Source organism: Triturus cristatus, chromosome 12 (genome assembly GCF_964204655.1).
Source record: "Triturus cristatus chromosome 12, aTriCri1.1, whole genome shotgun sequence".
In the NCBI taxonomy this organism is placed as follows: Eukaryota; Metazoa; Chordata; class Amphibia; order Caudata; family Salamandridae; genus Triturus; species Triturus cristatus.
This window is the reverse complement of record NC_140595.1, coordinates 63423761-63540942: the sequence shown is the minus strand read 5'-3', so window position 1 is coordinate 63540942 and position 117182 is coordinate 63423761. Positions and strand designations below refer to the sequence as shown.

Sequence of the window (117182 nt, the reverse complement as noted above, 5' to 3'; positions counted from 1 at the left end):
TTATATAGTGTGGGCCACAACAGAATTGTGCCTTGAGGAAGCCCTGGGTGGGGCAAAACACGCATTGGCTGCTGCATTTCCAAAAGAGAAATAAAAGCGTTTTTTGAATGACCTACAGCTGATACTTTGGAAACTTCTTCATAATATGATTAAACGGATATGAATAAGTGTAAAGATACACATAGGATTATAGTGACTTGTATATGGTGGGCTTCTGTGTCTTTTGTTTGATAAGTTTGTTCTGGTACAGGGATAATTTTTTTAAAAAAAATTCTCTTTGTATATCCAGATTGTAACACTCTAGGTGGATGAGTGTGTGACATTAAGATTGCACCCAAGATTAAAAGTGTTGTTTTAGCACTATTTGGAGACATTATGATGTGCAGATCACCTAGAGCAAATCCACCACAGTTGTTTTTAAAAATCCGAAATATAATCGTGTCTGCCTAAGTTTCTTGGTATGTGCCATCCTGCTTTTACTTTATTGAAAATAAGGTTGGTATTATTGCCGTCAGTTTATTGTAAAGTTTCTTAAATAAAACTTAACAGATGACTCTCTAGGGATATAGGACCTTTTTAAAATGGCCGCCTTTGTGACCTAATCCTAGCTTCGAAGAAGTTCCTTTTCCATGACGACTGCCACTATTGCCCGGTCCGTATATAGTGCAGGTAAATACACATTTCAATGTGTATCTAACAACATCTGCCATGGTTTAGGTAACCCTTCTCGCCAATCTTTTGCCTCGATAACTATTCCGATGTTGATCTAAGAACGTTGGCCAGACCTTCCCAATCCAAGATGGCCGCCTCAGGAGGGTGGTAGTACGGGTGCTTTAGAGGTCCATATCCCGTGTCGGCAGTCCCCGGTTTGAGTGAAGCTTCATCCGGGTTCTTTTTTTTCCATTAACTTTATTGAGCGTCGCCTCACACTGACTCTGTGAGTCGGAAAGGGTGTGTTGTTAGTTTTAGAATGGAGACGGTGGAGCAGGGATAGCAGTGTTCTCGTCCGGCAGCCAGCGCCATGGGGCAGTAGTACAGCTCTGCGGCCAGCATGAAGTACAACGAGAAGGAGCTGCTGTCGTTGTCCAAGCAACCGGCAGAAAAGGCTGATGAACTACTCATGAAGGGGCCCAAGAAGGGCAGCGGTAGGTCAGCCGGCATATCTGCCTCTCGCAGCATTTGCTTGCATGACAAACACTTCAGGAGGGGTACTTTAAGATGCCATCAACACCTAATGAGTTATATGTGGTGGCTTATAATGTTGGGAGTATTTGGGCATAGCTGTCAAGTTTCCCAGGTCCATGAGTGATGTGCTGCTTCAATCCAGCTTTTTTCCCTTTCAGTTCTGGGACTTGTAGTCCTATTTTATCATGGAATAAACAAGACAAGTCCCAATATTCAAAGAAAAAACCTGGACCTGGGAAACTTGGCTGGGCTTTTTGGGGTACTGATGAATAAGTCACCAAGTGTACACCAGATGACAAGCATCACTGTGGTCCCCTGGTGATACTGGGTTCCGTCGCTTATACTGCTTTGAGGGAAAAAATCAGTTGACAATTGATGCGGTGGCATTGAAGGAGAGGGTTTATGAAATGATAGTGTGGGGTGGAAGTGTGGGCACCCCAAAAGAGACTGCGGCTTAAAAATGTCAAATGAGAAATGGGCAGCGTGATTTACAAAGGGATGACGAACATGCTACTGTGGCGGTACCAGATGCCGAGGCTGCACTCTATGAATCCGAAAGATGATAGACACTGATGGTATATCACATAAAGAGGAGGGTGTTCTATGGTGAGGGGCTCTGACGAACAATTATGGAGAATCACTGTTTGGGATATGGGTAGCATGTCGAGGGATTTCTGTGGAGGATTTGTATAATTAAGGGTTTCACTGATGTGTTTATAATAGGCACAGCCAGCAAACAAATGTGAGGGTACTGTGGGTTGCTGGATGTTTGGATCGTCCTGGATTACCTAGTGACCAGTCAGCACTGTGGGATGTCTAATAAAGATGAGATGGCACTGGGTGTACCAGATGAAGTAAAGAGTTGGTAGTAATGTTCATCACAAAGTTATGAGAGGCGTTGCTTGGGTTCTGCATGAGTGGTTCTCCATACCACTAAGTAAGGGTGACGCCACGGGGGCATGAAATGATTAGTGGGCGGTATGAGTCACCAAAGAATGAGGGGGGTTTGTGATTAAGGACAGTGGGGTCATTGTTGGGTGCCATTGTGAAGGGGAACTCTTGAGTACAAATAGGCAGGATGTGGCTAAAGTAGAGGCAGGACTGCAAATACAAATGGGTACAAAATGACGAAAGGGCATTCTAGGGTACCAAATAAGTAGGGTGTTGAATATTTGGTAAAAGTATTTTGTAGAAAATAATCTCCGGGTCAAGTAGGTACCAAATGATGAATGTGCCAGAAGGCTGTTTTATGATGTGTGCACTAGGGAGTGCAACATGTTGACCGGAACGCTGAGCTGCCAAGTGCTGATGTGGCACGGTGAAATATTAAAAGATGCTGAGACACTGTAGGATGCAAATTAGGAGGTATTACGGCCCGGTGCCAAATAATGTCTATGGCTGGCACTGTGGAAATAACTGAAGGTGGTCTGCTGGTATGAATTACATTGTGATTTGATTTTTAATTTAGAATTGGGGGAAAATAAACAAATTGCTTCCCCTCTACCACACTACAATGATTTGCTTTTAGCCCAGTTACTAGGAGACACAGTTTTCATGTTATTTTATGTGTATGTTATAACTTTTGAAAATCTAGGAAGTTGGAGTGACATCTGCATTAAACCCGTTCCTTGTGATATATCCCCAGAAATTCCTTTAATGGACCACAAAAGGAACTCTGAACTCTGTTTGTGCACTTAGGTAAATATCACACACATTAATGACATGTAACTGGCCCAGTGAAAGGAACCAGTACCCGTAAAACAACGTTGAGCCGGAGACAAATCGGCTATGGTGTGCTCTTTGATGAAGAGCACTGGTGTATAAATCTACCGGGGCACAGTCATGCAGTCAGGTTGCTTGATAGTGTACTAAGTGATGTGGGTAGTACTAAATGACATGGGACTTTAACCGTTAGCTAAGCAAAAGGGTCTTGTAGTGAACTAAATTAAAGGGCATTGTACTTTATTAAATGAGTTGCTGTGTTCAACTAAAGTTACAAAGGCCACTTTTGTGTACTAAATTATGGATGACACTGTAGTGTACAAACTGGTGGAGAACATGGTTATATACACAAAAGAACGAAACAATCTGCCTGATCAAAACAATTGGTGGAATATTTGGCCGTACTTTGGAAGATGCTAGTCAAGTTATCTAGGAGTCATAGTGTCTATGCATATGCTTTCAACAATACTTGAGACAAAGGATCATCATGACTGGGTGTTCATGACAACAGGTCCAGCATCTATAAATGTCGTACGGCGTCTCTGTGAATGAGCAAGCATGTGTTGATAGGACCTCGTGTCCAGTAGGTCAAAAGACGTGCAGGTCTTGGACCGTTGTGCAGTGTTAGTCACAATCAAGTTGTTTTTTTGTTTTTTTCACCGTTTGAAATGAGGTGTGGGGAGCCTCATGCTCTGGAGAGTTGCAAGACTTTCTTTGACCTCTCGCAGAGATACTATGACTGCTATTTTTTGTCTTTTTTCGTCTACAAGGGTGTTGGAGAGTTTAACAGGTTGTTGTTAGGTAAATATATAATCCAAACACATTTCAGATTGAGTGATAGTGAACGATTATCCGTGTATGATCGGAACGACGACTTTGTTTTTTTTGTAAGAAAGGGAGGTGTGTAGCATACTGTGTACCGAGTTCAAATAATACCTAAGCTGCTGTCTGGAATTCTGATGAGGATTGACGTTCTATAGAGAGTGTGACTGACTGTGTGTGTGTAAATAAAATGTAAGTAGTTGCAGTTTGCGGGAGGATAGAGCCATGACTAGAGCTGTGTACCCTACACTCCACCTAAGAGCGTAACATGTAAATTAAGAAAATGCCCTTTTCTACCTGACTGCCTTCCCACTAGTTTTTGAAGAACCTTCTTCAAGTCTTAGCAAAAATATACTTCAAACCCTCGGCCAGCAGCTGAGGAGTTGCTATTCAAAGTACTACTCGTTTCAACTACGTTTCCACAAAAACACAGAACTTCTCAGGATATAAATAATCTTTGCAAGTTTCCTACTTTCTATTTTCTTCTGAATGTTGGTCTTCATTCAGCTGAAAATAACCAAGCAAAAAGGAAGTGGCGTTACTTTCACCATCTCAAAAGTTGGGTCTATTCTATTGAACATTCGCCTACGTCATCAGTTAAAAAACTCCTCACCATTTTCATGATGTGAGCTAGAACTATCAGGCCTTCAGATCTTGTGGCCGAGTTTGCTCATGCTACTCTTTCCCAAGCTAGACCTGTACCAAAAGTTCTGATTCTGTCAGTCGATAAATACTTTTTAGCAAAACTCCTCCCTCCAGTATGAATACTTGATTTTCATAGTATTCAGTTTATGAACAACAGTATTGCTGCCTTACGCTCAGTGCTGCCGAATTATGCACCTCACATGGCCATGTTTTGAAGTTCCAATGAGTAAAAAAGCTGTAATTCGCTATCAGACATATTTGTAATTTAAGAGAGTCTAGGCAGGCAGATGCCTCTATGTGTTCAGTAGGGCTGGGACAGAGCCATTTCCATGGAAAATACACCTGAGTTTTGGTCTCGCAAGCCAAAGCTTACATAAATTATCCAAAACATTCTCAAGAGGGTCAGTATTGAGAGCTATTTTGTTTCTGTTGTTTTGCGTAAGAATTGCATTGACTATGCATTTTTGGGACCCTGCTCCCATATAGCAAAGTATATTTGTTTTACAGGACATGCGCTCTGCCTGAATCTTGTTTACGTTTTGATGGAAAGTTTCTGCTACCCAGAAGATATTTAGAGGATGTTGCTAGCATACAGCCATGAGGCATTGTTGGTGACAAACAATTTATTTATCTAAAATGATGTGCTGTATATGCACATACCAGAATAGTTTATTTGGAGATTAATCATGTATTTTTGGAGTTCCTGTGACCTCTCCTTCATTGTACAAAACGTCCTTTTTTTTTTTTTAAGAGTTTCTTAAAGTTTCTGAAGTGATCCAGATCGGCCAGGCAGCAGTTTACAATTAGGGAATGGCTGGAGAAAACACTGATAGCTGTTTTGTAAACCATGAAATGGTGAACTTAACATAGAAAAGTACAAGCAGGGTTTTCATTACTATGTGCTCCAGTTGCGGTTCACTGGGGCTTTGTTCAATGGGGATGCGCGAGAGAGGATACCTAGACACCGAACCGGTTGATGATAATTCTTCCACACCACACAACTCAACTCCGCACAGAATCGCCTTCAGTTGCACCCAGTTTCTGATAGTACTGAATTGAGAATGAAATAAAGTGCTTTGAGAAGGACCAAACAATTTCTTTTCACAGGGAATTGGAGATTCGAGCTCAGGTCTCTTGCTTTTGAAGACTGAAACTTTGATTCTCATACTATGACTACATCTCTATCCACAACCTTTATAAATGTGATTACTTATGTACTCATGAAGTTATTTACGTGGCGTTTATCCTAAAACACTGATATGGATTCCGCCCTCTTCGGCCTGTGTTGGATACCCTGCTGCGCTTTCCTTCTGGAGATGTCGACTCCTGAACTAGGCACCATATGTTGCTTGTTAAACCTCTCTCTTTCCCGTGCTCCTGCTTTCCCTGTCTACTTGTACAGAAGTCAACACATTTTTGGGGGGATTCTGGAAACAAGACCTAGGACCATATGCATGAACACATTTTCCCATAGACACAGAATGGGAAAAACCCTTTGATACTTCTGGCCCCTAAATCTTTACAATCCTATTTCAAAGGTGAAAATGTGAATCATGCCAAAAGTTTTTGTAACGACTATTTGATCAAACTTCCCATCTTGCTGTAAATTAGACAATAGTTATGGGCCGGTAGGAAGTCTTTGTGTTAGTGTTTATAAACAATGTAACATCACTTTTCGCTCCTACACCTAAGTGCGGGAAAAAATTCTAAGACAAAACCTTGGTAACAGTTTCTAAGTGCAAGAAGGTTCTCCTGGACTTACTAGATCCGAAAATCTTTGACAGTGGTTGACTATACCTCTTTCATGCTTTTTCATAAAAATATAAAAAACTAGAAATTGCATATTATTTTCAATAGAAACATCACATGAGAAAATAAGGGTGTTTAATAATTTACTTGCCATTTTGGCTATTGAAAGGTAGCAAATGAAATCCCAGAGAGGGGATTTAAGTTTCTTACTTTTAGATAGTCTGCAGTGCCCAGAAGTTCACATTTAAGTGCTTTAGACAACATCTTAATCCGTGAATATATAAATGGTCGGTGCAAGACAATTTAAAGCCATGTTTGTTCTTTCAACTTTAAGGCTTTATGTAATTGGGCAGATATAAACGTTTTACCTTTGTGCAGACGTTTTCAATTTTGCAAAACACAGAGATCATAATTTTCCCTTTTACAAAATGGTCATTTTATTTTGCCAAATATTTGCAATGTTTAAATCCCAGAAAGATTTTGTGAACCTGATTTTCAGAGTTGTTTTGCTTTTTCTGAAAGATTCTAAGAGTTATTTACATCTGTACAAAAAATATGGGAAAAGGTAAAAAAAAAAAGAATTCACCCAGGAATACTGCACTACTGCCAAAGATGTGGTTAAGTTAGATGAAAGGGAACTTGACAATAAAGTGGTATTGGGGCTTGGTAAGTTCACACAAGGAACGCAGAGGTCCGCTCCATTCCCAGTGGCACTGGAGCAAACATCACCTGTAAATTTCTGACATTATCAGATGTTCCAAAAATTTGGTGGACCTTTATCACTATGAACCCACTAGATCACTTAAAGTCACAGATCTGAGTCAGTGTGGTATGTTCTGGCTGTATGTACTCTTCCGTTTCTAATTATCTGTTCTGTGAAGCAGGAATTCTGGTGTGAAAGGGTTTTCCAAAGTGCTTGTAGCTACTGGATTCGGAGATGTAGCTAAAGTGTGCCGTTGGATGTTATGTGGTGACTTTTCATGACATGTTGGTCAGAGCCACATGATGGCCGACCAGACAGTATGTCTGTGATGCCTTGGATGAATGTGAAAGGTAGTTCTTAATTTGTGTTGGTGTTTGCTAGTGTTGGCCGCCCGGCCGGCCGGCCAGCGTTCAGTTTGCAGTACGTAATTATCACACAGACGAGCAACTGATTACTCGGAGATTCTTTAGGGAATACATCAGGTTCCCTATTCTTATCAGGAAGTCCAGAGTTCTTTCTGCTTAGTTCTTACTTTTTAGGGGATATCCAAGGATATTGGAGTAGACGCCTCACTCAATTATCTTGACATGCTTCATCATCTGTGCCTATTCACACCCTGGTTAGATGGTACTACCAGGGCGGACTCAACTATGGATGGAAATGGGAGTTCTTAGATAAAGCAAACTGGATAAGCAGGGACCCAGAAAAGTGATATATTAAAAATACCTCCAGGTATACCCAAAGGTTTTACTTTATTAGGAGGGTACTTGGGGTATGAATAAAAACGTGAAAGTGGAGGGTTCTATTAAACAATTATTCAATTGTACCCTTGTCTTGATGCCAACATGTTTCTGCCCCCGCTGTGAGCCCAATCGGGTCTGGGGCCTTCGTCAGGGCTGTCTCGTCGGTGTCCCTTCCCTTACTTGTGCACGTACACCATGCCCACTCTTGAGGCATAATGCTCTCACCTGTTTCTTTGTTTCCAGACGATTTTCTGCAACACAGAATAAACAACAATGAAAGGAGAGGGGACTCAATTGCAATCACCCACCTTGACTTCGTTACATATGTCCCAACGAATATATAAAGGTGGACCATATTCGTGGAATAAACAGATAGCATTAGGCATTATTTTATGATATTCCATATTACCTTCCCTGTTTGAATCCATATTGTTTAGTTTAGAAGGTCTTCTGCTCCCTGGTGAGCCTGAAGTTTTCTAGACATGGTTACATGCCCAAAAAAGTGTTCAGGGCTTGATGCTTTTTAGGTCTTGCGCATAGTGATGCAGTGCGCAGCACTGCTCGCGCAGCTTGAGTCCTTTTGTCTGGGGTTCCAAAATGGAGCCAGGAATCGCACATGCTTGTGCGTGCGCTTTTCCTTTTGTGCCCCGCTATTGGCCTTTGCGTGCGTGTTTTTTCCAAAGAGAGCACGCAATTGGCCAAAGGCGGGTGCATCGCTCCGCCCCTGGCCTATTGGTGTCTATTACGCGCACCAAAGGCCATGTGGTTTCAATTATCATACCCAGACACGGCGTGATAATTGAAAACATATGGCTTGCTGTGGCGCGCGCATTTTTATTTTTGTACAATAACGATCGCGAAACACTGCTGCTTGTTTTCTTTAGGAAAGATCTTATCTAAATGTGCTCACGGTCCTATGAATGGACTCAATTTAGTTTGGTCCGCTAATTGATTTACGACTGGTAGCAGTTCAGGGAAGAGACGTTTTCATCTACAAATTCACTTGCTGCAGTGTTAAGCTAAAGACGCTAAGGTGTGTTTTGTCTAGTGTCATGGCTTTAGTGCCGGTATATTCCAGAGCTAAAAGAGCACTCTAGTCATTTATTAGAGCTCTTGTGTACATCTCCGCGTTTGTGTTTCTGGGTCCCCTGCTGCATTATGGGATAACGGCGGTCTGCGCAGGCGTCGCAAAGGTGGCAGTGGTGTTCTCCAAGATGGCAACTTCCCTGGGTTCGAATACTTACAACCGCCCGGCAGAACTGGGAAGATGTGGTATGTTGGTTGATAGGGGCGCGGATTGCTTTTTGGGAAGGAGGGAAAGCGCCTGACGCTGTTGGCCTTGCTCTCTTTATAAAGCCATAGGCAACTACATGTATCCCATAGTGTAAATAAGGTGAAGATTGATGCAGTCCCTTTTATAGAGGATAGCTCGCCACTGGGCAGGGGTTCTGCCAATTGTTATGCTTTGATGCCATGATTAGGGTCTATCACTCTCCATGTCACTTTGCGGGGTTTGTACCTCTAATAACAACACTGCTTTATATGTGAGTTTCTAGTCACCGAACACCCTCCTGATTAAGTTCCATGTGCATTGTCAGCATCCTGTCATGTGGATGGTGGCATTTGATGTCTTCTAGGGGAGGGCTTGCTGACCTGTGGGGTTTACGTGGGTTGCCCTCCCTGTGGAGGTGCCTGCATAGGAGAGCACAGTTGTTGACAAGCTGATTTTCGTAGTATAACATGATATGATTCATTTAATTACAATGAAAATATTGCACCCATGTCCCATTGCCCACATCAAAGGTCTATCACTGAGACGATTCTAATGCTGTACTGAGTGTCGAAACAGAAAGTGAGCTATTTCGGTTAATAGAAGTACCCATGAAGAAATAGTCCAGGTCCATTCTTAAATCAATATCTTTATTGTGTCAGACTGTCTGAAGAAATTATAACATCTTTCGTGGGGTGGAAAGTTTGTGCATTTTCAAATCTATTTGAGGTTAGAATGAACGAATGCATAAAAAATCGAGGCTTTTAAAACCTTTTGTGTGTGTTTCAGAACATATTTCTGTTGGGCAGCTGAAATTGAAATAATCGTTCTTGGTGCTACACACTATTACAAGGTTGGTTTTTGGAAACATCGAGACAATAGAAGATACTCCTAATCTAGACCAGTGTGTGGTATTTGTACTTCGTGATACTGTCTTGACATTCTGACCTATCTTGCATACACATCTTGACCTGAATATCCTCAATATACATTTGCAATTCGGGGGTTGTGTGAATCTGTCGTCTTGGCAAATTGACACGCATGCATATTTTGAACACATTCAACAGGAGTGAGATGAGCCAAATCCATTTGATGAAATCTAAAGGCAAGAGGCAGCCTATTGGCAATAACAGTGTTAGACACTGTTTACATTCTTCAACGTCCTGAGACTGGAAATTGCATGGAGAAGATAGACTGGTTGGACTCTGAAGGAAAGTTAGATGTGTTTGTCCTTCAGTTTAGGTAGGTTGACGAGCATTAGGAATATAACATACAGATTTAGTGTATTGTTGTGGTAGTGTAGCTAAGAAAAAGAGGGTGAAGTGTGAGCAAAAGAGCAGCAGGGAGAGACCATCTATCCAGTTGGGAACTCCTCATCATCATTGGTCTTTAATGACGATGATGAATCCCAAACTGGATACATATGTAATATTTTTATATTAGTATTTCACAAAAGAGAAAAGGAGTGGAGGAGAGGTATACCTGAGATTCTTAAGTAATTATTTAGAGAGGTATCTCATACAAATAAAACCAATCCATGAATTGAAAAATAGTATGGGTTTAATGAGGGACCTATGTTAGTGCTGCAGCTTCCTGCCGCCACATACAAGTGCATTGCTAGTTGGGAACCTCTAAAACATGAGGTAGCCACCAAAAAGAGGCAGTATTTCATGCATAGGATTTCAACAATTCATTAATAATAATTAATTTATAATATATAAAACTGCTAAAAAGTATCCAGATGGAGCGTATTTGCAGACTTGTTGACAAGCTTGCTATGCTTTTGGAACCGAAATATCTTGCACTGTCTCACCTGCCTATTAACATGCACAAGTATGACCTTTGTACCTTGAATCGGCTTTCAAAGACACATTTCCACATTCACTTGAATCTTCAGCCAATCAGTTTGATATCTCATGCTGCATAAATATAGAGAAGTCAGTTTTCTGAATGCCAGAGTATACTCTGGTTGTGGCTAACATAGCACAACTGTACTTTAAAAAAAAATTCTCCCACACTTTTTTAGGTCTCGTGTTTTGCATTGGTGCACGTCGTTTTGCGTCACCAATCGTGCAAAACTGGGTGTTCTGATTGTCCAGGAGGGTTTTTAGTCCCTCCTGGTTACCACCCTGTCTCCTTTTGGCCCTATCCATCAGGATTGCATCTTTTACTAGCGACGGGACACAGTAGTTCCTAAATGGCCACTACGCACTTTTTTTGTTGTCACTTGGCTTTGCCAAAGGCAGCAGCGTGTTTATTTTTGCATTATAATTGCATCACCCTTTCACTGAAAGTGAAAGCGCGATGCAGTTATTACCAAGCGGCTGCCTTTGCCAAATCGGATCAGCGTGTATTAGCGCGCTTCTTGTGACAGCCTCCGTCTCCAATGTGCCTATAGCGCGCCTGCTCCACCACTGCGCCAACAATCGAAGATGACAGCCGCAGAAGAGGGGGGAAAAGCACAGCCACTCGATCCGGAAACTAATAACAGAAGAGATAGCCACATAAGTGCATGCAGGAATTCGGGCCAGCCTGAGACGATACCACTTTTCCTAATAGCGTGTAGGCGTTTGCAAAGCAGTAATGCCGGAGAGATGAAAAGAACCCACAATTGGACACAAATGTAGATTTCCTGACAGTTTTTCAGCTTTTACAGCATTGGAAAGAACATTTTTTTTTCTTTGGGGATTTCATATTAAAGAAGATGAACTTGGACGGGTATGTTGCAGTTTGAAATCTGTAGACCGTCTGAGACACGCATTCACTGGTGATCAAGAGCAGTGAAGGCTTCATAAATCTGGTTGCCTTGCGCCCACCCAAGCAGAAAAATGTTTTTATATCATGCATCACTTTGCTGGACATGTTTAAACTGTACAATGCCAATAGCTAAAACTCGCGTAAATGCGAGACCTATTGCATTGCAAATGCTTGTTCTATATGTCTAGGTCCAGATGTTAGTGATTCGATTGTGGAGTGGGTGGTCTACCTAGTGTGGTCATTCGCTGCCACCTGCATACCGTGTCTCTCATACTTGTCCTGTGTATGCTTACCCTCTAGTATGTCTCTTTGAGGGTCATACGGTACATGCGGAATGGTGCCGTCTTGTAGTCACACACTTTTAGAGAAAAAAGTCAAAATATGAGCGTTGGTAGTGAGGGGGTATATACTTAGATAAGCTAGCAGTCTGTACGGGGGTGTCATAATCGTGGAGAGACCACCTCCATTGGACCTTTTAAATTGTTATCTAGACCTGCAGGACGTAATTGTCATCGTCAGACTTTGACCCAGAGCAAGAAAGAATACGGAGGAAGGAGTAGGAAGACCAATGTAGGGAAACTGTGGCAAACTGAGGGCTGAAGAAGAACTTGCGAGAGTGAAATAAAGAGGTTGGAAGTGTAGGTAGGGTAGTTGAAGAAAGACTAATTCGGCAGAATCAAAACCAAGCAGCCTTGGCATTCGGCAGTCTGAGCATTTGGTAGTGCTGAAAGCAGGCTCCTATGGAAAACTTTGGGCGTGCACTCTCCACTTACGTTTTTCTTATTTTTAATGTATTTTTTTTTTTTTTACTAAATGTGCATGACGGGGTGGCCTAATGAGTAACATTTCATGCTTGTGCCCTGCAGTTCATAGTGGAGTCTTAAGATTTCCTGTGCACATAGCGCATCCTCACCAGTAGAGTCCTGTTGCCCTGCGCAAGTGTACAGCAAAAGTGTGTAAGGTCAGAGGCACCCAATCAATGAGGTAGATGAGTAGAACTTCTACAACACTGTAAAGTTAGGCATATTGCACAGAACCCTGTAAAGTTAGGTTTATAGCACAGAACACTGTAACGATAGGTATATAGCATACAACCCTGTAAAGTAAGGCATATTGCACACAACTCTGTAAAGTAAGGCATATTGCACACAACTCTGTAAAGTAAGGCATATTGCACACAATCCTGGAAAGTTAGGCATATTGGACACAGATCTGTAAAGTTAGACCTACTGTACACAATTATGTAATCAAGGTGTATTGCACACAACCCTGTAAAGTATGTTACATTGTAGCTACTGTTTACCCCTAAAGAGCAAGATAAGTTTTGAAACAAAAGTCAAAGTTGGTGGCAGAAGCAGTGTGAGAAGTTGGCCTGATGTATGATGTCACTAGTTATAGTGTACACCTTACCTCAGTCCAAATACCCTTATGGTGATTGGTTGTAAAGTCAACCTTATAGACCAGCTATCCTAGTGGTAGCATGGACAAGAGCAGTCTTAGGCTAAACTCTGAATGGCATGTGAAGCCAGCTGTGATACCATATATAATCCCTTGAATACCAAATGAAAGGACACCACAACAGATATATATATAAAATAAAGTGTATTTATTCTAAGCAAACCCTCAGCACTCTTTATGAGATTAGAGGTAAGTACAACACAGTCTTATTAATGCATACAGTAAGTCACACAGGTAAGTAATACAGTTAGGCCCTAGGGGCCACGCAAACCATATACTAAATAAGTGGTATAAGAACCACTGTCACGGAAATAGAATAGGCCTAGGCCTAGGGAATCGCTGGGGCTACACTACACTAGCGTTAGTTAGGAAGTGGGAGGCCCACGGGATTCGTGTGCAGAGTGGAAACACTCACGCGTAATGCGTAAAAGTCAATAGCAATAGTACAGTTTAGAAATAGATAGATTTAGGACACTTCCGGAGTAGCTAGGAAGTTGAGACTTGAAAACTAGACACTAGGATAGTCACTATCCTGATGAGCACCGGAGTACCCAAGTTACCTAGCCCACAGGCTGCGGGTGCATAGGGGTGAAGATGCGTCGTTTTCGTCGTCGACTCCTATGGATGCCTGAAGAAAGATGCTGACAGGCAGTCAGTGAAGAGTGTCCGGTGGATCCCATGGCTGGGATCAAGAAGAGAGGAAACCTGCAAGCAGAGGGGACAGAGTCAAGGTCACTAGCCAGTGACCACGTGGAACCAGGAAGGAACCAGGCGATGTCGTGAAGAGTTGCAGGTGAAGGTGAAGCTTGTCGCTGCAGCCAGGAGGACCAGGAAGCGTCGAGGACGACCAGGACCAGGAGGCGAGCTGTCCCACGAAGGCTCTTGCTGTCGGCGGCGTCGAAGTTGGACTAGGACTCACCAAGCCTTGGCAAGCGGAACCCACGAAGAACAAGGGACTTGCTTCTGGTGCAGACCAGGAAGGTCTGGGGTGCTTCTTCTTTGCAGAGAAGCGGGAGCCAGTCTGGAGGAGCCAAACCAGCGCAGAAGATTTCAGGGAGCGTCGTCACAAAGGCCACTAGCCAGCGGGCAAGCAACCGGACAGACGCGGCAAGCAGGAAAATGCTGAAGGGCCCCACGCAGGACTCGTGGAGTGTGGGGGGCTGGTCTTCGGTGCAGATGGTGCTTGGGGTTGGGGCTTCTCAATCCCCGGTGCACAACTTCGAGGGTACCTCAGAAGCTGCGCTGTAAGTTACTAGCCACTTTTCCCAGGTAGCCGGTCCCACGTCGCTCGTCGCCTCCACGGATCTCAGCTCTGCTGCAGATGTGGATGAGGGTCGGAGAAGTCTGGAAATCAAGGCTCTGGTCGGGCTCTGCAGTCGGTTCCTCGTCGAACGTTTCACAAAGCAAAGGGTAGTCACTTGATGGTGCCTGTTTGCACAGGGTAGCCACTCCTTGGCTACAAGGGAGATTCTTCAGTCTTCTTCTTTCGTCGAATGTCGAAGGTCCAGAGTTTCTGTTCAGTTTTGCAGGTTCAGGATAATCTAAAGTCTTGAGGCCCAACTCCCACTCTTATACTAATCTGGGGGGCTGGGATACCTGCTAGGTCACGCCTTATGGGTGGGACCTGGGAGGGGGTGGTTACACCCACTTCCCTTTGTCCAGTTTCGCGCCAGAGCTGGGGCTGGAGTGCCCCAGCGCCGGTTTGAACTGGACTATGCAAGGAACACCTTGTGTGCCCCAGGCATGTCTCATTCCTTTCAGCCCACCCTGCCCCAATACACTAAAGGCTGTCTGGGGAGGTGCTAGCACCTCCCCAAGCAGGAAACCTATTGTCCAGGCCTCCCTGGCTGGGATCACTCCCAGCAGCAGGAGGTCAGACTTGTGTCGTGGCAGCAGCATCCATTTTGTGATGCTGAGGCTTTGGTCAGAGGCTAACAGTTGAAGTATGATTTTAACATGTCTTTCCCTCTAGAAGGGGGGAATAATATTCTCATGTCCAGAAATGGCATGGGGGTATTATTCCCGAGTGTTAGACACCTTACACGACATGCTTTGATAAAGCCAAACCATAGTTACCATAACCGTCTAAGATTATAAGGCACTTTAAGAGTATATGGTAGGCTATATCATAGAACAGCTATAAGGACATGGTTCCGAAAGCTGCAGACAGGCTCAGCTCATGCTAGAGCACCATCTCACATGTTACCAAGCACTCTGCCTCCAGGATTGTCAAGGCCTGCCATAGGAGTGACTGATAGGTACACATGTGTCTATATGTAAGTTAGGCATAGGAATACTACACCTAAGGAAGGGGTGATTACACGACCTTGCCCCAGCTGAGTGATCAGCCAGTTGTGTCAAAATGGAAGGCCAGGCCAGGGGTGGCACAATACATGCTGCAGCCCCTGGTAGGCCTAGGGTACACCTATGCCCTGGGTACCTAGGGTACACTGTACAGGGGCCAATAAGGTGATCCTATCCAAATGGGTTATGCACCTAAAGTACATAGTGTTAATTTAGAGAGAGAACAGCAGGGCTGTGGGTCTGATTAGCAGGCCCACAGCCACATCTAAGTCGAAAACCAGTAAAGCAAAAGCAAAAAGTGGGGGTGAACATAGAAAGCAGACCCTACTCTCCTACACAACCCCCCCCCAAACTTAGGGACATTAAACTAACCTTGACCAGTTGAGTCTTCATGTTCTAAGTGGAAATATCTGGAGAGTCCATCTGCATTGGCATGGTCAGTCCCAGGTCTATGTTCCACTGTGAAGTCCATCCCCTGTAGGGAAATGGACCACCTAAGAAGTTTGGGATTTTCACCCTTCATCTGATTTAGCCACAAGAGGGGCTTATGGTCTGTCTGAATCTTGAAGTGAGTGCCAAACAAGTATGGCCTCAGCTTCTTCAGGGCCCAAACCACAGCAAAGGCCTCCCTCTCAATAGCTGACCAACGTTTCTCTCTAGGGGTCAGCCTTCTACTTATAAAAGCAATGGGCTGGTCTTGACCATCTACATTCAGTTGTGAAAGAACAGCTCCCACACCTAACTCAGAAGCATCTGTCTGGACAATGAACTCTTTGGAGTAGTCTGGACTTTTCAGAATAGGTGCACTGCACATGGCCTGCTTCAGGTCATCAAATGCTTTTTGACAGCTTGCTGTCCACTGAACTTTCTTTGGCATCTTCTTGGAGGTCAAGTCATTAAGTGGTGTCACTATGGACCCATAGTTCTTAACAAACTTTCTGTAGTACCCAGACAGGCCCAAGAAAGCTCTGACCTGAGTCTGGGTAGTTGGAGGAGCCCAGTCCTTTATGGTCTGGATCTTGCTCTCCAGTGGTTGAACCTGACCCCCACCAACTAGGTGGCCCAGGTATACAACCTTGCTCTGCCCTATCTGGCACTTAGTGGCCTTGATAGTGAGGCCTGCCTTTTGCAGGGCCTCTAAAACATTCCTCAGGTGGACCAGGTGATCCTCCCAGGTGGAGCTAAAGACAGCAATATCATCAAGATAAGCTGCACAATAATCATCCAACCCAGTAAGGACTTGATTCACCAGCCTTTGGAAAGTGGCAGGTGCATTCTTCAACCCAAAGGGCATTACCACAAATTGATAATGTCCTCCTGGGGTCGAGAAGGCAGTTTTGGCCTTTGCACTCTCAGCTAGTCTGATTTGCCAGTAGCCTGCTGTTAGGTCAAATGTGCTCAAAAACTTAGCAGCTGCCAGTCTGTCAATGAGCTCATCTGCCCTAGGTATTGGGTGGGCATCTGTCCTAGTGACAGCATTGAGACCTCTGTAATCCACGCAAAACCTCATCTCTCTCTTACCATCTTGGGTGTGAGGTTTTGGCACCAGGACTACAGGACTAGCCCAAGGGCTCTCTGAAGGTTCAATGACTCCCAGCTCCAACATCTTTTGTACCTCAACTTTTATGCAGTCCCTGACATGGTCAGGTTGCCTGTAGATTTTACTCTTCACAGGCAGACTGTCACCAGTGTCCACCTCATGGGTGCACCAGTTTGTCTGACTTGGGGTCAGAGAGAACATATGTCTGTAGGCCTGCAGAACTTGTCTGCAGTCCTGTTGCTGATGGACAGTGAGGCAGTCAGAAAAGACCACTCCATCAACTGAGCCATCATCAGGGTTCTGAGTCAACAGGTCTGGGAGAGGGTCACTCTCTTCCTCCTGCCCCTCATCTGTAGCCATGAGTAGCCCCATGTCTGCCCTGTCAACATATGCCTTCAATCTGTTGACATGAAGCACCCTGTGGGGGCTTCTGGGAGTCCCAAGGTCCACCAAGTAGGTGACTTCTCCCTTTTTCTCAACAATAGTGTGGGGTCCAGACCATTTGTCTTGGAGTGCTGCTGGGGCCACTGGCTCCAACACCCACACTTTCTGTCCTGGCTGGTAAACAGTCAGTACAGCCTTTTGGTCATGCCAAGCTTTTTGGAGTTCTTGGCTTGCCTCAAGGTTTTTAGAAGCCTTCTTCATATACTCTGCCATCCTGGAGCGGAGACCAAGCACATAATCCACTATGTCTAGTTTGGGTTGTCTGAGAGGTCTCTCCCATCCTTCCTTCACCAAACACAGGGGTCCTCTTACAGGATGCCCAAACAAAAGCTCAAAAGGGCTGTAGCCAACCCCCTTTTGTGGGACCTCTCTGTAAGCAAACAGAAGGCAGGGTAAAAGGATGTCCCATCTTCGCCTAAGCTTGTCTGGTAATCCTTTTATCATTCCCTTTAGGGTCTTGTTGAATCTCTCAACAAGCCCATTGCACTGTGGGTGATAGGGTGTGGTGAACTTATAGTTAACACCACACTCTTTCCACATTGCAGTCAGGTATCCTGACATAAAGTTGGCACCTCTGTCAGAAATGACCTCCTTTGGAAAGCCCACTCTGGAGAATACTCCAAGCAGGGCCCTTGCCACAACAGGAGCTGTTGTGGTCCTCAGGGGAATTGCTTCTGGGTACCTGGTGGCATGGTCCACTATCACCAGTATGAATCTGTGCCCAGATGCTGTTTGTGGGTCCATTGGTCCTACAATATCTATACCCACTCTTTCAAAGGGGACCCCCACCACAGGTAGTGGTATGAGGGGGGCCTTTGTGGTGCCACCTGATTTGCCACTGGCTTGGCAGAAGACACAGGAGCGACAAAACTCCTTAGTATCTTCTGACATATGGGGCCAGTGAAAGTGAGGGACAAGCCTGTCCCAAGTCTTGTTCTGGCCTAAATGTCCTGCAAGGGGAATATCATGGGCCAAGGTTAGAAGGAAGCCTCTGAACTTCAGTGGTATGACCAACCTCCTGGATGCACCAGGCTTGGGGTCTCTAGCCTCTGAGTACAGTAGCCCTTCATCCCAATACACTCTATGGGTACCTTGAGCATTCCCTGCAGCCTCAGCAGCAGCCAGCTGTCTGAGGGGTTCAAGAGAGGGGCAGTCTAATTGAGCCTGCCTCAGATCTGCCCTGGAAGGTCCCCCTGTCCCAAGAAACTCAACCTGATCAGGTTCAAGTTCTTCTAGGACAGTTCCTTCAGGGCTCTCAGAATCATCCTCCTGGGAGGGCTGATCCACCACCTGAGGCAGGGGGGAAGGCACAGCCTTAACCCTACTGCTCTTTCTCTTGGAGTGTGACTGGTCCATAGTTTCAGGATCCAGCACTTGTTCAGTGTTGCACTTTTTGGCCTGTGACCTGGTCACAGCAAGGACATGTGCATCTATCCCCAGCATTTCTGCATGGGTCCTATACTCCACTTCAGACCAAACTGAAGTTTCAAGATCATTGCCCAGTAAACACTCTACAGGAAGGTCTGAACTAACAACAACTTTCTTGAGGCCAGTTACCCCTCCCCAGGAGAAGTTAACAATAGCCACACTATGGGAGGTAGTGGCATTGCTAGCGTTGGTCACTAGGTAATTCTCACCTAGTATGATCTGTCCAGGGTCCACAAAAGCAGGTGTCACCATGGTGACACTAGCCCCAGTGTCCCTGTAGGCCTGAGCCATTCTTTGGTTGATAAAAGGTGTCTGTCTGTACTTGCCCAGGTTACTGGGGCCTACAGTAGAGGACAAAGCTAAGTCCCCATCACAGATCAGGACAGCCTGAGTAGGCACTCTGACTAGGCCAGAATCCTCCTCAGTTCCCAGGGTTAACCCTACTACACCCTTTTGCTGGGAACCACCACTTACAGCTGAACTAGGGGGTACAGTTGCCTTAGGGGCAATGGTGGCTGGGGGCTTATCCTTTTTGGTGCACTCACTAAACCAATGTGAGGTAGACTTACAATAGTTGCACCATGGTTTCTTTTGGCCTTCTTTCTTCTTATCCTTTTTGGAACCACCCTCCCCCTGAGCCTTTTGGGGGCCTGGTGAAGACTTCTGGTCTTTTTGTTTCTGCTCATTACCCTTCTGGTCTGCCTTTTTCTGATCACCGCCCTGGTTCTGGTTTTTCTGCTTGACTCTAGTCCTGACCCATCTATCTGCCTTCTTTCCCAATTCTTGGGGAGAAGTCAGATCAGAATCAATCAGGTGTTGATGCAATAGCTGGTTTTGACAGTTGTTAAGTATTTGTTCTCTCATGATCAAATTATACAATCCTGTATAGTCCTTAACCTTACTTCCCAATAGCCAGCCTTCCAGAGCCTTAGTGGCACAATCTACAAAGTCAGTCCAGTCCTGAGTCTGTGTCTTCTGGGTATCCCTGAACAACAACCTGTATTGTTCAGTGGTTAGGCCAAACCCATCAATCAGAGCACTCTTCAGGACAGTGTAATTATCTGCATCCTCATCACTAACTGTGAGGAGCTTGTCTCTTCCTTTCTCAGAGAAGGAGAGCCACAAGATAGCTGCCCACTGACTTTGGGGTACCTGCTGTACTTTGCAAGCTCTCTCCAAAGCAGTTATCCATTTGTGGATGTCATCCCCACACTTGTAGGGAGGGACAATCTTGCTCAGGTTTCTATTATCATAGTGCCTGTCTCTATCCCTAGGAATGTTGCTGCCACCAGTGGGTTCTAACCCACTTAACTTTTGTTCTCTAGCCAGAGCAAGCTTCTCTTTGGCAAGGGCAAGTTCTTCCCTCTGAATCCTCAGATTAGCCTCCCTCATTCTGGCTGCATGCTCCTTTCTCTCAGGTGAAGTCATTCCCCTGTGAGAGGAAGCATTAGAGGTGTTAGAGACATGGGAGTGGATGGATTCCCTTGAAGGGGATCTGTCCCTCCTGCTTCTCTGTGAATGTCTACTTGTGGGTCTGTATGGGGGGACCCCATGCAAACTCCCATGTAAACTTAAGTTAGCCTGGCTAAGTCTCCTTACTTGGCTCTGGCTGTCTACCTCCCCATCTGAAGGCCCATCTGACTCCTCTGTGGTGGGTAGACCCTCCTCTGTGCCTAGGGCACCTTCCTGTGATGCCCTCTGAGCATCATACTCCTCTAGGAGTTGTCTTAACTGAAGGAGGGTAGGGTTTGCACCCTGTTTTATTCCTCTGGAGGTACACAATTGTCTCATCTCCTGGAATGTTAAGGTATCATACCTAGAGGGGGTCTTCTGCAGACCTGCCCCTCCTGAGAGAGCATCTACTTGATCTCCTCCCAGAGGCATGATCTAGTGAGGGTGTGGTGTGTGCACCTACCTACACTAGTTGTATCTACTAAACCTTTCTAGTAGTTGTAGTCAGGGTGTGTTATTCCCTTCAACCTACAACTACAAAGTCCAGTAGGACTTAAGTATAATAATCTATGTTATATGTACCTAGACAATATCTGTGTGATCTTTCAATTTAGTATCTCAAGATTACAATGGTATTACAACAGCAAGCTCAGATCCCAACCGCTGCTCACCCATGTGAGAAGTTGGCCTGATGTATGATGTCACTAGTTATAGTGTACACCTTACCTCAGTCCAAATACCCTTATGGTGATTGGTTGTAAAGTCAACCTTATAGACCAGCTATCCTAGTGGTAGCATGGACAAGAGCAGTCTTAGGCTAAACTCTGAATGGCATGTGAAGCCAGCTGTGATACCATATATAATCCCTTGAATACCAAATGAAAGGACACCACAACAGATATATATATAAAATAAAGTGTATTTATTCTAAGCAAACCCTCAGCACTCTTTATGAGATTAGAGGTAAGTACAACACAGTCTTATTAATGCATACAGTAAGTCACACAGGTAAGTAATACAGTTAGGCCCTAGGGGCCACGCAAACCATATACTAAATAAGTGGTATAAGAACCACTGTCACGGAAATAGAATAGGCCTAGGCCTAGGGAATCGCTGGGGCTACACTACACTAGCGTTAGTTAGGAAGTGGGAGGCCCACGGGATTCGTGTGCAGAGTGGAAACACTCACGCGTAATGCGTAAAAGTCAATAGCAATAGTACAGTTTAGAAATAGATAGATTTAGGACACTTCCGGAGTAGCTAGGAAGTTGAGACTTGAAAACTAGACACTAGGATAGTCACTATCCTGATGAGCACCGGAGTACCCAAGTTACCTAGCCCACAGGCTGCGGGTGCATAGGGGTGAAGATGCGTCGTTTTCGTCGTCGACTCCTATGGATGCCTGAAGAAAGATGCTGACAGGCAGTCAGTGAAGAGTGTCCGGTGGATCCCAAGGCTGGGATCAAGAAGAGAGGAAACCTGCAAGCAGAGGGGACAGAGTCAAGGTCACTAGCCAGTGACCACGTGGAACCAGGAAGGAACCAGGCGATGTCGTGAAGAGTTGCAGGTGAAGGTGAAGCTTGTCGCTGCAGCCAGGAGGACCAGGAAGCGTCGAGGACGACCAGGACCAGGAGGCGAGCTGTCCCACGAAGGCTCTTGCTGTCGGCGGCGTCGAAGTTGGACTAGGACTCACCAAGCCTTGGCAAGCGGAACCCACGAAGAACAAGGGACTTGCTTCTGGTGCAGACCAGAAAGGTCTGGGGTGCTTCTTCTTTGTAGAGAAGCGGGAGCCAGTCTGGAGGAGCCAAACCAGCGCAGAAGATTTCAGGGAGCGTCGTCACAAAGGCCACTAGCCAGCGGGCAAGCAACCGGACAGACGCGGCAAGCAGGAAAATGCTGAAGGGCCCCACGCAGGACTCGTGGCGTGTGGGGGGCTGGTCTTCGGTGCAGATGGTGCTTGGGGTTGGGGCTTCTCAATCCCCGGTGCACAACTTCGAGGGTACCTCAGAAGCTGCGCTGTAAGTTACTAGCCACTTTTCCCAGGTAGCCGGTCCCACGTCGCTCGTCGCCTCCACGGATCTCAGCTCTGCTGCAGATGTGGATGAGGGTCGGAGAAGTCTGGAAATCAAGGCTCTGGTCGGGCTCTGCAGTCGGTTCCTCGTCGAACGTTTCACAAAGCAAAGGGTAGTCACTTGATGGTGCCTGTTTGCACAGGGTAGCCACTCCTTGGCTACAAGGGAGATTCTTCAGTCTTCTTCTTTCGTCGAATGTCGAAGGTCCAGAGTTTCTGTTCAGTTTTGCAGGTTCAGGATAATCTAAAGTCTTGAGGCCCAACTCCCACTCTTATACTAATCTGGGGGGCTGGGATACCTGCTAGGTCACGCCTTATGGGTGGGACCTGGGAGGGGGTGGTTACACCCACTTCCCTTTGTCCAGTTTCGCGCCAGAGCTGGGGCTGGAGTGCCCCAGCGCCGGTTTGAACTGGACTATGCAAGGAACACCTTGTGTGCCCCAGGCATGTCTCATTCCTTTCAGCCCACCCTGCCCCAATACACTAAAGGCTGTCTGGGGAGGTGCTAGCACCTCCCCAAGCAGGAAACCTATTGTCCAGGCCTCCCTGGCTGGGATCACTCCCAGCAGCAGGAGGTCAGACTTGTGTCGTGGCAGCAGCATCCATTTTGTGATGCTGAGGCTGTGGTCAGAGGCTAACAGTTGAAGTATGATTTTAACATGTCTTTCCCTCTAGAAGGGGGGAATAATATTCTCATGTCCAGAAATGGCATGGGGGTATTATTCCCGAGTGTTAGACACCTTACACGACATGCTTTGATAAAGCCAAACCATAGTTACCATAACCGTCTAAGATTATAAGGCACTTTAAGAGTATATGGTAGGCTATATCATAGAACAGCTATAAGGACATGGTTCCGAAAGCTGCAGACAGGCTCAGCTCATGCTAGAGCACCATCTCACATGTTACCAAGCACTCTGCCTCCAGGATTGTCAAGGCCTGCCATAGGAGTGACTGATAGGTACACATGTGTCTATATGTAAGTTAGGCATAGGAATACTACACCTAAGCAAGGGGTGATTACACGACCTTGCCCCAGCTGAGTGATCAGCCAGTTGTGTCAAAATGGAAGGCCAGGCCAGGGGTGGCACAATACATGCTGCAGCCCCTGGTAGGCCTAGGGTACACCTATGCCCTGGGTACCTAGGGTACACTGTACAGGGGCCATTAAGGTGATCCTATCCAAATGGGTTATGCACCTAAAGTACATAGTGTTAATTTAGAGAGAGAACAGCAGGGCTGTGGGTCTGATTAGCAGGCCCACAGCCACATCTAAGTCGAAAACCAGTAAAGCAAAAGCAAAAAGTGGGGGTGAACATAGAAAGCAGACCCTACTCTCCTACAAGCAGAGCAACATTTTAAAGGCTGCGGGTTTCGCTTACAAAGCTGGAATGAGATTGGAGTTTCTACCCAGACCACCTCTGACACACCGGGCAGGTCATAAAGGTGGATGATCTCCAATCAAATGAGCTCTAGCTAGGTCATGACAGAAATAGTATCTAGACTGACACCCTGCAGACGCCATTCTGTGCTTAATTTGTGCAGGTGGTGAGTACTGGCGCTAATTTTTTTGAGACCATGGCTTATTTTTCATCATCAGACGTTGACCCAGATCGAGGTTGAGAAAGGCATAAAAGGGAGCACGAAGGAGTAAAGGAAAGCAAGTCCTGGGCCGTCTCAGCCAGGGTATCTAAAGTAGTGGGAAGGAGCACTGCCTCTTTTGGCCTGTTAAGGACATTTTGGGGTTTTGGGCCAGTCCCTCTGTACAAGAATCATTCAACCCTACACCACTATCCTGGTCCCCAAATATACGGATCAGGGAAAAATGCACGAAACCAAGACTCAGGGTAGGTTCCAAATAGAAGTGTAAATGTTCTGTCAGCTATAGACTTGAATGTTCTCAGTTACTAGCACTTCATTCCTCTATTACGTACATTTTTCACCGCCATAAAAACGTGTTTTGCTCCATACTGCTTTGCGCCTAATGTTTTCACATTAACTCATCAAATTCGCAACTATCCTGTTCACCACAATATTACCACCTATATCATCCATTCGCCATCTGCAGCTTCCACATTAAAATTTTTGTTTGCTAAGTCTCCATCAATAGAAGAGTCTTACCTCTTGCTGTCGGTGCCTGCTGGGCCCTTACCTCTCGCTGTCGGTGCCGGCTGCTCGGCCCTTACCTCTCGCGGTCGGTGCCGGCTGCTCCCTTACCTCTCGCGGTCGGTGCTGGCTGCTCCCTTACCTCTCGCGTTCGGTGCCGGCTGCTCCCTTACCTCTCGCGTTCGGTGCCGGCTGCTCCCTTACCTCTCGCGTTCGGTGCCGGCTGCTCCCTTACCTCTCGCGTTCAGTGCCGGCTGCTCCCTTACCTCTCGCGTTCGGTGCCGGCTGCTCCCTTACCTCTCGTGTTCGGTGCCGGCTGCTCCCTTACCTCTCGCGTTCGGTGCCGGCTGCTCCCTTACCTCTCGCGTTCGGTGCCGGCTGCTCCCTTACCTCTCGCGTTCGGTGCCGGCTGCTCCCTTACCTCTCGCGTTCGGTGCCGGCTGCTCCCTTACCTCTCGCGTTCGGTGCCGGCTGCTCCCTTACCTCTCGCGTTCGGTGCCGGCTGCTCCCTTACCTCTCGCGTTCGGTGCCGGCTGCTCCCTTACCTCTCGCGTTCGGTGCCGGCTGCTCCCTTACCTCTCGCGTTCGGTGCCGGCTGCTCCCTTACCTCTCGCGTTCGGTGCCGGCTGCTCCCTTACCTCTCGCTGTCGGTGCCGGCTGGGCCCTTACCTCTCGCTGTCGGTGCCTGCTGGGCCCTTACCTGTCGGTGCCTGCTGGGCCCTTACCTCTCGCTGTCGGTGCCTGCTGGGCCCTTGCCTCTCGCTGTCGGTGCCTGCTGGGCCCTTGCCTCTCGCTGTCGGTGCCTGCTGGGCCCTTGCCTCTCGCTGTCGGTGCCTGCTGAGCCCTTGCCTCTCGCTGTCTGTGCCTGCTGGGCCCTTGCCTCTCGCTGTCGGTGCCTGCTGGGCCCTTGCCTCTCGCTGTCGGTGCCTGCTGGGCCCTTGCCTCTCGCTGTCGGTGCCTGCTGGGCCCTTGCCTCTTGCTGTCGGTGCCTTCGGCTCCCTTGCCTGCCGGTGTCTTCGGCGCCCTTGCCTCTCGCTGTCGGTGCCTTCGGCGCCCTTGCCTCTCGCTGCCTGCTGCGCCCTTTCCTCTCGCTGCCTGCTGCGCCCTTTCCTCTCGCTGTCGGTGCCTGCTGAGCCCTTTCCTCTCGCTGTCGGTGCCTGCTATGTTCTTGTGAGCTTTAAAAGTAGCCCAATGAACCAGCTCATCACATTGAAGCAGGAGAATACCTAAAGTTACAGACCATCACCAAAATATAAACAAGCCTAGCTTGGGACTATTCCATATATACTATTCTTGTATTCTGCTGACTGCTCAGATATGTAGATCTCTGCAAATGCTTTAGTTGTCCACTCGCGTTTGTAACCAAACACACCTAAATTTCATGCTAAGTACTGCGTCCACGCCTATGCATGACTTTTCTGACCAAAATGTCAATGTGTTCTTGTCATACAAATAAAAGAGAGAAGGCTGGGATGAAAAATGATCTGGTAAGAGTGAGACTATAAATCCAGGGCGGTAGAAGAAAGCCATGAGGTGGAAACGAGACTAGACAGCTTTGGTATTCGGCAACCCTACTATTTGCAGCACTGGCATCAGACCGGCAGGAAATAATTCCAGCCCCTGCACCTTATTTATTTTTTCCTTTTTTTTTTTTGGTAACTTTTGCACGGGTCGAGGGAATAACACCTGTACCCTTGTCGGACGGACGTAAAGGAGGACACCAGATGCTCATGATCAAACGGAATGTATTTGTAGCTATCAATGCTCCTTGGCCGGCCAAGGAAGAAGAACCACAGCAAGCGAACTGTGTGCTTACAGTGGCCCCCTTCTTCCTCTAATGGTCAAGTGTAAGAAGAGCCTTGTATACAGAAATAAGAAGGCACAGAGCCAAATATTACCATCCATACAGAAATACAGAAAAAGCATAAAAGGGAAGGGAAAACATTTCTTATCTAGAACATAACTCGTGCACAGAGAGAGGGCTGTCGAGGGGAAGGGAGTCGGGCTTCCTCTGCCTCGTTGTGAAGTTATAATTAGCTGGCCTAGCGTGGGAGAAGCAGAACAGACAGTCGAAGTTTCTATGGGATAATTGGGCCAAGCTGGACATGAGAGAGGGAGGCAGTCACCAGGAGTGAGAGCTCTGGTCCCGGCCTGGGAAATGAGCATGAATGGGGGGAGTGAGCTGCGGAGGGCTTGGAGCGGCAGCCCTTGTAGTGGGAGGCAAGAGAGCTCAGTGGATTGGGCAGGTGCGCATGACAACTGGAAATCGCTGCATACATATAGATGCATATATCTTTTTTTCCCATCAATTCATCCTCTTTGAGCGGGAAGCTCCCTCAGCAGTGTAATAATATATACGGTATGGAATATAATACTAAAAATAGAAAAGTAAAATGCACAGCTTTTCAGGGCATTACCCAACGATAATAAAATATATGCATACACATTAATATTTATTGATATATATATGCATGCATACACACACATCACAATCCAGCTCCCTCAGACGCAAATCCAACGAAGAAGGCACGGACGCAGGAGTGTAGGATTAAGGCTTCTTTTTAATGAATCAGGTCACCCTCAACCCAGGATTACGAGAGACGCGTTTCGACTCCGCAGGAGTCTTTCTCAATCGAAAAGGCGCCATTACAGCGTACGTATATATAGTCCATCCCACATTAGGTCGTAATAAATATGGAAGAAATACTTGCAAGCACTTTACAACAATGAATACCCTATGCAGAATGCTCCAATGTTACAAAGGTAAAAACATCAAGTCTTAATACTTGTATATTGCCTGCATGTTTTTTACCATACATTTTGAGAGCATGGGTGATGGAAAGTGCTCTTAAAAGTTGAAAATAACTTCCACTAAGTGGGAACATTTTGTAAATATGGCGCCCTTCACTCGTATGCATCGCCTATTCATCCAACACATAATATATAAAAAAAAAAACTGAAATTTAATACAAACGACCCTGCTGTATAAAACATTTTTTTCTCGACATGGCACCACTTTAAATTCAAATAGTTTTGCCGCACTTGCTGTTGACCTTCTGGTAAAAGGACCTTTGGACCTCTCTGACACATGTCCGTTGGTCCCTGCTTGCAATTGCTGAAAAAGTTGCACCTGGGTTCACCGAGGCCCAAATGCTCGCACTGAAGCACCGGGATGTAACTATAAATAGTTAGCGATATATAAGACATAAATGTCAACACACCCAGCGCGTGCCTATATGCAAACGGGACTACTGTTCCCATAATTCATCATGGCGAATAACAATAAAGCTAGGCCAAAATGTCCTCCGAGAGAAAGTCACTGTTTGTAAGTGCAAAATACCAGGGCCGTAAAGCGAAAACTAAATGTTCATATATATATATATATATATATATATATATATATATATATATATATATATATATCTCAACAGTTAGGCGTAGGCATAATGATATAACAGTTCAATCACAATCAATAACTTTAATGGTATGTTGCCGAATAAAGTAAAACGTCAATACAGTTAAGACATAAAAAAAATGAATTAATACAATTTGTCATAGATACATCATTAAAATCCATATTAAAAAGTATATAAAACAAAACATGCGGTGGGGACTTCTACTGATCTAATCTAAGTCACAAATAACACTAGGCAATAAATCGTTTCATATAAGATTGCCTGATTCTCTACATAGCCAACAGAAACCGTGAAACTTCAAATACTACATACTGACTGGAGTCACACTTCATGGTTCTCAGGGCTGCCCTACTCGTCCTGTACCTTAGGTTACAACACATTGGTCGGATATACACATTTCTGGGGCCTTGATACGCCGAATAGAAAAATAAAACGTGCTCTATTGTTTCATTCGTTAAGAGACAAAGAGCTCATTGTTGAGAAAAAAAGCCTCGATTCAGCTCCCCACCTGGCTGTAAAAGAGGAGGGGTAGGGACCCCACATTATGTTATTGGAACATCACTTTAGAAGAAGTAACGCTGTTGGCAACAACTGATGGTCTTTTATATGACCCACTAATAGCAAGAGAGCATGATTATGCTATTATACCACGTGTGATCTCTAAGATATTAGAATATCCCTTATGGTCAGCTTGCTGTTCTTACCTGGCACCAAAGGCAAATGATACCCAATCAAGCGTTCCAGGCAGGCGTCGGGACTGGGCAGGTCTACAGGAGCCGACACCCGAGCTAATATCCGGGTAAGGTGCGGGCACCCTACGCCAATAACCTATGGAGTACTTCTCCTTCCTCTATTAGGTCACGATCAGGATTGGACTCAACTATTTAGTTGCAGCCTTAACTATAAGACTCTTAAGTTTATGGCCCCTACTGATCGTCCAGAGGGTTAATTCTACCCCTCTTTTAGTATTATTTTTCACGTGCACCACACTACTTTCACAGTTTATTCTAGACCTAATGAAAGCCAGGGATCTTTAAGACCATAGAGGCGTGAAACATGTCGACCTCATAGTTACCTGGGCACATTACGCCTTCAGGGGTAACTCTCAACCTACGGGTTTTTTACTCTACCAAGGGTACCACCACATTAAAGTATCTTTTCTGGCAACCCTTAGACAGTTTTATCGCTTTGCACGCACTTTGCCACCCTCCACATAGGATTCACTCCACACACCCACATGCACCAAACGGCAGTTCTCAAAAGACCTCCGACAAAGTGACTCTTCGGGGGACCCGTAGGGCATTGCAGCGCCGGCCCGACGAGGAGCAACTGCCCGATGATGAAGCATGACATTCTTTGGGTTGTGTGAGAGCTACAAGAGACAAGACTTGCTCTTCCCCACCGAGTCCCAGACCTAGGAAACCTCCTTTTCTTATTCCTCTCTCCCTGGAGTAAGATAGTGAATACTTGCACTACTTACCTTGGAACAGTGTCCCCCTTTTGTTGAATACCATATCAACGCCACCTGGATTAATTGCAAATGGTTTGATGGATTTCAAAGCACTTTCCCTGGTGGGGTAGGCCTTTCTTCTAGCAAATATTACACATTAGCCACACAGTTACAGGGAGGTATTGATTTCATTTGTGGCACGGACGTACAAGGTGCTTCTCGTCATTGGGAAGGTATGCGTGCCATCACTTATCTTACCCCCAACATTTCAGTAGGACAGCATGTTGCAGCACATGAGCCATTACATGTGGGGAGTTTCGCTCATAGGTATAAGAGACATACACCTATTTTGGAGACGAGAAAATGTCTATTTTTTTTTTTAAAGCTAAAGTGTACATTTCTCCTTGGATATGGTGTATAGGACTTAGAGTCAGGCCTTATTAACATTTCTACTGAATTGGATATTGCATTTCATGCAACTGGGAATGCACTTCAAGAGTTGCAGATGGAAAATAATTCTGCTGTTAATATGTCAACAGAAGCAGCCACATTGCAATGGATGTTGCCCAAATAAAGCACGTAGTTAACGTATTTAATGGAGCAGAGAATGTCACAGACCCCATGGATTGGTCCTGGCTGTGGTCTTGGCTACCAACTGGATGGTTAAAAAGTTTCATTTCTTGCACTTCTTGGCATTGTTGTAGGTTTGTGTTGCCTTCAGTGTTATTGCTCCATGGTGCAACAATTGCGTAGAAAAGGCATCCTTTCATTTTCCAGTTAAGATTCTAGCTAGCACACTGATATCTTAGAGTACAACAGCAAGTAGAGGAAGCACACAAGGACATTTTTGATTTAATGGCCCTTGACATATAGCTTATCTGTGCCCCTTCCGACTTCCTCTCCTGCCGGCCTTCCAGCAGTACACTGTGGCTTCTGGCTAGGCTTCCCAGCCTTGAGTGGCAATGGCCCCCTCACCTCTTCATGCGGCCCTTTCGTCCCGGTACGGGGTTACCTGACCAGATTGACGTGTGCTGGCTCCTGAGGCCTGTGCTGTAGCGGCACTGTGGATCCTGCGGCCCAGCCTGCTTGGGGCCCTGGAGACTGCCGTCATTCTGCCTGACCTGCCTTCCTCTACCGACTGACCGGATCCTCATCTGTCTGCATGGGCACAACTGCCGACCTGTAACACCAACATTAGTTTGGGGTCCAAAACTGGTGACTCTGCCACATTCCCTACAGTTTGCCCCTTGTAACAAGTAAGACATACTTTTGGGACCAGAAACCGGACTCTGCACTAACTTCGCAGGACACCTGTACCAGCTGCCTACACCTGGGGGGGCACATTTCCTGGCATTCTCGGCCAGGAGGGGGGCTGTAATATCCTGTTCAGGCACCAGAACGCCATAAACCAAGTCAGAGGCATCCTGCTGCGCTGGTCAAAACCGAGACAGGGCTGGAGCACCCCCTCTGGGCGTCTTTCTAGAGTTATGCCTGGTTTTTATCTTTACCTGTACTATTTTATATCCCCCAGTTATCATTTACTTCATTTGTGGCAGGTACATCATAATACTATGGGGAAAAAGAAGGTTGGCGGTTATTTGCACCTCATCAATAAATCTGGTGAACAGTGGGTCTAAGGGAAAACAATATTTATAGACCTGCCCAAGTTCCAATCCCCTAATACTAAACTGAACACAAAAAAACGGAAACTGGGGGTCTAGTAACAAAACAGCACAAAAGTGATGAGCAAGAAGGAGCCAAAGTGCACTAAACCAACACTAACCATGAGCAGAGCATGGATAACCATCAATAGTGCTCAGCGATTCGAGCAAATAGTGAGAGAAAGATGACTCTCATGATCATTAATCTCATTTGGTGATCCAACTATTGGCAGAGATATATCCCTTGATCATGGGGATTGTCTCGCAAGTTAGAAGCTCTGTTGCTCAAGCTGGCTAGTAAATATTGACCAGCAGCACACCAGGTGTGAAGGATACCGAAAGAGGAAAATATCCTATGAAGTGCAGTGCAAAAAAAGAGTTGGTGAAAGCTAAAAAAGGTTATGTAGAAGGGATAGTTCTCAATATTCCAAGCAATCTACACACCTTGATTAAAAGGGTGTAACAAAGTTATAGCAGTGCTGACAAGTAACTGCTATGTTAAGGTCAACATGTTTCAGCCAGCAGGGTTTACCTGCCTCCGGCTTTCGTCAGGACCTATGTTGCACAAACACAAGCTACTGCAAAAAGACACATTGATAAGTGTGAAATGTGACTAACATATATAAGGTTGAAAAAAGAGATAAATACAACCTTCAGTAATCTAAATCCTCTAGATCAAAGGGTGCAGTCATCACCTAGAAAATAAAACAATTAATGCACCATGTGCAACCATCCAAACCAATCAAAAACGTGCTGTAAATTAAGGCAAGAGTCCTACTTTGCATTAATGATAAAGCATGAGAACATTGCTTACCCCACGTAATCTGGGATTATACCTCACCTACCCGGGCACCATGCTCGTGTGTAAGAGGCCCCGCTCTATATCAAGGGTGACAAAAAATCACAACAAAAACAACATTTTTACTGAGTTTTGCACTTTTTTACTGTTTGTTATGATTTTGAATATTTTATAATTTTTTAATTATTTTAAAAGAAATTATTTGAAAATACTTTCAAGTATTCTGGGTTCGAGAGAAGTCTTCTCGTATTCCGTAATGTGGTACTGGCTAAACATACAGAATAGAGTTGCATCACTATTCTCTATCAAACAGGACTTCACCCCCTGCACCCACTAAGAAACGCCAGGTAAACCTCAATCATAGTTACAAAAACTAGGTCTCAAAGAAGACGGCCGCGCTCTGATGACAGTCACCAAACTTTGACTGTAATGTTTGCACGGACTCGTGGGGCCCGTTATTAAGAGCTCCACGCTCGACAAGACACGTGTCGGCAATCCCCAAAAGCAACATTTATTTTAAAGTTAATTTCGGCCAAAACAAGAGCGCTTACCTGTCCGTCGTTGCCCCGAGGCTAAAACGAGCTGGATGGGAGGCAGCGACGGACATGGTACGGGCGTTTAAAAAGTCGTGTCCAACACAGCTGAAGCCCATTGACACTCTAGGACCCGCCCCTGCAGGTGACTCGCCGTTACGTCGACGTCGCGTCTACCAAAAACTACAAAATAGCGTCATCCTCGCTGGGAACTGTAGTTTATCGATGTCGGCATGTGTACAATATGAGTGGCATTTATATATATATATATATATATATATATATATATATATGTAAGACGCTACATCCACAACCAAACAGTATCTAATGGGTAAATAGCTGATCGTAGCTGTAACCATTTGCCAAACAAAAACTCTCGATTCGCTCGAGGCACCCAACACGTCATTGGCTCCTAAGAACTACAAAATGATGTCGACAGACTTGGGAAATGTAGTTCCATCGATGTCTAGGTGTGCAGATAGAAAAGAATCGAGCAGAGGAGATGATGGCTCCCATGGTCGCCTGTCCGCATTTGTATATTTGGGACTGTATGGAAAGTATAATTCCAATAGGTATCACTGTGTATCTAGTATAGTGATATCTATGGTATCGAAGTAAATCGTAATTAGATGGATAGAGTCCCATATCAGAATAGCGAGAGACTTAGTTAGTAATATATCGCTAGAATGGTCTTGTAAATCAATTGTCGCGACACTGAAATGTACAATCAAAAACAGAGCTTCTAACTTGCGAGACAATCCCCATGATCAAGGGATATATCTCTGACAATAGTTGGATCACCAAATGAGATTAATGATCATGAGGGTCATCTTTCTCTCACTATTTGCTCGACTCGCTGAGCACTATTGATGGTTATCCATGCTCTGCTCATGGTTAGTGTTGGTTTAGTGCACTTTGGCTCCTTCTTGCTCATCACTTTCGTGCTGTTGTTACTAGACCCCCAGTTTCCGTTTTTTTGTGTTCGGTTATTTGCACCTGCCTACACCCCACTTTACTTCAACGTCAATCGATAAAATGCTTCAGTGGGCGGCGAGTGTAATCAGTAGTGAAATAGACCTTACTGAGCGAAGAATCTCCCTCAATTCGATTAACTCATCCTTATGCCTTGTCCAACCTTCTGTTGCGACAGACCAGGCTTCACCTGTTGAAGTAAATTCACTGGACTCTTCGGCACAGTTGCCGTCCCTGTCCAAGAAAAAGACAGTTTCCAGTTCCAGTCCCATGCCAGTCATCAAACGCTCAATACAGCTGCTTAAATTTAGCCAAAGGGAATTTTTCTATGCAGACGGAAGATTTAATATCAAATCCTTCCCCAATTGTAGGCCCTATTTGTGACCAGCTTAATCCTTTGGTAGGGGAAGATGATACCCCCAATACAATTTTAAGAAGGGGTACAGTTATTGGAGGATTGTTTTGTAAAATTTAAAGATGTACTGCAGGCAGTCGTATCACAGATTATTGCACGGCTTGATGCGTGGAACGTCTACTCCAGGCCCTCAATCATTCAGGGGCCAGAGCATGTCCACACCTTACCGCTACAACAGTGCCAACATATCCGTGGGCCAAAGACGGGCCAGTAGTCCCTTAGTTCATCTGTTACTGCACGGGCTGGTCCTACTGTAAGGCCTCAAGTCACATTCCAGTGATTTCTCCATCAATGGGTGATGATCTTACCCAAAATCAAAGTAGATACCGCAAAAGGGATCCTTTGGAGTCTCGTGATTGACGAGGAATAGATCCAGCGGGGGGTTTAGCTCAAACCACCAAGCAGCCAGTGATCAACTTACCCCTAGCATCCTGTCCTAGGAGTGCCTCTACTGCGAAAGGACCAGCAAGAGTTGCACAACGATCTCCTGAATAAATCTCTACACTGGCTAACTTGGCAAAGGAACTTTCCCCTCAAGTTGAAAAGCAACATCCTGCTGACAGAAGGGTGAGCTGGATTGGCTCTGGACCTGTGGACCGGCAAGGTGACTGTGTAATAATAATATATTTTAAATCACCTCCCCTGGTTAAGCAATTGCTTTTCAGGCAGGCAGGGAATCAATCGGTTGTTACTAAGATCATACTACTCCCTTTGAGCTACTTCTATAAACCAACTTTGCCCATATTTAAGCCCATTAACTATCCATCTGCGGCCTCCACCCTATTGTCATCTTCATCATTCTTCACAGTTGCGGTCTACAATCAATTTGAAGTTCTGGCAGATGTTGATTGACTTGGTGATCAGGAAGAAGATTATCATGTGTCCCGATCTACTACTGCTATTGTTGTTGTAAATATGCTTTCTGTCTCCTCCCCCCCCCCCCCCCCCCCCTTCAAATTGGTCTCCTGGAACTTTGCAGGATTACCTTCTAAATTTGCTAATCCGCAGTGGTATAATTTTATTCATTTCAATGATATATAATTGTTTCAGGAGACTTGATCTACTACCCCACTTTATTGCCAATTGTTTAGCAAATTATGAGAATTTTTTTAAATGTAGAGTCTTGCCACTTGTGTAGAAGGGCTAAACCCACTATCTGGCATAACCAACAGTGCAGATCGGCTAAAGTAGCACTGACAGTGGCCATAAGGGTGTAAGACCGGTCTATGATAAAGGGGGCTAGAGCGTTCTACAAAGGTTGCATTACTGAGGCCAAGAGAGATTGGGAAAAGATGAAGTGGGCACATCTGCTGGCTGTAGCAAGAAGGAGGGATTCCTGCTCCATTTGGAGCCTAATTGCTACCAGAATATTGGATGGTAAACCCCCCCCCCCCCCTGATTGAAAATCACACACCCATGGCAACTTGGGTTGCACACTTCTCTAGCTTGTATTCTCCCCAAGATTGTAGTTTACAACTTGTTGATGTACCCTCCATTCCTTGCAGCAGTGTTACCGAAGAGATTAGTACTGACGTGGCCCCACGTGCCACTATCGGCGACTCTTCATTGTTTAGTTGTCATAGATAAAGAAGTTATTGTGGCAATTGATAAAATAGTTTCCCAAAATGCTCTGGGATTGGACAAGGTACCTGGAGATCTCTTTCTTGGTGTGTGAGGGGGGGACCTACTTTTCTCTGGTTTTTAGTACTATAATGAGAGGAGCCCCTATCCCCCCAACTTGGCTTGGAGCCGAGATCATGCCTATTTTTAAAAAGTACGCTCGGGATAGCCCAGCCAATTATAGGCCTATTGGCCTAATTGACTGCACACACAACTTTTTGCTAGGGTTGTGTTGAATAGGCTCCTAGAGTGGATAACTGTGTCTCACATACTTTCACCGTTGCATGCAGGGTTCTGAGAACGGATTAGCACATTGGATCAGGTGCTCCGGTTTCAGCTCCTTTATTGGAAATATGTTTTATTGGGGCGGGGATAGCTTTATATTGCATTTGTTGACCTTAGATGAGCTTTTGATTAAGTTCCCCGCCCCCAAGCTATGGCAGGTGCTAGATGAACTGGGGGTACCGCAATATTTGTTGCTCATGATCAAGTTCCTACATGAAAACAACTTTGCCCAAGTGAGATGTGGTCAGACGGGTGAATTGACTGAGCCTTTTCCTGTCCAAAGGGGGGTGAGGCAGGGATGTGTCCTTGCCCCAATCCTCTTTTCCCTGTATATCCATGATCTAGCAACTTTTGTAGACTGTGGAGGTTCCGATGCTCGGTTCCTTGCAAACACCAGGATACCAGCTTTGATGTTTGCAGACGATAGATACACTGCTTATTCCAAAGTCCCCCATGGGCCGACTGGAGATCTTGGACAGATTTGATATTTTTTGTATCCTTGGAGGCCTAGACATAAATATTACCAAAATTAAATTTAAGGTACTCAATCCCTGTAGTACCACACATTCTAATTCTGTCCTTAGAGGGTCTCACCTGGAGCGGAACTAGGAACTAGGAGCAGGCTAAGGCTTGAGCAAACCTCAGGGGGAATTTTAAAAATACATAAAGGCTCTCCTTTCCGACCTATTTCTTCGGTATTCCAAGTTTTCAACCATCAAGCACTTGGCTCAGCTCTTTATGGAGCAGAGCTCTGGGAGAATAGGGACATGTCTCCCCTTGGGAGTGTTGAAATTCGTTTTTTGTGAGAATGAATATGGCGTTCCATCAGTACCCCGATGCTTCCCTTAAGGCTACACATGGGGCAAAAAAAACTTAACAGACGTTGGTGGCCTAAAGTCCATTTTATATTGGAAGAGTTTCTGGTCTACACCTGAGCTAGTCTCTTATCAGGCAGGTTTGCAGGAGATTGTATGCAATATAGATGCAACTGATATCCCTTGGCTCAAATGTGTTAGGGTTACCTTGTCACACATTGGCCTCTGGGAATTGTGGGATGTCCCCCTAGAGTCCGGTGAAATATCTAAGGGCCAAATAAAAATCGCCTATTGGCAATATAAGCTAAATTTATTGCACGCCCAGCCACAAGGAGGAACTCTAACTTCGGCTTTCCTCCATGGAAAGATACTTCTAGGTTGGAGCACTTCATGGACAACATTGAGCCGGCAGCTGCAAGGAAACTCTATTTGCAGTTTTGCTGGGGGTGTCTTGATAACTGTCTACAAATCAACTAGGCATGAAACATGGGCAACTTTCTCATGTACTGTGATGAGGGGTTGGTCAGCTAGGGGCTGTAATATATACAATATAGGTAGCCCAAACAGAAATAATAAGCTTAAAAAGATGATGTGCTCCTGGTGTGCATTATAGCAAAAAGTGGCAAATATAGATATGACATTTAAAAAAAAATTAAATATGTATAACGATAGTGTCTTTTAGCAACTCCGTCCTGGGACACTTTCTCTAGGTGTCACTGAAGCAAAGGCATGTGTTGTGCTGTCATCTGTTTCTCATCCTGGTCTGCAGTCTTGTTCAGGGGCGTTTTCCTGGACCTGCCCTGTGGTGTCCTCTTCAATCTGTTTTTCTGCAGGTGCCGACTATCACCTTTCTTTGAGACTTTGTTGTTCTTCACTCGGCAGCATCCGTTGGTGTCACTGTTCTGGTGACACAAGACAAAGGGACTTCATCAGGCAACAGATGCTTATCATTTGCTGGGGCCTCCATCTCAGGTGGTGTTGGTGCTGATAAGAAACTTGTCCCATGAATCCACTCAGGACGACCTTCCACCTTGACCGCTGTCGGTGTCCCCAGGAGCATGAGGTGTGGCCCAGTCCACGTGGAACTAACAGAAACATCTTTGATTTTTCTCACCATGACCATGTCACTATTTTTAAAGGGGTGGGTTGGCTCAGAGGACAGATGGGGCAAGCCTCTTTCACATAGAGATGATGGTGCCACAAGACAGCTGATAATTGTACAGTATAATCAGAAATGTTCTTATTTGCCCACAGCATTGCTGCTTGGAATGCTGTAAGAGGCAACCGCACCCCCGCTACCATTGGCCACCCCTTCAGAACCTCTTGTGGACAAGAGTTGTTCTGGATGGTATTGCTCTTGTGGCATGCCCCACTAAAGGCAGGGTGTCAGGCCCTTTAAGACCTGTTGGCCTTTGCCAATCTGTTTTAATAGTGGAATTAATTCTTCCCACCTGGTCTGAACTTTGGGGTTGGTATGGGGCACTCTATTCTATTCACAAACATTCACACATCTTTTACACAACTGCAGCCACAAACTCACCCCCACGGTCCCTAGTTATGCTTTTGAGGGACGTCAAACCTGAGGATAACATCTTTCATCAATTGCTGCATAACTGTTGCAGCATCATGAATCCTTGTGGGGACGCCTCCACCCACTTTGAAAATGGATCCACACATACTAGCAAGTATTTTAATCCATTCACCGGGGACATGTAAGCGAAGTCCACCTGAATGTTGGGGAAGGGACCCTGTGGTACCCAAGCACTTTAATAGGGTCATGCAGTATTACTGTGGAGACTGTTTTTTAGGACTTGGGTTGCATTTATGTCTGAACAGTTGATACCATATATTGTTCAGCACCCTAGACTGAAGATGAACGTCTTGATGAGCAACATCAGCAGTATATATACTTATCACTCTCTAAAAGATTGTTTGTGGCCATATTAAAAAATCTGAAGTGCCGGTGCTTGTCATACAGTCCAGCTCATGCAGATTGACTACTAGCCTTTGGATCCTGGATACATGATCACCCAGGCCTGCAGCACAGGGTTTTGAAAGAATAGCAGAGACTTTCAGCCTGGCTACCCTGCTGGGCCACACCCTCTCCATTGTGTTATCTATGCCGATCTCTTCTGTTCATAGGTCAAAGCGTGTGAAAAGGCTTAACCATTGAGGTCATATGGTACTAGTAAATGAAAGGAGGGTTTCTTCTCCTCCCAACCCCAGTTGGGTGGTCCCTACTGACAAACCCTTTGCCATGAGTAGGTTTGATGTACTCTTGGCTTACTACTAAATTCTAAGTATAAGCAATGTGTACTCCCGTCTTACTCATATAGTAGTAATCCCGGAGTACTCAACAGTAATTGTAAACTAAATTCTTTGTGCATCTGTCCCTTTGTCTCTCCTTCTTCCCCTCTGTGACTTCCCTCCTCCTTGCTGTTTGTTCGCCTGTTGATGAATTCCCTTCCTTTCCACGATCATTTCCCTCTCCACTGACTGAGATCTGTACGTACATCTGTACATGCGGGCAAATAGGTAAAAGTTTCATAAAATATTGAGTTCAGTAAGTTTCATATAGTACTGAATTTAAAATACGTTGTAGCTTTGTGAAACAAGAAAACTTGCATGAATATAGTTCAGTGACCCCTTTCATAGGGCGCAGGAGGATATTTCTGTAGTATTCACAGTGCAGTGTGTCCTTAACATTTACATGAGCCTCGGTGATTTACACCATAATAATCCCATGAGTGTATGTTTGTTTTGGAGGGAGGTGTTGTACATCAACAAATATACACCCACTTACATTACCCGAAATGCTCTATAAATGTGTGCTAATTGCACAATTTTTAGTGATGTGCTCTGGCGCCAAATTGTTTATACTGGAACCTGAAGACCTGCGTTCTGATCCTGGTTTGACCACATGAGCAAAAGTAGGATATGCCTCAGTGCAGATGTTTTGTGTAAATGGCTGTGCTCCTCCTTTTGAGCTAGACCCATGCCATACTAAAATTAAAACAAAGTTTCAGCGCAGGGGCGAAATTTAACAATGCACAAATTGGACAGACCGCTTTGCCAGGAAGATACAAAACCCCTCTTTACTGCTCAGCGCAGGAAAGTAACACAAGGTGGCCGGAGAGCGTTCTGTTATCATACTGACAGTATGGAACTCTGTGTCTTACAGAACCTGTTTTATGAACGTTTGACCTCCATATTAGAAAAGCATTTAAGACTTGACGAACTATAAAGGGTATAACTCACACTGCAGTAACTTACTCATGGATTGAATCTCACTCAGTAGTTATTGTATCCATAAATCCCTTAATCTTATGTTAATAAGCTCCTGATGTAGGTTATTTTAATATATGGTTTATCCTATGTTTGATGTTATTTTCACTTCCCTATATTTTTACTCATTGCTATTGCTTTATTTCGTATCTATTGACTCCAAAGCATTTGAATAGTTAAAAAAAAAAAAGTTTTATTAAAAACAAAGATGAAATAAATCTGTGGCGAGTGGCCTGCCCTAGGGACCTCTATGGCCATCCAGTCCAATCCATGCACCTGTGAGGCTGCCTCCACAGCATGTGGTGCGTTGCTTTACAATAATAGTTTTCCATGTTTTAACAACACTGTGTGGAAGGAACATGCCTCCTTCATTCACCTGTTCCGCGAAACCCCACTGTTTGCAGATGTGCTACAGAACCTGAAATAGAAAAGTGGTGTCCTCATCCTGCAGGCATGATATCTTGACTCCAAATGACACAAGTGGGAGTGATATTTAATAGTGGTGGCTCCTCCTCTAAGGCGAAGGAGCGTTGACACTCGCTGAACAAAAGGAAAAATTGAAAGATAATAAGGTATCGTTATTATCAGTTTAGTTTTCCTATTGTCGTCAGTGGCTTACGCAGGGTGGGGTTGGCCACAGGAGAGGGGGGTAGTGGATTGCTTGGCCGGCTCTCTTGGGCCGGCCAAACAGTACTGCGCACTTTGCATCTTCCCTAATGATGAGGAAGGTGCGCAGGCTCCTTGTTCCCGTTTGAGAGGCGCTCTGACCAATCACAGCGCTGCATTGCAACGTTGTGATTGGCTGAGGGGAGCCTGGGAGCTGGATTCTTCCTGCTGGTGGTTGGATGACGAGGACCGAGGAGAAGCGTCTGACCGGTAAAGGTGAGTGGGGTTTTCCCCCTTTTTTTCTTCCCCGCACCACCCGGGTCCGGTAGCAGCCGCTACTGGATAAACATATTTTAAGAACTCGCTAATAGGGAACATGTCCCCGCACAGCCTCAAAGCAGCTGCCCTGGAGTCTTCACAAAAGGTTTGTCCTGTCATCTGTGTGTTAGAAATAACTGTTGTGGAGCAGCGCTTAGGGGCCCACCATCCTAGCGGGGGTGGCATGGGGGGGGCTAACGAGGAGTCGGCGCACACTACCCGCTGGTGGTGTATGGTTGCGCATTTAGTAGGGTGCGCTGTGCACCGTGCTTCCTTGAACCGGCAGCGCCGAGGGCTGAAATGCACAGGCTCCTCTTTTACTTCTGCGAATTCACACGTCTGTGAGGCCGAGAAGCACGCTACTCCCTCCTGCTACTCCCTCCTTGAGGCTGAACTGGTGTGTGTCGTGTTTGTGGCGAAGAGTGCGAACTCGCGTTTGATTTTGGCGCTACCTTGTGTGTAGAATGAGAAGAGAGCGCGAGCACCCCCTACCGGCCGGCCGGGCGTGCGAGCGACCGCCACCGGGTGTGATGCTGAAGAGTTTAGCGCGCGCCGTATAAACATGAAACAGCAAAGCCCGCGGGGTTGACTTTTGCACTTCGTAAGCACACGTGAACACTTTTATTCCTACGGGCAGAGTCAGTCACATGGGTAAAAGAAGGTTCTCCAGCAGTGCAAAGTATGGTGATAATTTGATGACAAAATTATATTAAAAAAATTAGTCAAAAATGTGGGAGTGGTGATGGTATGGTTCGCCTAGTCTAGGCCATGTGTCCTGTACTTGCATTCAGTGAAAAACTCCAACAGCCGCCGCCCCCCCCCCCCCCCACCCCCCAGGCCCGAGAGCAAACATGCGTCTTGTGTTCATAGGCCAAACAGATGGATGCACTGGCACAGAGGGGCTGCCCCACTGCACACGGGCCAGCAGACGCACCAGCATCAAACAAACGGCTTCCATAGGCAGTCATTATTAACACAACGACCAGCTGTGTGTCATACAGTCCGCATCTTCAGCAAACCATATGTAAAAGACATGTTCCTATTGGCTTTGTCGGCGCTGGTTACGAACGGGCTGCTGTTTGTGCAGATTTCGCGCGCAGGGCTTGTTTGAAGCCGCCTGTGAAAGATTAGACTCTTGTGGGGGACACGTCGCTGCAAACAAGGCCCCTTTGACATGAGGCGCGCGCTGGGGCTTGAAAACACGTCCTTATCAGGGGAGGGTTCTAACGGAAAGCACTATCGGGGAAGGGCCCTGCAGGGACGCCGGAGGGGGACTGGAGGCAGGGGGGAGACGGTACCCTTGGAATGCACTCTGGGAGGGGCAACGGGGCCCGAGAGATGTCTAGGAGGGCTGGGGCTGCTGGAAAGCCGCCTGCTCATCAACCCCACCTTCGAATGCCAGCAGTGCTATTCTTGAGGAAAACTGTTTTTTTTTTCTCTTTTACCTATCACCAAAAATAACTAAATACTGTGGCACATAAAGAAAGCGTTAGCGAAAGCCAGTAGGTCGGTCAGGAGCCGCCCAGTGAAAACGAAATGTTGTGTGTGTCTCAGATTATGGTTGTGGTATTTGGAAAGAGAGGTGTAACGGTGCACTGTTTTGCTAATAGTTGTGGCCAAGAGGCCGTGTCTAATGGTTAAAGCAGAGATACAGCCAGAAAGTAGGTTGGGAACATGTTTTTGATGAAAGCAGGGAAGCTGAAACATTTGCTAACTTGCTTTTATAGCGCCAACTGCGTGGCCATATGTTTCTTAAGCTCAGCAGGCCCCCACGCAGTCTTTTGGACTGTCTTGGCGGCTAGAAGCAACCCACAAACTCTTAGGCCACTTCCTGTGATGTCACAGGTCATATGACTTCAAATCGTGTGGTTGAGGCAAATGATGGGTGATGTGACTCCTGGCGAGGTGGCTGGGTCAAAGGTCTAGTGATGCAGACGGTGCAACTGAGGCCTGGCTTTCACCCTTAAAGCTGCTATTAAAGGTTAGTGGTATGGTTTAGTGGTGCGCATACAGTATGTACACCTACTCTTACGATAAGTGTTTAATTGATTTTAATCCAGGGTAATCAAGTGTGGGTCCATGCCAGGTTTCAAGGTAATCCGTGATCGTGAAAATTTGTTGGATTTGAAATATGGTTATGTTCGCTAATATTATGTGGATCTCTTGATAATCTAGCCCTCCTCACCCTATGTTGGATGCCCTTATTACAAACAAATGAACTATTTCACACATGCACCCCCACACCATCGGTGACAGATCTCCACCATTTGTTATCATGAACCTTTTTATTTCAAAGTTGGATGTCTGTGCTCTGCCTCTTTTCATTGCTTCTCATTTCAAAACCTGTCCGGCCAATAGTGCACTCGTTTCATGTAGTGCTGCATTAGAGGGTCAAAAGAAGCTATCCGTGATGCATGCAGCTGGCATAATTAGTGCTCCATATTGTTGAATTATTTATGAGAAGGTTTTCAACTTAAGAGATCTAAAACCACTCATTAACAAACCCTAAAAAAGAGAACAACTAATGACTGGAATATACAGTTCAAAATAAACCTTTCTTACTCTTCTACGACCCTTTCTCAATGAATAAATGAATGAAGTACATATATTGGCACTGGTCTTCAGACAGAATCACAGCAAACGCTTGTTTGGATGAAGCCGTGGACGGTTTCCATCCAGTATCGAAACACTGGCATAAGAAGCAGATGTGAACACTTTGACTGAGAACCCGGAACATTTTAGCTTCAATAAATCTAGGGAAAATCTCGTAAGTGGAATTATTGAAGGTTAAAACATGAGATTACCTTATCTAGACTGTACTTGATCTCCAGCCCACTCCTTGACTGGGACAGGACCTGTTAAAGTGCAATAAGGGGCTGGCAGTGTAGGTGTTACAAACTAAAAGAAAACTCACTGGTCCGTATTACCTCATAGTGGACATTTTTGGAATCTTTCCTATTCCTTCTTCCCAGAAAAAGCCATTGGCTCATTGCATGTTAAATTGAAATTAAATCCTCTTGTTGTGAAGTATGCCATCTAAACTTTTTCTTTCAACAAGAGGGCATGGCATGCTCTAAAAAGACCATCAAGGGAGTGAGTAGGTGTTCTTGCGCATAAGAATACAGTGTTTTTTTGTTTGTATTTCTGTTTAGGAAAGCATACAGGTCTAATTATATGATTCTGGTCTGTAGTGTCTTTCAAGCTTGGATGGGCACCTGTGGTTCTGATGAAAAGCTGCAAAGTGCCTACCTATATTGTCTCCTGGAATTATATTGGTTTTGTCGCCAGCCACACTTGCAATTTCACCCTGTTTTTATTTTCTGCTTCCATTCAGTTCTCAAGAAACGACTTGTCAAACTGGTTGTGAACTTTCTCTTCTACTTCCGAACAGATGAAGAAGAGGTAGGATTTTCAGACTGCTCCTAAGTGGCCTTGGGCAAGTGTGCGATAGCCCCGTTGTGGGAGGTGGCACGTTGGCGAATGCAGTGACTACAGAGGAGTTCCCTGTCTGAGGGGAAGGTAGTATGCTGAGTCCAGGTTGGAGTAAATAAGTGCTCGAAAGTACAGATTATGTAGATCAGGCCAAGCACTTTACTGAAGAAAAAAAATGTCTGCCTGGGCATCATGAGCTGATGACCTGGCTGGCATTTCACTTTAGGTCTTACAGACAGGAATCTTTACATCTAGCTAGCTTGCCTCTGCTGGTCTTGGAGTGGTCGGCCAAGACCTACAAGAAGTCCTAAATCTGACAGACCACTCTCGAGTGGAGTGAGTGTTTGATGTTAGTCTGAAGGATGGTTGATATGAGGCCTCATGTTATATGGACTGAGGGCTCCTAGTGTGAAAGTTATTGTAATAGACCGCTGTCTGCAATGTGAATAATATAGTAATGGGCAGCTGTTCTCAGCGTGTCGTTAGTACAAGGACAGCTGCTTGGCAGTATGAACATCTTTTTGATTTCACATTGACCTAACCTAGCAAGATCCTGGCAAGCAACCGAATAGGTCCACTTTTCTTTCAATGAGCTTGGGACTTGAGGCCTACATCAAACAAAGATCCTCTTGTGGCCATTTAACTTCTTGTAATGTTTTTTTATTTTCCAGCCCATTGGTGCCTTACTGCTGGAACACTGCAAGACCATCCAGGAGGAGGACCACGGCTTTTCCATCTGTGAGTTTTGACTATAACTTAATCTTTTTAGGTTCCCAGTTTCACAAGCAAGATTTATTGAAGCACTGTAAATGTTGATGTTTATTTGTAAAATGACACTAGATCAACGTAATCCGGCGAACCATAAGAACTATTTGTTTCTCTAACCTAAAAAAGGTTTACACCGGGTCAGATCGTCTCAGTGATTTGTAAGTGCACGAACTTTGATAACCAAAGTCCTGTCTTTTGTAAACCGTGGGATTTTTAGGGTATATCATCGACCGCAATCAAAAAGGTGTTTGAGCATTGATGATAGACTGCAGCTGACCATGCTGCCGGGGCACTAAATGATTGTACCAAGGTTATTATGCAAGTGTGGATAAGAAGGGCCGCACACATCTTTCTTATTTGCTACTTGCCGAAAAAAGCTATTCAACACCCCATCAGGGGTACAAGTGCTATATAAATGCACACCTTTTTCCCTCTTCTATCCCTCCACTATCCTTCTGAATCCAAATAACTGACTAACATACCCACCGCTCAAATTACTTTCATATTTCACTATACTAATTCACCACTAATCCATTATGGGTTCCGGAGTAGCATGCTAATCGCTGAAAAAGCGCTTTGACGCCTCGTCGAGGGTAAGTAAGCGCTATATAAATGCAATTGCAACAACGTGCAGATAGGCGCCACTTGGTAGAAGTTTGTGGGAATTCTTTAGGAACTTCTACGTAGCTAGTGCTAGAAATAAGATACCATCGTTTGTGGTGGTTTGGCTGTGAAAAGACCACTTGACACAAAATATCAGTTATCCTGTCTACAGCTGGGTCTGACGTGAAATGTAAGTCCATCAAGGGAAGAGGAGTTGGTCTAACGGCTAGGGCGTCCACCTTGAATCTGGGGAACTGGGTTCGAGTCTCGGCAATGACGCTGAACATTCTGTGATTCTGGGCAAATCACTTAATCGCCCCTGCCTAACAAAAATGAATGCGTGTCCTCATGTAACGTAACTGGTGCTATGTAAAATGCTCTGATACCCAATCCGGGTCAAGTTCGCGCTATATAAAACTTTGCACACAAAAAAAATTTGCTCTATTAAACTGTGTTCTTCTGTATACCAGATGTCTGCATAAATTATATTTTCACTGACAAAAACGAAATGTTAAAGTGAAGTTATGGCAAGCTCCCTAGTCCAATAGTGTGCCTTTATTATTTTGTAGGATTTGCGCATGCACAGAACATCCGCGTATTAAAGGTCCAGATAACACTGCAAAATGTAACCCTGTCCTGCCCAGATCAGAACACTTTTTAAACACTATTTTCTCTAACTACTGAATGAATTTGCATCAAACCAAGAAAAGGCGCTTTGCTTAAGTAAATGTTTACTTTCATGTCCGGTTCTAATTCCGTTCAGCTGCTGTTTCTGTATCGAGGAGCAGAGGCTGACGTGGGAGTTAAAATAGAAAAGCTCACGTTTAGGGCACTCCGCGTTTTTGGCCCCTGCTTGGCGGTTCGGAGAGGAACTTGCCTAAAAAAACAAAAGAACAAAGTAGATGAATATTTTCTCTTTATGGAAAGTCCAGTGCCTATTTGTTCTATGGTATCAAAGTTATTAGCAAAACAAAAAAATATATGTTCAGTGGAAAGCCTGACATGACCATAAGGCCCGAGGTGCTATCGCCACCTTGGTTATATATATTTAAGTGCCACCGCTGACAGGCCAATCTCCGCTTTTAGTTCTGCTTTCATTTCATGTTTTTTCAATGTAGGTTTGTGATCTGTCATTTTGACTTATTTTTCTTTTGCAAACCTATATATGCACGTCACATTTAGCTGGTGACATTTTCACTTGTATTACTTGTATATTTTTAATGACTCTGGCATATGTGTGAATGATAATTAAAACAAACAGGCTTCTTAGGCAAGACCGATTTGTTTTTTGCCGCCAGTGCTGGTTTTCATTGGTGGGGAGGGTTCCCTCTGTCCATCACTCCCCCCTACACACACACATACTTTACTCTTGCCTGTCTAGAGGTCATTGCCCTCCTCCTGCACTTCCCTGCTCCTCTGATGTTTATTTCTTGACCTTCAGACCAGCATAGACTTGTTCTACCCACTTCAGCGGGTAGGAAGATTTATTTGTTTTTTAATTGTTAATCCAAGTGTAGGTCCAGAGCCTTTTGGCTCTCACCCCCCGTAGCTGGCTCCACTGTAGTGCCACCATTGTTACTGTGCCCAGCTCGCACTCGGGGGGGGGGGGGGGGCTCCCACTCTGCTCATCCCTGAGGTCCTTTCATCTCACGAGCCTGCGTTCTGCGAGAGGTATGCTGCGGGGCACACACTGTTTCCACTCAAGGCCGCTCGGCTATCTGTGGGCACCCCAGCTGGACCTGCTTCGAGGCCGCATTTACTCCTCTACATGGACACAAAAGGGTTGTTTCTCTCGGCTGCACCTTCCTTTGATCTTGCACAGTGTGCCACGTGGATTGAGCGTGTTTACTCTTTGCATAGCACTTAATACAGCAGCGTTCTTCCAAGCACTGTAAATTATAGGTTATTTTTACTCGGTCCAGGATCGCTCCATTCACGCCACGCTGGCCTGCAGGTCACATCAGATGTCAGCAGCGGGTGCTGCGCCTTGAAGATAACATTTGAAGCGCCAACATCTATGTGAATCCAGCAATATGTTCGCACTGGATCCCTCTGGGATATTCTAGCATTATTTCGGGGTCTGGGGGTGTCTCCCTAGCGGGATTATGTCCCAACACCCAAGGGGTTTGTAGATGCAGTAAAGTGCACAGAACCATCCCCCGTGAAGCTGGAAGATGTGACCCACATTGACGAGTTCCCACTCATCACGGAAGTCCATGAGTATTTTTGCATGTTGGTCACTCTAGAATGATCCACATGCACTAAAATTGTTGACACTGGATGAATTTTCTTTTAGGCGACCGCTTTTCACGGGCAGCGTGAGCTCTTTACAAATGTGGCATTGTGTCTGACTGCTGAGGTGGAATGCCTCTGCTTTCCCCCTGTGCGGTCAGAAACAAAGACGGAGGGCATTTAAATGCGGACTCTGGCGCGCATGCGCTCTGCCTTTGGCTCAGAGATCACCTTGGCTTCCCCATTCAGGCCCAGGCCATCTCTTTAGTAACCGATGTGAGACGTGGCCTGTCATTGGCAGGTCAGGTGAAGTGTCATGAAGGCCACCAGGTATTTCCTCACCAGACTCCCACAGGGGCTAGATGTTTTTGCTTATTTATCTAGCTTTGGCTCCCTTGTCCAGAATGCAGTGATTCAGTGGTGTGTATTAATGCTGGGAGGGGTGTTTTCTCGCCTTGTCTGCCATAAAACGCCCCTAACAGCTCAGGAGTGGTTGGGTCTCTTTACAAATGATGTTAAAGCTGCTTGAGAGGGCGTTCACCTTGAGCGAAGTGATTACTTGGCCTCTGCCATCGCCCGCCCTACGCCATACTGATTGGCAGTTTGGAAATTCCAAGCTCAAGGGCTGTAGTTTCCCTGCTGTCAAAATCAGACCTAAAGAGAAACCTGCAACTCCCATGAATGTGGGAGGGACCAGGGCAGGTTGGACTTTGCACTTACTTTAGCATCAAAAGTTGAAACGTATTTTGTGCTGCACAAATAAATCCGTATCGGCGAGCTGCCCTGAATGTCGCACGCAGATAAAAGTAATGAAACTCGCTGCACCGAGACATTGCTGGTAGTTTGGAAACATTATCTTTGGATTTATCACTAGTAAAATGGGCACCTAAATGGAACAAAAAAAATAAAATGATATAGTTTTGATTATAAAAGTTTTGTTACTCCTTGTCTGTAGGCTTGCTCCAGTGATTCACCTCTGGGTACCATCACTGAACCAATGGAGGTTTGAATGCCTCGTGCTCTGGAAGCAGTAGATGTCTTACACTGGAACGCGCGGGTTAACTGCACTTGGTGATGCCCACAAAATAGCCAATCTGTGCTTGTTCAGTCCAGATCTGCCAAACCTCTGGCTGAAATGCTCTTACTCTCTACCGGAAGCCCCAAGAGCAGAGCATAGCACTTGCGGGATGTTTATAGGGTATCCCACTAAGTAACCCTATGTAGGTGTATGTTGGGAGGATGCTACTCAAGCCACCTTACTCATGGACCAGGTAGAGGATCTGGATATCGGACAATTTGGCACCAATATTATCTGCATGGCATTCGTGGTCTTACTCACAGCGTGGCCAGCCTCACTGCCCCAAAAGTTTACAGAGTGGCTCAGAGCACAGAAGACTTCCAATTTCCAACTAAAACACATATGCAGGGGGATAGCTGCCGTTGGTGCAGCATGTGCAGTGACACCAGAGGCCCTGGTCGTATAGCATTTACTAGCCCAAGAGGTGGGGGGGGGGGGGAAAGTAGGAGTTGAAAAACCTCCTTGATAATTAAAAAATCACCCGTTGTCTTACTGGCAAAGCTGGAATGAGTCCTCGCAACCACTGTACCACGAGGCTGAGTTCAGGTGCAAGCAGCTCACAAACGCAACTGACCTTACTTACGACAGCTGTGAAAGGCGTCTCCTTAGGCAGGTGCTTCAAATTCAAAGAAGTCCATGGGCTCATGGGGTATCTGTCAGTCTGGCTCAAACCAACTTCAGATCCCAAGAAAATGGGGCGGCTGATTAGAGAAACGTGAGATTAAATTGGCCTTGTTTGAAGTGGAGAAGGATTCATCGACCCTGGTGCTATTGGCGCCATCGGCCACTACTTACATCTTGCAGGTGTCCATCTGGACAGCAGATGTCCATATTCCACAAGATGTCTAGAAAAGGACATCTGTCCGTTGATATTCTTTGTCGAGGCCCAATAACAGAACCTTCGCGACTTGCTCCTGTGCTGGGACTTGGTGCAGGACCTCCTGTGAGTTGCCAGTTCTCAGGGGAAAAAAATCTGGAGAGAGCCTATCTTCTCTAACAGCCATTCAACTTGAGTGATGTACGGAAGGGTGCATGACTCTGTTCCACCTAAACATACGTAATAACGACAGAGGTGGATGTTCCCAATGAATGACGTTTAAGAGGACCAAGAACAAAGGCACTCAGGAACTTCCATCTTGATTGAAATGGGAGCCATCGCCGGGTACTGGACCTTCTGCACATTTAGGGGGGTAAACCTCTTACACCTGGAGTTCAGGTGGCACATACAAGTGTTTCTGACTGGCGGTTCCCAGGCCTTAAAGCTGAAGTTGTGGGACTTCTCTATGAATTTCCTACTCCATTAGGTGAGATATAGTTGTGATGCCTCATCTAGTTGTCTGCTTTCTGGTTCTCGACTCATAATTGTGGGAGACCTCCAGAACCGTGTACTCAGTGAAGCAATGAAGTCCCGCTCTATACTGTTAGTCATCAGAGGTGGTAGGACTGTGGGTCCATATGCTCCTCAATGTGAGGCAGGGATATTGTTTTGTTCACGACCATCTCTGCAGCGGACTTGGTCACAGCAAGAAAAACGTGTACAGCAAGAAAGACCTTTCAGCTCCACCATGCCTAATTTGAAGCGTGAATCTGATCTGTACTACCCAATACTAATGAGTAGCCCCAACAGCGAGCTCCTCACATGACTTCTGATAGGTTGACTTCAACTGATTTGCAGCCGTCCTACCAGAGCTTTGGTGCATTGGAGTATCAACTCCTGGTTTGGGCTAGAGATAATACGACCAGGACTAGCTTGGCCGGGTATCCATAAACTGACCCCAAGAGCTTTTCCAGGTGGAGATGTAGGGAGTGCATTTTGAGCTTGGCATGGAGGCCCACACCAATTGGGGTGAAAGTAGTCTCAGCAGCCTCTGGAACTTGCAAGCTGGCACGACATCCTTTTCCCTGAGGTAGCCTCAATCTGATGACAAGTATTCACTCTTGCTACCCTAGTACAGAACAACTACATGGAACGGCATCCCATTTGATGGTTTCAAGGAGGATTTGGAGCTGTTCACTTAGAACACAAGTCTGAACAGGGGCCAGGTGTTCAGGATCCCGATGGATTCTGCCAGGTCAGAGTTTCAATGATGTAGCTAGCAATTGTCTTCATATGGGTATTGTTGGACTGTATGCTGCCGCAAGAAGGCATGCACCAGGGCGAGGATCTTCTTGAAGACCCGGTACTGTGTGAGGCAGAAGGGCAGCATTGACTGAGCTACTGGGATTCCATCCATTTCCTCTCAAACAGGAGTACGCTTTGGAGAATATATATATATATATATATATATTCTCCAATGAAGATAGCCTGATATTTCTGCTGGATTGTCAAAAGCGAGCTCTAGGCCCACCATCACCTCGCGCTTAAGTGGGAGCAGATACCCTCCTGTGGATCTCCAGAAAGAAAGTTTTAAAGGTGAACATAAGCATGATTTAGAATGTGAATCCAGGAAAGATTCACGTTGCAAAAGTGACAACCGTCATGTATTCAGGAATAAGGGCTTTGTACACCTGAAGCTTTATGACAGACTGCAGAGTCTACAGAAGAAGTGTGAAGCAAATTCTACTTTAAGGCAAAGTTTCAGTGAGATGTGTAAAGTGCTCACAGCTGCCACTGGGACCATTTCATGGTACCAAAATCACCAAGAACTTAGCCCAGCAAATGACTTGGTTGTGGCGCCAGTAAAACCCCTTTTTCATGGTGTCCACTGCCCATTTTGTATGAGGTAACTGTAGGGATGAATTTGGAAGGTCCATATAAGGGCCAGCCTTAAGGTGACACCATGTCTAGCGCCTGCCATTGAGAGCTGACAGACTTAGCAGCCCGGGCTGTCATACTCTTCTGTCCCCTCAATATCACTTTATTTTGTCAGATTAGAGGAGTGTGGAACACTTTGTTTTGGAAATGGTTGCATGCTACAACCCATACCTGTTGCAGGCACTTAACAGTGTGAAACTTGTTTTGCATTTCTTTACAAGACACTTCACACCACTCATTTTCACCTCCTCAGACTTCAAGGATGAGCCCGAGCGGAAATACACCTTTGAGTGCAGCAGTAAAGAGCAGTGCTGCGAGTGGATCGAGGCCCTCAACCATGCCAGGTAGGCCACCGTCCTTGATAACATAGGGGTTTCTCCTCTCCTGTAGTGTCTATGGCTTAGAGAAGGGTGGGGGAGGATGGCGTTTCTGTTCACATCTAATGCGACGAGTCTGGAAATTGGGACTCCCATCTTGTCAGCCATTGCATTCGCCAACTGTGATTACTGTTTGTTCAGTTTCCATAGATAGTGCAGATATTTGTAAAAGGCAACCAATTGTTAGTGGAGGATTAAAATCGTGGATCTCAACAAGATAGATATGTATATGCGTAAAGCATATATATATATATATATATATATATATATATATATATATATATATATATATATATATATTCACTCACTCACTCACTCTGGACTGTGTGCCATGACAGTTACTGCTTAGTACATAACAGGAAGGTGATGTGTATCCATGTCCCAATCTTCATTTACTACTGGTACTCCGAACTAAGTAGGAAAAGCACAGAACATAGAATGAAAAGCATTGCAAGTGATTGAGTCCATCTGAAATACACATTCTATTAGTATTCTGTGTCCTCTGTGGCACATTTACTGCAAGGCAATTACTTACCGTGACTGTCGGGATAGGGAGGACGTAAGGCAAGATTGTAAGCAGTTAGAGAGGCTGGGCTGCAGTTTTGATCTTTCTTAATCTCAATCCATTACCAGCCATGATGTCAATGGTTCTGGGAAGATGCAGCAGGGGTGGGGTTGAGCAGGCGTGCCAGTGGACCCGAAGGCCAGAAGGCAGACCAAACATGTCACCCAATTTATGGTGCGGTCTACCTCCTCTGAACTGTCAGCCAATAGAGCTTGGACTGGACATCAGTAGAGGAGGAGAGGGATTACTTGAAGTCATGACAAAAAGAACCAAGCATTTGCGAAGGAAAGAGGTTGCACCTGTGACACTGGAGTGCAGACAAAGTAGAAATGCAGTGATTGTTTTGCCATTGTTTATACCAAAAACCACTGTAAGATTGGCTGGGTTGTGTGCGTGCGCACACACAAGTACGGCCATTTAAAAATGATTTTTAGAAAGCACAACCAGAACAATTCAAGCATGGTTGTTTGCAACTGTGCTGGTGGTAGCCAGACCATTGGTGGAGAGCAGGTTTTTAAATACGCGGGGGCAAGTACAGCAATAGTCCCTCCTGCACTGCAATGCAAGGTTCTGGTGTGAGCCGTAGAAGGATAGGACTCCTCAAAATATGGCGAGACAAATACTCTCAGCAGAACAAGAACAGAGTAAAGCTAACAAATTAGCAGCTGGGAAATGAGATAGACAAGAAAGCCATTGAATCATTAGCAAGGGTTGAGTCCAGTCTGAGTATACTGGATACAATAAGTCTCTTAGCAGTTATTAGCTAAAGCTGTATGTAGGAGAGACTGAAAAAAGGAAGAGGAACATGCTAGGTGTGGAGTAGGGAAAACCCAAAGGTATGAAGGATGCTAGCCCCTCCCCACTCCATCGTTTGGTAAGGGATACAAGGAAATCGAAAGCAACATTTTAAAAAGTCAGTCTATGAAAACACAGAAAGAACTAAACCTTTCGAAGGTATATCAACAAAATGAAAACATTAGTGTCATGATGATTATATTACTGACACATTTATGCCAAGAGAAATGTAGACAGGGTTACCAATTGCACACATTTTAGATTAATAGTCTCATTTTGTAACTTTTGCTTTCCTTTTGTTTTTAAGCTACGAGTTCATGAGGAAAAGCTTAATGTTTTATCGCAATCAAATTCAAAAGATGACTGGGAAGGTGAGCTTCTGGTAATTTAAAACATGTACGAGGAGAATTTAGTTGGGGTGGGCAATGGTCCGAGTCCAATCCTTTTAATGTGAAGCATATTTTTATGGGTTGGGGGGGTTGGGACGGACAACAAAGAAAATGTTAAAGGTTTAATTCTTGGTGTCGTTCTAATCTACCAAACCGTGCGGTTGCGTCCTCTGTTGACCCGTAAAATCTCCTTTTGCTTTAACCCCAAGGAATCACATTTTAATGTGGTGCTGAAAATCTGGGATGATGTGGATGAAGTTGAGGGGTGTTTTGGGCCGGGTGTAAAGACTCAAAAGATCATGTCACATTGTAGACACCACTGCGGTATGGCAATGCAATTGCATAGTCCGAGAACTTTTTTTTTTTTTTTTTTTTATGTGAATCTGACAAGGACAGGACTAAGTTTAATTAGAGTGCTGACTGCAACTTGTCCTTTCCCGACTAATGATCCCACCGACTTCAGATTGTATTTTGAACATGAAGTACTGATGGTCATTTAGCCCTCCTCTTCCACATGTCACATAAATATTTGATCAGGACTCCCAAAAGGATGTGTGTTCTGCAGCAACTAGCGAGCTGCGATTGAGGAGCTTGTTTCTACTGCTGGCCATCCCTAACATATTCTTGTTCTTATCTGTGGCGTGCAGGATCCTCTGGAGCAGTACGGGATCTCAGAAGATACTCGATTTCAGCTGGGACCCAACAAACTGTGAATGATTATTCACCGAGCCAGTAATGTGAACGAACTGCAAATGTTAAGAGCCACACTCTCCTGGCTATCAAGGTTGATGTCTCCCTGTGGGTCACCTCCCTCAAATCTTTTACAAGTTGACTTACTACGCCGGGAGGTAAAGACAGTTGCACATGGACATCACAGACTTATCTGGTGAACGTGGATTTTGGGCTGAATTCGTTGCTGTAAGCTCGAGGCACGTGGTCTCTTTTAGTCTTAAATTACCGTAGATGTGGTTTGAATGTAGCAGATCCAATGGAGAAGGAAGTTTTTCTTTCAGATGATTGTTCCATCTTTGTTCATCCCCACAAGGGTTGTTAACGGTAGGCAACGGTTGCCTCTAACATGCATATCACCCAAGAACGAGGGGATGACGTGGAGCTAGATCAGTTCTCCTTGTAGTTCGATAGACGCCCAAGAGCTAACTTTGAAAGAGACAACATGGGCCCAGAAATTAATTTTCACAAGCTGCCATGCATATCTCTTATCTTCTTCCTTAGATTCCAATTAGTGGAGCAGAGGCAAGTGTTTGAAATACACTCGGCAAAGACGAAGTGGAATGGTGGCACCCCTGGAAAAAGGTTTGGGCTTTCAGCTAAACACTTAGGTGTAGGCAGCGGATTCAATCTCTTAGAAAGCCTCAGCGGAATTTGATTTTCAATCTCATATCTGGTGTCCTTTCTGTAAGCAGGGTGGTAAACCACTTCTTCTGATCTGTTATTCAGAAGGAAGGTTTTTGAGTTTAACCATCTCCCATGTGTATACTGTTTAGTCTCTTCTTAGTTTCCCACGCCAGTTGTATGATTGTGAACTGCCTACTCTGAGTGTGTAGTGCAGTATCTCACTCAGTACCCCACCCCCCTTTTTACTGTTCTAAGTAGGTGGCAAAAGAATGTGTTTAAAAACAAGGCCAACTGCACACATGGCCAACCACTTATATAGATCACATTGGTATATATTTTTTCTTATATATATTTTTTTGATTTTACCAATTGTTATATTTATAATCATTCCCCCTTTAATATTGGCAGAATCTGCACTTTATCTCTGTCCCACCCTAGAAAAACTATTTATTTGTCGTTGCTTCTTGTGATAAAACAGCCATTTAGGATTCTTAGAATCCTTTTGGAGTGCCAAATAAATTAAGTCAACAGCAAAAGTGTTTTTTCACAATTCTCTGTGTCATCGAGCTGACTGCTCCATTCTACACTGCCAATTCCAATCCTACATAGACCCAAAGCTTCAATACGGGTTCTGGGGTCAGGAAAGCCTTTGTAAACCAGGTAGAAAGCAGTCACTGTTGAACTTTTGCTCTGCTCACAGGGCTCCAAATTAGAGCAAGGGTAAAATCTCAGTCTTTCACTTTTGAGTACAAATGTGATGTTTTTTTAAATTTCTTGTGAAAATATTTCTAGTGCCTTTTATTTTTTTTTACTTTGTCCTAGTGAGTCTACAGAAGCGTTTTTTCCGTCCCAGCTGCACTATGCATTTCTGGAGCAGGTCCTTGTTGGGAGGGCAGTAAGAAAGTAAACATAAAGGGCAGCTTCACTTCAAATAATAATAATAATAAAGTAGGAGCTTTTATTTAGGTTTAAAAGTATTTTTTTTTCTATGCCTGGCAAAGCCAACTTTTGTGCACAATACACAAAATTGGGCAACCTACTTCTGCCTTTTTTTTTTAATACCAAAGAGAGGGCCATTTCTTAAGAACACTACATAGAGTAGGACCCAAAAGAGTTGTTCTCCGATCATCGAGATGGTTCTGTAGAGTTTCATTTACTTTGCAAGTAGCTTAGCAACCCACAGTGGGTCTTGTTTTTCTATCCTTTCAGATTTCCCTTTCTAGATATTTTCCCAACACTAAACTGTAATTGTATGCCTGCAGGAGATGTTGTTTTAAGCTACTGTGCTCCCCAAGTAAGTAACATCTGCTGATAAATGTCCCCTAAGTGGTAACCACATGTAAGCCACTTGTAGTTTTAAAAAAAATAATTTATAAAATGTTAGTATACCGTGTTCAAAGGTTCGTTTTTTAAACCCAAGTCCATTGTAGTACAAAAATGTGGACTTTCCTTTATTTTTTTTTTAATGCACCAATTTATACTCCAATGTTGACCTGTTAATTATCATAAGGAATCAGAAAAAAAACTGGATGCCGGCTGCTGGAGATACCATCTATTGTAATACTCAGTGTTTTCAAACCAAACTAATGTGAACTAAATACACCATGGTACTTGACTTGGGATAAATCGGTGGCGGAAGTATCCTACATTTATGAATATTGGTTTCCTTTTTTTAAATAACAAGTTATTTTGTGTTTTCCTGTTCTAAATAAATTGTTTTAAAGACCATCTTTGCAATTTTTTAATTCAACCCATAACAAAATAATTGCTATTTCTATGAATTTTGATTTTTTTTTTTTTTGTGGTTTATGCGTCTAGCTTCTGAAGTATCGTCACTGCAGTAAATACCTGAACATTGGTGCGGTTACTCATTGTAATGAAATGTGTCTCCTAAGTGGGATCAGCCTTCTAAAGCATTATCTTGTCTGAATGTCATTTTTTAATTCGACAGAGACTTCTTCTATTGCTCATACTGTGCCATGGAACGACAGAGCTTTTCAGATGAACCAGAAACAAAAACAGAGGAGATACAGGCACAGTTAGCAGGTTGTTAGGCGACAAAGTTAGTCTTTTAAATATAATCTTAAAAAGGATTTTAAAAACTTTTTTTTTATATTAGCAAAGGAAAAACAGGTTGATTGTGTAAGATCCCTTGGCAGATGATTCCAGGTGCTTTAGTGGAGAAGGCTTGGCTTAATGTTTTGGATTTATTTTATTTGAGAGTTTTAAAGGAACAATCGAGGTATGTTTGTAGTGTTTATTACCGCCTTATGCGGTGAGAAATTAGTTTTTTGACTAACTTTGTTGTCCAGACACAACGCCAGTGGAGTTTCAGGATGGGGTGTGCAGCAATTATTTACAAAAATATATATAACAACTATTGATGGATTTTTGTGGACAGTCTAAATGTCAAGTCAGAGAAAACATTCCTGTTACTGTGGGTTATGATCTCGGCCCCCCCATTCGCCTTCTTCATACTCTGTAGGGTATCTTTACTGCTACACGTACATGTAACTTTTTGTATTCACTGGTTTAGAGGTACACCTAGGTGTCCAGTGGCATCTTGGCACTCAAATTAGGGGGTAGAGCCTTCTTCTGTTTAACAACAAACCAATAAAATGTTACAGCTCATTGTGTATGAAATAACGAATTTATTGAAAATGTATAGTTTTAAAGCAATTAAAAAAATTGCCTCAAGGTTTTTATCTCTTATGTAGTAAAGTTTCATGAAAATGTTTAGAATTTAAATGATCGCACTTTTTAATCAGCTTATTAAATTAAAATAACTACTTATATATACACTTAGGTTGTAACAAACATACAAAACTTAAATGTCAAAGTAATGTAATTACTTTAACATTAGTTCCTATGCGGAGTTATTTTATTTCCCTGCCTCCGTTGTTTTACATGTGTGTGTTCCAGTCTAAGTGAATGACCATGTGTGATGTTTAACTTACTCCATGGCTGAACTGATGGACCATTACATCTGTTAGACCTTTAGGGCTGTAGTACCTGTAGCACTGTACTTTGTGAATGGCAATGGTCTTACTATTTTGAGGTTGTGTGTTTATTCTACCATATCCTTTCTTAAATTTCCCTAAATGCCTCCCATTTAGTAGTAAAAATTCCACATTTTCCAGCCATACCTCATTGTACTTCCCACATTTTCTACAAAAACGTGTACTTGTGTGTGCAGAGTTTTTCCATGCTTAAGATCGGAGAGGAGGTGGTTTCCGGCATCAGCTTTTTGTAAAACATTTAGCAATACGTTAGTGCTACAAAATGAAGTTTATTAATATGCCCCACAGTGCCTCGTTCCCTTCTCTAATTAGTTCATTCATTAATAATCCTCCACCAAGGCTCAGTTTATTGAATTGAATGAAGAGGTCCAGTGAGGAGTCACAAATACATGACATGGTAAAACACTTTGTCACTCTGCTTTGTGGACACCACATGGTGGCTTATTCAGAATGACCAGGAAATAGTTTTCAGCGTAAACAGGAAAACAAGGGTCACAGTTTTCTGGCACAAACCCACCAGCAAAAGTATGATGGAAATATGCCCGGAAATGGACTTGAATTTTAGAAAAACATTCAGGAAACAGCACTCTTTCTCTCCCCCCCCCCCCCCCCCCTCCCCATTTCACTTGTTTGCATTTTTAATCGGCTCCTAAAGGAGCAGTAATATCATCCAACAGAAGTAATATGATGTGCAGTAGTAATATGCTTTAACTTGATGTCACTTCAAATCAGTCAGAAGACTCACCTAACTTGTTCTTCAAACTGGGAAGGATGGGACAGCCTGTGTGCCAAAAGGTTTGGGTGGGGGGGGCGTAGTCCCGCCCTTTTTGGTCTCATCGAGCTCTTTTAGACATCTAGCTACAGATTCCTTACTTTAGAATCCTCCCCAGGCGCCAGACTGGATCTAGAAACCTTTTTTCCCCACAGTATGTCTGCATGCTGGCAGAGGGCTTCGAGCGACTCCACAGCATCATTGTCCCTGTATGTGACGTCAGCGGAGTCCGTATAACTTCTCCGCCAACACCAGTTCCTTCTTTTTCACACTTGCAACGCGGATCTGGAGTGGACTTGGGCCCTTATTGGCCCCTTCCCCTTTTACTACCTCTGGAACAGTGTGTTGAAACAATGTCATCTGGGTTTAAGACTTGTCGTTCTTGTGAGACACAGATGTCGATCACAGATCCACATACTGTATGCTTAGGATGTCTGGGCGAGCACCGCGATTCCGTCGACTGCATCTCTGGCCGTAGGCGTTGAAGGAACACTGCATGAAACCACTTGTGGCGCAGCTTTCGGATGAACTGCGGCATCGTCCGCCGTCCCCGAAGCCGAAATACAGGTCTAGGAGTCGCTCAGATGAAGAGCCGTCGCCTTCACAGAAAACGCTGAAGACCTAAATGTAAGTGGGACTTTGCCTCACACCTACTGGTTGTGGAGACGTCTCAGACGACCACGCGACTCCCTGAATAGACTGGTGCCAGGGCAAGCTTTGACCAAATGAAATAATATTTTCTTTTGCTTCAACGGGTCTTCGACCCTCTGACTCCTTCTGCTGCGCTTTACAGCCCCAAAGAGGTAAGGAGCTCCACAGGTGAATCCTCACAGGCTTCTTCGGCCACAGCGGACACCATGAATCAGTTAGCGAATTCGACACAGTGCTGGTGCACAGCCCTCTGGGGTTCACACCTTCAGCGTCTGTCTATCTTCTGCTTGCGACATTGGTGGTGCGTCTCGATGTGGATCTCATTGCCATTTCTGACATTTAGTCACCGCCACAACTATGCCAGAGGGCATAGAGTGCAGCGTCAGTGGGCTGCTTGTTGTGGATCCCTCTAATTCGGATCAGATTCAGCCTCTATTTGGTTTCCCTGTGGTGAAATCCTCGTTTTGGAGGCAGAGAGGAGGATGTGGGGCAGACTTCTTTGGGTGCTCTTGCCCTAACATCCTTGGAGGATACTTGGCTAATGGATCTGGGGGGGGCTAGTGGTCTGCAGTCCTCCCCAGCTTCAGACTTGCTCTCTCCTCTGGGCATTGCAAGGAGGATAGTTCCTCTTTGTCATAGGTTTTACCAAGAGCAACTGTAATTCTGAATTGCCAATTCCCTTTTGTACAGTTGTCCACAGATCCCTTGATGCAGATTCTCCGTCAAGGTGAGACAGGAGTTGTCCCATTACTCCTCTACGAGTCCCTCTTTGAAATATTATTCAGGACCTCGGCACAACCTGTCACGTGGCCTCCTGTTGACCGGGCAGTGGGCCATCGTTATCGTCCTGCGCCAGAAGATCCTCCCTGCCTCTTATTACACCCCACCACTAAAGGACTGGTAGTACATGCTGCAACTGCATCGGCGGACCCTGATGCCCTTCTGGTGGTTCCCCCTAGGAAGGACTCCAGGTGGTTGAATAATTGTGGTCGGAGTCTCTTTTCTTCTGCCAGTGCGCCCTTGAGATCTTTAAACACTACCTGTGTTTTAGGTAGAATGTCTCATGCCCTCTGGGACTCTGCTGCACACTGCCTTGACTTCTCTGTCAGTGCAAGCCAGACAGGAACTCCTTCAAGTAGTACAGGACGGCCGGGAAGTCGCCAAATTTGCTATTAAATATAGTATGGGAAGTACTGATTCTGTTGGTAGGAGTATGGCTCAGGCTTTTGCGCTGCACAGGCATGCGTGACTGCACCTATCGAGGTTTTCGGAGCCTATCAAAAACACTCTTCAGAATATGCCATTTGATGGTGTCTATCTCTTTGGAGAGCATGCTGATTCACTTTTACGTTGGTTCAAAGCTAACCAACCTGATAAATCTACCTAATATGTATTCGTAGTTGTGTTTGGTCCCAGTGTCTGGGCCGTTTACTGCAGGTCGGAGTTGTTTTTCTTTTGGTGCTTGTAGGATGTTGGCTCTGCATATACTATACCAAAGTGAGGTATAGTGTGCACAGATTCCAGTGGAACCCAAAAGGTAGGCAGAGGTAAAGTAGATAGCAACTCACTCTCTATTTGTGGTAGTGTGGGCGAGCAGTAAGGCGTTATCAGAGGACCGTGTTAAGCATCTGTTGTACACACTCATTCAGCAAGTAAATTCACACACTCAAAGATTGAACTTCGGACCAATTGTTTTTGTATAAAAATATTCTTTTAGTTATTTTATTTACCAGAACCAAGCAAGCCTGGCACAGGTAAGTGATAAATACTTTGCAGTACATATACAGTTATAATGCAGTTTGGATTGTAATTGTATATGCACTTTGCTTTGACTTACAATATTGTTACTGAGAAATGCAATGCTTTGTAAATACAGTACATATACTTTGAATGAGCTTTTTAGTAAAATGACCAGTACATTACTTTCAGATTACTTTTCTTACACAGTGTAGTATACCTGGATACTACCCTGGGACATTTCCTGTAAACCGGTAAGTAAAAGCGTTTTTGTTAGACTAGCAGGCCACTGAGATGTGGGAGCCAAGCTCCTGGTGTTAGGCTCAGGGGGATCCGGTTTAGCACACAAAGTGCACTCGCAGGGGCAGCTGGGTGCAGGGTGCTGTTTTGACGTTGCGTGCCCTGTTGTTTTTAATCAGGATTTTCGTTTTTGGTTTTTAGCTGCAGGCTCGGTCCAGGAAGACTTCTGGTAGGCACCAACAGCTGGGCAGGTAAGTTGGAGGGCTTGGGGACGTAGGTGCACGTCAGGTTCTTTTCTCCAGGGCGCAGGGCGGCTGTATGCAAGGGTGTCTTTTGAGGTCGGATTTTACCTTACCGGGCCACTCGCGGTTGGGGGAGGGGGGGGTCTCTATGCAGGGGCTGCAGGTGACGTCGGGGAGTCCTGCAGGGGGTCAACCCACAGTGGACTCGGACTCTGGAGACCTGGGGGACCTTGCTGGGACCAATGGGCCACTCTATCTCGGCCCTTAGGCGACTGGTGCAGGGGTGGTTCCAGGCGTCTGGTTTCTTTTTCCTAAGCAGGCTCGGAGTCTTTCTTTGTGTTTCTTCTGAACAGAGCTGCTGTTCACAGGAGACCCGGTCTTTGTTGTTGGCAGTCAGTCCTCCCAGGGGTTCTGGAGGTTGCTGGCTGCAGGACAAGACTATTTTTGGTGCCGGTAGGGCTAAGGAAAAGTCAGTTGTTCTCTGCAGTCTCCTCTGCTGGGTGTCTTCTTTAGTCATTTTTCTTCTTAGGTTGCGGGAATCTGAGTTCTTGGTTCAGGGCTGCCCCCTAAATACTGTATTTAGGGGTGTTTTAGGGGTCCAGAGGTCAGTAGCCAATGGCCTACTGACCTTAGGATGACTACACCCTTGTTGTGCTCACCCCACGTGGGGGAGTGAGCACAACCCCTAATCCTGAATGGGGAGTGCCTGCCATCTGCAAGGTGGCGGGCACTGAAGAGTGGGCTTCACTTCGCCTCCCCCACCTGAGGGGTTGGGTTGGCAGAGGTGGGAAAACCTTCTGGGCTGGCTAATTTTTCCCACCTGTCTTCCTGCCGCAAAGGAGGGGAGACAGGAAGGGGGCCTTCTCCTGACAGCAGTAGAGGCTGGGGGTCCCATTACAAAGGCTGCCAGGCCTTTGATGCTCCCATGCCACAGATGTCTCTTCCTGGCCTGGGGTATGTGTGAACACCTCGGCCCAGGAAAGGCTTTGTTTCGGGGCTCGGGGAGCAAAGGCTCCCACCCTAGGGGTCCAGAAACATGTCTCATGGTGGCAGGCTGGTGTGTACAGGTCAAGGAACCCACCACAGGCTGGTCGTTTATCAGGGGGCATCTCTAAGATGCCCCCTGAGTGCATTTTCCATTAAATCCCACACTGGCATCAGTGTGGGTTTAATGTGCTGAGAAGTTTGATACCAGTGTAGCCATTATGGACTGTGGAGTTCGTAATGACAAACTCCCAGCACCCTATGCTCTTAATGGTAGCCCTGCACATACAATGTCTAAGAATGGACTTAGACACTTTAGGGGTACAGGGCTCATGCACCTGTACCCTCACCACTACCCACCTAGAGGGGTGACTGATCTATGCCAGGGCAGTGGGTTGTAGGCATTGCGCACAGGGATGGGTGTCATGTCGACTCTTCACTTTGTTTTGCACAAAAACACACAGACTGCAATAGCAGTGTGTGTGTGTGTGTAAAGGTACCGGGCCTCTAAGGGTGGCACAATAAGTGCTGAAGCCCTTAGAGGTCTTCCCTGGTCACAGTGCCCTGTGATACCATTTACCAGGGGCTGACCGGTGGCCAGAGATGCCAATTGGGTTTGGGAACAGTTTTGGGGGAATGAACACAGGGCATGGTAACCTGATTGGCAGGGACCCAGGGCACATCAATTCGAAAGTGCATCAGTAGTCTGGCAAAAAGTGGGAGGTTACTGCAACAGAAACCCAGCTTCTCACAGTGCTACCAGCACCTTTTCTTACCTACCTGAGGTAAAGAACTGATTCTGTTCATATTGCCATGCGCCCCTTCAGGGGTTGCCTTTTCATTCCATTTGCGAGCTTCAAGTGAATGGTGCACGATTAGTGCCGTTTTTCCTTTTTCTGCAAGGTAGGTGCGGAAGTGCTTAAGTTATCTCCAGCAGTGCTCCTATTGCTGGCCACATACATTTTTGTTTATGCATATCTAATTCTCTATTCATACATAGACAGGCAGGTTATTCTGCTGAAATAGTAGTGGTATAAATATATATATACATATGTACACACACACACTCTGCTTCCTCAAATGTATATTGACATGTATATATGGAATGGACATTTTTTATAGATATCTTCTACGTATCGATGCTTCAACTCACATATCAGTATGTATTCCTGTGGTTAGCCCTGTGTGCTGCCTTTCCCTGATCTCGGGGTGGACGTTCCTCTTGTAGGTACTGGCTTGTCTATCCCATAAGGCATGATGAAGTGCCTCTATTCTTATTCTCTCTCTTATTCTCTCTCCCTCTCTCTCTCCCTCTCCCTCTCTCTCCCTCTCTCTCTCTCTCCTTTTTCTGTTCCTTAATTCATTATATCATGGATATTTGTTTACACAGTGATACTGTTTATTGCGTCGCTACTCCCAGTGTCGCTCTCCAGCAGACAAAGGACGGAGCGCTGAAACCTTTGACACTCACCCCCAGTCACAGATCTGGGTTAAATCCACCATCGTTATTTAGCTCACTTCGCCACCCCAGTTCAGACCCAGCCATATCCAAATCAGTCTGGTCTCTGTGCCTCATAGGAACAGTCCAGCTCGAACTGCCAAGCCAGGTCTTCACTGGACCAGAAACCAGCATCATGGGATGGGTTTCGGGGTAACACCCCTCATCAGGCAGTATACAGCACATAAGACTGCTGTCCATCAGGGCCGTGATGACCTCTCCTGCTTCTTGGAGTTTCAACGTTACAGGGCAAGAACCTCTTTCATTGTGTTCTTTGTTTCCTTTTGTATAGTTACCACTTAGTCTGCTGTACTTTTGCACAGCATTTTAGCCTCTTTCGCTTTTGGAGTGGTATAGCGCTATGCGTTACTATTATTGCCTCTTCGGGAATGCTATTGCCTCTATTATGCATTTTTCCTTGCTATGTTGGTTTTGTAGCCATTGTCTCCCAGCGGGGGTAGAGGAATTTGCCTTTTAGCTTTGCAGCTGGATTGGTTTTTTTCTTCTCCTTTCATTGGGGAACAGTTCCTTTCTTTGCATGCCTTTTCGGGTAAATAGTTGAGACTTGCATTTCTCAATTGGTGCCTATATGTGGGTGCGGGGGGGGTAATGGATATAGATATATATATATCCAACAACGAGATACCACTCGCGCTCTCAAACGTCTGACGCAGATGAACCAGACTCCGTTTCAAACAAGTTGAGGGTTTATTCCAATCATAAACCTGCCGTGACGCGTTTTGCCACCGTAGCGGCTTGTTCACACAGAATGCCATTACATACATTTCTAAATTATTGAAAATAAACAAAGGACTTCCCGAAATGCAACAGTTTCTGCAACATGGGCGCCATATTATAAATGCAATTATAGCCCGATTCACCCTTAATTTGATCGTTGCTTCATGTATTGTTATACAAATATATTCTAGATATTGCACAAGTTGTTTGACTACATAACACGTGTCATTACTCCATTATTTGTAATTAACAACTATGTCTAATATTTATCAGTCAGAGTAGTGGACCCGTCTCTCACTACTATAGGATTATGGTCTATGTAGTACCAAAACCCTCTTAATGGCGACCGTGCTACAGATATACATGCACATGCTAATACATTACGTACTAGTGCATTAATTATAATAGTTTCTTGGTCGCGTAGCATTATACTCAAAAGTCGCTCGATCTCAATTTTCATTTGTTACCCTTGTTAGTGGGTGGTCACATGATAGTTAACTTTGTGATTGTATGAAAATTATCGTAAGAAAGGAAGGCCATATAAGTTCACTCTCATCAATACATATCCAATAAAACTAATAATAGCTAAATGGCATCTTGTTTGTTCACCCCTGTACCACCCCCCATAGTGTTTACACAATTCTGTCAAACATGTGCAAAATTAAAATCTTCTCTTAGATGTCACACATAATCGTAGGATGGTCTGAAGAAAAGGGTAGGGATCTCGTTGGCATTGGTTAGCGACGTATTCCCTTCCTTTTCCTCCTGTGGGAAATAAATATATATTTACATTAGACAGACTGTAGATAAACTTTCAAAATCTACAAATAAAAACAGGTCAATGATTACTAATTCCTATTCTTCCTGTAAATGTATGGGCATTTCCTTATCCAGATTATGACCATTTGGGAAGAAGGTACACATGCCTATTATGTGTCTTGATTCCCGCTGCCTAAGTCTCAAAACTCGATTGAACAGATCTTACCCAAGGCTAGGGGTGGCAATGGCATAGTATGTTAATTTGGTATAATCTGAAAAATGATGGCTAGCAAAATGACGGGCGATAGGATATTGCTTGTCATTGTTCGTTATCGCCCTCGTGTTCTAACACACGTTTTTTTGCCAGATGTGTCGTACTGCCCACATAACGAAGTTTACATGGACATTCCAACACATAAATGACAAACGTGCTAGTACATGACAAAAGTTGAGAGATGTTAGTCATGATATTGGTACTGGTGTTCCAGTATTCCTTGAGCATTTTGCTATTCCCACAGGCTTTACAGTGGCCACACGGGAAGAAACCTTGTAGATCTATACCTCTTACACCAATATTAGAGGTTAAATCACTATGTACCAGTGAATCTCTAAAACTGCGTCCTCTCCTGTATATTATATTGGGTCTTTCAGGTAAGGTCTTGCCTATAGTAGGATCGTTTCTCAAAATCTCCCAGTGTCGGTAGACTACTTTACGTATCTGGGCAGAGTGTCCATTATATGTCTTGATCATGCGTGTTGTATTGCCATCATCACTTTCTGTGGTCATTTTATCTGATGTTGCCAAAGTACTGGATCTCTCTACTATTTTAACTCTTTCAACTGCCTTTTTGAGGACCCATGCAGGGTATCCTCTTGTCTTGAATCTTTCAATCATGATGGGTTCTTCTCTAAGGTAGTCTATTGTGGAACTGCAATTTCTTTTTGCACTGAGTAGTTCCCCATAGGGTATACTCCATTTCAGGTTATCTGGGTGGCTACTCAAAGCATGAAGTAGTGTATTACCTGCAGTACATTTACGATAGAGAATCGTGTGTATGATGTTGTTTTTCACTTGTACCCGTGTATCTAGATATTCAACTTCCTCCCTGCTGATGGTACTAGTTAGGGTGAGATTCTTTTCATTATGATTTAACTCTTCAATGAAACGCACTGCATCTCTTTCTTCACCCTGCCACACCACAAAAATATCATCGATGTACCTGAGCCACAATTTAACCCTGATAAATGATTCTTCCAGTTTGGTATTAGTACAGTTGTCCTCCTCCCACGCACCCATGAACAAATTCACAAAACTCGGTGCAAAGCAAGTACCCATCGCGGTACTGTGTTCTTGCTTATATATTGATCCATTGAACATAAAATAGTTATTCCTAAGATCTTGTCAGTATGTTCCAAAAGGCTGATGTAGTTGCGTTTTACGGATTTTGCGCAAGCTGGAATCCCCTGTTCATGGTCTATTATGGTATAGAGTGAATTAACATCCAAGGTTATGAGGATGCAATCCTCTCTCCACACTAGATTAGATTAGCAATTTTATTCAAAAAATCTTTTGTATCCCTTATGTAGGATGGAAGAGTAAAAACAAATTCTCTCAAAAAATGGTCTACATATCTTGAGATGTTTTCCAGGGCACTACCTCTTGATGAAATAATTGGTCTACCTGGGGGATTCTCCCTGTTCTTGTGAATCTTTGGGAGCAGGTACATGACTGGTAGGATGGGATAGTCCCTTTTCAAAAAGCAAAACTCCTCCCATTCTAGCAAACCCTTGTCTCTCCATTCATTGAGTAACTCCCAACCATTAGAGATGCTATTGTTATATTCCACCCGTGTAGCACTGGTGTACGTTTTACTGTCATTGAGTTGGCGTAAAGCCTCATTGACCTACATCTCTCTAGGTAGAATAACAATATTGCCACCTTTGTCCGCTGGTCTCACTACGATACTCTCATCTGTTGCTAGATCATTTATAGCTTTTTTCTGGGTAGCTGTTAGATTATGCTTAAAATTCTTCATTTTCTTCGACCAATTTTTTTGTCTGAAATTAAGCATTTCAGTGCTCGCTAGCTCTTGGAAGGTATCGATATTATCATGGCTCATTCTAGGTACAAAGGTGGATTGTGGTTTGAAGTCACTACAGGCTGCCTTATAATGTTTAATCTCTAACTCCTCTAAAATGAGCAGTGAATCTGGACTCGTGTGTTTCTCGTCTGGATTATTTTGAAGTTCATGAAGGATAATCATGGTATAACCGCAATCGATAAGTCTTCCTCTTGTGTAGTTCGTACTATGTAATGTTGTTTTCTACTTTTGGCTGGTTTCAGTTTATGCCACTTTTTTAGTTTCAATTTCCTACAAAATTTGAACACATCGATTTTACTTTCAACATAATTCATGGGAACTGCAGGACAGAACGAAAGTCCTAAGCATAACGTTCTTTTATCTTTGTTGCTGATAGTCTTAGTAGTTAGATTGACGATTGTTTGATTTACCATCCCCTCATCCATTACTGATTCTTCCTGGAGCGTGTTTGTCTTCTTGCCATGTACTCCGTAGTTTTCTCTTTTCTTTCTTCTTTGCCTGGACCTTTTCCTCCTCTTCCTCTGGTACCCCTTCCTCTCCCTCTGCCCCTTCCTCTCGGTTGCAGGGAGTCCTCCATCTGATTCATTCTGGACATAGATCTCGTTGTCTGACGGCTCTGTTTCATGAGCCGATACTCGTCTAAAAAAGTTGTTTTTGGTCGAGTCACCCTTTCTGTGTCCGATGTTGAACTCTCCGAAGTTCTTGTTATTTCCGATTCCTCTGTGTTGGTATCACGGGGATCCGTTAATTCCTCCCCATGTTGTTCATGGTGGTGACTGACAGTTTCCACTGGTTTCGCCGTATCATACAGATGGTCATATTTTTTGCTGTACGTCAGGACCCTGCCAGACTCGTAGTCACCACAATCCCTGTGCAACTTAGACGTTGTTTCCTCCTGTTAATATCATCTTCCATTATTTTTAAACATTTTTTCATTTCTTTTAGGAATTTCATGATGGTTTCTTGGTCATCATGTGCATTTAACAAGATTTTGATTTGTTCTATTTCTTGTTTGATCTTGTCTCTATCTGACCAGGCATATTTTACCAATATTCCTGGAGCTAGTAGCTGAGTTCACAGACCAGTCATTTAACATTTGGGGATCCGGAGAGTCATACGAGGGAGTAATATAAATTCTTAAACCTCGCGGTACCATCGATTGTCCACGTGGTGATCGCGACTTCGACTCTTTGAAAGAGAAGTAAAGTTGTCTCTGGCCATTCACCAGTTACTATCCAAGTGGGGACCCCTATGCACTATAAACAGTCACTCGGTGTCTCAATGCCTAGTTTGTTGTACAAGATCGGCCACTCCTACTTTGAGATCAACATTCAGTTGGTCGCCAAGCCGGGGACCATGTGGGCAGCAAGGAAAGACACGATCAGAGGGTTGGCAAAACACACAGAAAGGGACAAGTTCAGCCGTATAACAGAACTTGAGACTCACATTTTAATGCTGGAGACCAGAGCAATCGCTGACGTGTCTGACTCCCTCCGCGGACAACTCAAATTCAATTGTGTCACTGCAGCAACCTATGTTTAATTTGGGTCATGAATGCTGGCGCAAATCCACCGGGCGCATATATACGAGAAAGGGAAGAAAAGCAATAAACTTCTCAACTGGTTAACCACCAGATATGCTGGCTATAATTTGAACCTCTCCATTACAGATCCATCAGGACGCCCACTACACATACCAGTTGAGATAGCAGGAGCCTTTGAGGGCTGCTATAAACTGTTGTGAGCCCACCAGCCAAGGTCCACCCGGGATCATACCAGCCTCCTACTCGACCGAATACTCCTTCCACACCTCACGAAGCCTCAGTGGGAAGAACTGGACTCCCCTCTTATAGAAGATGAAATAATATCCACAATGCATGTTTGGGAAAAGTGCGAAGACTTCCGGTCCCGACGTGTTTTCTCTTGAGTAATACTGTAAATTCAGGGACATTATTGCCCCACACTTGCTCCGGTTATAAACCAAAGCTGCACAAAAAAAAGCTCCTTCTCATCCAAGCTAGACTTGGCTTCTATTGTGGGATACCCTGCAGACTGTTGTGCCTCATACAACCCCATATCCCTGATAAACATGGACATAAACTTTTTTGCCTAAGCATTAGCCAATAGGCTCCCGCAAGTCCTCTGTACCTTAATACACCTTGACCAATGTGGCTTTATGCCTTACCGCAGCTTCCGCCACTGCATTAGACACATCCACCATGACACTCCCAGTTTACGCCACTTCAGTGTAGGCACCTCTATTCTATGCTACTCCACTCTATGCTATTCCACTCTACGCAAGTGTACTCTACAACACTACACTGTACGCAATTCCACTCGATGCCACTCTACTGTATGCCACTCTAGTCTAAACCTCTACACTATGTGCTATTCCACTCTATGCACTCCACGCCAGTGTACGCTTTTCCACTGTACTCTAATACACTCTACGTTACTCCAGTCTACACCACTCTACTGTATGCCACTCTACGCTATTTCACTCTATGCCACTCCACTCTAACCGACGCTATTCTACTGTATGCCACTCCATTGTATGTCACTCCACTCTATGCTATTTCGCGGAACACCCCTAAGTCTACTTCACTCCACTCTACACCGCTCTACTCTATAACACTACACTCTGCAGCACTCTACTGTATGCTATTCCACTCTACGCCCCATCACTGTACACTATTCCTCTCTATGGCACTCCAACCTATACCACTACAATCAACTCTATTCCACTGTATGTCACTAGGATTTTCTTCTCTCTTCGTGTGAGCAGAACATCCACCAATTTGTGGAGAAAAGGGTATGTTTTAATTGAAGCATTCTCAGCTTCTAGAGAGCTATCCCCATTATTGGGATAACTTTTTATGGGGACTTGAACATCACTATAATAACACATCTTCGCTGTGGGGACTTGAGCATTCCTGTAATTTAAACACAACCTCTGTTTGGACATAAATGTCATTAGCTTCACAGTTTCTGTATGGAGATTTAGATGTTGTCTTTATACACTATTTCATTGTCGACATGGATATAATCATCTTTCCACACTGTCTCTTTAGGGACGTGGACTTTACTATGATAACCAATATCTCAGTGGGAACATGAGCATCACTATGATATCACACTATCTTTGTGGGGACTATAACTACACACTATCTCTGTGGGGACTTGTTCATGATGTCCTTCACACACTGTCTCTGAGGGAAATTGAACATTCTGATCATTACACACCAATCTGTTTGGACTCTGTGTGGAGATTTAAGCATTGTCACTACACTATTTCAGTAGGGACTTGAACACAATCATCTTCACAGACTATCTCTGTGGGGATTTGATCATCACTATAATAACGTGTGTGTAGACACTTGAACATCATTATAATAATAGATTATCTTTATTGGGACTTAAACATCACTATAATAACATACCATCTCTGAGGGTGTTAAAGCATTGCTATATTTACACACAACCTCTGTGTGGACTTGATCATCATTACCGTCACACTCTCTGGGGATTTCAGATTTGTCTTTCCACACTATTTTAGTGGAGACTTGAATACAATCCTCTTTCCACACTATCTCTGTGGGGACTTGAACATCCAATGAAAACACTCTGTAATATGATTTCAGCTTTGACTTTACACACTATTTCAGTGACGACATAAACACAATCCTCTTCACACACTATCTCTGTGAGGACTTGAACAACACTATAATAACATACTATCTTTATGGGGACTTGAACATCGCTATAATAACACATCATCTCTGTGGGAACTTGAGCATTCCTGTTTTTAAACACAACCTCTGTTTGGACATGAATGTCATTAGCTTCACAGTTTCTGTATGGAGATTTAGGCTTTGTCTTTATACACTATTTCATTGGAGACATGGATACAATCATCTTTCCACACGGTCTCTGTGGGGACTCGGACATTACTACGATAAAAAATATTGCAGTGGGAACATGAGCATCACTATGATATCACACTATTTTTGTGGGGACTTGAACATCACTATTATAACACACCATCTCTGTGGGGACCTGAGCATTCATTTAATTACACACAACCTCTGTGTGGACTTGAACATCATTTGCTTCACACTCTCTATAATGGGATTTAAGCTTTGACTTTACACACTACTTTAATGGGGACTTAAACACAATCATCTTCACACACTATCTCTGTGGGGACTTGAACAACACTATAATAACATACTATCTTTGTGGGGACTTGAACATCGCTATAGTAACGTACCATCTATGTGTGGACTTGAGCATTCCTGTAATTACACATAACCTCTGTTTGGACTCGAACATCACTGGATTCACACCTTCTGTTTGGGGATTTAAGCTTTGACTTTACACATTATTTCAGTGGAGACTTTAATACAATCATCTTTCTACACTGACGCTGGGGGGACTTGAACATCACAATGATAACACAATATCTCAATGGGGACATGAGCATCACTATAATAACACATTATCTTTGTGGGGACTTGAACATCACTATGATAACACACCATCTTTGTGGGGACTTGAACGTCACTTTAATATGACTCCATCTCTATGGGGAATTCCTGTAATTACACACAAGCTCTGTTTGGACTTCAACACCATCAGCTTCACGTTCTCTGTATGGGGATTTAAGCGTTGTCTTTATACACTATTTCAGTGGGACTTGAACATAATCATCTTCATGCACTAACTCTGGGGACTTGAACATCCCAATAATCTCACACTATCTTTGTTGGGATTTGGATATGATTATATTCAGACACTTTCTCTGTGAGAACTCCTATAATCCATAGCTATTGCTATGGTGACTTGCATACATTTATCTTCACATTCTACCTTTGAAGGAATTTTCATCACGGCTGAAGACACTATTTCTATACAGGCCCTGGACTACTGTGATCACATACCACCTCTAGTGACCTAATCACACAGCATCCCAATGTAGTGATGACATTCCTTCTATGTGGACATCATCATTTAAAACTACTGCTATGCAGACATGAACATTGCGTGCATTCCTAGGGAGGTGCGGTCTAATAGCTATTTGGCAAAAATGCAGGCAGCTAATCAAGCTCTGGGTTCCACTTGACCATATTCCTTGGTTCCATATGTTAATTTCTTTATTTGTTAGTTACTTATCTCCTCAAATTTTAATCACTAATGCACAAGTTACTTACTTGTGTAATGATATATCTGTAAGAGACATTAGTTAGTGATAGATTTCTTACCTTAGAATATCCCCAGGCGTCAGACTGGATCCGGAAAGTTTTTTGTCAGCAGTACCCCTGCACGTCGGTAGCCGTCATCGTGGGGCTCCACGTACGTCGCTGGCGTCGTAGCCGCCGAGGAGACGTTGTCGGAGCTACTTAGACGCGCTCACGCACGCTGACGTCAGTTCTGTACACGAATTTTCCGCACCAGGAACGCAGAGCCATGCCAGAGACAGACTACTGATGCAAAAGAACTAGAGCCCTGAAAGGGATGACCTGAACCCTAGAGAACAGTTCGCAGAACGGGGAGGATGGGCGGGCGGTAAGGAATCCATCACTAACTAATGTCTCTTACAGATATATCGTTACACAAGTAACTTGTGCATCTGAAAGAGACACGTTAGTGATATATTCCTTACCTTAGAATATATTCCCAAGCAATACCAACCCCGGTGGTGGGTCTGCGAAGTGAGATTACACCAGAAAGTCACGGAGAACCTAACGGCCAAAGAAGCAGTCTCTCCGGACTTGACTGTCAAGGCAATCGTGCTTAGTGAAAGTATGCAGCGAGGCCCAAGTGGCTGCCTGACAGATGTCCTGTAGAGGGACAACGCGTCCCAATGCAGTAGTAGCTGCCGTCGCCCAGGTAGAATGTGCGTGCAGCTTTACCGAAGGTTCCTTTTTAGCCAGAGAGTAACAGGCTTTAATGCACAGGACAACCCAGCTGGAGATAGTCCGCTTGTGCACAGCCCGGCCTTTCTTGGCACCCATGTAGCCAACAAAGAGCTGGTCATCCACCCGGAACGGTTCTGTGTGGTTGAGGTAGAATGAAAGCGCACTTTTGGGGTCCGGACGGAGCCTTTCTTCCTCTCTGGAAGGGTGCGGAGGCGGAAGGAAAGTGGGCAGAGTGACCGTTTGCCCCAGATGAAAGGCAGTGACTACTTTTGGTAGAAAGGAGGTACGCGGCCGAAGCACAACCTTGTTCGGATGAACCGCCAGGAAAGGAGGTTTGCCTGAAAGAGCCTGGAGTTCACTCACGTGCCTAGCGGAGATGATAGCCACCAGGAAGACAGTTGTCAAAGTCAATAACCGTAAAGGACAGTTATGAAGAGGCTCAAAGGGAGCACACATTAAGTATGTGAGAACCAGGTTCAAGTCCCAGTGAGGCATCACAAAAGAAATAGGAGGGAAAAGGTGAGTAATGCCTTGAGAAATCTATGGACAACATCCTGAAAAAGGCTGAAAGAGCAGAAAGGTAGCACTTAACAGTGCCCAGAGCAGAGCCCTGCTGGGCCAAAGAGAAAGAACAATAGGACCTCATAAAGAGGGGCAGAAAGGGGAGTCCACAGCTTTCGCTGTGCACCATGCATAAATTTGTTCCACTGGCAGGCGTATACAGTTTAGGTGAGGGACGCCTGGCTGCCAGAATCACATTACAAACCAGGAGGCAAGTCAAATGGAATCAACTGTCACCGCTCAATCTCCACGCAAGGAGGTGGAGGCTGGACAAGTTCGGGTGGAGGACCGTCCCCTGTTGCCGCGACAAAAGATCCTCCCGAAGAGGCAGTCTGATCGGAGGATCCACGCTCATACGGAGTAGCTCGGTATACAAAACTCTTCAAGCCCAGTCCGGTGCCACAAGAATAACTTGGGCCCGGTCGTGTCTGATCTTCTTTACCACTCTGGGTAGAAGTGGTATAGACTGAAAGGCGTACAACAGACCGCAACTCCACTCGCGACAAAAAGCTTCTCCGATCGAGTGCCGCCTTGGAAACTCCAACGCGCAGAACTGCTGACATTGCGCGTTCTGTTTGGTGGCGAATTGATCTAACCAAGGTTCTCCCCATTGCTGAAAGAGACCTTGTGCCACCTCCGAGTTAAGACGCCATTCGTGATCCACGATGCACCAGTGGCTGAGTTTGTCCGCCCTGGTGTGCACAGAACCTGCCAAGTTTTGAACCACCAGTAGAATGTCCTGTCGGCCCAGCCACGTCCAGAGATGCAGAGCCTCCTGACATAGGGTCCACGACCCCACCCCGCTAGTTGCAGTACCATATGGCGGTGGTGCTGTCCGAGAACTCCTGTCCTCGTGATCTAGGGAAGGAATGGTTCGAGTGCAAGCAGGATCGCCGTAAGCTCCAGCTGATTGATATGGAGCTCGGATTCCGCCGGAGAACAGAGGCCTCTGGTCCCAGCCTCCCCCATATGGCCGCCCCATCCCCGGAGCGACACATCTTTTACCACTGTGTGCTCCGGTTGGGGAAGGAAGAGGGATCTGCCGCTCATGGACACGCTGTTTGGGAAGATAAACCCGAAACCGCGCCGTGTCCAGAACCGCTCCAATGAAGAAGAGCTTCTGAGAAGGAGCCAGATGTGACTTCGGCACATGGATGGAGAACCCCAGCAAATGCAGGAGGTTGGAGGTAGTTTGGATGTGTGAGACGACTGCTCGGGGCGAGCCCGCCGTCAACAGCCAGTAGTCGAGATAGGGGAAGACTGAAACCCTTGATATGCGCAGATGAGCTGCGACCACCGCCATCGCTTCTGTGAACACCCGAGGGGCGCTGGTAAGGCCGAAAGGGAGTACGGTGAACTGAAAGCAGGAGCATTTTGAACTTTTTCTTCCGAAGAAAGTAAGTGACGTACCGGAGGCCTAAAAGAGGACGCAGTCCCTTGTACTTCTCTGGAATCAAAAAGTAGTGGGAATGACAACCACGACCTACTATTGGCGTCGGAACGCGCTCGACGGCCCCCTGTGACCAAGAGGGCCGGAACGTCCTGCTGGAGAGGCGCCAACTGATCCTCCAACATGCAGTGGTACAGAGGGGGCACGGCCGGAAGGGCAGTCCGGAATGGGAGGGAGTAGCCCCTTCGGACTATCTGCAGAACCCAACGGTCCAAAGTGATGGTGCGCCAGTGGGGGAGGCGATGGTGAAAAGTGCCGCCCACGTGCGTTTGGTGGGCCCGAAAACCCCAGTGTAGGAAGGTTTGGAGGCCGTGGTGGCAGGGGCGGCAGCAGACTGACCCGGCCGCTGGCCCCGTGACCCACCTTTGCTGGTCCCCCTTACAGCGGCTGCGCCGAGAGTGCTGCTGCACAGGCCTGTGTCTTTGAAAGGAACGTGTTTGGGTGCCTCGCCCCTGCCAGGAAAGGAACGAAAGGCAGACCCCGAGGGAGTGCGTGTGGCGGAAAAGACCAAGGACTGGGCCGTTGCCCGGGAGTCCTTTAAAACCTTCCAACGTGCCATCCGGATTATCACCAAAGAGGCGCGTGCCATCAAAGGGCATGTCCAACAAAGCATTCTGGACATCCCCTGAGAAGCCAGTGGCTCTGAGCCAGGCGAAACGCCACAGTTGTGGATATTGCCCTGCCAAGGGAGTCGGCGGTATCAAGGCCACCACATAAAGTAAACGTTGCCGCATCACTCCCTTCGGTAATTGCTTGGGAGAGTATCATCCGAGCTTCCGTTGGACACTGAGGCAGCACCAGCGCCACTGTGTCCCACACAGAGTGGGAATAGCGGGCCAAAAGGCATGCAGTATGCACTGTCCGAAGACCCGAAGTGGCAGAGGTAAAACCTTGTTCCCAGACTGCTCAACCTCCTTTTTTTGGTACCCTATCCGGAGGTGCGGAAGGGAATGCGCTGGGAGAAGTAGAGGCATGGACAACCAGACTGTCCGGCGTTGAGGAAACTGGGGTCGCCCGGGGCCGGGCGATGCAGTTGTGCCACACTCCTATCCACAAGAGTACCTGTGGGAGGCACAGACCAGGCGCCCAGAGGACATTTGTAAGTGCGTGATTAAAGGGCAGCAGCGGCTCCGTGGAAGAGGCCCCTGGCTGAATCACCTCAGTCAGTCCCGGGCTAGGAATTGGTGGGCAATAGGCGCCTGAGGCGAGAGCCAGCCGGCGGCGCCTGAGGCGAGAGCCAGCCGGCGGCGCCTGAGGCGAGAGCCAGCCGGCGGCGCCTGAGGCCAGAGCCAGCCGGCGGCGCCTGAGGCCAGGAGCCAACAGCGTCCCAGGGTATCTTGCGGCATTGTTGCAGCCAAAGGTGGCGGCACGGGGGCAGAACCACCCAACGGTTCCATGGGGCCTAAAGGCGCTCTGGAGGGACCCGAAGGGGCAAATAAACGGCCCATGGCCGATAGGAACACTTCCGGAGTCGCGTACGGCCACGGAGAAGGCGGGTAGGCCACAGGCAACAACTGAGGATCCACCGGAGCCGCAGGGGAATGACCATCCGACCCCTCCACCGTGGGCGAAGAGCGACGCCGCGTCTTCGACCTGGTACGGCGCTTCGTCTTAACTGACCCCGATGCTACGGATGGTGTAGTAGGCACCTTGACCGCCCATGGACGCAGGACCTTGAGTGGTGCGGAGCAATTAGCGTGCCACAAAGAACTATTGGGAATGCTCCCGCAAGTCTTCGGCGCCATGGCCCAACAACTGGGGCACGTCTCAGGGCGATGTACGTGCCCGAAGCAGAAGAGACACATGAAATGTGGGTCCTCAGCCGACATGTTCCGACGGCAGTCCCTACAGGACAGAGACCCGGGCATCCCTACTGCACCAGAAATCGAGTACTCGACAAACAAGAGAAACAAGTCAAAAATATGACTAGGAGTACCGCTCTCTCTCGGATCTGTGCTTGCTGGCGCGGAAAAAGAAATAACTGACGTCCGCGCGGGTGCGTTTAAGTAGCTCCGATGTCCCCTCGGCGGCTGTTACGCCAGCGACGTACGTGGAGCCACACGACTATGCCTACCGACACGCAGGGGTACTGCTGACGAAAAACTTTCCGGATCCAGTCTGACGCCTGGGGATATTCTACGGTACGGAATCTATCACTAATGTGCCTCTTTCAGATAAATAGGTTAAATACAGTTTTACGTGCCTCTCTGTAATCGCAACAGGATATTTTTTGACACATTAACATCTGCCTTTGATGTATAACCCTATAATATAAGCAGCAATTCATATATGCTTAGATTATAATTAGGCGTCCCAGTTTTATGGTATTTATTTTTTGAACATTTCCATCTGTATTTATCCATATTTATTTTTGGGCCCTTTTACCTGTATTTATCCATATTTGTTTTGTGCATAAATGAAGTTGTCAAACTGTACATTTCCATATTTATTTAATTGATAGACGCGCACACATACTTTGATATCTGTCGTGTTTTAGCTGTTTAGGCTGCCAAATATTACATAACAATACATCCACTGGTAAATACTAGCATAATACTATAAATGTATGTTGACATATGCCATTATATAAAGAAATTTTATCTTGTTCTTTAATTACCCATGCTGTCCATCTGCTCAGCTGCTGGCCTATAAGTCGTGAAAGACAGCACGGAGAGTCACTTAAAAGTAGCACACTTTTCTGTATTTTTCCACTTTTAAAAATAAATGCAGATAGAAAACAAATTTATCTGTGTCTGTATTTATCTGTAAAAACGGAAACCTTAATTATAATATTGTTTGTGTATATTGTTGATAAAATAAACATTTACCCTTTGACTGTATCCAGTCACAAATACTATTATGGACTAGATCCTCACAAGGAAGCACGGGTGGATGGTTCTGTGCGCGCGATTAAATGACAAAATATTTGCACATTTGAAACGGGATCCTGTATCATGAATGTTTAAAAATTTTCTGTTATTAGTATATTTTAAAAACATTGGGAAGGGTTAGTCCCCAGAAGGCAGGTACCCACGGGGGGTGGTGGTGTATGTATATATGTATGTATGTATGTGTGTGTGTGTGTGTGTGTGTGTGTGTGTGTGTGTGTGTGTGTGTGTGTGTATGTATATATGTATATATATATATATATATATATATATCTCCAAAAAAGACCACATGAAGTAAGGAATCTGCAGCTAGATTACTATCAGATGAATGAGTTACTTATCATCGGTAACGATGTATCTGGTAGAGACAGGATCTTGCTGCAGATTCCTTACACCCATCCCATCCTCCCGCATTGCGAACTGGCTTTTTTTTTCTTTCATATGGGTCTGCTAATGGGATATCCTTCTTACAGATATCCTTGTTGTATTGCAGGTTCATTTCCGCTTTATTTGTAGATCTCCGTCCAGTACGGTTTTACTCTTGGTGGTTATGTCTCTCGTTGAAGATTCATGAAAACATTGCTGTTCCTGCTTTCTGCCCCAAGTCTTCTTAGACCTCGTGCATCTGTTTCTCTCTCTCACTTTTGCATTCAACATGTACCTGACACATGCTGTCTATGATCTTGGCACACTGTTCCAATAGGCACCTTATGTGTGTGGCTCCACATTTTGAGCGTGGACAATACTCACATAGAAACTGGCATCAGCGGAGGAGTTATATGGACTCTGCTGACATCACATCCGGGGACAACATTGTCACTCAACGCTTCTGCCGGCACGCAGATATACTGTGGTGGAAAAAGTTTCCAGATCCAGTCTGACACTAGCGGAGGATTTTAAAGTAATGAATCTGTGGCTAGATCCTGCCTCTACCAGATACATCATTACCCAAGGTAAGTAACTTGTTCAATACTGCCATACATGTTTCCTGTTGGACTACATCCAACTATATGGTAGTGTTGTCCATGAGCACAGCAGTGAAAGAGTTGCTCTACTTCCCTCACTTCCTTGGATTTACAGCTCAATCACTTTTTTGCCTCAACTGTGTAGGTCACAGCTCATTTTCAAGAGTAAGGGCATCTGCCCTTGTTTCCTGGTCCGCTTTTAATCCTGCTCCGCCACGCCAAACAAATTGGCTTCTAAGAAGACTAAATCATGCCCAAAAAAAAACTCGAGTAGTGTTTATTTCCCCCCATGGGTAGGTCAGTAAGGAATCTGCGCCTAGATAGACCCAACCAGATAAGGCGTTATCAAAGGTAAGTAACTTGTTCATCTGATAGAGACTACTAGCCACAGATTCCTTACCTTCGAATAGGTAACAAAGCAATACCTCCCCAGAGGTGGTTCTGAGGATCAATTCACACTAAGTCCTGCAGGACCGACCTGGCACAATGCCCGTCCAGGCAGTAGTGCTAAAAGTGCAGGAAGCCCACGTTGCTGCTTGGCAGATATCCAAGGCCGGGACTCCTCGTGCTAGTGCAATGGTCACAGCTTTTGCTCTTGTAGAACGAGATCACAAACCCTCAGAGGGTTGCTTTTTAGACAATGTGTAGCAGGTCTTAATGGAGAGCACGATCCATCTGGAAATGGTCCGCTTCTGCAGAGCCTGACCTTTCTTCGCTCCAACATACCCCACAAAGAGTTGGCCATCAACCCGGAACTCTCGTAGAATGACCGCTCTTTTTCGGGCCAGGCAGTGGAGTCGCTTCTCTTCTTTGAAGGGATGTGGAGGAGTGTAAAAAGAAGGCACGTTGATAGATTGGCCCATGTGGCTTTTGGAAGAAAGGAGGATCTTGTGCTCGAAGCACCAATTTGTCAGTAAAGATGGGGAGCCTTAGATGACCAGGCCCGAAGATCACTGACCCTCTGGGCATGGGCGTCCGCAGAAATTTTTCCAGGGGGGGGGGGCGAACCTGGCAAATGAAGGGGCGTGGCTAATGTTAATCAATGGGGGCGGGGCTAAAATGGCAGACAATCAGGATCGGGTAATGTTCAGGCCAACCAGAGAAAAACAAGCATTGGCATAGCCAATAGGTCTCGCCTTTGGGACCTTATGACTGACTCACTGACTGAAGAACTTATATAGCTCACTTTTGCCGAGGCGTCTTGGCGCTGGGTAAGTATGATGCCGGCTGTATAAGTATTTAGTTCTGCAGCAGGTCCCAAAGGCGAGACCAATTGGCTATGCCAATGCTTGTTGTTATATCTGGGCATGTTGAGAGGCTAGGGGACTGGGTCTCGATGTCTGGTTGGGAGCACAGCAATGACCTACTCAATTTGAATGCATAGGTAATACAACCGGAGGGGTGAAATGAAAGGTTCGCTACCAGGAATAACAGGAAGGTAGAAAGTTAGGCTGGTTAGAAAGATAAGGAGGGGTAGAGACAGGCATGGTGGTGAGGGAAGAAACAGATGCATGCTAGGAGAGCGCTGTGAGGGAGTGAGGCGAAATGGGAAGAGGCACTGAAAGGTGGGTCGGGTAAAGACCGTAGTAAGGCAAACAGAAGGGTAGCGAGGGGTGAAGGGTAGACAAAGAAGTGAGGTGTAGAAGAAAAAGATTCAGGAGCAGCGACAGGTAAATCAAAGCTGGAGAGGGGAGAATAACGCAGTCGTAGAACGTGAGGGGGCCAGGTAGAGAGAGGGAGAGGTGTGTCATAGACATGTAGAGACAGCTGAGGAAGAGGGAATAATAAAGACTGAGGTAGACAGGTGAGGTAGAGGGGTGCGTTGATATAATGGAAGTGCAGAGATGTGCCACAGATGTTACTGAAGAGGAAAAGAAGTAGAGATCTTGAGAAAGATGTAAGGCACTAAAAGAAGTAAGGGGGTGAACAGAGGTAGAATGAGTGGAAGGGGAGAGAACACGTAGAAGATGAATGGCAGGGTAAAATGAGCGATCAGGCAGTGAGTGTGAGGAGTGGGATACAGAGGCATATGTGGCAGTGAGCGTGATGTGCGGGGTACAGAGGGATATGTTGTGGCAGTGTGCACAAGGTGCGGGGTACAGAGGGATATGTTGTGGCAGTGCGCACAAGGTGCGGGGTACAGAGGGATATGTTGTGGCAGTTAGCGCAAGGTGTGGGGTACAGAGGGATATGTTGTGGCAGTTAGCGCGAGGTGTGGGGTACAGAGGGATATAAGGCAGTAAGCGCGGGCAGGGCCGGCTTAAGCGCTCGTGGCGCCCAGTGCGACAATGCTTTTTGGCACCCCCAATGACCACCTCCACTACAGGTTCTTCATAACCATCCTTTCACAGCGCCCCTCAAGCCTCCGTAACCATTCAGTCTCAGGTGCATTTAATTCATTTTATAGCGCCGCTCCTATCCGTGTAAGGTGTCAGAACACTTTACATTACACAGATTACATAGAGACAAACAATCATAAGTGTGTAAACAGTGCATAGGAAATGTTACATAAGAGAGAGGACAAGAAGGTGTAGGAGTCACAGGTCATCCGTACAGGTAGGCAGGATAGTTTAAGAGGGCTTGGCCAGGAGAATCAGAAACCTAGAATTTAAAACCTAGCACCATGGATGGGGGGTTCCCTTTATTAATAAGAATTGATTTCTACCCAAATTAACCCATTTTGCCACATTAGGATAATGAAAAGCTGGGGGGAAATCATAACGCTCTAGCCCATACCCTACAGTTTGCATGCATCTTTCATAACAGTTACTTGCTCACTGTTCCACATTAGGATTTTAACTCATAAAGAGTTATCAACAATATGGTCTCTCTGACAAAAGTGTGACCCACTGACCTATTTACATTACATTATACGCACTTTGTGAGCTGCACGTTCTTTGCAGCAAGCATAGTAACCCTCTGCGCTACCTTAGGATGAGTAGAAACTTCCATTACACAAAACTTCGATCTCTCCCTCTCTAAGAACTGCATTAATCACTGCAGTCATTTAGACATTTTTATTGGTGGCTGAAAATTTCTAGGAGTCCAGGAAAGAAGCAGGTGCTTTTAAAATCATATTAGCGCCCCCTACACAAAGTCAGCACCCGGGCGGTGGCACCGGTCGCCCCGCCCTAGAGCCGGCCCTGAGCGCGGGGAGTGGGGTACAGGGGGATATGAGGCAGTGGGGAGTGGGGTGCAGGGGGATAGGAGGCAGTGAAACACAGGGTCAGCATGTCCTGCCAGACATGATAGGGTGCATACTGGCAGATAGATATGTTATTGACACGAGTCTGTGTACATTTTGGTGGGATCTGAAATCTGGGCTATGGCGCAACCTCAATTTTTGACTTGGGAGAATAATGCATCGACCCCCCCAGAACTTCATTCAGAAGACCTCTTGCTCTCAAGCTACACTGTGTTAAAAGCAGTGCTTAATTTGAGCCGGTGCTTTCCGGTGCTCAGCACCGGAACTTATTTCACAGGGCCGGGGCTATGATTTCTGAACCTGCAGGTGGTCGTCTCAATATTAATTATTCCATTCCAAAATATAAAGTATAACATACCTTGCCATGGTGACTGGCTGGTATGTGTTCACAGGCAGGCATACACCGTTTCAGGCAGGCATGATTGTGTATCACCACGTTAGTGATGATGTCTTCACACTTGTCACGAATTCAAGAAGTCATCGTCAAAAAATGGCTTGCGTTCGATTCCCCGAGTCTGTTGCACCCTGCCATTGCCTGAGCCTCCCATTGGCTAATTGTAGGTGGGGGCTAGCTCATGACGGATTTCAGGCAAGGAAGCTCCGAGAGCTCATTTGGAACTTGGGAGTGAGGTCGCGAGGAAGAATAAACTAAATTAAGTGTGCATTTTCAAATTGCTTCGTGACCAGAGTGGTATAGATGGCAGCCCTACATTGCTGCTATCCGCAATGTGCTCAATACGGCTGTGGCCGAGCACAACTTTTGTGCGCCATGGAGTCACCTGTTTGTGCGCTGCCCCCAGCATACTAATTGTTCAGCGCGTGAGTCCAGCAGGCGCCACAGCCATACACACCGGCATTGGCAGCATTACGGTCGGGGACAATGCTTGTGCTGTAGCAGTCAGGGTCACAGCAAGCTCAGCATTGGATGCCGATGCCGTTGTCACCCCTGGACCTACTAATTGCAGGAGGCACTAGCAGTGACTTAACCTGCTGTGCTGGAGCAGCCGCCTGTTCCGCAATGCACTGATTAATATGTGCAAAAAAGCATTTTATTTTGGTGTGCATTTCTTTTTTTTGCACTCGTGTCGTGTCGGTTTAGATAAAGAATTAAAATACATGTCACCTTGCCCTTCTTTAGGAATGACAAAATAGCAGGGACATGTACAGGCTAGAGACCGGGCTGAGAGCACTAGTAAAGATGAGAGAGAGCAAGAGCAAAGAGGGGAAAGAAACAAGGAGAAGAGAGGGATAAAACACAGCAGAGTAGAAGAAAAGGAGGAGAGCAAATCAGATACAGAGAGAAAGAGAAGGCAGACATGGTGCGCAGCAGACAGTGATAGAAGGGAGAAGATAGATTGAAAGGATGTAGAGGACAGGACATGACAGAGAGAAAAAAAGAGCAGAGAAAGGATAAAACAGAGATACAGCTAATCACTGCTAGAAGAGTGAAAGTAAAGAGCCAAGATCGAGGGGAGAGAAAGCAGAATATGGATAAAAAGGAAGATGAAAACTGGCATGGGTAGAATGCATAAGGAATAGAGGGCAAATCAGAAATACAGGGAAGTAGGTAACACACCAGGTGTGACAAAGACGATAGAAAATGATTAGAGAGGTGAGAGGATAGACTCTTAGAGAAAAGACCTATGGGACAAACATCAGAGCAAGGTTAGAAGATAGACTGAGGCAGTGCTAGTGTTGAAGGTGGGGCACACCAGAGATAGAAGTGGGCTATGGCCTCCTTGGAAACATTTTCGGCACCATCACTTCTGCTTTTGCAAATTAAGCACTGGTTAAAAGGAGGTCTTTGTGTCCAGACCTAACCACTCGTGCTTGTGGCGCGCAGCTCAAACTGGCCATTGTCATTCTGTTTGTGATAATCAGCCACAGACAGCATGACAATGGGCGGGAGGGGCTGTGAGGAGGAGTGCGAGGCGCCCGATCAGGGAGTTGAGGCCTCTGGCAGGGAACAGCTCTGCTCCCTGCAGGGCCCGTAATTACGGACAAAAGGCGTCCGTAAAAGCATGGATGGCCGCAAGGGGGGCAAGGAGGAGCACCCCAGAGGGGAGGGGTGGGGGGGGGGGGGCAAGCGCCCCTCCTTGCCCCCCCCCCCCCCCTGCGGACGCCCATGCCTCTGGGTTGATGTTATTGCCACAAGGAAAGTTGTCTTGTTGGTAAGGAGCCTGAGAGGGCAATTATGAAGCGGCTCAAAGGGAATGCACATGAGAAATGTCGAAACAAGATTCAGACCCACTTAGGCATGATAAAGGGTGGAGGAGGGAACATGTGTTGAAGACCTTTTAAGAATCTATTTCCAACAAGAGATTTTAAAAGGTATGGCTGATCAAGCAACCGTAAAAAAGCAGAGAGATAGTGCCCAGAGAAGAGTCCTGCAGCAGAGAGAAAAAAATAAAAAGAATAATCTTATAAAGGGGTTCAATGTTATTTTCTGAATACCCTGCCACAATTTTGTTCCAACGAACAGTGGATACCATTTAGTGGAGGAATGCCTGGCTGCTAAGATAATGTCACAGACTTCGGAAGGAAGGTCAAAAGCTGTCAACTGCCGCTGCTCAATCTCCACACAAGAAGGCAAAGCATTGACCGGTTCGGAAGGAGGACCCTCCCCTCCTGCTACAACAGAAGATCCTCCCGAAGCCTATATGAATGACCGATGGCCATGCGCAACAGCTTGAGATACCAGACACTCCCATGCCCAGGCCGGAGCCACAAAGATGACTTTGGCCCAGTTATTCCTGATCTTTTTGAGAACTCTGCGTAGGAGTGGTATGGGTGGAAAGGCATATAGGAGGCTGAAGCTCCACTCAAGACGAAAAGTGTCTCCACATGTGAGCTGCCTTAGGAATTCGAGCATGCAGAACTGTTGACATTGCACATGTTTGGCAGTGGTATATATATCTAACCAAGGCTTTACCCACTGTTGAAAGAGACCTTGTACCACCTCTGGGTAGAGGTGCCATTTGTGATCCGTTATTCATCCTCTCTGGTGTTCAGAGAGCCCACCATGTGTTGAACCACTAGAGATAGGCCTTAACGTTCCATCTAAGTCCGGAGATGCAAGACCTCTTGACAAAGAGTCCATGACCATACCCTGCCCTGTTTGTTGCAGTACCACATGGGGGTCTTTTGTCCGATAACACCTGCACCAGCCTTACCTTGAGGGAGGGTAGAAAGGCTTTCAATGCAAATCGAAATGCTCAGAGGTTCAACAAATTAATGTAGAGTCCGGATTCCACCAGAGACCAAGTCGCCTGACAATCACCTCTCCCAGATGGTCGCCTCATCCCAGGAGTGATGCATTTGTCAGATGTGGTTGGGGGAGGGAGAGGGGTCTGCCACTGACACAGTTGTGGTTTTGTTAGCTAACACTGCAAATCTTTTGTCTGGACCATGTTGGATTTCCCTGACGTTGCGCCCACTGGTACTTCAGGTCACACTGCTGAGCCTGCGTATGCCAGTGCCATTTGTTGCAAGCAGGCTGCAAGAGCCCATGAGTCCTAGCAGCCTCTAAGTCGGTCTGGGCATAGACTCCGGGGTCCCCCAAGGTCAGATAGGCACAGTTAGTTCACCCTCAGCGGCTCTAGGGCAGCCGGGTGCAGAGAGAGTTAGGCCCAATGTTAGCCTATGAGGAATAGGGGGGCCTGGTTTGGTGGCTGCTGACTAGCAGGCCACACGGCTGTGGGAGCTGGGCTCCTGGTCACTCACTCAGGGCAAGTGGGGAAGTAGGCTAGTGTAGAGATTGCACTGCCAGGGCCACTCGGGCGGCTGGGTGCAGGGTGCTTTTGAGCCTTCGGGCGCTCAATGGAAATCAATGGGAATGTTCCGGTTAGGAAAAAGGCTGCAAGCTCGGGGACGAGGATGCTTCAGGTGCCACCACCACTTCGAGGGGTAAGTTGGGTAGTTGTAGGTTAGGTGGGTACCCCGGGATTGGGCACAGGGGGCCGCAGGGCGCCGCGTGTAGGGGGTGCCTTTTGGTGTCGGGAAATCTTACCGTCTGTTGATCGCAGTTGGGGGGGCACCTTGTTCTGAGGCTGCAGGCTTCTTCCGGAATGTCGAGGGGGGTCCTTGGGTGCCGGACTCGGGGTCACAGTCGCCGTGGGGTCGTCCTCAGGGTCTTTGTCCACTCTGGCACTGGCCAGGCTTGGCTGGTGCAGAGTGTGCTGGGTTCGCGGTTCCGGGCTGCTGCCAGGGGTTAGAAATAGGTTTCTGAGTAGAGCCTCTACTCATGGGAGTCCCAAGGGCTTAGAGCCAAAAGGTAGCCAGGTCCTCCGGGGTTGGTGAGGTTGCTGGCCACGAGAGATGCCGCGCTGGTGCAGGTTCGGGAGTCGACAGGCCGGTAGGGCTGGGGCCAAAGCAGTTGGTGTCTTCTTCCCTTTTTAGCAGCTGCAGGGCAGGTCTTTGTTCTTCTTGTAGTTTTTGAATCTGGAATCTGGGGAAGGAAGGTTCAGGGTGCCCCTAAATACTAGATTTAGGGGCGTTACAGGTAGGTGAAGGCCAGGGACCAATGGGTCCTTGTTTTGGGGTGGGTACACCCCCTATCCTGCTCCTCTCCTGCGGGAGGGGGGCAGTAGCCTAATCCTGATAGGGCAGTAGCCTAATCCTGATAGGGCAGGGCCTCCCATCTTCAAGATGGCGAGAGCCCGGAGATGTGCTTCACCTCGCCTCCCCCACCTGAGGGGTGGGGTGGGCAGGCTGGCACATCCCCTGTCCTTTGTATGGGGTTTCCGGCCAAGCTTCCCGCCAGAGTGGGGCGTTGCAGTGGCCTGGGAAAACTCCTAGAGGCGGCAGGCCTTTGAAGCTTCCCTTTGCTCATCCTGGGGGAGGAGATCTATCACCTCACCCAGGATGTGCATTGTTGCAGGCCCGGGAGAGCAGGGGCTCTCCCACCCAGGGGTCCAGCAACGTGTCTGCTGTGTGGCAGCCTGGGCAGCCTCAGAGCAGACGTGGATTGTAGGTTAGTTGTAGGAGGGCATCTCTAAGATGCCCTCTGGGGTGCTTGGTACAGTAAATCTCACACTGGCATCAGTGTGGGTTTAATGTGCTGAGAAGTTTGATACCAAACTTCCCAGTCTTTAGTGTTGCCATTATGGTGCTGTGGAGCTCGTGTTTGACGAGCTCTCAGCACCATGTACTCTGAAATAGCAGCACTGCACTTACAGTGCCCGGGAATGGACCTGGGTACTGTAGGGGCACAGGGCTCCAGCTCCTGTGCCCACACCATAGGCATAAGGCACCCAGCCAGAGGGGTGACTGACATATGTCTTGGCAGTGTGGGTGTTGGGCATGGCACACAGAGATGTGTGCCATGTCGACTCTTCATTTTAACCTGCACCCAGACACTCAGCCTGCAAAAGGGGGGGGGGGGCGTACGTATGTACAGGGCCCCTAAGGGTGGCACAATCAGTGCTGCAGCCCTTAGGGGTCTTCCCTGGTCACAAGGCCCTGGGTACCTAGGGTACCATTTACTAGGGGCTGACATGTGGCCAGGGTTTGCCAATTGGGAGTTGTGTGTGTTCAAGGAAGGAACATAGGCCCTGGGCACCTGATTGGCAGGAGTCCAGGGTACACTCAGTAAAAGTACATTCAGCAATTTAGCAAAAAGTGGGGGCATACCATGCAAGAAAGAGGGCACTTTCTCACACAACCCCCCCCCCCCCCCCCCCAAACGAAAGGTGATGAGACTAACCTTGGCCTATGGAGTCTTCATTGTCTTAGTGGAAGAACCTGGAAAGTCCATCTGCATTGGCATGGGCAGTCCCTGGTCTATGTTCCACTTCAAAGTCCATTCCCTGTAGGGAGATGGACCACCTTAATAGCTTTGGATTTTCCCCTTTCATCTGCATTAGCCATCTGAGAGGTCTGTGGTCAGTTTGAACCAGGAAGTGAGTACCAAACAGGTATGGTCTCAACTTCTTCAGGGACCAAACCACAGCAAAGGCCTCCCTCTCAATGGCACTCCAACGCTGCTCTCTGGGGAGTAGCCTCCTGCTTATAAAAGCAACAGGTTGGTCTTGGCCTTCATCATTGGTCTGGGATAGGACCGCTCCTATCCCTAGCTCAGAGGCATCAGTCTGTACTATGAACTGCTTGGCATAATCTGGGGCTTTTAGAATTGGTGCTGAGCACATTGCTTCTTTCAGGGTGTCAAAAGCCTTTTGGCAACTAACTGTCCAGTTCACTTTCTTGGGTATTTTCTTAGAGGTGAGTTCTGTGAGGGGGGGTCACAATGGACCCATACCCCTTCACAAACCTCCTGTAGTATCCAGTCAAGCCAAGGAATGCCCTGACTTGGGTCTGGGTTGTTGGAGCTATCCAGTCCATGATGGCCTGGATCTTGGGTTGCAAGGGCTGTACCTGGCCTCCACCTACAAGGTGGCCCAAGTACACCACAGTGCCCTGCCCTATCTGGCATTTGGATGCCTTGATAGTGAGGCCTGCATTGTGCAGAGCCTCTAAAACTTTTCCAAGGTGGATCAGGTGATCCTGCCAGGTGGAGCTAAAGACAGCAATATCCTCAAGATAAGCTGCACTAAAGGACTCCAACCCAGCCAGGACATGGTTCACCAGCCTCTGGAAAGTGGCAGGGGCATTATTTAACCCAAAGGGCATCACAGTAAACTGGTAATGCCCATCCGGGGTGGAGAATGCTGTCTTTTCTTTTGCTCCTGGGGCCATGCCAATCTGCCAGTACCCTGCAGTTAAGTCAAAGGTACTGAGGAATTTGGCAGCCCCTAATTTATCTATCAGTTCATCTGCTCTTGGGATAGGGTGAGCATCTGTCTTGGTGACAGAGTTGAGCCCTCTATAGTCCACACAGAACCTCATCCCTCTCTTTTCACCCTGTTGATGAGGTTTGGGGACTAGCACCACTGGGCTGGCCCAGGGGCTCTCAGAGGGTTCAATGACCCCTAACTCCAGCATCTTGCTGACCTCAGCTTTGATGCTCTCCTTGACCTCGTCTGACTGTCGATAGATTTTGTTTTTGACAGGTGCACTGTCACCAGTGTCCACATCATGGGTACACCAGTTTGTCAGACCAGGGGTCAGGGAGAAGAGGCTAGCATACTGCTGCAAGACTTGCTTGCAGTCAGTTTGCTGTTGGGCAGAGAGGGTGTCTGATAAGACCACACCATCCACTGACCCATCCTTTGGGCTGTAAGAGAGGAGGTCAGGGAGAAGTTCACTCTCTGCTTCCTGCTCCTCATCAGTCACCATCAGCATGGTGATGTCAGCCCTGTCATTGTAGAGCTTGAGGCGGTTCACATGGATGACCCTCTTGGGTGTCCTGCTAGTGCCCAGGTCAACTAGATAGGTGACCTCACTCTTTCTTTCTAGGATAGGGTAAGGGCCACTCCATTTATCTTGGAGAGCCCTTGGTGCCACTGGCTCCAAAACCCACACCTGTTGCCCAGGTTGAAATTCAACCAGTGCAGCTTTTTGGTCATACCAGTGCTTCTGGAGCTCCTGGCTGGCCTCAAGGTTCTTGGATGCTTTTTCCATGTACTCAGCCATTCTGGACCTTAGGCCAAGCACATAGTCCACTATGTCTTGGTTGGGTTCTTGAAGAGGCCTCTCCCAGCCCACTTTTACAAGACAAAGTGGTCCCCTTACAGGATGACCAAACAGAAGTTCAAAGGGTGAGAAACCTACTCCCTTCTTTGGTACTTCTCTGTAAGCGAAAAGCAGGCATGGTAACAGGACATCCCATCTCCTTTTGAGTTTTTCAGGGAGCCCCATGATCATACCTTTCAATGTCTTGTTGAATCTCTCAACAAGGCCATTGGTTTGTGGGTGGTAGGGGGTAGTAAACTTGTACTGCACCCCACACTCCTTCCACATGTGTGTTGGGTAAGCAGACATGAAGTTGGAACCTCTGTCTGAAACCACCTCCTTAGGGAAACCCACCCTGGTGAAGACACCCAGGAGGGCCTTGGCTACTGCAGGAGCTGTAGTAGTCCTAAGGGGAATTGCTTCAGGGTACCTAGTGGCATGATCCACTACCACTAGAATGAATTTGTTCCCTGAGGCTGTGGGTGGCTCAAGTGGACCCACAATGTCCACTCCTACCCTTTCAAAGGGGACCCCCACCACTGGTAGTGGAATGAGGGGGGCCTTTGGGTGGCCACCAGTCTTGCCACTGGCCTGACAGGTGACACAGGAGCTGACAAACTCCTTCACCTTTTGGTGCATATGGGGCCAGTAGAAGTGACTCACTAGCCTTTCCCAAGTTTTGAATTGCCCCAGATGTCCAACTAGGGGGATGTCATGAGCCAAAGTTAGGAGAAACTCCCTGTACTTCTGTGGCACTACCACCCTCCTGGTGGCTCCAGGAGTGGGGTTTCTTGCCTCAGCATACAGTAATCCCTCTTCCCAATAAGCTCTGTGGGTACCACTGACATCTCCCCTGGCTTCTGAAACAGCTTGCTGCCTCAGGCTTTCAAGAGTGGGACAGTCTCGCTGACCCTGGCACAGCTCTTCCCTAGAGGGTCCCCCTGGGCCCAAGAGTTCAACATGGTAAGGGTCAAGCTCCATGGACTCAGTTCCCTCAGGGGTATCCGAATCCTCTCCCTGGGGAGAGGGGTCCTGAATGGTTTGCTGTGTAGAAGCTGGTTCCCCAGTCTTCTTTCCTTTTCTCTTGGTTGGTTGGGCCATTATTCCAGGCTCCAGACCTACTTTTTCACCCTTCCTCTTGCTCTGTGCTCTGCACACACACCAATTCAGGGATGCCCAGCATGGCTGCATGGGCCTTCAGTTCAACCTCAGCCCAGGCTGAGGTTTCCAGATCATTTCCAAGCAGACAGGCAGCTGGCAACTTTGGAGAGACCACTACCTGTTTCAGGCCAGTAACCCCCCCCCCCCCCCCCCCCCCCCCCCAGCTTAATGTTACCATGGCCATGGGATGACTAGTGGTGACACGGTCAGCGTTGGTGACTGGGTAAGACTTCCCAATCAAGTATTGCTCAGGGGAAACCAGTGTGTCTTTCACCATAGTGACACTGGCACCTGTATCCCTCAGAGCTTCTACCCTAGTTCCATTCACCCAGGGGTACTGCAAGTATTTCTTTAAGTTGGGTGGCCACACAGCTACAGTGGCAAACTCCACTTCCCCCAAGGAGTCTAGACTGGCTTCAGTGTGTTCCCAGATTTGCTCAGGGTACACCTCGGATCCCATTTGTATGCTTGCTGCCCCAGGAGTATCTGTACTGGGTGCCTTAGGGGGTTTGTTTTGGGGGCAAGCTACAGTTAAGTGTCCTTGCTTCTTGCAGGTATTACACCAGGCCTTTAAGGGTTCAAAGTTCTTCCCCCTATATGGTTGGGGCACATAGGGAGTAGTTTGGGTCCCACCCACCTGAACAGGTTTTTGGGGCCCTTTGGAAGACTCAGACTTTTTATCTTGGGGATTCTCACCACCTTTCCCCTGGGGAGGTTTTGTGACCACTTTCTTTTGGTCACCCCCAGTGGTTGTCTTGGTCACCCTAGTCTTGACCCAGTGGTCTGCCTTCTTTCCCAATTCTTGGGGAGAAATTAGACCTAGGTCTACCAAATGCTGATGCAACTTTTAATTTGTGCAGTTACTCAAAATATGTTCCTTCATGAATAAATTGTACAATCCATTAAAATCCTGCACACCATGTCCAGCTGACCAACCATCCAGTGTCTTCACTGAGAACTCTACAAAATCAATCCAGGACTTAGTCTGGGTTGTGTGAGCCCCCCTGAATCTAATTCTCAATCAATCAAGAGGCTTTATTCGAGAAATTCTCATAAAAGCAGTACACCCAATGATAATTTTGAAAAAACATTGTTAAAATCATACCTCAAAATGTACAGACGATCAAAATTCGGAAAACTAGATCTAAACACAATGCATTAGCACAGTAACCAATATTACGTTCTTTTAATTAAATAGCTCCTAAACAATGACACTCTGCCTAATGGACCATGCCCACCCCAAAAATTTAGCGGTTGCTACAGTCAATTGAAGACAGGAGCTAGTGCAAATAATTCTCATAGCTACAGAGCTGCTGGAAGCACCTAAATTTTTACAGGCCGGTGCTAACCAAATACGTCGTGGGGCTGCATAGGCTTTGCAGGAAAACAAGAAGTGCCCAATGGACTCTTTTGTAATTCCACAGGCAGGACAGGTAGTATCGGTAGAACCCCTCCACCTCCCGGTTAAAGACCTTAAAGGGAGGGCACCTATCCTCAATTGAAAGAAAAGTTTCCTATCCCTTGGGTTAGTTATAATGTCCCAGAATAGTTCCAGTGTAGGAGGGGCTTAACCTCCAAGAAACGACCAGACATAGAACCAGCATCAGATTTTCTCCATGCCTGCTCAGACACATTGGCCCAATACAGCTCCTTGATTGCTTGCTTGCTTGCTTGCTTGCTTGGAAAGGATGCTTCTAATGGGGGTATCCCATAGCAGCTTTAGCCCAAGCACACATAACAATGTTCTAAGTTTACTCAACCATTGGATCTTATGGAAGACATCGGCCTTAATCACTGCTACAAAGCCCTCGGCATAATGCTTAAGTTCTGGTGTAGTCCAGAGCCGCCTCCAATATAAAATCGGGCGTAACCTTGCCAGGTCACCTACTGCCTTCCTTCCCAAATCATGTCTGAGGGGGATCAGAGGTGTACTTTTAGGGAGACCGGTTAATGACCTAAAAAACTTACTCTCAGACATCTGCATCGAATTGAGGTTACCAAATCCCCACAATTCTGCACCATACAGTGCAGATCCCAGGGTTTTTGCTTCATACACCTGCAAAGCTGGTGCAATAGGTTTCGACTGTGATTTCCTATGCTCGAGCCCAAGGACTCCAGCCACTTGCCTATGCTTTAGGGCAGCCAAGTCAATGTGCTGAGCCCATCTTAAATCATCAGTTATGTAGATGCCCAGATAAGTAAAGGCTCTAACTGCTTCTAGGGGGCGTTGGCTCAAATACAACTTGGATCTGACACTGCGGTGAGGGTTAAAAAACATGAGTTTAGTCTTTGCCACGTTGACTTCCAAACCATTATTCCTACAAAAATCATCAAAAATACAGAGGGCACTTTGCAGACCACTGGGAGTCTTTGACAGGATCAGCGTATCATCGGCGAACATCAAGACCGGTATCTTGATGCCCGCCAATGAGGGTGCGTCCACATTCGCGGATAGCATTCTCGCTACTACCCCATTAATAAATAGTGAAAAGAGCAGCGGGGCCATCGCACACCCTTGTCGCACACCCCGTTCTACCGGAAAATCAGCAGTGGTCTCACCCTGCCTACCCCACTGTATCCTGGCGAAATTTGCCTCATGTAACCGCATAGCCATAGTCAGTAGATCGTCCGGCAGACCCAGGCTTCTTAATTCAAACCACAGCTTGGACCTAGGCACCAGGTCGAAGGCAGCCCGCAAATCTACAAAAGCAGCGTACAAGCTGCCACCGCCAAGTACCACAGTCCGCCACTGTACCAGAGTGAATCGAAACACCTGGTCCATCGTGCTGGTAGCCCTCCGAAACCCTGCTTGGTAGGGTGATAGTGCATTATGCTCATCAACCCATTCCATGAGCCTGTTTACCACCATCCTCCCCACAACCTTTTGTATGGTCGCTATCAAGCTAATTGGCCGGTAGTTCCCAGGCGACCCCCTATCGCCCTTCTTAAATATGGGAATAATGATTGCACCCCTCCAACTCATCGGTACCGGTGCTCCTTGAGCGACTGCATTAGCGAGGAGAAGGATGTATCTACCACCATCGTTCCTTATCATTAGTAAAAAGGTCTACCGGGACCCCATCCATTCCAGGGGCTCTACCCAACGATGCTACACTTAACGCCAACAGGACCTCTTTGGGACTAAAAAATGGCTCTTTGGGATAGACAACCTTAAACCCGTCCATCTCCCTGCCAGGATTAGATTCGGCATATTGAGGTTTAAAATATTTGACCCAATCCTCCTCCTGGACATTATTATCAGGGCAGTCAGGCTCACCACCCCTCCCCCATTTAACAATAATCCAGAAAAGCCTGGAATCCTTGGAGCCGCAGGCTTCCAGTAGCTCTCTCCAGTGCCGCTCATCCCACTCCTTTTTTGCTGCGACTATACAATCTTTATAATTACTTCTGGCACCACGAATTACCGCCAGATCCCTAGTCTTAATAGCACTGCCCAAAGCAAGCCTTGCCATCCTGCACTGTGCATTGTACCACTTCGCAGTCTTGTTTAGGGACCTACTATTATTCCTACCTACCTTCTGGAAATGTGACTTAATAGTTAAAAAGAGAATATCGTGAATTGTTGTCGCTTCCTGCGACCCCTGGGTAACAATGGCAACCTGCTCCAAGGCCTCAATTGCTCTATCTACCTCCATATTTATACTAGCCATAGAATCTTGATTGGCCAGTACACGAGGCCATTTTAACCGGCGTGTATCATTAGAAGGAACTGGTAAGGGGAGACCTTCCCACTCTGTTCGAACATTCCCACTAGGCAAGGTCCACCATCTGTGACAAATACACAGAGGGTCATGGTCACTTTCCAACCTGTGCATAACCTCCATATCATTAACCTGCTTCCATATTTCCAAACTACACATGACATAGTCTATCCTACTCCTACTCCGGCCATTGTCAAACGTGCAAGCCCCCACCCTGTCACTCTTGGTTCTCCCATTCAACGCACGGAGGCCTCTCTCTAGGCAGATGGCGTTTAGGCAAATAACATCATCAGACCATCGTTTTATCGGGTCTAGATCTAGTGGAGGGACACCCCAATGCCTATCCTCTTCTGACCCAATACAGTCATCAACTATGTCTTGTGGTTCGAATGTACGGTTAAAATCGCCAGCAATTATGATATTATTAACCAGGGAGTGGGTCTCTAAGAGAGCCACCAAAGAAGCTAAAACTTCTGACTTTCCACCCTTGTTACCCCTGGCATATAATCATTGTATAAATCGAGGCGCCCTAACGGTCCCAAATCAAGATTTATAAGTTGGATATCCTTACTCCCTGTCTCAATAACTCTTGTGTTAAAAAACAGGTTTTGCCGAACCCAGATCATCAGACCTCCCATAGGTCGACCCTTTTGGCCCTTAGTAGCTGGTATAGAGTAATTCAAATAGCCCTGAAGGAACATGGGTTCGCACATCCATGTCTCTTGGAATAGACATATATCAAAACCATTAACAAAGTCAACCCAGTCTTGGGACTCCTGTTTGTGACGCAAGCCCGCAATGTTCCATGACATTAGACTTCCTGCCCCTTCCCCACCATCGGTTGGAGCTTCCCTAACTGGAACTGACAAAGGCGATGGCACATTAAAAGTTGTAGTTAGGCCTTTTTCATCTACAGAGCAAGTCTCACCAACCATCAAAACCTCCTCCCTACAAATATTACCATGATCAATAATGGAATCGCGGTCAGTGAGGGGGGCAGACTGAGCTATTTGTGTACTAGAGGGTTCAATGAGTTGTGGCTTCACGTAGGTAGCACCCCCAATCGGGCGGGCCCACATGCCCCGCAAGGGCTGTAAACTTCAATCGCACCCTTCTATGCCAGTGAACACATCAAACCTGTTTACTGTCTCCAAGGGTGTGAAAGGTCTCAAATGATCCATTCTCCTGTTAGTGGTTGTGTTAAAACTAGGAGGTACGGTATTCCACCCAAAGGGATCAGAAACAGGTACTGGGGTATTGTGCTTGCACAAAATGCCCAGTGTTGTACAGTGCTAAGAAATTTGTATAGGTAGGTGCTTGTCCACTTATGTAGGTTGGAGGGAACACAAGTGATCTTGGATAGAAGTATGTCAGGGCACGAGGGGTGATGCAATTATTGCCATTGCCCGTGGGCCAATTTAATATGTAATTGACCACACGTGGGTCTCTGAAATGAACTACAACTACATCTCCCTCAAGGTCTTTACTTCTACCACCCAGCCATGGGAGTCGCCGAAAATGCACTATTTCACCATTGATGTTTTTTGTGATTGGTCTGTATGTACTGAACCAGTGCATGATTTTATTTTTTAACTGGGCGAACCCTCCCCTTTTATTGTCTGTCAGTATAGGGACCCCCGTCAAGACAACCACGAAGGGCACAGCTTCAGGGGGAAGTTCAACTGGTGGACCTTTGTTCATTGATGCCCTTACATGTCTAGTGCTTTCCCCCGCGTTTTTCCTACAAGTACCTTTTCCATTCCCCTCGTGGGTTCACTGGCAGGAGTTACAGCTAGTTTGTTTGCCTGCAATGGGGGAAATAACCTTTGTTGATTAGATTTTGCTAGATTGGGAAGTTGTGATGTAACTTTGGTGGGTTGGAATAAAACTTTAGAGGCAGAACTGGTTGGTTGTGCAACCAGGGTTATGGGTGGCACCGCCGTACTCACTGTGGCCCTAGTTGCACCGTCCTTACTGCTAATAACAGACTCGATGGCCTCTAGTCGCTTCTCCACCCTCTTTAGCCCCTCAATAATTGGTAGAATAAAAGACCTAATTAGTTGTTACATGCTATCTGGTGGGACGGTGGGGAATGCTGCTTTCAGCACGGATTCAGCAGAAATGGCAGTAGGTACAATGGTACTAACTTCCTTATCGATATGTGGAGGTTTAAGGGGGACTTCCAAGTTAGGCAAGTTGACTAATACGGCTACTGACGCCTGATCTGTTCTAATGGCCGGCTTGGAAGGCCTGCCAAAGTCTGTGTGACTAATCTTGGATTTTTGTTGTTCCCCCCCCTTTGCGTCTTCTTTTGCTTGGTGGTGGGCCATAGCCCTTATGTGGCATTAATTTATTCATCTTATTTCAGACAGATTTTCCCCTACTAGTGGTCGGGTTGATCAAATTGGCAGTTATGTTGACGGGACTGGGAAGGGGAGAATAACTCATGGGCTGTTCAATGGAGAGACAAGGTGTAGGTGTGCAATCACGTAGCAGGAGTGGGACACTCTCTAAAGATGTAAGGTCGGCAATACCACTGAGACTTCCTCCACTGAGGGAGAGGGCATGAGGCGTGAGATCTATTGGAGCCCTATTTTTCAGACATTCAACCGAGCGACGGCGCTCCGCCCTACGCTCTTCTAGTGTTGATTCCCTATCTAAATCAATGGGAACCCTTGTAAATTTTTTCTAAAGGCAACTGTTGCCTACGACTGTGTTCCCCACGAGTGGTTACAGTTTCTTCCTCGAGATGGTCCTACACTACTTTCGTCAGTTGGAATATCAAAGATATTGACGGAAACGCCTCACTCACATAAGTGACATGCTTCATCATCGGCGTTACCTCCACACCCAGATAAGGTGGTACTATCTGGGCGGACTCAACCATAGATATACCGGGAGTTCTTATAAGTAGGTCACTGGTTAAGAGGTGAACCAGATTTTTTTGTTTCATACATTAAAAATACCTACAAGTGTACCTCCTCTTGATGCTTTATTCTGAGGCACTTGTGATATCAATAAAAGCCTAATGTTGGGGTTTTTGTGAACATTAGTGTGTTCAAATTTACCCTCTACTCGATGCCAACATGTTTCGGCCCTCCCTAAGTAGCCCAGTCGGGTCTGGGGCCTTCGTCAGGGCGTGGTGTTTATAAAGCCTACTTATGAGTCCCTATTGGGGCTTTTTACATGTACTTCATGCACACCAAAGGTGAGGCCTAGTGCACTCACCTGTACGTCTTTTGTTCGAACTCCAGTAGTATTTCTATAAGGAGTAAAAAAGATTTCTTTAATATACACTCTAATATCTAGTTGATACATGACTTCTGTACATCTAAAGTGCTCATAATTGTTACAATGATATTGAGTGATTTAGTGCCAACTGACTCCGTGCTCACTATTCACTTGCATGTGAGACTATTTATTCGTGTTTAGTATATAAATCCGTTGTGCTGGTCCCCTCAAAAAATGACTTCCACCACCCACAGTGATGATACACTCCATGTCTGTAGTGTTTTTTAGAACAGCACGAAGTGCTTCTTGGTTTCTTGGGGGCGTGGTGATTGTACCCCCGTGTGATCCGAAGGATCGGTGTACAATAGACTCCCTTGGATTTCAATTTGAACCCCATGCACCCAACTTCTGAGTGTTTTTGTGCTCTTATCCACAATGTATAGATTCATTTTTTGTACTCATTTAACTTTTGTTGTGTATGCATTCAGAATGTTTTCGAGTGCACCCTGATTGGTGCATAGCTCACCTACTGGTGGATGCTATTACGCATCATGCAGGACAAAGTGTGTCAAAGGTGGCGTCCTGTAGTCAAACACTGCATTAAACAAGAGGGGTTCAATTACTAAAAACATTGTGTCTCTTACCCTCTGTTTGTATGTGTGTCCACAACCTTAGACCCCCACTGATTCTGTTAGTTTATCACATGCCCTTATATAGTAGACACATGTGGGGGGGGGGGGGAAGAAGAAAAGAGAGAAGGGATTCATATAGATTTTGTTAAAAAAATCAGTTCTTTTCTGTTCTCAATTGTGTGGTGATTTCACCTCCATTACTACAATAATATGTGTGATGTTTATAAATACTCCCAGTGATTTCCGCCATTAGTTTGCCACATGTCGAAGATTATTTAAATCATTCCTATTCTCCCGTTCATCATCTCCCTATAGGTAGTGGAGGTAATAAAGTCACGCTCTCAGTATTATTTTCGGTCGGGTTGCCAACTCGTTGTCAAAATCCCCTTGATCGTGTAGACGGTGTGAGCACCCATTCACACGCCCATTCCGTTTATCTATGTACATCCGGTACTTCCATACTACTCGTAACTCGCTTGGATCTGAGTTAGCAAAACAAACAAAACATTGGAAAACCTTGAACTCAGGGGGCCTAAAACTGGAAAAACCGTTGTTTGCTTTCAAAAGAGGAAAATCGATAAAGGATTCTGTTGTCCATACTCGCCCTAAGTCACCAACAAAGCAAGGACAACAAAATACACTGTGGAACCTACCAGAGGTGGTCGGACATTTCCCATGTGGAGCGTGTAATGTGTGTCGGCTGACACAAGCCAGTAAGACGATCAACGTGGGCTTACAAACCCCTTGGGAGCAACGCTCCTTTAGCAATTGCAACAGCAAGAATGTTGTGTATGTGATGACCTGCATCTGTAACCAGAAGTATGTTGGCATGACGACTAGGAAGGTCAAGGTCCGAATTAATGAACACCGGAGTACATTTAGGTGTGGAAAAACGATCACAAAAATGATGCGTCATTTTCAAAGTAATAAACATAATGAAAATGACTTCACATGGACAGTAATCGAAAAGTTACCGAACAATAGTACTGAGAAACAACTATTTAAATTGGAACAGCGATGGATATACCGTATGTCCAGCACAACACAAGGATTGAACGAAGAAATACCATGGACAACCTTGATGTAGCTCTATATGATCATTATTTATTGGCAGACACTTGGGTCCAAGTGGTAATCTACAAACATTAATGTGCAATTATTTCAATTCATGACATACTGTAGGCTGGCGCCCATATACCTTGAGAGTAACAAATATGGGGGGCAGTGAGCGAGACAACATGACTTGGAATATAATTTAAACCAACTAAACCAGCTGTATATTGAAAACACGGCCCAGATATATAGGGGCAGAAAGGATCCTAATAAAAACTTGAAATAAATTATTTCTAACTTTCTCTGGTTACATTTCCAAAAACGAGGGTTGATTTTATTACCCGGTTTATACGTGAAAATCACGTTGATAAACACAAGAATGAAAAAAGCACGCCCAGTTCAAATGAAGCGCTTCAGCATATAAATAACAGCATAAGCGCTATCACATATGAGGAAATAGATGAATATTTACTTGCCTCCTGTTCGGAATTTAGTGGGTTCGCAATAAAGTTGTTCCAGAAAAAAACACGTCAACAAGTACTACATACTACAATACCCATGACCACCCAAAACACAAGCCCAACACTTCCCGTGAGCCTAGTAGTCCTCCGAAAGACGATAGAGAAAGCACGCGACGGGGGAGAGTGCCTGATTAACCAATCAGGAGCCTGGTATTAATACAACTCGAGGAAGTGCCATCATCATTCGACGGCAGGCGAGTGGTGTACTAGGCGGATCGGCGGTGGCGGTACCTTGATGAAGTAAGTCTCAACCGCCCACTGTATTGACATAGTGTTAATTTAGACCAAAGCGATCCACGAGTAGTATGCAAGCACCGGATTCACATAGTTGAACGGAATGGGGGTGTGAACGGGTACTTGTACCTTGAACGGAATTGGTTTCAACCGCTCGCTGTTTTGTTTGTTTTGCTAACTCAGATCCAAGCGAGTTACGAGTAGTATGGAAGTACCGGATGTACATAGATAAACGGAATGGGCGTGTGAATGGGTGCTCACACCGTCTACACGATCAAGGGGATTTTGACAACGAGTTGGCAACCCGACCGAAAATAATACTGAGAGTGTGACTTTATTACCTCCACTACCTATAGGGAGATGATGAACGGGAGAATAGGAATGATTTAAATAATCTTCGACATGTGGCAAACTAATGGCGGAAATCACTGGGAGTATTTATAAACATCACACATATTATTGTAGTAATGGAGGTGAAATCACCACACAATTGAGAACAGAAAAGAACTGATTTTTTTAACAAAATCTATATGAATCCCTTCTCTCTTTTCTTCCCCAACATTAGGCTTTTATTGATATCACAAGTGCCTCAGAATAAAGCATCAAGAGGAGGTACACTTGTAGGTATTTTTAATGTATGAAACAAAAAAATCTGGTTCACCTCTTAACCAGTGACCTACTTATAAGAACTCCCGGTATATCTATGGTTGAGTCCGCCCAGATAGTGTCAGGGAAGCAAAAACCGTCGCTACCCTCAATCTGCCTCAGAAAAGATCTCGAGTGACGGTCAAACCCTCCTGCTGTAATGTGTGGACAAATGCCTACTAGAGATCAAGCGCACCATTTCAAGATGGCCGCTTGACTCATCAGAACAATCTAAGTACTGTTTGACGCATGGGATCTCGCGAGATCTGAGGTTTCGTGCGTCAGCGAAGAGCGTTCTCATGCGCACTTCAATTTAGTCCTCAGTGAGAGAAGTTGTGTTTAGGGAGAACTCCGTAGTTTTTGAGAAGAATTCCAAAGTGCGTCACAGTTCGTGAAGAATTCTTAGTAAACTCAGAAAAGGCATAGTGAAGAGAGAAATTCCGAGTTCCAGTCATATTGGAACATTCCTTCACAGAGCGTCAGAGAATCTTCAGTGAGAGAAGAGACAGAAGCAGTAAAATCTCCAGAGAACTTGGCAGTCTTCCTGCTCGACGGAAAATCGTCGTGTTCCAGGGAGTTATGTATTCAAGCCCAGACGTCCAACAACAAGTAAGGTCAGCTGTGAAAGACTAAGACTTGTACTAACTTGCTGAAAGTAAGAGACCACGCTCCAGGCGTACTTCCCCCCCTTCGAATTCCCCGCTTGCGTTCTTCCCTAATTTCTCCTTCCTAACTTTCCTTTACTTACCTTTTTGCGCGCTTCCATTGAATGCCAAGAATATCCTGTGGATTCCATCACCCGAAGCTGAACTAGTGTTCATTAGACTTTGTGATCATTCCACTACTCACCAAGAGCAGAGCAGTCTTCGCTAATTATAGAACCCCCTTGTTAATCATTCAGTCAGACTACACAAGGTAAGAGAGTAGAAGGGGAGGCGAAGGAGTAAGAGACTTAGGAGGGAATGGGTAATCACCTGACTGAACAATATCTCTTTGTGCAATAGGTTGTTAGAAACACATGCCCGAAGTAGTCAGCTGAATCAGAAGAGGAGCTCAAACTCCAGCAAATCCTGGTAGGGAAGGTACAACAAGCGAGAATTCAAGCAGTCAGGTATTTAGAGTCCATAGAGTTAAGTGTTTTCTCCCTCTGTGCATTAGGTACTCCAGACAACAATATCAAGACCAGAAAGAAAAGGAGTCCAGAAAAGCTCGAGTGTCTCTTCTTATCCAATTCCCCTTTCCCCCTGCCTGGAGCCATTGTATTCTACAGTGCGTTCTGGGAGGTGGGCATTGGGAGCTAGCAGCGTTCTGCCTCCGTGGGATTTCCGACACAGCTTCTGACAGATTGAAGTGCCGTAAATTTCCCCACTTGGGCAGAATGGCTGAAGGTTTTAGTTTGAAGGCATTAGGGGAAATGTTGGAGGGAATTCAACGGGAATTAGGAGCCCTAAATGAAGAAAATAAGAATTTAAGACAGGAGCTGTTAATTTCCCGACAGGAAACCACACAACTGTCCCAGAGAGTTAGTGAGATCTCCACTGGAACTCTTCCCGCCTCGACCTTTTCTGGTAGTGCCCAACCAGCTCAAGACCCACACACTGTAGCTCAAGTAATTCATTCGGTCTCCCCCCTGATTCCTTTGGCCCCTCCCGAAAGATTTCATGGTGACCCTCAAAAGGCTCAACTTTTTCTAACCCAATGTTCTTTGCATTTCATGTGTCGCTCCACCCTTTTCCCTGATGCTCAGTCCCGGGTAGCCTTTATTCTATCCTATTTGGGGGGTGATGCAGCGAATTGGGCCATGCCTTTAGTTTCCAGAGATGACCCCTTCCTATATGATTTTGAACGTTTCAAGACAGAATTCCTTAGGATTTTTGATAGACGCAGAATTTCCCAGGCTACCGATAATGAGTTGTTAGAATTGCGTCAAGGGAACAGGGATCTTCTTACTTACCTAACTCAATTTAATAAATTATTGGTGGAAACCAATTGGCCTGAGGAGAAAAGATCAGCCCTATTCTATCGGGGTTTACGAGATGAGATTAAAGATACTCTGGCACAGATTCCTAACAGACCCACAGAATTCTCTGAGTTGGTAGATCTAGTTCTGGAAATTGACTTTCGAAGTTCAGAAAGAAGAGGAGAAAGAAAGACCAGAGAGTTTCGCTGGAACCTTCCCCGGTTTGACAGAGCAAGGACGGATACGAGCAAGGGTCCGGGAGGAGCTGCAGAAAGTGAACCCATGCAGATAGGATCTGTTCGTGGGCCTTTAAGCAAGGAAGAAAAGGAACTAAGAAGACAAAAGAAGTTATGCATGTATTGTGGAACTCCGGGACACTTTGTGAAAGAGTGTCCGAAAAGACCGAAGACTGTTAGTCAGGGAAACTCTCAAAACCATCTGTAGGCGGAGTCGCTCAGGTGGCGCAAACGGAAGATCAGACTCCAGAAGTTCATCACGTCATGAATACCCTTCAGACCCTGACGCCGCATTTAATTCTGCACATGACTTTGAAGTTTCGAGATCAAGAATTTGGTGGTGTGGCCATTATGATTGATTCCGGGGCCACCGGCAATTTTTGTGACATCAAATATGCGAGAAGGATGGGAATTTTGGCTGTGCGCAAGGAACAAAAGGAATCTGTTCGTGCAGTAGACGGGACCGATCTATCTTCAGGCCCAATCACACATCACACCGAGTTGGTGGAACTGATCCAGGTAAATGGTCATCATGAGATCCTTCAATTTAATTTGATTGACGCCCCTCAGTTCCAGATAATTTTGGGTCTCCCTTGGCTTACATTACATAATCCAACGATAGATTGGGAGAACCGGACAGTCGATATGGATTCCATCTTCTGCTCTGAACATTGTTTCGACTCCCCATCCAAGAATTCAGAACCATCCTTGGCCACCTTGTTATCGTTTGCTGGAGAATCAATTGGGGTCATAGATACCTTAGACATTCCATCTGAATATGCAGAATTCCAAGATGTTTTCAGTGAAAAGGAAGCGGAACGACTTCCGCCACATCGTTCTTACGACTGCACCATTGAGTTGGAACCAGGAGCTGCGCTGCCCTGCAGTCGAATCTATGCGTTGACAGAAGCAGAGAATGGCTATCTCAAGGAGTACCTGGATCGCTATTTAGCCAATGGATTCATTAGACCGTCACAGTCTCCAGTATCCTCTCCGCTCTTTTTCATTCCGAAGAAGGAAGGCTCTTTGAGGACATGCATAGATTATCGTGCTATCAATCGGGTCACCGTCAAGAACCGTTACCCGTTGCCACTGATTTCCGTTCTCCTTGACCAGATCAAAGATGCTCAGATATTCACTAAATTGGATCTTCGAGGGGCTTATCATTTAATTCGCATGAAGGAAGGGCACGAATGGAAAACCGCTTTCAGGACCAAATATGGGCTATTTGAATATCAGGTAATGCCCTTTGGCCTTTGCAATGCCCCGGCAGCTTTTCAGCACTTTATCAATGACATAATGGGAGATTTGGTGGATAAGGTGGCAGTAGTATATCTAGATGACATCTTGATATATTCCAAGAATACCGAAGAACATCCTAGGCACGTCAAGGCGGTTCTCGAAAGGCTACGTCAGCATCAGCTCTACGTCAAACTAGAAAAATGTGCTTTTAGTGTGCAGACGGTGGAGTTTTTGGGATTCGTTCTATCCCCTGGAGGAATCTTGATGGATGCCAAGAAGGTTCAAGCGGTGGTGGACTGGCCATCGCCAAAAGATGTCAAGGAGATTCAGCGATTCTTAGGATTTGCTAACTTCTATCGGCGGTTTATCCAGGGATTCTCGCAAAAGATCATCCCCATCACCAAACTACTTAAGAAAGGAGTGAAGTTCAGTTGGACCCCAGAGGCAGAGCAAGCCTTCGAGTATTTGAAGTCCAGCTTTACCTCGGCACCCATCTTGCTACACGCAGATCCTAGTGAACCCTTTTTTGTGGAAGCAGATGCCTCCGATCAAGCAATTGGTGGAGTCCTGTCTCAGCGGCACAAATCCACTGGACAACTGCACCCCGTGGCGTATCATTCCCGGAAATTAAATCCAGCTGAAATTAATTACACCATCGCAGAAAAAGAGCTGTTGGCGGTGAAGGATGCGTTCACGGAGTGGAGACACCATTTACTCGGGGCTCGACACACTATAACAGTGTTCACAGACCACAAGAACCTTCAATTTCTCAAATCTGCAAAAACACTAACTCCACGTCAGTTGCGTTGGTCCCTGTATTTCGCAGATTTTGACTTTGTGATCACCTACCGCCCAGGGAGTAGGAATGGGAAGGCGGATGCCTTGTCCAGGATCCAAACAGAAGGAACAGAACATGTGGTAACTCCCCAACCCATCATTCCAGACATTAAGATTGTGTGCACCCTATCTGTTGCGAACTTTAAGGAAGAGATCAGCAGACAGATGTCCGCAGAGCAAATGGCTGAATGGGCAAGTCAAGAGGAAGGAAGAGTCATCAAGGATGCCTTGCCTTATCGTCAGGGAGCTCTGTATTTGCCCACTGAAGAACTTCAGGAACAGGTTCTAAGAGACTGTCACGATCAACCTTTAGCAGGCCATAAAGGAACTTTAAAGACCATTGACTTAATCCAGCGCTATTTCTGGTGGCCAGACATGAGGTCGCGGATCAGGAGATATGTGGAGTCTTGTGGGCTCTGTGCCAGAGGGAAATCCAGTAGACAGGCTCCTCAGGGGTTCTTGCAACCGTTACCCACAGCAAAACATCCCTGGCATACGGTCACGTTAGACCTGATAGTAGATCTTCCTCAGAGTAAGGGTTATGATACCGTCTTAGTAGTGGTAGACACCTTCACCAAAATGAGCCACTTTATCCCAGCTAAAGGAGTCCCGTCGGCCCCAGAATTGGCTAAGCTTTTCAGAGAAAATGTTGTAAAAATTCACGGGGTTCCAAAGATCCTGATTTCTGATCGTGGCCCTCAATTTGTATCCCACTTTTGGAGGGCGTTTATGCGAGGGTTGGGTGTAGAAGTCCGACATTCTACCAGCTACCACCCAGAAACAGATGGCCAGACTGAAAGAGTAAACCAAGAGCTCGAGCAGTATCTGCGTCTGTTTCTTCTGGATCGGGGTGGTGAATGGTCAGATTTTTTGTGGATGGCGGAATTTGCACACAACAATGCCAAGAACGTTTCCACAGGTTACTCACCATTCTTTTTAAATTTTGGGAGACATCCAAACCCCTTTTGTAATCAGGGAGATTTTGAAGTTCCAGCAGTTAGTGACTTGCTAATGGATTTGGCTTCTGCTCGTAAGGCTGCGGAATCTAATCTGTTGAAAGCAAAAGAAAGTTACAAGAAACAAGCCGATCGACATCGAAGAAAGGCCCCACCTTATCAGAAGGGAGATTCTGTGTGGTTATCTTCCCGACATCTTGGATTGAAGGGAAATCGAAAATTTCAACCTCGATTTTTAGGCCCATTTCCTATTGAACAAGTTCTGGGTCCAGTTACCTGCAAACTCAAGCTACCCAAGCAGTTACGGATTCACCCGGTTTTTCATGTGTCCCTCTTAAAAAAGACTGCTCCTAATCTCAGGGTAGACAGACCGCCACCCCCTTTACAGATCAAAGAACACCTGGAATATGAGGTAAAGGAGGTGCTAGACTCTAAGAGGGTTAGAGGCAAGTTAGTCTACTTAATTGACTGGAAGGGTTATGGGCCAGAAGAACGAACCTGGGTACCAGCTAAAGATGTACATGCCCCAAGACTAATTAAACAGTTTCATTGGCGTTACCCATTAAAGCCAGGACCGATAAATCGGTCTTTGAGAGGGGGTACTGTCAGGGAAGCAAAAACCGTCGCTACCCTCAATCTGCCTCAGAAAAGATCTCGAGTGACGGTCAAACCCTCCTGCTGTAATGTGTGGACAAATGCCTACTAGAGATCAAGCGCACCATTTCAAGATGGCCGCTTGACTCATCAGAACAATCTAAGTACTGTTTGACGCATGGGATCTCGCGAGATCTGAGGTTTCGTGCGTCAGCGAAGAGCGTTCTCATGCGCACTTCAATTTAGTCCTCAGTGAGAGAAGTTGTGTTTAGGGAGAACTCCGTAGTTTTTGAGAAGAATTCCAAAGTGCGTCACAGTTCGTGAAGAATTCTTAGTAAACTCAGAAAAGGCATAGTGAAGAGAGAAATTCCGAGTTCCAGTCATATTGGAACATTCCTTCACAGAGCGTCAGAGAATCTTCAGTGAGAGAAGAGACAGAAGCAGTAAAATCTCCAGAGAACTTGGCAGTCTTCCTGCTCGACGGAAAATCGTCGTGTTCCAGGGAGTTATGTATTCAAGCCCAGACGTCCAACAACAAGTAAGGTCAGCTGTGAAAGACTAAGACTTGTACTAACTTGCTGAAAGTAAGAGACCACGCTCCAGGCGTACTTCCCCCCCTTCGAATTCCCCGCTTGCGTTCTTCCCTAATTTCTCCTTCCTAACTTTCCTTTACTTACCTTTTTGCGCGCTTCCATTGAATGCCAAGAATATCCTGTGGATTCCATCACCCGAAGCTGAACTAGTGTTCATTAGACTTTGTGATCATTCCACTACTCACCAAGAGCAGAGCAGTCTTCGCTAATTATAGAACCCCCTTGTTAATCATTCAGTCAGACTACACAAGGTAAGAGAGTAGAAGGGGAGGCGAAGGAGTAAGAGACTTAGGAGGGAATGGGTAATCACCTGACTGAACAATATCTCTTTGTGCAATAGGTTGTTAGAAACACATGCCCGAAGTAGTCAGCTGAATCAGAAGAGGAGCTCAAACTCCAGCAAATCCTGGTAGGGAAGGTACAACAAGCGAGAATTCAAGCAGTCAGGTATTTAGAGTCCATAGAGTTAAGTGTTTTCTCCCTCTGTGCATTAGGTACTCCAGACAACAATATCAAGACCAGAAAGAAAAGGAGTCCAGAAAAGCTCGAGTGTCTCTTCTTATCCAATTCCCCTTTCCCCCTGCCTGGAGCCATTGTATTCTACAGTGCGTTCTGGGAGGTGGGCATTGGGAGCTAGCAGCGTTCTGCCTCCGTGGGATTTCCGACACAGCTTCTGACAGATAGTAACACCTTATCTGGGTGTGGAGGTAACGCCGATGATGAAGCATGTCACTATTATGTGAGTGAGGCGTTTCCGTCAATATCTTTGATATTCCAACTGACGAAAGTAGTGTAGGACCATCTCGAGGAAGAAACTGTAACCACTCGTGGGGAACACAGTCGTAGGCAACAGTTGCCTTTAGTGAAAAAAAGTTTAATTGGGAGAACGCAGCTGTCTGATCCATTCTCTCACTCTCCACACGTGAAAAAGAACCCTTGTAAATTAACTGTCGAGAGTGCCATTTAACGACCACCCCGGCTTTTCTAGAATGACATTGTCCAGACTCTGGGCCATAGCAACAATGCTAACAAAAGATACAAATGGAAAGGAAAAAAGATAAAAGGGAATGAGCCCTGCCCGGCCTCGCTCGGCCTCAGAGGGCCCGCCCTTTGCCCGGGCTTAGCCCCGGGCACTCCCGCGCAGCGGGGATCTAGATCGTTGAAGTAGGGCGGGGTTACAGGCCGTGGGCGGAGCAACAGGGAGAGCGGACCAGGTGTTGGCAGTCGGTCTGGCAGGGACTCCTGGGAGGTGGAGTCCCTGCTGAAACGCTTGCAGCCCTGCTGCACCCTTTAGCCACAGACCACGAGTCCTTCAGGCAGATTGCACTGTCTCTCACCCCAGGCGGCTAGGAACGGTGGTAGGTTTAGAATCAAGCGTCTTCCTCCCGGTAAACTAGTCTCCTCCAAAGGTTTAGACAAGAGGTCCCAATCTAATTCTATACTCCTCAGTGGTGAATCCAAATCCCTCAATCAGAGCTTTCTTCATGGGGTCATAGGATCCTGCCTCTGGCCCAGAGAGGGTCAGAAGCCTGTCTCTGCAGTTACCAGAGAACAGTTCCCACAGGAGTGCCCCCCAGAGAGGTTTCTTCACTTTTCTGATATCACAAGCCCTCTCAAAGACTGTGAACCATTTGGTGATATCATCACCTTCCTCAAATTTAGGGACAATCCCTTTGGGGATTTTAAGGTCAGAAGTTTCCTCCCTATCCTTATTTTTATTATTGCTGCCACCATTGATGGGTGCTAAACCCATCTCTCTCCTTTCTTTTTCTAGAGCCAGGAGCCTGGACTCTAGCTCTAATCTTTTGGCCAGCCTCACAAGGCTGTCCTCTTCACTGGGGGGTCCCCCAGTGTTCTCTCTGGGACCAGAGCCACCTGTGTAGTCTCTAGGTTCCCAGATGCGAATCCTTGAAAGGGAGGGTATGGGTGCCCTCTCCTCCCTAGGGAATAGCATAGAGGGGTTGTTGTCAACCTCCTCTGCTTCCCTTTCCTCATCTGACTGGCCATCACCATGTTCAGATGGGTGGTCCTTAGAATACTCAGCCAAGAGCTCCTGGAGCCCTAGTTTGGTTGGATGCAGACCCATTTGTAATTTTTTTAGTTTGCATAAGGACCTCAATTCCTTGAAAGACAAGTGTAAATAAGGTGTGAGGTCGAGCTCCTCCACCAGGTCCATGTTATTATTATCACTAATAGCTGGGTTTGTTTGAGACATTCTAACCTGACAGTTCTAACCCTCTACCCTGACTATAGTGACTTTTATTTCTCTAAAATTCTAATGGGACTTAAGCAAGGCCCTAGCAAGACTTTTTTAGTAATTTTGGAAAGACCAATCAGAATTCTAAAGGCAATTTTTAGGAGTTCTGTCGTGTGGTCAGATGGTAACCAAGTAGTCCAACAAATGCAAGTTTGTATCCCACCGCTGATCCACCAGTGTGAGAAAGTGGCTCTGTATATACTGTTCCTTAATAGGTACAGGGTGTACAGAGTCCACAGACCCCAAGGGTTTAACAGAGGTTAAAGTTAGATATAACCTTACTCTCCAAAGTGGTAGCCTGGTCGAGCAGTAAGGCAGTATCAGAGGACGTGTAAAGCATTTGTTGTACACACTCAGTCAGCAAATAGTTCCACACACTCAATAACTGAACTCTAGGCCAATGGTTTGTATATAAAAAATATATGCTTGTTTTATTTTAGAACCAACCCTTGGAATTAAAATATACTTTCTCGACAAGAGATGTTTCATAAAAATACTTTTGTATATGCAATAGACTTTTTAGTAAACAGTTACAAATAGTTGCAGTAGGCAACTCTATTCCTAAACACAATACATTGAGCTCAATGATAAATTCAATTTATATGCAACAGATTACTTTCAGATTACTTTTGTAATTCCAGGCTTGGATCCTAGATCCAGTCCTGGGTCAGTTCTCAGAATCAGCTGTTGAAAGTCGACTTTGGTACTGTACTGATTTTTAACTAATATTTAGCTATTTCAAAAGTGAGCACTTCAATGATTCCCTATGGAAGGAAATATAGGTTACAGGTACAGTAGGTTATCGTTACTTTTGTAATCCAGGACTGGGTACCTAGGCCCAGTACTGGGGTCTTTATCAAAAACAGGTAAGTAATTACGTTTGCAGAAATTGTACGATTTTAAAAGAATATTTCAAGATTGCAGAAATCAACACTTAGAAGAAATTTCATAGAAAAGCAGTCAATGGTTTCCTATGGGAGAAAATGGGGTTACTAGTAAGTATAGATGCGAGTATTCTTCCGAGCTAGTGCTGGGCACCAAGATCCAGCACTGTGAGCCCACCTGAGAACAGGTGAGTTTTTGCGTTTGTCGCTCGGCTGATTTTTAGTGAATATTTGAAGATTTGAAAAGTCCACACTTAGACGAAATTTCAAGAAAAAGCCAGTCAATGTTACCCTATGTAGAAAATAGAGTTAGCGGTTTTCAGGTAAGTTCTCGACTGGCAAAGGTGAGGTTCTGGGCATAGACTCCGGGGTCCCCCAAGGTCAGATAGGCACAGTTAGTTCACCCTCAGCGGCTCTAGGGCAGCCGGGTGCAGAGAGAGTTAGGCCCAATGTTAGCCTATGAGGAATAGGGGGGCCTGGTTTGGTGGCTGCTGACTAGCAGGCCACACGGCTGTGGGAGCTGGGCTCCTGGTCACTCACTCAGGGCAAGTGGGGAAGTAGGCTAGTGTAGAGATTGCACTGCCAGGGCCACTCGGGCGGCTGGGTGCAGGGTGCTTTTGAGCCTTCGGGCGCTCAATGGAAATCAATGGGAATGTTCCGGTTAGGAAAAAGGCTGCAAGCTCGGGGACGAGGATGCTTCAGGTGCCACCACCACTTCGAGGGGTAAGTTGGGTAGTTGTAGGTTAGGTGGGTACCCCGGGATTGGGCACAGGGGGCCGCAGGGCGCCGCGTGCAGGGGTGCCTTTTGGTGTCGGGAAATCTTACCCTCTGTTGATCGCGGTTGGGGGGGCACCTTGTTCTGAGGCTGCAGGCTTCTTCCGGAATGTCGAGGGGGGTCCTTGGGTGCCGGACTCGGGGTCACAGTCGCCGTGGGGTCGTCCTCAGGGTCTTTGTCCACTCCGGCACTGGCCAGGCTTGGCTGGTGCAGAGTGTGCTGGGTTCGCGGTTCCGGGCTGCTGCCAGGGGTTAGAAATAGGTTTCTGAGTAGACCCTCTACTCATGGGAGTCCCAGGGGCTTAGAGCCAAAAGGTAGCCAGGTCCTCCGGGGTTGGTGAGGTTGCTGGCCACGAGAGATGCCGCGCTGGTGCAGGTTTGAGAGTCGACAGGCCGGTAGGGCTGGGGCCAAAGCAGTTGGTGTCTTCTTCCCTTTTTAGCAGCTGCAGGGCAGGTCTTTGTTCTTCTTGCTCTTCTTGTAGTGTTTGAATCTTAGGAAGGAAGGGTCAGGGTGCCCCTAAATACTAGATTTAGGGGCGTTACAGGTAGGTGAAGGCCAGGGACCAATGGGTCCTTGTCCTGGGGTGGGTACACCCCTATCCTGCTCCTCTCCTGCAGGAGGGGGACAGTAGCCTAATCCTGATAGGGCAGGGCCTCCCATCTTCAAGATGGCGAGAGCCCGGACATGTGCTTCACCTCGCCTCCCCTACCTGAGGGGTGGGGTGGGCAGGCTGGCACATCCCCTGTCCTTGTATGGGGTTTCCGGCCAAGCTTCCCGCCAGAGTGGGGGGTTGCAGTGGCCTGGGGAAACTCCTAGAGGCGGCAGGCCTTTGAAGCTTCCCTTTGCTCATCCTGGGGGAGGAGATCTATCACCTCACCCAGGATGTGCATTGTTGCAGGCCCGGGAGAGCAGGGGCTCTCCCACCCAGGGGTCCAGCAACGTGTCTGCTGCGTGGCAGCCTGGGCAGCCTCAGAGCAGACATGGATTGTGGGTTAGTTGTAGGAGGGCATCTCTAAGATGCCCTCTGGGGTGCTTGGTACATTAAATCTCACACTGGCATCAGTGTGGGTTTAATGTGCTGAGAAGTTTGATACCAAACTTCCCAGTCTTTAGTGTTGCCATTATGGTGCTGTGGAGCTCGTGTTTGACGAGCTCTCAGCACCATGTACTCTGAAATGGCAGCACTGCACTTACAGTGCCCGGGAATGGACCTGGGTACTGTAGGGGCACAGGGCTCCAGCTCCTGTGCCCACACCATAGGCATAAGGCACCCAGCCAGAGGGGTGACTGACATATGTCTTGGCAGTGTGGGTGTTGGGCATGGCACACAGAGATGTGTGCCATGTCGACTCTTCATTTTGTCCTGCACCCAGACACTCAGCCTGCAAAGGGGGTGTGTGTGTGTGTGTGTGTGTGTGTGTGTGTGTGTGTGTGTGTGTGTGTGTGTGTGTGTGTGAGGGTGTGTGTGTGAGGGTGTGTGTGTGAGGGTGTGAGGGTACAGGGCCCCTAAGGGTGGCACAATCAGTGCTGCAGCCCTTAGGGGTCTTCCCTGGTCACAAGGCCCTGGGTACCTAGGGTACCATTTACTAGGGGCTGACATGTGGCCAGGGTTTGCCAATTGGGAGTTTGTGTGTTTCAAGGAAGGAACATAGGCCCTGGGCACCTGATTGGCAGGAGTCCAGGGTACACTCAGTAAAAGTACATTCAGCAATTTAGCAAAAAGTGGGGGCATACCATGCAAGAAAGAGGGCACTTTCTCACACCATTATATTAACCATTTCAGACATCAAAGTTTGTGGTAAATCATCTATGATGTACTGGCCCGATTACTACCTGAGCATTACTTAAAGTCCTTTGGCAGTGTTGGCATTTTGATGCCTGCGCAAATTTGAGCTAGGATGGGCATTATGAGATGTGTGGCAATGAACAGTCTCCTAAAATGCAGCGGTAATTTATATAGAGATTGATCACTTGCATTCAAAACCGAATGAGGCAAATTTATATTTGTTAAAAATACAAACAGAAATGGCTACACCACATAAATAGCAACACAAGTCATGAAAGAAATTCAAAATAGGTTCTAAAATGCAAAATATTTGTACAACGGCCAATAATGGGATTAGCATGTTTTAGCTGTGCACAGATGCACATTACAACAAAGGCGTTGCTCAGTCCGAGTAGGTGTCAAAATAACGGCGAAAAGACAACGTGTCTGCATTCTAAAGTACCAGTTCCCCTTGTCCACTGCCCAACTTACCTTTAGTAGGGCTGGGCGGAATTGGCGTAACGCCACTACCCAGAATTTGGAAAAAATGTGTGGAAAACGAGCACACGCCCTGAGGGTCCGTGTGCCCGGGACAGGGGTCCCTTGTGCCCGGGCAGGCTCCCTGATCTCCCCTGCCTGGCTAGGTTGAGAAGCAGGGACCCGCCCCGGGGCCCGGGTTTTGGTCAGGGCGGTTCTCAGCCGGGGACCAGATGGGCTGGGCCCGGAAGACACCTCTCCTCCGTCCGGGGGCTCCATCATCCGGCCCACGGCGTGGCAAAGTGCCCGGGACGGGCTCCATGGGTCCCGGGCAGTCCTCCCCCGGGCATCTGGGCCCCAGAAGCGCCTGCGGGCCTCCCCATGCCTGAGGCCCAGCGTGGGGTCTCCGAGCCCTGCAGTCCCAGAGCCCTGCAGCCCCCCAAGCCCTGCAGTCCCCCAAGCCCCGCAAGGGCAGGCGGGAGCCCTCCCGCGAAGGCTCGGGGCAGGCAGATTGGCGTTATTTCGGTCCCGGCCATCTGGTTGCACCAATCCCCTCGGCCATCTGGTCGCGAGCAATGCTTTCCAATGGGGCGACCAGATGGCCGGGCCGGCATGGAAGTCCCGATGAGGGCTCATTTGGCTCTATGATCCCAGCCAGGGCACCAGGAGGTCAGGGGCCTCCACACCTAGGGTCCCCTGAGTATGGCGGTGCGCACAGGCTCCCGGAAAGCGGGGTAGCCTTCCTCCGGATTACTAGGGGAAGGGTAGGCCGGGACACCCCTCCCGGGCTGGCGGTTCTTTGCCGGCGACCAGATGAGCTATGCCCGGACAACACCTCCCCTCTGTCCGGAGGGCTCCCTCCTTCGGCGTGGCAAAGTGCCCGGGGCAGTGCTACCCTGGGCGTCTGGGCCCGAGAGCTCCGGTGGTCCTCCCCGTGCCTGAGGCCCAGCCGGGGCCCCCGAGCCCCGCGGCCCTGCGTGGGCAGGTGGGAAACCTACCGCGAAGGCTCTGCTCGGGGCAGGCAGATGGACGTCCATTCGGTCCCAGCCATCTGGACGCACCTTTCCCCTCGGCCATCTGGTCGCACACAATGCTTTCCAATGGGGTGACCAGATGGCCGGGCCACCCTGTCCTGATGAGGGCTCATTTACCTCCCCGATCCCAGCGAGGGCTCCAGGAGGTCGGGTACGTTCGCGCCTGTCACCTCGTGTGCACGGATTACAAGAAAGGGGAGTAATTTTCCTCTGGATTACTAGGGGGAGGGTCAGTCAGACCTCCGTGAGGTCCGGCGATTCCAAAACAGGGGAAGGCAGCACCCGGCCTGCCTGCCGGGGCCCCCAGGGGCCCGGGTACACACCTGCCTCTCAGCCCCTTCCCGATGGTCCTTTTTCTCCGAGTTTGCTCAGGCAGACCTCTGTGAGGTCCGGTGAATCTGAGATAGGGGAAGGCAGCGCCGGGGCCCCCAGGGGCCCGGGTACGCACCTGCCTCTCAGCCCCATCCTGATGGACCTTCCCTTTGAGCCTGCTTGCCCCGGGAGCAGGCAGAGACTTGAAGCCAGCATCCCCTGCGCAGGACGGCCTGCCAGGGGATGCCTTGGCCGTACTCTGATCGATTGGGCACTCACGGTCCGTTTAGGGATGGACTGCCTCGGCTGTTTCATGCAAGGAGCTTCTTCCCCGCATGGACAGTCCGACTCGAGGGCCTGCCGCCTGGCGGTTGGCCCTTCACCCTACCCAGCAGAGCGAATGCCGAGCGGCCCCGGCAGCTCGTGTCCTCCTGTGGTCTGACTCGAGCGGAATGGGTCAGGTGGCGCCAGACCCTCGGATGCTGCTGCCCAGGAGGTTTGTAGGCCCCGTGCGCCATGCTGTCACCACTCTCCACCCAGCACATTTCCACAGCAGCTTGGAACGACCGTTCTGAGGGGTGCTGCCCCCGCCAGGCTCTGGCACCCCTGCATCTCGCTGAGGCTGCGCCTCGGCCCGCCACTCCCTTCCGGGGGAGACTGCTGGGCCCGCCGGTGCCCATGTGACCGCACCTCTCCACCCCTCCAGCGAGCCAATCACGCCCAGGCAGGTGGGCTATGTCTCCCAGCAGGCTCCCGAGAGGGAGGGGTGCGTGAATGTTGTCCGTTCGGGGAGATGGGCACGTGGCCCCCCAAATCCACCCAGTCAGCAGGTGCGGCTACCTGGTTGATCCTGCCAGTAGCATATGCTTGTCTCAAAGATTAAGCCTTGCATGTGTAAGGACACACAGCCGGTACAGTGAAACTGCGAATGGCTCATAAAATCAGTTATGGTTCCTTTGATCGCTCCATCTGTTACTTGGATAACTGTGGTAATTCTAGAGCTAATACATGCCGACGAGCGCTGACCTCCCGGGATGCGTGCATTTATCAGACCAAGACCAATCTGGGCTCGCCCGGCCGCTTTGGTGACTCTAGATAACCTCGGGCCGATCGCATGTCCCCCGTGACGACAACGATACATTTGGATGTCTGCCCTATCAACTTTTGATGGTACTTTCTGTGCCTACCATGGTGACCACAGGTAACGGGGAATTCGGGTTCGATTCCGGAGAGGGAGCCTGAGAAACAGCTACCACATCCAAGGAAGGCAGCAGGCGCGCAAATTACCCACTCCCGACTCGGGAGGTAGTGACGAAAAATAACAATACAGGACTCTTTTGAGGCCCTGTAATTGGAATGAGTACTTGTTAGAATCCGGGCTGTCTGGTTGACACAGGTAGGGACTTGTGTCAAGCAGGGATCCCTTCTTCCAGTCAGGATAAGGGGTTACACTCTAACAATAACCCCTGCTCACCCTCTAGGTAGCTTGGCGCGAGCAGACAAGGCGTTATCCTAGGCGTAATGGTTAAGCATTTGGGACCACATACAACAATTCAATGACACCTCCACAAATGGACTCCACACTGGGTTTACCAATAATAATTATTTTATGTACAAGAAGATTTAGCACAAGACCCAATAACGTTAAGACGGGCCCACAATACTTTGCAATAAGTAGTTCTTGAGTTTAAGCGTATTTCAGAAGTTCTGTGCGCGTCGTGCGGTTCGTGTGACTGGAAGAGGCTTACGAGCGGGGCTCACAAGCGTTTGCAGACACTCCGGGCGATGCGTACACCTTACGGTGCGAAGGGGGGCACAGTACCTTTATCTTTCAGGAGT

The 117182-nt window shown here is 46.5% G+C and overlaps 1 protein-coding gene across 1 annotated transcript; it reads left to right on the top strand.

Moving 5' to 3' along the window:
• The first annotated feature begins 791 nt into the window (after positions 1-791).
• PLEKHJ1 (pleckstrin homology domain containing J1) lies at positions 792-56652 on the top strand. The gene is made up of 6 exons (XM_085636914.1): positions 792-1145; positions 43909-43976; positions 44678-44744; positions 51696-51786; positions 53487-53550; positions 54216-56652. Exons 1-6 carry the CDS (start codon positions 1052-1054, stop codon positions 54279-54281), a joined length of 450 nt encoding a protein of 149 aa, XP_085493040.1. The 5' UTR covers positions 792-1051; the 3' UTR covers positions 54282-56652.
• Positions 56653-117182: the final 60530 nt, after the last annotated feature.

Excerpts from the sequence above, each read along its gene's own strand:
- PLEKHJ1 (XM_085636914.1), top strand. The coding sequence starts at position 1,052 with ATGAAGTACAACGAGAAGGAGCTGCTGTCGTTGTCCAAGCAACCGGCA. Across the intron at positions 43,977-44,677 it reads TCCGAACAGATGAAGAAGAG|CCCATTGGTGCCTTACTGCT; the intron begins GTAGGATTTTCA and ends TTTATTTTCCAG. Across the intron at positions 53,551-54,215 it reads TTCAAAAGATGACTGGGAAG|GATCCTCTGGAGCAGTACGG; the intron begins GTGAGCTTCTGG and ends TGTGGCGTGCAG.